This window comes from Drosophila ananassae, chromosome XR (assembly GCF_017639315.1).
Source record: "Drosophila ananassae strain 14024-0371.13 chromosome XR, ASM1763931v2, whole genome shotgun sequence".
NCBI classification, from domain to species: domain Eukaryota; kingdom Metazoa; phylum Arthropoda; class Insecta; order Diptera; family Drosophilidae; genus Drosophila; species Drosophila ananassae.
The window spans coordinates 15,670,015-15,811,975 of record NC_057932.1 but is presented as its reverse complement, the minus strand read 5'-3'; the positions used below and the strand labels follow the sequence as shown (position 1 = coordinate 15,811,975).

At 38.2% G+C, this 141,961-nt stretch overlaps 12 protein-coding genes, 1 long non-coding RNA gene and 1 other non-coding gene across 19 annotated transcripts; 5 read left to right on the top strand and 9 right to left on the bottom strand.

The window, feature by feature from the left end:
* Nucleotides 1–13,664: 13,664 nt before the first annotated feature.
* On the top strand, nt 13,665–15,480 carry LOC26513942. Of its 2 annotated transcripts, none has more exons than XR_004310194.2 (3): nt 13,665–13,877; nt 14,824–15,060; nt 15,116–15,480. It is a non-coding gene; the product is annotated as an uncharacterized LOC26513942 (long non-coding RNA). The 2 variants fall into 2 exon arrangements; XR_004310193.2 differs by having other exon boundaries at nt 14,819–15,060.
* Nucleotides 15,481–33,088: 17,608 nt separating this feature from the next.
* Nucleotides 33,089–34,185, bottom strand: LOC6505076. Of its 2 annotated transcripts, none has more exons than XM_001965476.4 (3): nt 34,122–34,185; nt 33,995–34,067; nt 33,089–33,945 (listed from the first exon to the last, which is right to left on the bottom strand). In XM_001965476.4, the coding sequence occupies exons 2-3, from the start codon at nt 34,019–34,021 to the stop codon at nt 33,172–33,174; spliced, it is 801 nt and encodes a 266-aa protein (XP_001965512.1). In that variant the 5' UTR covers nt 34,022–34,067; nt 34,122–34,185; the 3' UTR covers nt 33,089–33,171. The 2 variants fall into 2 exon arrangements, with proteins under 2 accessions (XP_001965512.1, XP_044573345.1); XM_044717410.1 differs by having other exon boundaries at nt 33,089–33,939; nt 34,122–34,140.
* A 1,382-nt stretch (nt 34,186–35,567) lies between these two features.
* LOC6505075 lies at nt 35,568–38,369 on the bottom strand. Its single transcript, XM_001965477.3, has 4 exons — nt 38,118–38,369; nt 36,460–37,355; nt 36,226–36,397; nt 35,568–36,165 (listed from the first exon to the last, which is right to left on the bottom strand). The coding sequence occupies exons 1-4, from the start codon at nt 38,206–38,208 to the stop codon at nt 35,822–35,824; spliced, it is 1,503 nt and encodes a 500-aa protein (XP_001965513.1). The 5' UTR covers nt 38,209–38,369; the 3' UTR covers nt 35,568–35,821.
* Nucleotides 38,370–39,830: 1,461 nt separating this feature from the next.
* Nucleotides 39,831–41,347, bottom strand: LOC6505074. The gene is made up of 4 exons (XM_001965478.4): nt 41,188–41,347; nt 40,668–41,128; nt 40,463–40,610; nt 39,831–40,398 (listed from the first exon to the last, which is right to left on the bottom strand). Exons 1-4 carry the CDS (start codon nt 41,258–41,260, stop codon nt 40,073–40,075), a joined length of 1,008 nt encoding a protein of 335 aa, XP_001965514.2. The 5' UTR covers nt 41,261–41,347; the 3' UTR covers nt 39,831–40,072.
* Nucleotides 41,348–41,653: 306 nt separating this feature from the next.
* Nucleotides 41,654–42,507, bottom strand: LOC6505073. Its single transcript, XM_001965479.4, has 2 exons — nt 42,157–42,507; nt 41,654–42,091 (listed from the first exon to the last, which is right to left on the bottom strand). The coding sequence occupies exons 1-2, from the start codon at nt 42,386–42,388 to the stop codon at nt 41,835–41,837; spliced, it is 489 nt and encodes a 162-aa protein (XP_001965515.1). The 5' UTR covers nt 42,389–42,507; the 3' UTR covers nt 41,654–41,834.
* Nucleotides 42,508–44,670: 2,163 nt separating this feature from the next.
* On the bottom strand, nt 44,671–45,520 carry LOC6505072. The gene is made up of 2 exons (XM_001965480.4): nt 45,206–45,520; nt 44,671–45,118 (listed from the first exon to the last, which is right to left on the bottom strand). The coding sequence occupies exons 1-2, from the start codon at nt 45,423–45,425 to the stop codon at nt 44,865–44,867; spliced, it is 474 nt and encodes a 157-aa protein (XP_001965516.1). The 5' UTR covers nt 45,426–45,520; the 3' UTR covers nt 44,671–44,864.
* Nucleotides 45,521–46,423: 903 nt separating this feature from the next.
* On the bottom strand, nt 46,424–52,395 carry LOC6505071 (N-acetylgalactosaminyltransferase 7). Of its 2 annotated transcripts, XM_044717407.1 has the most exons (5): nt 52,066–52,395; nt 51,639–51,883; nt 49,658–50,134; nt 47,878–48,967; nt 46,424–46,846 (listed from the first exon to the last, which is right to left on the bottom strand). In XM_044717407.1, coding segments are annotated over exons 2-5 (1,773 nt in total). In that variant the 5' UTR covers nt 51,844–51,883; nt 52,066–52,395; the 3' UTR covers nt 46,424–46,845. The 2 variants fall into 2 exon arrangements, with proteins under 2 accessions (XP_044573342.1, XP_001965517.1); XM_001965481.4 differs by having other exon boundaries at nt 46,424–48,967.
* Nucleotides 52,396–53,416: 1,021 nt separating this feature from the next.
* On the bottom strand, nt 53,417–61,681 carry LOC6505070 (glutathione hydrolase 1 proenzyme). Of its 2 annotated transcripts, none has more exons than XM_001965482.4 (3): nt 61,381–61,681; nt 56,378–57,583; nt 53,417–55,559 (listed from the first exon to the last, which is right to left on the bottom strand). In XM_001965482.4, the coding sequence occupies exons 1-3, from the start codon at nt 61,383–61,385 to the stop codon at nt 55,031–55,033; spliced, it is 1,740 nt and encodes a 579-aa protein (XP_001965518.1). In that variant the 5' UTR covers nt 61,386–61,681; the 3' UTR covers nt 53,417–55,030. The 2 variants fall into 2 exon arrangements, with proteins under 2 accessions (XP_001965518.1, XP_014760277.1); XM_014904791.3 differs by lacking the exon at nt 61,381–61,681 and adding an exon at nt 57,913–57,947.
* Nucleotides 61,682–62,592: 911 nt separating this feature from the next.
* LOC6505069 lies at nt 62,593–64,924 on the bottom strand. Its single transcript, XM_001965483.3, has 2 exons — nt 64,424–64,924; nt 62,593–63,865 (listed from the first exon to the last, which is right to left on the bottom strand). The coding sequence occupies exons 1-2, from the start codon at nt 64,854–64,856 to the stop codon at nt 63,141–63,143; spliced, it is 1,158 nt and encodes a 385-aa protein (XP_001965519.1). The 5' UTR covers nt 64,857–64,924; the 3' UTR covers nt 62,593–63,140.
* A 619-nt stretch (nt 64,925–65,543) lies between these two features.
* Nucleotides 65,544–129,145, top strand: LOC6505194. Its single transcript, XM_044717409.1, is given in 5 exon segments — nt 65,544–65,681; nt 70,617–70,854; nt 122,509–123,035; nt 123,098–123,223; nt 126,704–129,145. Coding segments are annotated over 4 exon segments (1,578 nt in total). The 5' UTR covers nt 65,544–65,681; nt 70,617–70,665; the 3' UTR covers nt 127,440–129,145.
* On the top strand, nt 65,545–70,489 carry LOC6505191 (histidine--tRNA ligase, cytoplasmic). Of its 2 annotated transcripts, XM_044717408.1 has the most exons (6): nt 65,554–65,681; nt 67,416–67,733; nt 67,814–68,029; nt 68,749–69,177; nt 69,237–69,860; nt 69,925–70,489. In XM_044717408.1, the coding sequence occupies exons 2-6, from the start codon at nt 67,548–67,550 to the stop codon at nt 70,132–70,134; spliced, it is 1,665 nt and encodes a 554-aa protein (XP_044573343.1). In that variant the 5' UTR covers nt 65,554–65,681; nt 67,416–67,547; the 3' UTR covers nt 70,135–70,489. The 2 variants fall into 2 exon arrangements, with proteins under 2 accessions (XP_014760311.1, XP_044573343.1); XM_014904825.3 differs by lacking the exon at nt 67,416–67,733 and having other exon boundaries at nt 65,545–65,681.
* Nucleotides 71,018–74,596, bottom strand: LOC6505068 (cyclin-dependent kinase 12). Its single transcript, XM_001965486.4, has one exon. It carries the CDS (start codon nt 74,425–74,427, stop codon nt 71,995–71,997), a length of 2,433 nt encoding a protein of 810 aa, XP_001965522.1. The 5' UTR covers nt 74,428–74,596; the 3' UTR covers nt 71,018–71,994.
* On the top strand, nt 82,267–82,973 carry LOC6505193. Its single transcript, XM_001965487.4, has one exon. It carries the CDS (start codon nt 82,346–82,348, stop codon nt 82,880–82,882), a length of 537 nt encoding a protein of 178 aa, XP_001965523.1. The 5' UTR covers nt 82,267–82,345; the 3' UTR covers nt 82,883–82,973.
* On the top strand, nt 121,789–121,860 carry Trnap-cgg. Its single transcript has one exon. It is a non-coding gene; the product is annotated as a tRNA-Pro (tRNA).
* Nucleotides 129,146–141,961: the final 12,816 nt, after the last annotated feature.

The following is a 141,961-nucleotide window of genomic DNA, read 5'->3' as shown; positions in this document are numbered from 1 at the left end:
TAACAGTTTTTCAGCGTGGGATGAGGCCATCAAAATGGGAGATATATGAGTCCTTTTTTTTTTTTGGTTTAGAAAAATAAAGGATAACACTTCAATTAAAGGACATAAATATTAAGGATTTTAAAGGAAAACCTTCTCACTACTTCTCCAACTTTAAACTTAAAACTTTCTTTAAAATCTCACTCGACCGAGTCCTAGTCCTAGTCCTTGTAGCTGACATGTCCTGCTGGGCTCCTTCCGCCCCCCTCCCGTTGTAGTCAGATTTCAAAAGAGCTCCAGAGTCGGCTGTAAATTAAAATAATGAAAAATACAAACACACACTGGAAAAAGAGACAGCCGCCAGGACATAAAACAAAAGGATGGCACATGCGTTTGGCATCGGCTTGCAAAGGACACGGCCACTATATATGTATGTATATAGTGGGAAATGTAGAGTCGGTCGGTAGAGAGAAAAAAGACATATAAATCAGAAAAGGAAAGGACTGGAATTTCTTTGGCGGATGATAAACGAGTGGCACTTCGGCGGTGACAAAATCATTAGCAGAAAACCCTAATTTTGAGTTATGATCTCGACACATTTGAGGCGAGTTAGGCGCCACTAACGAGGGATCTCATAAACAGCTCCCCCTTAAAAAACAAAACAAAACAAACATGAACAAAAAAATACAAGTGTCAACGGCAATGAAATTTATTTGATCGCTCATTGGAGGGAGCAGTGGGAGCCCGCCAATGGCATCTTAAAAATGTCTTAATTCCGGTCACGCCCGAGCCCTCCACTCACCATTATCCAACAGATCGGTTCACAAATCTTGTTCACACATTGTTTTCATTAAGCAAAAAAATTTTAACGCGCTCACAAAATATTTGAGATACCCTGGAAAATATTTAAGATTTATTTCAAAGGGTGTGTGTGGCTTGTTTGGATTGGTTTTTAAAAGGGAAAGTGGGATTATGGGATTATGGATGCAAGAAAATATAGTTTTTAAGCTCAAGTAGGGGGTATTTATATTGTTGCATATAATCTAAATGGAAACTAAGTAGATATAAAAAGAAAAGAGCTGTTTAGGTATTAAAATATAAGGTATAAGGTATTAAAATATATTTTCAATATTTTTTAAAGAGATTTTTAATTAATCAATCCATTAATTTGTTATTTTATTAATCAAGTACCGGGTTAAAAAGTTTATTTTTAAAAAGCAATATTACAATAGTTTTTGGTGAGATGTTTTCCAGAAAGATTTCTAAAAAAAACGTGTTATTTATTGTATAATTTTTCAAGTACCGGGTATTGTTTCACTTAAAACATTTAAAAGTAGACTAAATAGAAATAAACAATATTAGAATTTCATAAAAAAATACTAGTTTTTCAAGAAACATATTTCATAAAAGATTCTTTAAAAAAATTCATTAAAAGATAATAAAAAATATAAGAAAAAATTACTTTTCAAATAGCAATATTAATATTTCATAAAAATATACTAGTTCTTTTAAGTACCGGGTATCAAAATATACTGTAGAGACTATAGTAGAATTTAGTACATAGTACTAATAGTAGATTTACGTAGACTCTAAAGAAATCGAAACACCCAGACTCCCATAATTTTCCAGGGCATCTCGAGTCTCTTACGCTTTGATAGAAAATTGATTCATGGCTTTTGGGTCTTTAGTCGGCGTCTGAGTGGAGGCCCTGTGATTTGGCTGCCTCTGGCTCTGGCTATGGCTCTGGTTATGGCTGTGGCGGTTCTCGCCCTCGAGTTTCCACTGTTCGACGACTGTCATCGTGGTTTCGACATCTGTTTGCATTTGACACGATTATTTATGTTTATCGCGCGTTAAATGCGCGCTATTATCAGCATAATAATCGTAATTAAAAGCCAACTAATTTATGGCCACTGATTTATGCTTCTGTTCGTTCTCCGGAGACTCCAGAGTTCCTTTAATATTTTTCTTTTATTTTCTTTTCTTGCCTTGTCCCTTCGGAAAGTGTAAAATGAATATCCTCTTCCATGAGCTCTCAATTTCGGGCCCAACACACTGCGCAATTCGGCAAATATCCCGCGGGGCCAGGATAACAAACCAGCCACCAGGACACCCGCTGGGCGTTTTAATCTCATTAACTGTCGACGCGTTTCCTGGCCCTCTCTCCCATCCACTCCAGATTTTGATATATATTCCCTGGTCTTTGATTACAAATGTTGTCGGTTGTCTGTTTGCTGTTCTGGTTGGCAAAACATTTCACAAAATCTCATTTGTCGCCCTGCGGTTGCCACTTTTTCGTGGTACGAGGACCTTCCTGACGCGATTGTCCTTGATTTTAAAACGATGGCTTAAGGGATTTTATTGTTATTGTTATGGATAATCATTTCGTCTATTTTAAGGATGGTGGAGCGTGTTTTTCTGGGCTTACTTTACATATTTTAATGGTTACTTTCAATATATTAGAGTCCAAATGACTAATTATATATTTTTTTAGCTTTTACTAATATATATTCTTCACTAGCCTACCGATACTTGCGGGGAATGTCTTAAAAGATTTCTAGATCGATTCCCCGTCATTCTTCATCAAAACCCTGGAGCGAAATATTTTTTATCAAAATTCCTAGGAGGTCCCCTTCAAAAACACCGGGAATGGCCTTTTCGCCCTCTCGGAGGCTATAACTTGGCCAATACGCATCCGATTCTGGAGAGGAATACCTTAAACGATTTGTGGATCCATTCCCCGCCATTCTGCATCAAAATCCGGGAGCGAAATATTTTTTAAATTTTTTATAAAATTTTCCAGGGGGTCCCCTTCAAAAACACCGGGAGTGGCCTTCTGACCATCTCGGAGGCTGTAACTTGGCCAATACGCATCCGATCCTCGAGAGGAATACCTTAAACGATTTGTGGATCGATTCCCCGTCATTCTGGATCAAAATCCGAGAGCGAAATATTTTTTAAATTTTTTTCAAAAATTGCCAAGGGGTCCCCTTCAAAAACACCGGGAGTGGCCTTCTGACCATCTCGGAGGCTGTAACTTGGCCAATACGCATCCGATCCTCGAGAGGAATACCTTAAACGATTTGTGGATCGATTCCCCGTCATTCTGCATCAAAATCCGAGAGCGAAATATTTTTTAAATTTTTTTAAAAAATTTCCAGGGAGTCCCCTTCAAAAACATTGGGAATGGCCTTTTTGCCCTCTCGGAGGCTATAACTTGGCCAATACGCATCCGATCCTCGAGAGGAATACCTTAAACGATTTGTGGATCCATTCCCCGCCATTCTGCATCAAAATCCGGGAGCGAAATATTTTTTAAATTTTTTATAAAATTTTCCAGGGGGTCCCCTTCAAAAACACCGGGAGTGGCCTTCTGACCATCTCGGAGGCTGTAACTTGGCCAATACGCATCCGATCCTCGAGAGGAATACCTTAAACGATTTGTGGATCGATTCCCCGTCATTCTGGATCAAAATCCGAGAGCGAAATATTTTTTAAATTTTTTTCAAAAATTGCCAAGGGGTCCCCTTCAAAAACACCGGGAGTGGCCTTCTGACCATCTCGGAGGCTGTAACTTGGCCAATACGCATCCGATCCTCGAGAGGAATACCTTAAACGATTTATGGATCGATTCGCCGTCATTCTGCATCAAAATCCGAGAGCGAAATATTTTTTAAATTTTTTTCAAAAATTTCCAGGGAGTCCCCTTCAAAAACACCGGGAGTGGCCTTCTGACCATCTCGGAGGCTGTAACTTGGCCAATACGCATCCGATCCTCGAGAGGAATACCTTAAACGATTTGTGGATCGATTCCCCGTCATTCTGCATCAAAATCCGAGAGCGAAATATTTTTTAAATTTTTTTTAAAAAATTTCCAGGGAGTCCCCTTCAAAAACACCGGGAGTGGCCTTCTGACCATCTCGGAGGCTGTAACTTGGCCAATACGCATCCGATCCTCGAGAGGAATACCTTAAACGATTTGTGGATTCATTCCCCGCCATTCTGCATCAAAATCCGGGAGCGAAATATTTTTTAAATTTTTTATAAAATTTTCCAGGGGGTCCCCTTCAAAAACACCGGGAGTGGCCTTCTGACCATCTCGGAGGCTGTAACTTGGCCAATACGCATCCGATCCTCGAGAGGAATACCTTAAACGATTTGTGGATCCATTCCCCGCCATTCTGCATCAAAATCCGGGAGCGAAATATTTTTTAAATTTTTTATCAAATTTTCCAGGGGGTCCCCTTCAAAAACACCGGGAATGGCCTTTTCGCCCTCTCGGGGGATGTAACTTGGCCAATACGCATCCGATTCTCGAGAGGAATACCTTAAACGATTTGTGGATCGATTCCCCGTCATTCTGGATAAAAATCCGAGAGCGAAATATTTTTTAAATTTTTTTCAAAAATTGCCAGGGGGTCCCCTTCAAAAACACCGGGAGTGGCCTTCTGACCATCTCGGAGGCTGTAACTTGGCCAATACGCATCCGATCCTCGAGAGGAATACCTTAAACGATTTGTGGATCCATTCCCCGCCATTCTGCATCAAAATCCGGGAGCGAAATATTTCTTAAATCTTTTTCAAAATTTTCCAGGGGGTCCCCTTCAAAAACACCGGGAGTGGCCTTCTGACCATCTCGGAGGCTGTAACTTGGCCAATACGCATCCGATCCTCGAGAGGAATACCTTAAACGATTTGTGGATCGATTCCCCGTCATTCTGGATAAAAATCCGAGAGCGAAATATTTTTTAAATTTTTTTCAAAAATTGCCAGGGGGTCCCCTTCAAAAACACCGGGAGTGGCCTTCTGACCATCTCGGAGGCTGTAACTTGGCCAATACGCATCCGATCCTCGAGAGGAATACCTTAAACGATTTGTGGATCCATTCCCCGCCATTCTGCATCAAAATCCGGGAGCGAAATATTTTTTAAATTTTTTTCAAAAATTGCCAGGGGGTCCCCTTCAAAAACACCGGGAGTGGCCTTCTGACCATCTCGGAGGCTGTAACTTGGCCAATACGCATCCGATCCTCGAGAGGAATACCTTAAACGATTTGTGGATCGATTCCCCGTCATTCTGGATAAAAATCCGAGAGCGAAATATTTTTTAAATTTTTTTCAAAAATTGCCAGGGGGTCCCCTTCAAAAACACCGGGAGTGGCCTTCTGACCATCTCGGAGGCTGTAACTTGGCCAATACGCATCCGATCCTCGAGAGGAATACCTTAAACGATTTGTGGATCGATTCCCCGCCAATCTGCATCAAAATATGAGAGCGAAATATTTTTTAAATTTTTTTCAAAAATTTCCAGGGGGTCCCCTTCAAAAACACCGGGAATGGCCTTTTGGCCCTCTCGGAGGCTGTAACTTGGCCAATACGCATCCGATTCTCGAGAGGAATACCTTAAACGGTTTGTGGATCGATTTCCCGTCATTCTGCATCAAAATCCGAAAGCGAAATATTTTTAAAATTTTTTTCGAAAATATTCAGGGGGTCCCCTTCAAACACACCGGGAATGGCCTTCTGACCCTCTCGGAGGCTGTAACTTGGCCAATACGCATCCGATCCTCGAGAGGAATACCTTAAACGATTTGTGGAAAAATCCGGGGTCGGTTTTCTTTTTTAATTTTTTTTTTTAATTTCCCCTTCAGAAACACAGTTGGCTCTCGGAATAGTATGGCTCATTCTGATGGCCATATCTTGGACAAAATTGGTCAGATTCTAAAGCGGAATATCGTAAATGATTCATGGATTGACCCTCTTTGAATCCCCATTATATTTATGTCATGTTTAAAATTTTAAATATTTTTGCAGATCCACTTTAGAAGAGGTCTCTGAGTTTGGAAGGCAACACATGTCTATCTACTTCATGGCAGTCGCCTTTCAGTAGCTTTTCCATAACTGGCCCGACCTTTAAGCTGCTCCACCGTTCATTTGCAGTCATTAGAAATTCCCCGCAGGTTTTCCCAGCAAATGGCCTCAATTGTTGCCTTTTTAGCCACTAATTGCTCAATTAGAGCTTGGTCTCTGCCACTGCCACATGACGCAGACCAAACTGGAACCCAAAAACCCTGGTGGGAGGGGGGGGGGCGGAGGCGGAGGTTGAATGTAGAAGACGGTGACGGAGTCGGAACTGTAGCCGCACCCCCTGGTTCACTCCTCCCACATCCCAGTTGCAGGCCCGCCCCCTTTTTCCATCCATCCGCCCCACAAGGTAATTATTTAATGTACTCGCCGTGAACCTATCTCTTGGATGGAAAAAGTGTATATATTTCTGGTTCTGTTGGCAGAAAAAGATATATACTTCATGGGCATATAATTCTATATATACATATATATCCACTTATCTGGCACTCCCTGGGCCGGCTGGCTAATAAGTTCGTTAACAACTCTCCGCGAATGGTAATATTTAATTTCGATTGTGTCTCCAATTCCGAACCTATTATTTTGAACTGCGTGTGCCTGGTGGAGCGGAAGTTTTGAAAGGGTTGAGAGTCCTGGCAAGGCACCTTAATGTGGCTACAGTAGAGCTATAGAGGAAATTGTTTTTAGAATTTTAATAATTTTTATTTAAGTTTAAGTTCAAAAATCTAAAGAAACTATGCCTTTTTTGACTCTCAAGTTTTAAAAAAGTATCTTAAAAATTATTTTTTCTATTTTTCTGAGTCTCTACTGTATTTAAATAATTGTATTTTAGTCTTAGGCCGATCAAATGAAACCTCCAAATGCCATTTAATTGTGGCACGCAATCCGAGAGCCAAAAAAAAAAAACAAAAAGAAAATAAACAGAAAAAAAGGATATTAGGAAGAGGATCCTGCGATGGCAGATAGTTGCATTTAATTACGTCAGATTGGATCTGTTCGGTTCATTGCAGCCAACTGGCATTCAAGCCTTTCCCTTCGTCCTCCAAGGATGTCGGATGCAAGGATGAAAGAGCCGAGCACGCAAGACCGAACTAAAAAAAAGGACAAAAGGATAAGCAGACACACACAAAGAGTTGAGTTTTGTTGGAGGTGAGACTGAGAAGTTCCTTAACCTCGACGGTAGAAAGGACATGACAGGCCAGAAGGACTTGCCACTTGCCGTGGCAGGACATTCGGGAGCGTCAAGTATCCTTAGACAATATAACCTTGCTCCGAGATGATTATCTGCTAGAGTTAAATTCGATACCGTCTATTAGCCTCGTTATTATTATCCTTTCTCCCATGCCCAATTGTCCTCTGGAGTCCTCTGAGTCCTCGGAGGACACACAGGACTTTGACTACTCCTCTCACTGGGTTCCTTTTTCCCTCCTTTTTGAAGTAGTATCGTGTGTCATGGGTGCGGAAAACATACACAATAAAAAAAATAGGTCCTTGTACCTGTCCCGATTCCGATTCCGATCCAATTTTGCCAGGATCCAGGATTATGCCAGGATCAGATCAAATCCTGCGGCTCCCACGCTCCCTGCTACAATAAATAGTTGCCAATAGATGAAATGCGAGATGAAAAATATATAAAAAAAAAACCAAAAAAAAAATGTTTAAGGACACAGGAAGTGCGAGAATTTCAAACTATTTGACGGCTTATCATCCATCATCCTGGCAATTCCATCCGAGGTCCTTGCTAATACAAGTCTTCGGTTTCAGGCACCATATGCGAAGGTAAGTATTTATATTTTATTTTATCAGATGCCCGATTCTCACAATTACCTCAAAATATATATATATATTTTTTTTTAGGGTACCGCCCACTTGTCAACATTGCATTTGTTTAAAAAAAAAAGAGAAATAATAACTATAAAAAATATGGGAAAAAAATCCGCCCAAAAAAAAAATAATGGAGAACTACGAATCAAAAATTCTTTATGAGCACACAGCTGTTGGTTAGAAAAGTTCTCTAGTTTATAATTAATATTTTTCAAATGAAAGGCATTAATTTTTTTTTTCCATTTCATTCTGTATTTTTTTGTTGAAAAGTATGTGTGTTTACATGCCACACCATATCCACCTCCTGCCACATTCTGCGGTTTAACGCTGCTGTCAATCAGCTTGTTAGGGCCAGCAGCAATTACCCGGAAAGCAACTGGGCCAACTTGGCTCAAAACTCTATATTTTCCATCTCCATGACTAAGCCAACAAGTGTAAAAAATAATAAACGGGGGATAAGGGCTAAGGGCTTATAGTTTCAAAGGATATTCTGGAGAAAGAAAAAGTTTTATGATTTTTGGAGTGTTTTTAAATACTATTTTTAACTTATAAGGAGAGCTACATTTTTAACAAAAAAAAAAGAAGGAAAACAATCTACAAAATACAAAGTTTTCATCTAAGAAATAGTTCATTCTTTTTATTAAATTTTCTTCCATATATTCTCGAGTTAATTCTCTTCTTTTCAGCCGTACACTATGTGGCAGCGTCTCAAGGTGATCTGTATGTGTATAGTGGGAAAATAGAAAATAAACTAATAATTTAAAGCCTAATAATAACATTTAAAAAGCAAAATTTCTTGTCCCCAAAAAAATAAATAAAAAAACAGACATTTCTTTGCTAAAATTCCCTCTTAAAAAATCAGTAAAAAATATATATTTTCTTTAATTTTTAATCCCAATATCCTTATCTAATAATCCCTATAAAAGCCAAAAAGTGCGCTGGGAAAATATAAATCCAAACACACATGCCTTTCGCACCAAACACTCGCAGGACATTCTCAATTATTCAAAAGCCTTCCTGGCTAACGAGGTGCTATATAAAAAGTAGAATGCTCCGAAGGACACTGATAATTATTCGTCTTGGTTTTATGCTGAGTTTTAAAATTATATGTCTGGGAAAAGTTTATTTCTTTGTTTTTTTTTTTTTCGAACAATTCCACTTCCCGATAGATATTTCTACTCATGGTTTATATTTTTTTTTTCTACTTTTTTTATCCTTGCCTGGGATGTCCTGGGAACACTGGCCACTTGTCCAATAGCCAATTGTCCTTAATATCCAGATAGCCACGTAGAGTGTGTGGTGTTGTGTCAACAGATGTGTGGATTCCATTGAAATCGCGTGTCAATTTTCCACTTTCGAATCCCAGAATGGGGCAGTCACTGCCTCTGCTTACGTAAATAGAATTGTGCAACAAATTGTTGAGAAAAAGTTTATAGTTTTTAAAGGAATTTTAATAAATAAAAAATATATATATTATACAATATTTAAACAGAAAAGAAAGGTTTTTAAAGACTACTTCAAGGCTCTTAGATGAAGAAACTATTGAGACTCTTTTAAAACTTGTAATATTTCAGGCTTTTGGATAGTTGTTTTTTATTAAATATTTTCTTTATTAAACTATTATTTTTTGGCATGTTTTCTGTTTGGAATTTCCTTTCTAATAAACCTCTAAAAACTGCTCTATTCATGTGGATTGGCAGTCTACATTCTCTGCCATTCGATTTTAAATCCAAAAGTGGTCATTAAACTGAACGATTTAATTGGAAAATTATCAGCAATTGTCGTTTTGTCTGTTCGCTGTTCACTCAGTAGTTAAATCGAACTAAATTCGATTCGAATCGATTTAGTTTCCATTCGATTTGTTACGCAGAACGAAATGCCTTGCAATTTGCGGCAAAGGCCGCCGCTAAAATTTGTGTATTTTTCTGAGAAATTAATCAACTAACTAGTGTAGTTAATTATTTAATAATATTTCCATTAAAAGTGGTTAGTATAAGTAAGAATATAAGAAATATAATCCAAGATAGACCTAGTTTTTTTCAGAAATAATTTCATAAAAGTGCCGCCTTTTTTTTTTTTGGAAAATAGAATCTTCCAGGAAGGAAGGCAGAAAAAAAAAAGGACTTGAGCCATAAAAGCATACTGTCCACTGGTTTTAACAATTGTCCTTTTTGGGTTTTTGCCAATAAAAGAAATCGGCCACAAAAAAAAAGAAGGGAATACAAGATAAAAGAACAGAAGTCATGTCCTTTTATGGAATATATAGAGGAGTAGGGAACTAGGGGACTTCGGGGATATGATTGTTTGTCCAAGTAATTGATACGCTCACTTTTACGGGGCCAGGACAATCAAGGACAATGACACACACACGGGCATGAATGTCAACTTATGCAACACTGCAACACACAGTGGCCAGAGAGTGACAATGAGTCCGGAAAGGACAAAAAGGATATGCGGTCGGGAGTCGAGGACGACGCAGCATGCGACACAATTTATCAATTAAAAGAAAAAATATTTCGTCTCCCTAATTTTTCCAATTTTCCTGATTTTCCTATTTTTCGATTTTTCGATTTTCCCTGTTTTGTTCTCACCTCACCTCTCCCCTACTCGTCGTCGTCCTGGCCTTCTAATTACGCGACATGCGCTGACAAATTTTTCCAAAAAGTGACAATAATTTTACAGCCAAGAGCTAGGGTCTACGATTTGTGTCCTTTGGCAAGGACAATGGCCCATCCCCGTACCTCACCCCGGTAAATCCCGATAAACGATGATAATGGCTGTCAATTGTTGGGTTTCTGGCATTTGTCTGATCGATCGAAAGGATCGTCCAGGATCCGTCCGTTCGATCCAGACCAGATTGCAGAAAGTCAGCAGCAACAGCAGTGGCAGCGGCATGATTTAGCATCCTTTATCGTCCTTCCCCCTTGGCCTGGCTAACCGCAAAAGTGTCCTGGCCGGGGGGTTTTCAGGATCAGGATCAACAAAGGAGCACGCACAGCATGTGGTTCCCCGACAGTATCCTGAATGCAAAAATTCAAAAACAAAAACCGAGAGGAAACCACTAAAATTTTACGACTTTATGATACCCGGTACTTATTATTATACTCTTAAGTTTAAATTTTAGATTTAAGGTTTAGTTTTTAGTATAATATTATTATTTTTTATTATTTTTTAAAGAATTATTATGGAGTTTTTGGTATTAAGGCAGAGATCTATAAGATCTAAGATCTAAAAATGGTTTACTTCCAACTAATCCCTAAAAGCTGCTCCTAAAACCAATCACACCCTTTTATTTTATGTTAAAAAACCAGGTAGGGGTTAAAAACAAAACAAAAAACAAAAACTTTAAATTGAAAATCGCGCCTGATGTGTTTGTGTTTTAATTTTTTGCGGAATAGCCGCCGTGTTTTGTCAAACTTTTTAATTGCTTAACAAACTTTCAGCACAATTGGCATTTATTCAGTTTTCGGGCCAATAGTTTTCTACAAAAAATACACAAATTATTAACACTCGAATGGTCTCTACTTACCTCTTTCGTTCTTGCTCACCTTTTCCATTGAATTTTTGAAAATAATTCATAAATTAATTGAAAGAGAGCGCGCGTTCGTATGAAATATAGGCCTGTTTTGGGTTAATTATTATTAATCAATATTGATATGCATTTAATATTTAATTGGTAGAAGAACAACACAAAAAAATAATCATAATTTTGAAGAGAAAAGTGTGCCCTTAAATTTTGAAGAGTTTGAGGAGGTTTTTTATTTGTTTTCAGGGTTTTTATGATAAAAATTATAAGATTTAAAATAAAAGAGCTTGAGGTAATGTTTTAATAGGGATTTTGGGTTAATTATTATTCATATGCATTTAATATTTAATTGGTAGAAGATTAATATAAACAAAAACATTATAATTTAAAGGAGAAAAGTGTGCCCTTAGATTTTGAAGAGTTTGAGGAGGTTTTTTATTTGTTTCAGGGTTTATATTATAAGATTCAAAATAAGGAGCCTAAAATGGTATTTTATAGACATTTTTTGTTTATTATTGGAAATAATACTAAAACAAATTTAAAGTTATTTGAAGCAGAAAGCCCATAGGAGTTTGAGTGCAAGTTTGTTTGTTAATTGAGTTAGTTTGTTTGGTTTCATTAAGAAAATAAATATATAAGCGAATAAAATAGTATTTTCTTTACCAAAAAATAAATTATTTAACTTAGTATCATGATTTTAAAATAAAATAAAGCTACTGAAAAGAGACTATATGATTTAAAAAGTAATAAGTAAAGTATTGGGTCCTTTATTACCTAAAGGAGCTTCTCTTTCCAGAAACATCTTCCGAAAAACATGAAATTTATGTTTAAATCATAAATATTTATTACTAAAATATATACATATATATATAAAATATATAACCAAACATATCATTTCCATAAACAAGCACACAAAAGCGATTAAAAATAAATGTAAAAAAAAAGAAAACAAAATACAAAGCAACGTTTTGTGTAAAATGTTTCGACAAAACGCTGACCAAAAGTGCGCGTGCTCTGGGTCTCCCCGCAACTATTATTACCAACAGCGAGCTCTAAAAAAAAAATAATAAATAAATAGTTGTAAAAAAAAAATAGACAACAATGAAGAAAATTAAATAAACATTGCTCGTCGTCATAATCATATATTATATGGCAAATAAACGAACAACAAATGCTAAATTATAAGGCAAAATGTGAAAAATGCGAATGCGGGACAATGGATTTTTATCTATATGTCACCATTATATATATATATGTATATCTAAAATATATCCATGTTTGACAATACAATAATAGAAGAAGAAGACTTGTGAATGGAACAAGTGCCACGCCCCTAACCAGCCGCCCCAAACCATTAATTACGCGGTTAAAGTTAATAATCGGTTTATATGGCTCCTTTTGTTGTCATTCCATGGATGATACGATGTTACGCGTAGTTGAGTTTCAAAATAAAAAAAAAATATATATATATATATAAAAAATACAGCCTGAGAATGTGAAAAAGAGAGAGGTATATTTGTGTAGAAAGAGATGGGTGGATATTGTTTAACCCCTTTTTTTTCGAGCGCCCGGCCAACGGTTGTTTGTTGTGGCCAATACCGAGACCCGATTGGCTTCACTTGTTATTTTATTTTTTTTCTTTTTTTACATGGCACCCCCTCCCCTCCTTGGAAGTCATCATCTGCCATGGTCTATCGACCTTGGTAATCGCCTTGCGGTCAAAAGTCACAAAACTGACTCTATCTTTGCGTGCACTTTTTTTTTTCTTTTTATTTTTCTAACTGCCATTTAGCTGCAAATCGAAAAAAAAAGTACTCCCAGAATAAATATATATTTTTTTTTCAATTGTCAGCCATATGCGTGCAATGGGTGAGTAATTTTCATCCTCATCTCCCTGTCACGCACCTGGCAACCCTTTTTTTTTTTAGTTTTTCAATTTGTAACATTAAACACGCACTATTTTCCCTTTTTTTTCCAGGGCAACGTGCCACAATTTGCCGCAACTGGCAACTAGCAACTGGCTGACTGCAACCGTGTAATTGGCTTAAGTACAGGCAGGCCGGGGCAGCTATTGGCCCGAAATGGGAGCTTGGTCTGAAATAGGAGCTGGCCCCGAATGTCTGTCATCTTTAAGTCCTACAAGCTTCAAAGAAATTGCAAAAAACATGGTCCAAAAAGGAGTTTATTTATTCAAAACTTTACCATTTTGATAGCCAGATTCCAGGACAAGATTTAAAGATAGTCCTTCATGTGGCAACCCTACAAACAATCGATAAATGCCACCGTTTAATATCTTTTAATATCGAGATTAGTAGGCTTTGATGGAGACTGTTTTTGGGCTCCAAAAACTGTATAAAAGGCAGCATTCCCTCCATTTCAAATCATTAGTCTACTGCTCCCCAAACAGTGGACTTCTCACTTTTTATTTAATTTTTAATATTCTTTTATTTTTTATTAATAAATCAATCAATAAATAAAAATAATTTTTATTAATTTAATTTTTTATTAAATACATTTGGACTCTCAGCCGAACTTGCAGGAAGAACCAAATTGGTCTCTTATTTTCTCCTATTTTTTATTTATTTGTTTTATAAAACACTTCTTAAACTTTCAAGCAACTTTTCTTATTTTTATTTCTCCTATTTATATTTTATTTTTATTAATAAAAACCTTGGGCTCTTACGGTAAGTAGATGCGGTTTCTAATTTGTTTATTTAAGTTTTTTATTTAATTTTACTTTTTTTAATTTTGAGCTCCTTGGGCTCTTCTAACTCGGCCCTCAGGAGTTCAGAGCTTTGTTTTCTTATTTTCTCATTTTTATTTTTAATTGATTTATTTTTTAATCCAGAATTCTAAAATTAGCTCTAAAATAGAAGCATACCCAAGCCAGTCCCCACTCCTATTTTATAATTGTTTCTTCTTTGCTTCAATTTTTATTTAAATTTTCAATTCATGGGCTCTTCTAACTCAGCTCTCATGAGTTCAACGCTCTACTTTTCCTTTGTTTTATAAATTTATTAATAAATTAAGCCCTTAAGTCATCTTTTTTTTTGTTTAAATACTTTGGCATTTTAGAATCCCAACTTGCGTTAGACCAAGACCGAGCTTGGGTGCTTTCCTGGATTCCAATCTTTTTAATAAATATTGTTTTAATTAAACCATTTTTTTTTTAATTTAAAGCTTTATGGGCTCTTTGAACTTAGCTTTCATGAGTTCTGATCATTGCTCTCAATAATTTATTAATAAAATATATTTTTTTTGTTTTTGGTTTTCTTCGAAAATGTAGGGAAGAAAGTTATTCCCACGGCGGAGTCCGTATTTTTGTCAATTTCCATTCGATTCTTAAGTGGGATACTTTAAAAGATTTTTAAAACGATTCTCTACTAATCTGCATTCAAATCTAGAATCAAAATATTTTTGAGATTTTTTGCCAAATTTTCCAGGATGTACCCTTCAAAAATACAGAGAATAGCGGTATGGCTTATAGCGAAGCCTATAACTTTTTCAATATTCATCCGATTCTCAAGCGGAATACCTTAAATGACTCCTAGATCGATTTCCTTTTAGCCTGAATCAACGTCTAAGAAAAAATAATTTTTTTTTATTATTTTTGTCAAATTTTGAGGAAAGTCCCCTCCGTCTGGAAACACCAAAATCCCCCACTTCGAAAGCCATATCTTGGAAAAAAGCTATAAGAAACTAAACCAATTATAATACCAGCAAAATCCTGTAAAAGACTTTCACTCTAGATGAAAAAGGATATATCCTTTCTAGTAATATGCCCGCCCCTCATCTTATTAATCGCTTCCCGAGGAAAACTGCATTAGACGCCCATTTGGTGGCCCGGGAATGGCCACTCGGAATAAGGTGCTAAGCTAAGCTCGTAATTAATAACACAATCCTTTAAAAAGCCAATTCGCAGAAGTTGAAAAGGAGCTCCTCTTTCTAATCCTTGCCACGCCCAGTGAGGCGAGCGGAAGGATCTCCTCCTCGTGAATGGAAATGGAAATCCTGTGAGAGCTGGCCGAATGGGTTTCTACTAAATTTTTAAGTGTATCAGCGCCCACACAATTACGCAGCCAGCTGGCCACGCCCCCGATTTAGGGAGGTAGCCAGGGGGGTGTGGCTGGGAAGGATGAAGTGAAGAATGGCAGGATAGCAGGATTGCAGGATTGCATTATGAATATGCAGAGAAAATAGTCAGCCTGGATGATTAGGTTGACACGTTCCGGGGAACGATCCTTTCGAGTTTCGAGTCCTTTGTGGCAACACTGAAAGAAATTAGAGGCAAGTGCGAGGCAAGAACTCATAGTAATTGTCCTTTGAGCCTTGATTTTTTTTCCAGGTGCAGTGCTTGGCACAGGACCTGACTGAAACAAAGGACGAATGGAAATCGGAGAGAGAAGGCGGCGCGAAGGCGGGCCGGGCGTGCCAACTGTGCGACGAGCGACAAACGCGAGCGTCCTTCCTGCAGGATCGCAAAGGAGGAGGAGGACCAACAGCAGCAGGACAACACACAGGATCAACACACACACACACACGCGTTGCAATGACGAGGTGCAAACCGAATGCTGCCTGGTGTCTGCTGCCACGCCCCCAAAAAAAGAAAAAATTTAAAATAAAAAAAAAAATTATTTATAATAAAATAAAAAGGAATACCAGTAGCCTTGCAGGACATTGAGGACAGCCGGCCCATTTCTGGCGCGAGATTTTATTATTATTTTTGCTTTTTGTGTTTTTATTTATTTTTTTTTTTTTCGATGGAGGAGGAGGGAGGAGGCGTGGTGGTGGATGGGGGGAGGGGGAGAAGGTGGCGGCTGCGATTCATTTGGCGGGCGGTAACGACACGCCCACTCAGCACATTACTTGGCAAGGGGAAAGGACTCGGCACACACAGGACACAGAGGACACGGGACAAGGACGCGCGCTGCCTGTCACATGTCAAACCGGAAGTGTGCGAAAACCAAAGGCAAACGCAATGCACTGAGAGAAAATTTTATATATTTTAGAGCCATAGAGTTCTTGGGAAATTTCTAGAAAAGTCTTTGATTTTTTTTTTAATTTTTCTGATAACAGATGGCTCTTGAATCTGAAGTCTCCGGCTCGAACTTTGAGCTTTTGAATCATGTTTTATTTTTTATTAAATAGATTTTGCGTATTATCGATCCATAAATTAAAATAAAAACATTTTATAAAGTTCAAGAATTTCAAAATTATATAAAACTTACAAAATACATAAACCTTTTCTCAGTTCTTTGAGTTAGGATCTATATTTTTCTTCATTTATTTCTGAAATTCATGCATTTTCAAGTGTTTTTTTATTAAATAGCTATTTGAAAATAATAAATAAAATATTAAACATAAAAAATATATATTTTGAATAAAAAAAACATATACTTTTCACTTTTATTTTATTGTTTTCCTTATTAAAAAAACTATAAACTCTATTCCCAATTCTTGAAGTGTAAAAAACTAGAACACATTCCTAACTAAAAATCTCTACGCCGCTGTCGTAATTACGCAGGACTATAGAGTCCTCTAACACATAGTTTGCACCCTTTTTTCCATTATTTTTTTTGTTGTTTGCCTGAAAAGGAGAGAATTCGGCACTAATATAATTATAGAGCCTGGCCGGAAGCGCTTTCACAGCACCCAATTCCAAATTCCAAAAAAAAAAATATATATTTCTAGCAGCCCAGGGTGCCAGGAGATCCTGGCAAAATGCCTGCCAATGTCCTGCGCACCGGAAGCGACGGAGAGGCCGCGAAGCCGCGAGTCCTTGATGGATGAGATGATGGCGCAGGCTCAGAAATGCCAATCAGAGCCCAGGATCGACGCAATATATAATTAAATCCAAACAATAGCGACGAGTATCGTTTTTCAAGCATCCTGACCTGGGTGCTGCGAGTCCTGCGACCTTCGTCCTGGTCGTCCTGCAGCTGCATCACTGTTGGCCTCTGCCATTGCCTCTGCCCTCAAACAGTTGCCAGTCGCTGGATAATAATTTGATTTTCAACAAAAAATTATTATCGCGAACTGCGAATCGTAATTTGGCTTGCTGTTTTCAATAATTGCAAGATTGATGGGAGGGAGCACGTGCTAAAGGACCTTCTGCTCAGCTCCCTCAGATCCTTTAGAATTCAATTTCCTTAAATTCAAACAGTCCACTCAATGGCACAGTCGGTAAAGTGATTGATCGGGTTTAGGGTACCAGTATTATGTTACTATTTTTGATGACAAATGTGTGGAATTATTATAAGATCTCTTGAAAAAAAGTTTTTTTTGAGAGAGAAATATGGTGTGATTTTGAAATCTAAATCTTTATGAAATCCTAAAGGATTTTAAGTCTTAAAAGTGGCTTTTAAAAGTTTATAAATAGTTGATGTTTTTAAGTACTAATTTTTATACTAATACAGCCCATACTTTTTTGTGCAAAAATATCATAGTTTTTATTTTACAATTGGGTTTTTTTTGTTTTTATTTTTATAAATTTTCTAAGTAGTGTTTGGTAGTAAAATATAATATATTATATTTTTGTTATTAATAGTATATTAGAAAAGTTTGAGAACATGAAAATTGAAATACTATCTTTTTAAACAATTTTCATGTTCTCAAACTTTTCTAATATACTTTTAATAACAAAAATATAATATATTATATATATTTTACCGCAAACTAGATATTGATTAGTATTATTTATTTAAAATGTATTGGTTTCTAATATATAATATATTTCCTAAAATTCCTTTTTCCTCCAATACATAATTTTATAATACTGTTTTAATGTTTATTATATTTTCAAAATATTCAAATAGTTACTCGGAATATAGAAATATAAAAACAAAACTGTAGAAATAAATATTTAAAGTTTTAGAGGCAACTTCCTTCCAATATTATTTGTTGAATATTCTTTTTAAAACCTTTTAACCGATTTCAATATTATTATTACCCAAAATTAATAAATTTATAAGTCCTCTGTAGAATTTAATAATAGAAAATACAATAATTTCCATTAAAATTTACAACTAAAAATCTCTCTAATTCTATTACTAGTGAGTTTCTAGCACTTTCTTTCAAAAACTAAGGTTATAACGTTAATTTCTTTACAAAATATATTATAAATCTTAAGAAAAACAATCTCTTTAGCCATTAGCACTAATTTCCTTTAAAAACCCCCCAAAAAGCCACTTGAAACTACCACTTCTATTGTCTAAACCCCGAAAACTCTATTAAAAGTCTAATGTCTCTGTTGGCCATTTTTTCAGTTGGCCCTAAAAAATGGAGGAAAGAAAAAAAAGGGAAAAATCCGAGTGGCAATTACTTGGTCTAAGCCGGATAATGATTTATAATTAAGCCAGTAGATTAATATGCATTTATTCACACTTTTGCGGGGGAAGAAAATAACAAAAAAAAAAAAAAAAAGGAAAACAAAAATTGTATCTGGGCATCTGTTTGGCCCAGTTGTTTAGAGTAGTAGTACAAGTATATAGTATCTTGCGGATACAATGCCAAATGAAAAATGAAAATTGCCCAGATACAGGTATCACTGTAATGCAGTAGCTACAAAAAAAAAAAAAAAACAACCAGTTGAGTGCATAAGTAATAATTTCCACGAATGCCAAGAGAACTTAATAACACAACGAATTCCATTTAATAAGCAACTGCAAATGGCAGCAACGGCAGCAATTCAACAACAAGTGCTCCACCACCAGTAATCATTTGTATAGAGGCCCCCCCCCCTTTTTTTAGGGGGGTAGAGACTATAAAGCCCAGAGCCGTAGCCATTCCAAGGTGCGATGCTCGCTTCCTGTCGATAAGACGTACTTCTACTAATAATAACAATGCCTTCTTTCTGCCAACTTGCAACTTGCAACTGGAAACTGGAACCTGCAACCTGGAAACTGGTCAACCAGGTAACTTGCAACCTGGCTGACTGGCTGACTGACTTGCCCCACGGCTCTTTGAGTCCTCCTCATTGTAATCACGCTCAACGGCAGCAAACAAAAATTCTGCAAATTATCATAAAATTACAATAACAACAGTAGCCAGGATGGGGCATGGGGCATGTTGCAGGGGCAGGATCCATCAGCGAACAGAGACAAAAAGAGTCAGGATCCTTGAGCTAAAAGGGGGTTACCACGAAGCTATTTATACCCAAAAAATAAATTATTAAATAGCTTGTTTTTCTTTAAATAAAAAAGTATACAAATTGAAACTGAAAAGGAGAAAAGTAGTAAGTTTTATACAGATCTTAACTAGTATTTTGCTAAAATCTCCATTCTAACCAAAAATATTAATATTATTTAATAGATATCTAAATAAATTCTATAAAAAATATATTTATAGACAAATATTTTATGATAAAGAGGCATTCTAACACTTTTGCTGAAAAAGAATTACTTTTTAAATACGCCAAGCAAAAAAATAAACTAAATAAATGTTAGTTAAATATTTCTAAAAGAATATATTAATTTATACGTCATAAAATATAAATCTTATCCAAATTTGTTGCTAAAAACTAAAGAAATAATCTCATAGTTCCAGAGATTCTTTCTACAATGTCTAGCATTGTGACTAAAAATACTGATATTTAAGGATTTGGAAACCATTTTTATTTTATTTTATCATTATATTCTAATAGAAAACTTTAACATTATAAATATTTAAATGTTGTATCATAATAAATTACAATAACTTGTTTCAGAAACTAATCAGAATCTTTGTTCCTGAAAATTCAATATTAAATTTTTAGAAACAAAAAAAAATGTTAAAAAATACATAAACTGTTAAGTAACATTTTGAACTTTGTGAAAATAAATTTAATAAAAAATTTCACTTAAGTTTTAAATATTTTTAACAACTAATTGCGTTTAAAAATAAGAAAAAATCTAGAAATATAAGTTCCTATCCCTTTAAAGACCATTTTCAAAGGTTAAAATTATTAAATTAGTATGAAATAAAATAAAAAACAAGTCTTATTACATAATATTTAAACAAAAAGAGTAGCTAAAATGGCATTCCAAGTAACCATCTCCTGGTGGAGGCTGCTTAAAGTGTAACAGCAGAAGTCAATCATCTTGTGGAGCATCTAACAGGTTGCAGGAGTGGCAGAGGGGCAACCAGTTTTTGTGGCAAGAAGCGACTAAGGAGGACGGGCACGAGGGGATCCAGAGGGGAGTGGCTGGCACGTTTGCATGCTTGCAGCAAATAAAAGAGACCATACACGCACAAAATGATTATTTTTTTTTTGTTTTTTTTTTGTTGCCAGAAGCCCGGCTTTTGACGGCCATTGCTTTTGACCAATGGCGGCAACGTTGGAAACGGCCAACAAAGTGGCTGCAAGGGGGGAGGTGGGCGTTGCAGTGGCAGTGGCAGAGGCAGAAGGAGGAGGAGGGGCGACTGAGGTTGACTGCAGTAACTTTGGCAACGTTGTTTCGTTTGCGTGCCAAATAGCAATCAGTCACGTCACAAGGCATTGTTGGTGTTGCATGTTGCTGCTGTAGATGTTGTTGTTGTTGCTGTTGCCATTTCACGATGCCGGTTATTTTTTACCATTTTTTTTACCTTTTTTTTTTACCTTTTTTTACCTTTTTTTTACCTTTTTGTTTTTAATCCAATCGCAAAACGCTGCTCGCTCTTGCGTTTCATTATTGCCATCTCTTTCGTTGGCTATAACCACCTCTCTTTCTAGCCTCTTCACAAAGATTTTTGCCATTTTGCAAATACAAAAAAAAAAAATACAACAAAAAAATGCGTCATTTCAGAAAGAAAGTAATCGCAAAAAACAAAAAAAAAAAAAAAGGAAAAAACAACAAAACATAATAATATCCCCAATTACGAATTCTCTTTATTTTTTTTGCATTTTTTTTTTTTGGCGAATTAAGGGGCCTACAAAATTGCCCGCTAACCGTTAGTTCTCGGCCTGGCTTCTGGCCCCCTTCGGCCATATTGGCCAATTCCAGATACAGATACCGATTCCGCAGATACAGATACTCGCCCGGACACTACTCAGCCCGGCTCCAGCTCAGAACCGGGCCACAGGTACCAATCGGGCCAACTTATCGCTTCGCCGATTACGTGACGGAATGTTGGATCAAGAAGATCGAGATCGAAAGATACATATCTCCGTAAGGAACGTAAGGAACTCCATGAACTCCCCCCGTTTTGATTGAGTGCCAATGGGCAGCACAAGTTGCCACTGTTTTTGGCCAGTTTCAGTGGACTTTGTGGCCAATTTATTGGCAAACAGCCTACAAGTAGTATTGGTATTGGGGTTTGGATAATTAATTGGTTCGAGGGGTTATTACTTATAAAAAAGGGGGGATTTCAAGGAGGTAGAGAACATTTCCAAAAGTATTATTTGCATATTTATTATTTATTTTATATTTTCTTGATTTATTTATTATCCTTAGAGGATACCTCCCTAATTCCCATAATATTATTTTACAAGTGTTTTTTTTTCAAAGTTCCAAATAAATTAATGTATTTAAACTTCTATTATTATTTTTCCAATACTAATATACTTTAATATCTTATTTATACTTTATAATATTATTAATTTTTGTATTCAATTTCAAAAGTTTTCTTAACTCTTTGTAAACTCTTTGTAAACTATGCAATTTTTTCTATAATATTTAAGATATTTTATCTTAAAAGCTAAGCTATTTATAGCTAAGCTTAATTTTATTTTCACACTTTGGTTCTATTAGTTTGCAGATTAAGATACACATACTGAAACAGACTTGTATCTATCGGATACCTGGACCAATGAATCGGTGCTGGCCGGACGGTCAAGTGGCGGAAACTTGACGGCTTCTCTGGCCTTTGGCTTTTTCCGCTCTGCCATTTTCCCATTTCCCCTAGCCATTTTCCCCGCGGTATCATTTCCTTTTTTATTTTTATTTTTTTCTTCATGTTTTACCATTTTTTTTTACTCTAGAAGAGGGTATTATGGTTTTATGTTTAAAGTGAATAAAATATATATATTTTTTAATCAGAATATCCTCTTAGGGTGTGGGATATAGTCATTTCTGATAGAATACATAGCTAGATAAGGTCTAGATCGGTTGGATATATCCTTATATAATTTGTGCCATATACTTTTTGAAATTAGAAACTTAAAACTTTATTTAGTATGATTTTTTTTTAGAGGAACTGGTCTTTTATAGAAATTTTTCTAAGAATAGACCCATTATAACCATATTTCTTTATAGATATAACACTAAAACTATCCATAACTCTGGTATTTTTTGCAATAAAAGCCTGAAAATTTGATAGAATCTATTCTTTGAGTAAAGTATCTGTTGTATAAACTTTCATAAGAATCAGATAAATATATCCTATAGATCTTGTATAAATGAACACCAGATCTATTCATAACTATCCATAACACTGGTATTTTTGTCTATAGAAGTATGCAACTTTGGGAGAATCTATATTATGAGTAAAGTATCTGTGATGGAAATTTTCATATGGATCAGACGAATATATCCTATAGATATAGACCAAAACTACCCTTAACTCTGGTATTTTTGGCAATAGAATCCTGAAACTTGATATCCTGAACTTAGATATATTATATCTAATAAAGAGAGTATCTTAGATAGAGTGTCTAAACTTCGACTAGAAGCTCCTATGATTTTTTCTTCTATTTCAATTTTTTTTGCTGGCCAGCCCTCGTTTGGCATTCGTCCTATTTGAATGGATTCGAGCTGAGGAGGGCCTCGTGAATTAAAAGGTGTGGAAAATGTCCAGCTCACATGCAAAACAACAATTTAAATGACCAAAGGCGCCTCCCAAGAATTGCCTCACTCCTCCATCCCCCCTTCTATATAGCAAGGACGGCATATGGAAATCGAGATACGATGGTATGTTGTTGTTATTATTTTTTTTCTCTATATAATTGGAGCAGTTCATTAATGATCATGTAATTCTACAAAACGTATGCGGGATCCCAGAGGCGGAGTTCAAATGGTTGAAAGGAAAAAAAATATAGAAGGGGGGGAGCTATTGTGGCGACAGGAAATGCAACAACAACAACAACATGAAGGCAATAACAAGGCAACTCTGGTGGAAAAGGAAAATTGCATGCGATTTGCAAATTGTTTGATGATTTGGAAAGAGAAGGCGATATTTTTTTTGGGGCCAGTAGCAAAAAGGAAAAAAAAACCAAGAAAAATTACAATTTAGGTGGCGTTGAGGAAAACCACACCCAGTGTGGACCCCCCCTTTTTCCGTCTTTTATTTGCGCCGCGCATGTTTTTCCAAGAAAATAATTAGACTGATGACGGCATAGGTCTCAAGGTGTTTTCCTTTCAAGATTCGAATGTCGATTTTGCTACAGATATTTGCAGACATTTTTTTAGTGGAATAATAGTTAAAAAATTGGAATATAAATATTTGGAATATAGGAATATATTCAAATATTACATTTTTCTTTAAAATATGTTTAAAATATAAAGGGAAATCCTAAGAGATCATCTTACAGATCACGAATTCTTTGTATTCTTTAAATTTAGTTTCTTAAATATAATATTATATGAAAAACATGTATAAATAAAATCTATTTAATTGTTTATTAATTCAAATTTCGATAAGGAAGAGTCTGCCACAAAGTAGGATATTTTCAAATATTTAAAATAATACAAAAATACAGATATCGGGTTGAAATACAGGGTTTTTAAAAATATAAACTAGACTCTATTACATTTAAATATTATATTAGAAATATTAACTAAATATATTTATTAACACTAACTAAAATATTCTACGGGGTCTAACTTAGTTAAATATATTTAAAGGTTTTGTAGATTAAATGATAAATTAATAGTTTAATATTTAGGTTAAAATAAATATCCTTTTTAGACAAAAAAGATACTTTATTTCAAGAAATTGTATTCCCAAATCCAAGATACATATGAGTATCTTAAGTACATAAGTTCAACTCCATGTCCATAAAGTTACATTTTTTTTAAATATTTTTTTTTATATTTTTTATCCAATATTTACTAACCTCTAAGGGTATACTAACCTCTAAAAAATCTCCTTTGGACGGGACGTCTTTTTGCGTTTTTTTGCACTAAAAGTGGTTTAAAGTGGAGCTACCGGTTTTTATTTATTTTTTTTTTTATTATTTTTTTTTTTCTGTGAGGAAGTGAGATGGGGATAGAGGTAGAGTGCTCTCTCTGTCGCTCTGGACGAGGCCAGTTTACATGGCCAGTTGGATGACCAGCACCCCTCTACCCCCTCAGTGGACTGTTTTTTTTTTTTTTTTTTGGCCAATTCGTTGGCCATTTTAATGGCCGGCGACCAAACGTCGACGTTGTGCTCCCTCTGCCCCCTTAGCCCCTATCCCTCCACCCCCCTTTGTGGCAAGCTCCCTGTTTTCTTCTTCTTTGCGGTGTTCAACCAACTCCAATTATATTTTTTTCTGCATTTTTTTGTTGTTGTTGTTGTGCTTTTCTTTTAGCGCAATAATTTGCCTTCTCTGTGCATTAAATGGATTTAATGAATGCGGTCCTATTAACTTTTTTTTTCTCCTTCTTCTCCCCAAGAGTTGTGGGGCTGGTGCTTCTTCTTCTTCATCATGTTGCTGCCACAGCTACTACTACTACTACTACTACTGGTTTTTGTTGTTTTTGTTGTTGCTATTATTATTAATAATTGGGTAAGAGTCGTCGTCATCTGAATTTCAAATTCAACTTCAACTTAATTTTTATTGCCGCGTTTTTTGTTGCTGCCCCAACCAAATGCGTTTGTTGCAAGTTTCTTCGAAACAAAAAAAAATCCACAAAAAAAAAACAAGACAGGATCAGGTTTCTTTTTTGTTTTTTGTAGTTAATGTTGCTGGTGCTTTTTAATGTTCCTGCCACTGTAATTGCTGTTGCAAAAATGGCCGACCAAAAATGGTAATTTTTTTGGCCAAGAGGCTTCCACAAATTGCCAAGAAATTGGGAGACTTTCGACTTAATGTTCTGATAATTCTTTCAATTTGTTATAAAATTATCATAAACATTTCTACCAAACAAAAAAAAACAAATTTTTTTAAATATACAGAATTCTATAAAAAAATTCTATAAAAAAATGTATTCATTTTTATAGTTAGAATGGAAAGGACTAACTGTGATAGCCATATCTCGGTCAATATTTATCCAATTTTTAAAAGGAATACCTCAAAAGATTAATAGATCGATTCTCCATAAATCTGCATTTAAATCTGGAAACAAAATATTTTTTAGATTTTTTCCCAAAATTTTCTAGGAGGTCCCCTTCAGAAATAGTGGGAACCTCATATGACCCACTGAGATGGCTATATCTTTACCGATATTGAACCGATTCTTAAAAGGAATACCTTAAAAGATTTGTGGATCGACTCCCCGTCATTCTGCATCAAAATCCGAGAGCGAAATATTTTTTTAATTTTTTTCAAAAATTTCCAGGGGGTCCCCTTCAAAAACACCGGGAATGGCCTTTTCGCCCTCTCGGAGGCTATAACTTGGCCAATACGCATCCGATTCTCGAGAGGAATACCTTAAACGATTTGTGGATCGATTCCCCATCATTCTGCATCAAAATCAAGGAGCGAAATATTTTTTAAATTTTTTTCAAAAATTTTCAGGGGGTCCCCTTCCCACCGGGAATGGCCTTTTCGCCCTCTCGGAGGCTATAACTTGGCCAATACGCATCCGATTCTCGAGAGGAATACCTTAAACGATTTTTGGATCGATTCCCCATCATTCTGCATCAAAATCCGGGAGCGAAATATTTTTTTAATTTTTTTCAAAAATTTCCAGGGGGTCCCCTTCGAAAACACCGGGAATGGCCTTTTCGCCCTCTCGGAGGCTATAACTTGGCCAATATGCGTCCGATCCTCGAGAGGAATACCTTAAACGATTGGTGGATCGATTCCCCGCCATTCCTCATCAAAATCCGAGAGCGAAATATTTTTTAAATTTTTTTCAAAAATTTCCAAGGGAATGGCCCTTCAAAAACACCGGGAATGGCCTTTTGGCCCTCTCGGAGGCTATAACTTGGCCAATACGCATCCGATCCTCGAGAGGAATACCTTAAACGATGGATTGATTCCCCATTTTGCATCTAAATCTGAGACAAAATATTTTTTTAATTTTTTCTTAAATTTTTTAGAAGATCCCTTTGAAAAACACAGGGAACCCCATATGGGCCACTGTGATGGCTATATCTTTGTCAATATTGAACCGATTCTTGAAAGGAATACCTTTAAGAAATTGTAGATCGATTCTTCATTATTCTACATTAAAATCCTAAAACGAAATATTTTAATATTTTTTTTGTGAAATTTTCTAGAATGTAGCCCCCAAAAATACAGGGAATGACAGTTTTGCCCAAAGCTATGGCCATATCTCAGCCAATATTTCTCCCATTCTTAAGCGAAATATCTTACAACATTTCTAGATTAAAAATACAATAAAATACAGTAAGAAAGTATACATAATTCTATAATTGGAATAAAACTTTTAAGTCAGAACTAGTCAGAACCAAGTCTGAAGAACCAAGAAAATCAATTCGATTTGTTGATGTTTTTAAATTTTCCGCCTTGAGGATAGAAGCTTTTGCTAAAAATTATCCTCAGCTCTTTGGACTATAATTTTCCTAACCAATTGCTATTACCACCCCACCACCCCGTCACCCCTTGGTCCATGGAAAACCGCCTCCAGGAAAAATGCCATTCCAATGGAACTCAGAAACTCTGGCAGCAGCTGCCTGGAAAATAAGAGGATCTTTTTGTTTTTTTTTTTTTTTTTTGGGCCAAGCACGCTCCACAATCAAGAGACTCCCCCCTTCGATTAATATCCTGCGGTGATAATCACTTAATACAATAATAGACTAAGAGGAATAGAGAGAGAGAGAGAGGCTTAGAGTGGGAGAAAGAGAAAGAAACAGTTTGTAGAATTGGAAAATTGGGGAGTTTCCCCGATTGAAGAAGAGGGCGCAGATGTGGCAGAGTCACGTGTTTCTGTGGAAGCTGCAAGCCAGGAAGGTAGGGAGAGAGGGGGGTGCTGCTGCTGCACCTATGTATGTGTTTATAATTCGTTTAACAGAAGGGTGTGCTATAGGGGGTGGGGTGAGGGGATCTAACCTAAGGGTGAGTTTCAATTTCCATTTCCTCACTACTATTTTTTTTTTTTTTTCCATATCCCATTTCTTCCATTGTTGTTGTAGTTTTTTTTCTCCAATTCATGATTATTATTGCGTTTATTACGATTTTCATTTTCATTTGGAACCGTGTGGCAAGGGGCGTGGTCCCGGGCACCGCCCACTTTGTATATTTCATAAATATATATATTTTTTTTTTATTCCCATTCCCGTTCCGGTTTCAGCTTTTTATATAACAATGACAACACCGAGACCCTTAATTTTTTATTTAATTTTTTTTGTTTCTCTGTGGCACCTTTTAAAGCATATCCCCTATAACATATATCCCCTTATATCCCCTTATACCTTTCTCATTTCTCTTCCCCTAGATCCTTGTCTTAGTCCCTCTTCTTTTATTAAATTTTTCTTGCCTTTTTTTTGTTCTGTGATAATTTTATAATTTCTCTTCTTGTTGCCGGGAAACATGTAATTTGGCAGCTGATGCATTGATGGCACATACTTATCTACGCTCGATGGGGCGAAAGGGGGGGGCGGGTGCAGCGGGGGCAACCTGCCACAATTTGCATGACGGCCATTAGGGTGGGCCTTAACACAGCCAACGGAGATCGTTTCGGGTAATTATCAAGCAAAAGAAGAGCCGATATTAGAACAGCCCCAAAGAAGACCACAAAGAATTTGTTTAGAATAATAAATAACATGCAAAAATATAAATAATTAATATGAATAAAATATGCATAAAATATGCATAATAAATAATATTAATAATTAAATAAATATTATAAGAAAATCAACAATATTTCTTTATAATACTTACCACCATATCTCTTCATGATCCTCCTAGAGTTCTTTAACAACTTCCTATAACACAATAATATAAGGGAAATATCTATTTATATTATTTACCTTTTTATAGAAATGTATAATTTTTATAAAAATTATTACAAAAATGTTAAGCCAACTAACTATTTTCGATATTTTTTACTATTTTTATTTATTTTTAATTTATAATATCAAGAGATACTAATTTATACACGATTTAAAGCTTTATATTCAAATGAATAAATAAATATTATTATGATATACTAGTTCAAATGATATTAGTTTAAATAAAATAATCACAAAACTGTATCTATTTAACACAGTAATTAACTGTCAATATTTAAAATTTTAAAATTATGTTTAGCTTTCAGTTAATAAGCATTGTTGTCAAAAATAATCTAAAATTAAAAATAACTCCATCACATTAAATAAATAATCAATATCAATCTCAGAATTTTCTCTAAATTACACAAAAATACAAAACTATAAAAAAATCAAAATAAATAATAATTAAAATACTATTATTTTTTTACTTACTCATAATTTCTCTCACTATATTATTTGCAAGTCTTCTTATTACATAAGTTCATGCCAACACTGACTAACGGTACTTTTTCTGTGACGCAACAGGCGTAGGATGTCGCCCACGCACTTGCTCTCACAGAGACACCCACACAAGCACACAAAAAAAAGCAACAAAAAAAAGGAAACATCATCCGGAAATCACTAAAAAACACTATAAACTTGAATAAAATATTTAAATAAAATAGCCATCGACACAATAACTATATTTTTTAAAGGATAACACTGATTTTAAAACGAAAAACTAAAGAAATTGGACTATTTCTCCTGGACTATTTCACACACACACATAGACACTCGCGTACTCACGAAACCCCGCACTTTCCTTGACATTTTTAAAGTAACTACTTATTTCATTGTTTTAAAGAACGATTTTAGTGACTATTATTAATATATTTAATACAATCTTAATTTTAAACACTGATTAGTAAGCACAGAAACAAAAAACACAAAATTAAACGGAGATAAAGGACTGTCGCGCGGAGAAGGATTAAACTGAACTTTGATTGAAGGAGGCAGAATAGCGATAGAGAGAGAACGGAGGAGAGAGAACAAGTGGGTGTGAGAGAACGTGGGAGGGAATTGATAATGATCACCCTGTCTAAAAGGGAAAACTTTAAGGACTTTTTGGGTAATTATATTATAATTTAAAAAAAAATTAATATATGTATATTATATTAATTATATTTTTTTAATTTTTTCTAGTAATAAGTTTCTATTTCATGTTCATGTATTTCATTATTCTTAAATTTTTTTGTTAATTCTTTTATTCTTTTGAAGTTTCTACAAAACTAGGTCTTATTATCTTTTAAATCTTTCTTAGAAATATGTATAAATACTATAAATAAATACCAATAATTTTTTTATAACATTTTTTCCTTTTAATATGAGTGATTATAATGAAGAATATATTTTTTTAAAAATTTACTTTTATATTCCCTAAAACACACCCCCTAAAAAATGCCCCTTTTTAGCTTATTAAACATTATTTCATAATTGGTTCACCCCTCATTATTTTTTAAAATTAAAATCAAGGATAATCAAGTAAAATACTTCCCCAGAAATAATGAAATTTCCCTCCACCAACCCAATTCCCATTCAAATTAACCAAAAAACCATGTCGGATATTAAAATATTTTGCATATTAGTTTCATATTTTAGCTGTCTTATAAATTGCTTTTTATTGCGCTTAATTATTGGACTCTGAAAAGAGAAAAAAAAATTAATCTAGAGCCCCCCTTATTCCATAAACCCCATAAATTTCCATAGTGGATAATGTGACGGGATAATTGTGGGTGCCACACAGAATTAGCTCTCAACGCACCCACATTACGCATATAATACATATATGAGAGGCGTAGGGGGGGCGTGACTTTATTAAGGGGCGTATACGGGAGGAGTCGAGGGGTCACGAGGGAGGAGGGGATCAAAGGGGCAGGTGTTGAGGAATTCAACTGAATTCGAACACAACCATTCGCATTCATTCGCATTTGTTTCCAGCTTGTTGCTCCAATTAAAAAAAAAAAAAATAGAGGAAAAAATAAATTATTAATAAAGTGGAAACAGAAAAAAAAAAATGCCTGGAAAAGTGGCAAAACCAACAACAACAACAACTACCAGCAGCAGCAGTCATTCATATTCATATACATTTGGCGGTTTTTTTTTTTTATTGCCTTTAATTATAACTTGGCTGGTAGCTGTATATTTAAAAAAAAATGGAAAAAAAATGCGGTTGCCTTGGAAAATTTTCAGAAGCCAACAAAAGAATTAGGCTACGAACTCGACTCGAAGGGGACTCGGGGGGATAAAGCCAAGTTAAGAGTTGGGAAGAAGAGAAGATCAATTTCCGGAAATTCCCTATATTACTCATAAGCTTTAAGGTAGTTTTTTGAATAAAATTAACTTATAGCTGGCATAATATTATATATTCTTAAAAACTAAAATTTCTTCTTGAAGTTCAAAGCCAAAGAAACCACAAAGACTTCCGATCGTCAGCAGGTATTGAAGGTCCTTTTTTGTGGTTTTCAAAATAATACCAAAAAAAAAAAACCAACATTACACTGAAAGACATTACATGCTCCACTTGTCGAGGGTCAGTTGCAAATGGATTTTTAAACGGTTTCCAAACCACAAAAGTCAATAATGTAAAGAAAAGAATAAAGTCCCAAAGGATAAGGGAAACAACACGCACATGACTTTAAACAACAAATTAAATATACATTTGTTGTATATTTTTTTGTATATTTTTTTAATATTTTTTTTCTCTTTTTCTTAAAGTTAAGATCCATCACGCATAACGGATCTTTTAATTCTGGGACCAATAAATAGGGCTCCAAGGATCAATCAAATTAGTTCGATTGCCAGCAATCATCCATCGGTTTGGTCAAGAAGCTCAATAAACTGGATACTCTTGGCCCAAAATCGCGTTTCTTTTGGCCATAAAGGTCGATCTGAGTGCTTCGATCTTCGATCTTCGCGAATTCGCCAAAAACCGCCACGACGCGCCACGCCGGCTAATTATGGGAAATTATTGATTATTGCGGGGTTTTTCACTAAACCGTCAAATTGAATATACGTGACCCGGCCCATACGACCTTGACCGTTAACTTTCAGTCGGTTGATCTTAACCTGAGAATACTGTACTTTCTTAATCAAAAGGTTAAGGAAAGAAACGAGGTCTAAAAAAAAAGATTTAAAGAAAAATATACAAATAAGAGATGCAAAATGGGGTTTAATATTTATAGAAAAATGTCAAAAAATTATATAATACAAGGATAAAATTTATATTTAATTTTAAACTTCCTATGACTATTATTTCTCCAAAAATCCATGCAAAAATTAGATAATCATCTCTTAAAAAATATGCAAATATATAAATATCTTATATATATGTAAAGAAATAAAACTTTGATAGTCTCCGCACTCCTTCAGAGTCTAAAATGCAAAATGTCCAGAGTCCAATTACGAAGTGATCGCTTCAGGCGACGACAATTTCCTCGATCATTGTAATCAGCGCCTGAATATAATTTTTATTCGAGAGTTGCGATGTCGACGATGCGATGGCCTCCAGGAGCAACTGCCACAGCAGTTCCAGAGCCCCAGCCCCAGCCCCGGTCACAGTCGCATCTAACTTCAAATTGCTCTCTTGGCTGGACCTTCTAAAAGTCTACGATGACAGTAGGGACTCTATAAGAAGGATATACCTTCAAATTAAAGGATAATCAAGGGAAGAGTGTAAAAAAAATATATTTCAATAAATAATAGTTATATTTATAATGTTATTAAATTTATTAAAAGTTTATCTAACTATACTAGCTTTTATTTGAAATTTAAGAACAAGAACTGCAAGCTTTAAATTTTATTTGTATATATCCTAAGCCCATATCCCTCTTAGTGACATCTCACTGTACTTCAATTTCAATGGCCCAGCTCCAGCCTCTCTGTAAAATTTTAAAAAATCCAGTTCCCGGTTTATGCAAATTTTTTATTATTTTTTTTTTTTGCCCCCACCTTTAAATCAGTTTTGGCTTCGGTTTCATTTTCCCTGAGCATTTTATTTAGTGAGCGACTTCATTTTCCATTTTTTTTATCCTCTTTTTTTTTAGGTTTTAGCTGCCTTTTGCGGATGGTGCAAAATTATAGAAAATTGCCATGATTGGCCGATTCGATGCGATGCTGCCGGGCTGCCAAGTTTCCAAGTTTCTGGACTTGACGACTGCCAGCCAGTTCACTCACATTTCCAATGTCCAGTCTCTCATTTCTTGGCCAAAAGCCAGTTAAACAGGCTCCAGTCCCTGCTCCTTGATTCGATCGATCCTTAAAACTGGTAACTTGAAGTATTTTTTAAAGACTTCTCACAGACTGACAGCAAGTGTAGTACTCTTTTTATGCTAATTTACACATTTATTTAACTGACTGAGGGGGCCTTGCTTTTAATGATAACTATTCTGCTAAAAAATAAATGGGTTTTTTTATTAAAATATATTTTTATAAATATTTTAAGGCTTAAGTGTTTGGATATAAAGTGGTAAAATGTCTTAAGGAGGTTAGAACTAGTAACCTTCTCTTTTAAAAGTAACCTCCCCCTTTTCTTTTGCCATTAAATTAATTACCAGAGTGACCAAAATCATATATAAAGCATATTTAAACCTTTCCAGTGTGACCTTGCTAGTCGTACAACTATAACTTGAACTGTATTTAAATATTTTGTTTATCTAATTTAAAATAAATGGATTTTTTATTGAAATATATTTTTATAAATATTTGAAGATGTCTTAAAGAGGATAGAACTAGTAACCCTTCTTTAGAAACCTTTTAAAAAATTCCCTACCCTCCCAAAATGACAAAAAAAAAAGTAACCTGTGATAAAATTTTGAACATTTTAATTAAAAGGCCACATTGACAACAAGAGATTTGAAAATGAATAACAAAACAAATGAAATTTTACTTGGGATCCATGCCCCAATAGCTCATCATAATCTGAAGAGCCGCCCAGAAGCGATGCCCAAAAAAGGGACTGGGACGTGGCATCCTCGGCGAGCGTGGATTAAAAAATACCGGATCGCAAAAGATCGAGATAACAGCTAACATTAGGATAAATCCAACCGTTAACATTATAAAGTTTGTCCAATCAACCTCAAACAGGAGCCAATTATTATTATGCTGTAGACGGATCATCTGGCGAAGTGCGTTCTGACGGCGATTGTAGCGCAAAAGACGTTCGTATTCGTTGTTGAGGCGATTGGCACAATGCAACAATAGTGCCGAGCGATTTCTGATCAGTCTTGGACACAAATGCCGATTATTACCCTGGCGGACTGGCAGCATATTCAAACGGGCCAGGAACTGCAAATCAGGATCAACAAACTGACGAACTTCGGTTATGATGGCACGGCCCATTTCCGGGGCTGGGAGGATAATTGCAACTTGCTCGAAACGCTGGATACTTTCGTCACTGATAACTAACTGGCGCATTTCCCTACGCTCAGCCCTTGGCCGAACGTCTTTATCCTTGGGAAACTCCTTCTTATCCTCAGCCAGATCGTCATGTTTGACAGTTACCTGTAGAATATTTTTAACAGAAGCCTTCAGCTTGTTTTGTTCGTCCTTCTGGTCCGCTGGCATCTTCTGGTCCTTTGCGGCAACATTTCTTTCCTGTTTCGGCTTCGTTTTGTTCCCAGGTCCTTTCTTCATCCTGAGCTTTGACTTTTCCTGAGGCTTTAAATATAAATAAAAAAAAATTGGCCTATTTTTCTCTAAAACTTACCACTTTGTTGGCTTGAACTTTCGGCATTTTTTGTGGCAAATTATTAATTACGAAAGTTTTGCTTTTTTCAGCGCTTAAAAAATTTACAAATTTAGGTAAATAAATTTAGAAAAATACACCAAGTTACCCCTTTTATTTTTTAGATACGATGTTATGCCTTGGGATGATAGCAGTTGAATGAGGATATCGGATCGTACGGCTGACTCCCTCGAAAAATGGAGATTTGAAGTTTCAGTCCAAGGACTACTATGTTTTTATGGCCTACTTGATTTGTTCTTTTTTTTTTGTTAAAAAATTGGGATCAGAAATGAAATGTTTGAAATTTCAGCGAAAAATTGGGTAATGTAGGGTTTTTAGGAGGATTTTTGAAACACTTTATAATTTTAAATGGTTTAAATATATATTTAAGTATTTTTTATGGATTTTTTTTTTATTTTTAAAATATATAGTTGTTTAAATATATATTTAAATATATTTTCTATTTAATTTTTTAAAGCGCCCTCTTTAGACTGTAGAATGTATTTACCTTACATTAGACATATGTATACATACATTTTACCTTACATCAATTATACATACATTTGTTTTGGCGCCCTCTAGTCTTATTTTAAATCCCATTACTCCCCATAGTACATTTTCAAGTTACTTTTTTGAATAAAAATGATTTATTAAATATATTTAATAAAATTTATAACTTAGGAGTAGACTATTTTTTACCTAAAATCAAAATTAAAATAAATTATAGTATTTTTTAAAGATATGAAATACCTCCCAAGAAGGAAGCAGACATAATCCCCTGTCATATTTTATTATTTTTCCCCCAAAAAAGTAACCCTTTTAGAAATCTATTTCACCATCTAGTCTTCAGATTCGATAGAATGATTCACCTTTGGGTACTCTGCGATTTTGTACTTTTGATTTGATATATTTTGGCGCTTCCATAATCGCCTTTTCTTCGCTGTCACTGTCAGTCAGTGGCGTGGGTATATTTATAGACGATATGGTGGAGCCCCTAGCCCTGCCCCTGCCTCGGTATTGACGAACCCTAATAGAACCCTCGATGTTGGGGATTTATTACCGATAAGAGGCAACACCTTGTTCTACATTTTTGGATTGTCTTCTTAATTAATTTCCAGTGATTGTTAAGGAGTTTCAGGTGAAATTGTTATTGCCATTTATCCGACCCTACCTAGCTAGGAAATCCATCAAGATCATGCCAATATTGTATGACTCTCTTGATTTTTAAACCGGTTTTACAGATATTTTTTTTTTTTTTTATATAAACAAAAAGTTGGATGGAATCAGAGAGCAGTTGACCCGAAGAGAGATCGACAATAAAGTGGCATTCATTATGCTTTTAAAGCAAAGTTTATTAAAATTAAAATAAAAGGTATATACCATTTCCAGGCAATACCCATGAATCATTGTTATTATTTTTGGGGTTTCGGATAATTTAATGACAAACTGACGAAAGACTTGTGCCGCGTGCCCCTCTCAGTATTTTTTTTTTTACAAAACTGACGTATAATTTATGCGGGAATAATGTTAATAATCCCCACGAGTTTTGCATTAATTATCGTAATAATTGAGATATATTTAGAATGCCCAGTGACAAGAATATGCTTTAAAATTCATTTCTGAGGTAATTGAGTTTTTACTTTAAAGACTATTATAGTTATTTTGCCATCAAATTATTTACCAGAGTGGCCAGATTCGTATTTAAAGCAAGTGGCCTTGCCAGTGTGACTTTGCAAGGCATACAACTAAGACTTATTCTATATTTAAATATTTTGTTTATCTAATTAAGCCTAAAAAAAATACTACTGACTATTGCTTCTGTTCGTTTTCCACAAATTGTCGAAATTGGGAATTCAAAAGACTCGTGAAATACATAATCCGAGCATCACAATCAGCGCCCGTGGGCGTGGCTATTCCAAGGACACACCTCGTGCCCGAGGGTCGTACCAGATGAAGGACACTGGCCACTGAAGCGGGACACGGTGTGCAGGTACTGGAGTTGGAGAAACGTCTAAGATCCTCAACCCCATTCTCCGGTTCCAGGCAGAGATGAGAGCTTCCCAGATCCTGGACACGTCCATAGTTGACCAGATCGCCACAGGCCCAGGTGGGACGCAAACGCATTGGCATTTCATACAGAGGACAATCGGTATCTGGTAAGGATTTAAGAGATTAAAGGAGGGTTCTGTAGGAACTTGGAAGGACTGGCTCACCATCACCCTTGCCCCAAGCCACGGCCACTAGCTTGCCGCTGACCTGAAGCCGGGTCAGCTCGTACTGACTGCACACTGGAGCCACACTGACATTGGCCGGAGTCCTGTCGTTCAAGCGAAGGGGATCCTGGAGGCGTATCAGGGCCAGGTCCTTGTGGAATGGAGCCAGGCGCTGGAAGAGATGAAAAGGTTATAGCTTTAAAGAGACTACTACAGAAAGAGAATCCAACTTACCACAATATCTGTGAGATAATCCTCATCGGCATCCACATCCCGCATGTCCGCCACCCCGAATACGGCATGGCTGGGCCTCTCGCATCCTGCGGCGCTAAGGAGGAGCTGGGGAGTCAACACCATGGCGGTGCAGTGATGCCAGTGGCCATCGAAGGCGGCATTGGGATGTGCCAGGGCGGCCAGGTGACGATAATGGGGGAGAAGGGCATCCGCCCGAGCTATCACCTCCGCCTCCTGGGGATCCTGGGGCGATTGTGGCGACTGCGACTCACTGGGTACATCCAGACGTGGGGCAGTCTGAACACGAGGCTGCAGGGGCAAGTTCAAAGGACAGCAGATAATCTCCTCGTGGGTGCCTTCGCGACAGGTGGTGAAGTCCTCGTCCCTCAGACGACCCTGTTGCAACAACGGCTCCACGCTGGGGCAGTGGGAGACGGCGCGGCACTGCCCCTCGTACAGCGGCGCCTTGCACTCGGCACCCTCCGAGGTGTCCCGGAATACCACACTGTCCCGCGAAGCTCTCTGACCCGTGGGAATAGTCACCACCGAGGAGCTCACATAATCCCGATCCGTTTGGAAAATATCCACCCAATTATCGGTGTTGGGGGCACTAGTAGTAGTCGTAGTGGTAGTCCTCCTGGTAGTTGTAGTCCTCCTGGTAGTCCACCTCGTCGTAGTCCTTGGGGTAGTACTCGTCGTAGTACCCTGATCTATCCTATTTAGGGTATGGGCATCCTCCACGGGACAACAGATCTTCTCGCTGTGGGACGTATAGCCGCAGTTCATCACGGTCTCCAGGTTGAGGCGACCCGTTTCGAGGTGGGAGTTCAGGGTCTCGCAGCCCTCGACGGGTTGGCAGCGACTCCGATACCCAGGAGTGGGACAGGGATCTCCAACTAATCAAGAAAAAATAATATTAAAAAAGGTATAAACAGAGATACATATAAGAAAAGGTTTAAATATAGATACCTGGTACTTTTGAAACAAAAAATCAATAACTAGGTAATTTCTTTATTATTTATATTGGAAGAGAAACTGTAAAATTAATATTTAAAAATAGATACATATAAAGGAAGCTTTAAATACAGATAACTGGTACTTTTTAAACAAAAAATCATACCTATTTATTTTATATACATATTATTTTATTTAAAAAGAAACTATTAAAGTTGTATACCCGGAACTTGAGAAAAAATAATATAACAAAATTTAAACAATATTAAAAATGTAAAGAAAGCTTTAAATATAGATACCAGGTACTTCCCGGCAAAGTTGTATATAGATAGGTAGGGAAGTAATAGATACCCGGAACTTAAGAATCTTACTTTAAAAGAAAGTTTTTAAATTAAATTCTTGAATATAAATACAAGATCTTTAGGCTTTTAGGAAATATATAAAAATAATTAGCTTATAAAATTTAAATACTTCAAATCCAATCCTTCTATAAGCTAAAAAAAAACTTAATTAAAAATCTATAATCTATACCTATACAGATAACAATAATATGTCTGAAGAAAATGTAAATAAATTGTTTTAATTTCCTTATCAATATTAATGGGAATCAAATGAAAACCTTGCAAACAAGTATTTAATTTATTTCGTATTATTTCTATTTTTTTTTATTTATCAAAACAATATTATTTTTTTCAGTACATTACCCTCTAGACTGAAATAGCCCCGACAAAGGCCGAGACACAAACTGGCCAAGATTAGGGCCGAAACATAGCCCGATTCCTCTCGATACTGCATCCCGGATAGTGATTTAATTTTAAAAACAAAATTATTATAATTTCTTGTATGTTTTCCTTAATATTTGTTGTAATTTTATTATTATTTTGAGATGAAAACTGTCGGGGAGCTGATGAGACACCGATTAAATGAGCTGCTGGCTTCCAACTGAGCTATAAAGCTGATTCTCATTCCGAATCTGAATCTCCCTCCTATAACTGGTTCTCCGGAAATGTCTCTCATTCTCACTCTCTCCTGGGGGGCTTCTCTCTGCAGCTTGGAGCTTTCATGATTCTCCGAATGGGGGGGACTGGAGAATCCCCATTTACTGGCAAGGAGAGGATGCTCCTCCAGGGGAGTACCGCCACAAAATCTAAAAGGGGTTCCGGGGGTAACCCCACCCAGTCGGATCAGCCAGATTATGCAATGGCTTGTTTTTTTTTTCATTACATGAATTAATATAGTAAGTAATACTTGTAATCAACAATTTTAATCAATAAATTGAGAGCCATTCGATCGGTTGTGAATCATAGAGGGTTTAAATAATATATTTATATAAAATTATGTCACTATATGCCATAGTACCATAGTATTTCACACTTTTTATATTTTAAATACAAATAAATAATAATATACCCATTATCCCCCTTATTTATTAAATCTTATTAGCTAAAAGTTTAAAAAATATGAAAATTGGCGCCAAAGTCCTGAATAGTGCTGCCAAATCCTGTTCAGTATGGGCAGCACTTGCCAAAGTTCCCCACTCCGGCAGCTCCGTTCCGTCATTTCTTCTCCGGCACGATCCTTTCCGCGTCTTCCGTGTTTGATTTTTTGTATTTCTTTTTGTTTTGTGCTTAAAAAATCAGTGAATTAGTTAAATCAGTGCCTAAAATCAAGAAAAGTGCTCTAATATCCTAAAGGATATCAAAATCGGATGGAATCCGTTCTCAATATCGTTTTTAAGGAATCCGCTCTACATAAGTTCCGTTATGACGCCCGCCAAACGCCAGTTTTTCTGTGTTTCTCTTTTAACTTCTCATTCTTGTGGCAGAATAAAGTGTAAGGATCTAATAAGATCAAGAATTAGTGTTTTTATATAGTGTTTAATTAATTTAAATAGAGTTTTTAAAGTTATATCCTGAAATACAAGGAAATTCATGGCTTCTCCTCCCTTCCCGTGCGTGTGTGTGTGTGTGAGAGAGAGAGAGAGCGTGGGCAGAAGCCTGTTGCCAAGCGCAAAGTACCGTTAGCTTATGTACCGTATGTAATGTACATACATGTGTACACATATGTATGTATTTGAACGGCATACAGTGGGATGTACAGTGGAGCGGGTAAGTTAAAAGATATTTTATTATTAATTTAAATAATTATATATTTTTTGAATTATTTTTGATTTGATATTTTACTATTATTATTATTCTTATCATTGAAGAATAAATTTTATTATTTATATATTATTATTTTAATTCTTTAGTACATAATATATGATTCTCAGTTATGTCAATTTTTTATTCTTTTATAACATTTAATGATGAAAATAAAAAAAAAAATCTCATAATTTAGTGATATATATTTAAAATATTAATATAGAAAATTTTAATAAAATACAAACCAAATTATTTTGTTATTTTAAAAATGTTTAATATTTCTTTAGAAGAAAATCTATTAAACAGATAAAAATTAAAATTATAATAAATTTTTTTCCATCATTTAATATTAATTTTTTATGGGAATATTTATTAAAATATAAAATAATATAACTTTGTCCAAGAATTCTTTATACCAAGCAAATAAAAACATATTAAAATTATTAATTATTAAAATGTATTTAATTAAAATTGATTTAAAAAAAATATATATATATGTTTAAAATAGTCCTCCATTACTGATTAATAAATTTCGTCACGTTCGGGTTCAACAAACTGGTGTAGTAGAGTGCCGCCGTGGTGTAGTAGCAGGCGCTGATTGTGGGCGTGGCGATGCCCACAGCACAGTAACCGTTATCCGGTTGGACGGCAAACAGGACACTGGAACTGCCGCGTAAGCAGCGGACACAATCGCCCGGTACATTCCGCGTCATCTTAATAGGTCTGGCACAAAAGTGCGTGACTTCGCCTTCAATCCCCTCGACCTTGAAATTATTTTCCAAATTTTTACAAAAATCGAATGGCATTATCTCAATATTCTGCTGGAAAAGATCGCAATTTTCTATAAAAAATAGGTATTTTTTTAGGGTTTTTAATTAAAAATAATAAAAAGATTGAGAACTTGCCTTCTTTTTGTGAAAAACCAACGGCTATCAGTCGATGGGCTTGCTCCAAGTCGCTCTGCTGGCAGATTGTTGGAAACTCGGAGGAATTGAAAGTGTTCTCGAACCGGATGAGGGCCAGGTCGTTATTGTATCTGAACTTGGTGACATCCTAAAGACATAGAACATAAATTAAAAATAAAATAAATCAATTTTAAATCCAACTTACAATGATTTCGAACAGAATCTTTTCCCTCGCTTGCCTGTCAAGTCTGTGGCAGTTTCCGAAGCAGACACCATTGGGCTTCTCGGAGATATCTTTACCCACACACCCAGCCGAGGTCAGAACATAGTCCTCCCGGACCAATAGAGCAGTACACCTGTACAGGTGTTCATCCTGATCTAGGGACAAGTAACTCAACTCGGCCAATGGCGGGAAACTGAAATTATACAAGACTTCCAACTGTCCTGGTTTCGACTTGACATTGGGATAGAGTGGAACTGGAGATGTCCCAGCACTGGGAGATGTCGCTCCCGATTGGAGGGAGTGGGTGGGACAACAGATGCTATCAAAATTGCAGGGTATCTCATGATCCACATACTTTTCATCGATGAACTGCCTCATCTGAGGACACCTCCTTTTACACACACTCTGCGGATAGTTTAGGATTTGGGGACAGGGCTGGCCCTCTGAAAAGGAGCATAATAGAGTGGTATCTGATGAGGATAATCCCATCCCATCTACTCACCAGCCAGACTCAAGTCACTATCTGTGGGAAAGGCCCCCAGAGCCCCGGACAGAATCAGAAAAACCCGCCACATAGTACCTCCACTTTCCACTTCCAATCCCAAAGTTAGACTAATTTTTTTTATTTTTAAATTAAATTTTTGGGATGCTGTAGCTTATCAGTTCAGTTGAGTTCATCAAGTCATGTGATTAATTATTTATTATATAAATAAAATAGATTATTATTTAGAGAGGCTCTCTATTATTTTTTTGTATTTTATTCTATGCTAATTTTATCTGAAACCTTATCTTAATTATATATCGCATGATGTCCGATTGGGCACTGACTTTCAATTAAATGGGAAACCGAAATGACGCAGTTTGGCTCCCCAGCCCCAGCCCCAGACCCAGTCCCAGCCCCGATTGCATCGATGATAAGACGACTCCGGAGGAGGGTTCTTCTCCTGATAAGCGAAAACAAATTCAAGTGGATTTTGAAAACAGGAAAATCTGTTCTTTAATTTTAAATCTAGATCTAATAATACTCTTGTTTTTTTTTTCTGAGGATGAGGAGACATGAACTGTCTGCTGGAGGAGTTTACGATCACAATTGGATTCCAAGCGAAACTTTATTAGTTGCTGAAAGATCTGAGAGAGAACGAACATCTTCTAGTAGCCATAGATGAAGGTCTCGTAGGCAAAGGTACGGGTCAAGTTGGAGGTCAGCAAGACCTCCACATTGAAGTTACCAATGCCACCAGAGGTGATATAGCCACCAGTATCATTCGCCGACATTTCCACATAAATCTCAATGCAGGTTAGAGTGATTCCAGTACTCGATCCGGATGGATAGTTCATTAAAACCTCCGTATCCACGGCACTGGCGAAGCTCTCGGAATCATAATGGTTGACGATGACACGGTCGCCTTAAAAAGAAAGGGATTTCTTTAGTCTTCTGAGGATTAGAAGGGTCTAGTTTATGGTAACTCACCTTTAGTCCGTTCTCCGGATGTGAAGACAACATTACCCTTGGAGTGCTTCACCTTGTCCATCTCGGTGAGGACAACTTCCGGATGGATGGTCGTATAGCGAGTATCGTCCGTAACCGGTGTGATCTCCGTATAGGCGAGATCACTGGCCCGGGCATGGGGTAGTCCCAAGACCGAGACACTTGCAACAATGCCCACAACCGATACCACCATCAAATACAAAATACGAAACATCTCTGGGATTTCGTCACAAAAATAATATCACCAAAAAAAAATAAAATAAAATAATAAGAAAGAGCTAAGTTCTAATGTCTCAGTTTGATGGTTTTTTGGATTTTGGCTTCGTCTAGGAGCTGTGTACCGCTTTTATATGGAAGCCCCCCTTATCGGCGGTCACTCCTCCGATAAGATGGTTAGGTTGGCTCGACAACTGAACGATAAGCTCCGGAATTGGCTCCGGCCATGCCACTTTCGGCACTTGCTGCCATTAATTGGCCATAATACTTTTTGCTCAGTTCCTATAAATAGTCCACTTTTGGGCTTACACTAATCGGTTGATTGGTTGGTATCTGAGCGGATTTTAAAACATAAAACCAGAAGCTATTAATAGTTTAATGACTCAACCAAGGACCAAGACACTTCCTCTCTTAGAATCAGGAACTAAACTCTCTCAAGTACCTACCACTGTTTGCATATAATATATATAGTATATTTCACAATATTTTTCAATTAATGGAGTGAAAAGATGGGGATGGATCTCTAACGATCGCATAGCACGTGTTTGTTTGTTTATTTATTTGCGCCAAATGGCAATCTTAGCCTTGATATGCATATTGGCCCACAATGGCAAACAATCTAATAAAAAAATAAACCTATCAATAAAGTCAATTGCCCCTCAACATGGCCATACTGGGAGACGTAATATGGCTAGGCACTTACTTACTACCCGACGTAGACACTCGGGAATAGACCGGAATTGGACATAGAGTAGTCAGTAGCTCCTCCCCCTCTCTAAAAAGACCCAAGCGGATGAATGGGATTGTGTGTAATCGGTATTCCCGGGTTCAGTCCCACCGGCGTGAGTTGTGAGTAGCTTTCGTCAAGTGATTCATTGTTTTTGCGGAAATTTCTCTCTGGACTAGTCAAAAAAAAGGTCTTAAGGAGGGGTCTAGTACTTGAAGTAGTAAGAAATTACTGTTATTCTGCTCAGTAAGGACTAAAAACAGGAACAAGGGTTAAAACAGGTATTTTGAAACCGTTTTAGCCATCTTCGGCTTATAATTCCCAATTAGTTTTAGCTTGCAAGGGTTAATTACCTCTCAAACTGTTCAAAAACCACTATAATATACTCAAAAATATTATAATCACTTATAATTCCCAATTGGTTCCAGCACACGTGTGGAAAAATAGAGAAAATTACTGCTCAAATCGTTCTAAAACACCTATAATACACTTTTAAATAATTTAATACACTTTTTAAACCTTTTAAATTACTTCTGACTTATGATTCCCAATTGGTTTTAGCTTACAAGTAGAAAAATGAGGTAGATTACCTCTGAAATCGTTCAAAAATCACTATAATGTACTTTTCGATTATTTCTCTGTTATAATTCCCAATGGGTTCTAGCTTACAAGTAGAAAAATAGAATAAATTACCTCCCAAATTGTCCAAAAACCTAAATAATATTATTTTTAAGAACAAAATAGAGTTCCGAAACCCTTTCAGATTATCTCTGAAATCTCTCGCTTATAATTCCCACTTGGTTCTAGCTTACAAGCAGATAAAAGTCCAAAAACAAGTTCATTTACCCCAGAAATCATTTAAAAACCCCCCTAATAGATTATTACATAATTGAATTTAATCAAATGATTCATTTTTGTCAAACATTCCCGTGCATTGCAAAAGCCATACGTCAGAGAAAAATATGACGATGGAGGGGCGAGAATCACAAGCCCATGACATTAAATTTACGACACTGACTCCGGTTCCGATTGGGATTCTTTGGGTATATAATTCCGATCCGAATCAAAATCAGATGCAGGTGAGTGGTGGCCCAGATTTATGGCACTCAGGGGCGGCTGTCTCGTATTTTTTTTTTTTGTTCGAGTGGAAGGCGCGTGAGCGTCAAAAACAATTTTCTATTGCTCGAGATTAGGTCGGAGACCCAATGGGTGGGGATGGATAGATGATATATGATCCCATCCAACCCACTACACAGTGGGAAAATATTATATAATATTAAATCTTGAATAAATAATAAGATTTAAATAAAAGGAGAGAAGAAAAGTGTTAATAAAAGGCTCATTTAAATTGGCAAAGGCAAATAAATTGTATTTCCGCCTAAAAGTATGCAACAATTTGAAGTCAAACTCGTATCTATTTTCTTTGTTTATCTACCCACTTGTAATTTTTTTCGATTTCTATAAAAAATAATCTTTTAATTTAAAATTTATCAGCCAATAAACAGCAATAGACTTTTCTAACAAAAATATAAACAAAAATAAATCATCTATCCTCTATAATATATTGGTATAATGATAACCGATACTTTCCAAAAATATATTTATTTAAATTAGAAAATTAAGAAAAATAGAACAACTTAGTTTTCTTATTTTAGATATTATGTATATATTTTTTTTTTAAAGATTTTTTAAGAAAAAAAAAACTCCAAAGTCAAGAATTATTTTCTAAAAGGGAGGAGGGGACCTATTACTGTCCGTAGTATTCGACATGGTAGGAGAAGTTCCTGGTGTTTTTCGCCTCCAGGACAATCGAGATGAGGCGCTGGCCAATTCCACCGGCAATCACATAGGCACTGCCGTCACTATCGTCCTGGGTGCACAGGATCTGGACATAGGAGACGATGGCGCCGGCACCAGATTCCGGATAGGTCAACTGGAGGCTAACGTCTTGGAGCTGGGAATAGTTGAAGGTATCGGCACCCTGGGCCACAAGGCGATCGCCTAAAAATATGCAAGAAAACAAATATAAATTAATTCTAATTCTTTTCTAATTCTAATTTTTAATTATTTTTTTTTTTTTAAACTTACCACCAATACGAGCTCCCAAATTATAGCGGACTGTTAGGGAACCAGCTTCGCGGGCTTTTGAGGGAACAACTTCCTTCTCCATGGCCTGGAGATGCACCCCCGGATGCTGAACGACAAACTCCTTAATGTCCTTGACCACCAGGATCCTGGCACTTGGCAATACGCTGGCAGCTCCACTAGCCACCAGGCAGCCCAAAAGGATCAGACTTAGTTGAGACATTTTTTTCGATAATTTAGAGCGGAAGAGGAAACTTCAATTCCAATTACTACGGGAAGCGAGCGTTCAAATCACGGAATGATGGGCCAAGGTCTGAGTAGGCGACTATTTATACCACGTCCGGGAAAGTCTTTCGGCCCTTATCTGGGCCTCGGCCAATCTAGGCATTGCCAATTTTCAAGTGGCCCAACCAACAATGTCTAATCCAAAGTGCTATCAGCTAACACACCGACGAAAGCAATACTCTATTCTCAAAAACTATATTATAGGGAATTTTTTGAAAAACAAAAACCACTTTTCTCGATTACTTTTCATTATTTCTTTTGAAAAATAATCAAATTTAAAAAAAAAATAGGGTTAGAAATTTTTTAAAAACCAAAAAAACCCAAGGACCCTTCGGGGGAAGGGCAACAATAATAACACTGATAAGAGAGGCCTCCCGCCACTTGACTCAATTAAATTGAACAATTTTTGGTGTTATTGCGTTTGGATCTAATCATCCCGACCCCGCCCCATCCGGAAGATAGCCCCCCCCAAAAAAATGTTGGATGTTGGGGGAGTATGGGAATTTCGAGAAAAACATATTAGCAAAAAATATTCTTAATTAAGGGCAGCTGGTGGACAGTTTCTTGGCCCAAAAAAAAAGCACCTATCCATCCACCTGTTATTGGTGACTAGCTTCCCGGAATCTTATCTCCAGTGGACTTCCCTGGAACTCAGATATTGCGACAATCGAGCCAATCATCTACTTTCCCCCACTTGTTATTTCTGATTCTATTTAACAATAAATACTGAATCATCACTCTTAAAAATGATCTATCTTAAAAAAGGGGGTTAACCATTAAAAATTCTTGTTTTTAAAAATGTTTAGAAAACTTGTTTTTTTTTTTTATTTCTATTTCTATTATTTCAGACTTATCCGATAACTCTAGAGTTACACTTCAAATTTAAAATATTTGTTTATTTTTTTTTTTAATCCAAGAGAGACAACAAATATTAAATAATAGTTTAAAAAATATATATATATATATTATGGGATTATTTTGAGCTTCGCTTTTCCATTTTTCCCATTTTTTTTTTGTCGAAATTTTAAATAAAATTTTTGGAAAAAAAAGAAGAAATTGGAATGTGGCAGCTTTAGTGGGAAGTACTTAGATGTAGGGACTAAAGTTAGTACATTGATTTGTGGTTAGGGGTGGCAATCATAAAGCAAAATGGAAAACAATCTATTTATTTATTCGGCTATTGCACTCGCCATCTCTTTCGCATTCGTTTCTACAACTAACGCACTCTCTCTCTATCTCACTCATCGGCACAAACGGGAGGCATACATGTATGTGGGGTCATGGGGGGGGAGGGTCATGGAAATACTATACTCTATATAGAGGGGGTCGTAGAGTTATTCCTTTTTACCATGAGATTCTCTAAAAAAAAATTATAAAAAATAAAGATTATTATTAAAATTTTGTTTTTTTAAAAATAGTATAATGGTTTTTAGAGAGTTTTTTTTAAAGTTATTTTCTTATTTAAAAAAAAATTTAAGGATTTCTTGATATTTTTTAATGTTTTTTGTCATTTTTTAACTAAAATTTAATAAAAGTATTAAAATTTTGTTTTTTAAATATTAAAATGGTTTTTATAGATATTTTTTAAAGTAATTTTCTTATGTAAAAAAATATTTTAAGTTTGTGTGATTGTTTTTTATGTTTTTTAGTCTTTTTTAATAAAATTTATATTAGAATATTATTAAAATTTTGTTTTTTGAAAAAGAGAGTTTTTTAAAGTAATTTTCTAATTTAAAAACAATATTTAAAGATTTTATTGTTTTTTAGTAATTTTTATTCTAAAATTTATAGTTTTTAATTTAAAATTTGGAATAAAATATCATGGACTAAATTTTTCCAAAACGATCTCTTAAATTTTTCTCTCTAAATAATTTTTACATATTTTAAAATTATACTTTTAATTTAGAATATCTTTAGGGAGCTTTCTGGTGTTAATTTTTAATATCTTCCTTAAGGACATTTAATGTCCTTGATAGAGAGAGAGAGAGGAAGAGAGCCTTGAAAAGTATTTCCATGCCCCTGCCTCCGGTCTGTGCTTGTTTTCTTAATTTTAAATATTATTTTTTAATGATTCTTTTTTTTATCTGTTTATTTTTTATATTTTTTGTTTTTATGATTTTTTGTTTTTATGTTTTTTTTTTTGTTGTATATATATAGTCGTATTGCGTTACAAAAACCAACAACAATTCCATTAATCATTTCTCATTTTCACTAAATTGCTTTTTTGTTTTTAAGTTTTTTGTTTTCTGTTGTTTTTTGTTTTTTTTTTTTTTTTGTCTAAAATATCGCCCCCCCGTTGGCGCCCCCGGCTGAAACCCTTGATGATCTCTTCATCCTTGTGATGACATCCTGTGTGCCTTCGTGCCCTCCCTGCTCCCTCCAGGACTTACCAGCGCGGACGTATCTCCTTGAACCACCACTGCTGGTAGCTATCGTTGACATCGCAGTGTCCCAGGGCCAGTTGCTGGGTGACCGGATGCAGGGCCATGCACTTCTTGTGGACGCGGTGCATCAGGTGCTTGGTGTGCTCATTATACTGCCAGGGACCGTCCACAGTACCCAGCCGGCAGACAGCCAACTTAATGCCCTGCCGATCCGCCTCCACGCACCGCTCCCCAACGCCCAGCTGCCCGGCGGCATTCAGTCTCACCAGCTGATTGTTTCCACCGCCATGACAGTAGGTCAGACCCATGATAGCCGGCGGCTGGAGGCCCATCGAGTCCAGACACCCATCCGAGGCCACGGAACGCAGTTCACCCCAATGCAGGTTGGCCGGAAGACCCGGGAACTTGTCATACACATCGTAGGCGATGTGATCCATGAACCACTGGAAGCTCTTGCAGTTGAGACGCTTCTTCAGGGCCAGCTGCTCACTGATGTCGCCCATGTCCAGGTAGCGGGCCAGCGGCTCCCTCGTATAGAAGTACTCCTTGTGCGTGTCATCGAACCAGGTCTCGATCACTCTCTTATAGTTGATGGTGATCAGTGGACCCTTCTTTTTGCTGGCCAGCTTCCCGAAGTTGTAGGGCATAAATCCGCGATAGACATGTCCCACCCGGGAGCAGGGCACCCACTCGATACTCCCACCGCACTGCCAGATCTTGAAGCTCAGCTCGAAGTTCTCACCGCCCCAGACGAGCAGGCCGGGATCATAGGCACCCAGTTCCAGGAAGTACTCCCGGTTGATGGCAAACAGACCGCCGGCATGGGTGGGACTTCTATATGGCTCGGAATTGTGACTCCTCCGACGTTGCTCCCGACGCGGCACTTCGTTCTCTTTGTAGAGCATGCCCCACTCGAAGATGCCACGGAAGTGGGTCTCCGTTCCATAAACCGGACGGTATTCGAAGTTCTTGTGATCGATCCCATCGATAATGGGAACTGTCATCACGGTCCGATCGCGGTAGATGGGCGCCAGGAGGGGTGCCAGCCAGTTGAGGTTCACCTCGCAATGGGCGTCCAGGAAGACGATGACCTCGCCTGGGGGAATCGATAGAGTGAGGTTAGTTTTTGGACAGGTTTTTTGGCTAAAATTTAACTTGGCAGTTGGGAATTATAGTGCGAGGAGTAGGAAGTCTTAGAAAGTCGAACTTTTCTCACTTTTCTACTAAGATTTTAAAGAAAAACATACTTATAAGTACTTCTAAGCCATCTGATGCAAGAATGAGGTTAGTTTTTTAGGTTTTGGACAGGTTTTGACATGTTTGTTTGCATAATTATGACCAAGTAGTTGGGAATTATAGTCTGAGGAGTAGAAAGTTGAACTTTTCTTACTTTTCTATTGAGATTTTAATGAAAAAGTGACTTTCCAATTAAGATTTTAAACAAAAACATAAAGCAAAGAGTACCACCTACCATATATTACTCATAAACCTTGATTTTTAAAGAAAATTAAATAAAATATGCCTTATAGAGAAATCAATTAATCAAGTTCGGAGCTTTAATCTTTTGATATTTCTCTAAAAATTCCCACAATCTCTAAAACTCAGTAGAATCTCATGACTCAGTCTTCAGAAAAGATAAAAAGAGACTCCAACTCCGTCTAATCTTTGAATTCCAAATGGCTGAAATGGAATTCCCACGTCTGAGTGGGAATATCCAAGCCGATTAGCTCCAGACACGTTCTCCCACCGACTTCGCAGATAGCCAAGCTACCAACTCATCACTCACCAGTGGCCTCAGTGGCGCCCCTTGATCTCGTCCGGATGAGACCCTCGCGCTCCTTGTTCCTAATGACCTTGACGAGGCCCTTGAACTGCTCCACATACTTGTCCAGCTGATTGCCGAGGTTCTCCTTGTCGGAGAAGTCATCCACCAGGATGATCTCATGGAGAATATGACTGGGGGAGCGATCTATGACCGAGTGAACGGTTCGCATCAGAACGGAGAAGCCCTCGTTGTGGAAGACAATGATGACACTGGTCTTGGGCAGATCGTAGGGATAGTCCCAGTGGCGGCACTCCTCCAGCCGGGTATCCTTCACCGTCCGGTGCATGGAGATCTCGTCGGAGCAGGCGATGTTCATCCCGTACTCCATTTCGGAGGCGTCGGCCTTGTTCTTCTTGTCCTTGGACAGGTTGTGGGCCTCGCCATTCTCTCCAGGTCCAGTCCTTGGCTTCAGATCCTTGGGCTCAAAGTTACCCAATCCTGGAATGAAGTGGAATATTAATTTCTGGCTTGGAGAATGAGGTCTATGGTACACTCCGTTTAAAATGTGAATGCAAATGCAGGTGTTTAAATATTAAATATTGGTCTGGACTGGCCAGAAGCTATCCGCCCGTATCTCCAGATGACTTGCCACTCATAATTATAGAGTTTCTGTTTCATTTTTTACCTTATAATTCGGGGGATCTCTAAAAGCAGTTGTTTATAAAGAATTTTTACCCACAAGTGTTCTATAGTCTATTTATGGCATAGAAATCATACTTTTTCTGATAAATAGGAGAGATATTTGAGTATTATCTATAAACTCACATATTTGAAGATTTTCTATCTGAAAGATAAGGTTGCTTTTTGTATCTTCTTTTTTTTTATCAAGCCATTAGCAAAATTAGTCATTTTTTTTATCATTTTATTTTATCACTTAAGTTCTTAAGAGGTTAAGTTTTTTATATATTATATTTTCTATTTATTTTATATCTTTTCTAAATTTATTTTTATTATATATTGTATCTTCTATTATATTATTTCTTTTATTTATTAAATCTTCTGTCATATATCTTATAAAAAAAAGCTTTATCACTTATGGTTTTTAGGGCCTTGAAAAATGTAACTATTTGTAAGAAAATATTTTTATTTAAAGTTTTAAGTTTTTTCTATTCTATATCTATAGGTGCTTTTTGGAAATCTGTAAAGTATCTTGAGATCTATATCCCAAACATAAAAAAAAATTAATTCTTTAAAGATTTACAAAAAACACATTATTCTGAGATCTATATCCTAAAAATCTAATAAAAAGCACTTTATTTGAAGTGTCTATGTGATAAAAATTCCACTAAAACACGTTATTTTAAGATCTATATACAATATATCTTTAAAAAACTCATTATTTTAAGATCTGTATCCTAACGATCTATAAAAAAAACCCATTCCTTGAAGATATAGGTACATATATCCCTAAGATCTACAAAAACCTATTCATTTATGATCTATATCTTAAAGATAAAAAAAAACACTATGTTTTAAGGTCTATATCCTAAAGATCGATTAAAAAACAGTTTATTTTAAAGTCTTTATGATAAAGATCTATCAGAAGTCCCTTATTTTAAGACCTATATCCTAAAGATCTATAAAAAAACACTGTATTTTAAGATCTAGATTCTAAAGATCTAAAAAAAATCGTATTCTTTGAAGATCTTTGTACATATACCCAAAAATCTAAAAAAACCCATAATATTGCTAACATTTTAAGACTTTTTACCTTTTAAAAACTAAAAATAACTGCAAATCTCCATAAAAAGAAGAAAAACACTCCCAAGAAACCCCAAAAAACCTCCAAATCTTGTAGATCTCCGACTTGTAGGTGTCTCTACACATGTTACATGGTGTAACTTGTCAAAAAAAAAAAAAAAAAAAAAAACAGGTTTCCCTCTGGAGATAGCCCAGATCTTGGAGAGAACTACCTCCACCTCTTCCTCTGGGAAAGACTCACCCTCGACCAGTTTGGGGGTCTCCTTGGGCCTGCCCTCCAGTCGCTGGTGGGCGAACTTGGGGCCACCGAAGCGGGTGTGATAGGCCTCCTGGACCCGCTTGTGATGGTCGCTCCAGTTGGCCAAAAGATACAGTAGCGGCAGGATGACCAGGAGGCACAGGGCCAACCGGCAGATCCGTCCACTGCGAATGTTGCTTACGCGCATCTTCCTCTCTCTCTCTCTCTTGCCTCTCTCTAATGCCGGGCTGGAATTAAAATTTTTTTTTTTTGTTGACGTGTCTTGGAGAGACTTGGCCAAAATAAGAAGAAGACACCGAGAACCGTAACAGAACAAATGAAATCAAAGCACAAGAATTTTTGGTTCAAATGCCGCTGCCTGCTTTGTTGCTGCTTCTTCTTCTTCTTGGCCAGTTTTTTTTTTTGTTACCAGTTTTTTTTTTGTTCTATTTTACCGCCTTTAGTGCAAGCGAGACAAAAGAACTACACACTAAACTGCTGATCAAAGCAGGCGCCGTAGAATGAAGAGGAATAAAAAAAAAAAGAATGGAACTTTGTTCATTAAAGAACGGAAAATGTAAAATCGGCAGAGAAACCGCCTGCACTTCCTTCCGTTGGCGCACTTTATTACTGCAGCAGCCCTCGACGCCGGCAGACGTTGCGACAGAAAATGTTGCGAGTGCAGTTGCACGAATTTTTGCGGTGCAAACGTAAACAAAAAAAAGAAGGGAGAAATGTTCAACTGGTAAGGCGTTATGCCGTTTTTCGGCCCCTAGCCACGCGTTATGGCCAAAATTGGGGAGAAAGTGTTGGTCGCTAGCGACCTCTAGCGGAGGGTTTTTAATCGGGATTTTTGTTTTCCCATCTCTAACGGGCGCCAAATTTAAATTTCACATATTAAAAACCAGTATTTTAATTTTTCTCATTATTTGATTATAAAATATATGAAATTTGATTACAAAATATATTCTGAACTAACAGAATAATTCGAAAATTTTGACAGGAACAGAAAACAAGGATTACTAGGTTAATGGATATATCATATCATCCATATCATCCACTAGTCATCCTTGGAAATTTTAAGCCGATTCTCAAGGGAAAGTAGTTCTTATCCCGGCTAAAATACTAGTGTCGAAAACCCACAAAACAGTTCATATTAATTTTTCCTATATTTTTATTTAGTTAGTCACAAATAATCGCTCATTTAAGAAGTTTTTGTTTACTTAAAACACACATTTAAAATTAAATTTATGAAATATATTTTAATCCACAAGTTTTAGTGACGAAATATTTTTTATTACTTCTATTATCGTTTACTTTTATTATCTTGTTTAGCTAATTTTGTATTATTCTTTTATAATTTCTCATAATTCGTTTATTATGAGCAGGATTGTTCATCATCTTGATTGAATATGGGATGTCCCTGCTTTGTCTTCGTTACCGAACTAGATGGCTAAATATTTTGGATCTTGATTTTTTGTATAATGTGCCTGGGATAATGTATCAGTTCGAACTCAATTGATATTCCTTCTGGAGAGTCCCATGAGTAGTTGGATATACGGAAATTTTTGACAGGAAGTTCGATTCCATGGATTACTTGGATCGGGGCTCAAGGATTACTCGATTGAACATATTTCTAGAAGACTTGATTACCCTCTCGAAGGCCAATACTCATCCGATCCTAATGCGGAGTACCTCAAATGATTCGTAGATCGATTCCCCACTATTCTGCAGAACAGAATCTTTTAATCCACCAATTTTAGTGACGAAATATTTGTATATTATCTGTTATTATCTTTTATTGCTAATTTTATGTATAAATTCTCAGACTGTACTAGGCGTGTTTATTATTCCGCTTAATATAAGCAGGATTGTTCATCATCTTGATTAAATGTTCGATGTCCCTGCGTTGCCGAACTAGATGGATAATTTTGAATCTTGATTTTTTATCTGCCTGGGATGTCTCGGTTCGAAATTAATTGATATTCTTCCTGGAGAGTCCCATGAGTAGTTGGATTATCTCCGCTCGGAGTCGCTTTAACAGATTGGGATTGAGGCCATTGGGGAGCGAGTTCTGGTTCGGTCTCTTGGTCCTCCTGATTGATCTCCGACTCTTGAAAGGAATATCCTTCTGAACAGGCTTCTTGGGTGGCAATGGTCGTGTCATAATGATTAAAAGAAAAGTCTAATAATTCTAATAATTCTAATAATTTCGTACAAAATATATCCAAAAATTATTTAAAAACAAAATCTCTAGATATAATATAAATTATAAATTTTGTTGCTGGCTAGTTCCGTCTCGTTGTGTAGAATGAACTTTGTCGGGAAATGGGTTTGGGAGTACGGGAATTTGTGACAGGAAGTTCGATTCCATGGATTACTTGGATCGAGGGTCAGGGATTACTAGATTAGGATTTTTTCCACCTTACAAAGTGACTGAAATTCTAATATGGGTATATCTTTTCTAATTCTCATCCTATTCTCAAGCTGAATACCCTTCCAAGCTATAATAAAAGGTGACGAAAACCACTTAAATCTCTCAGAACTTCTAATATCAATTAATCAAATATTTTTATTCTATTTTATGAAGTTAAATAGCTCTTCTAAAATGTGTTTTTCTTTTTTAAAGTAAGCAATTATCATTTAATCTGCTTAATAGATATTTTTATCCACAATTCCAGTGACGAAAGCCCTTGAAACATTTTGGAATATAATTTCCTTTAAAGTTCCTCCTCAAAACCCCCCAAGATAAAGACAGGAAGTACTTTTATGCCTTTTTTTTTTGCAAAATCTCATCAAATTCTCAAGCTAAATACCCTTCCGAGCTAAAGTTACAGGTGACGAAATATTTCTTCTATTTTATGAAGTTGAATAACTCTTCTAAAATGTGTTTTTCTTTTTTTAAGTATAAAATTAACACTAAATCTGCAAAAAATATACTTTTTATTCACAATTCCAGTGACGAAAGCCCTTGAAAGTTTTTGGAATATAATTTCCTTTAAAGTTCCTCCTCAAAACTCCTCAACATAAAGACAGAAAGTACTTTTATGTCTTTTTTGGAGAAATAATTTGAAACAAACTCCAATTTTTTTATTCAAAAAATAACAGGTGTATGGGAATAGCGTATATGTACAATAAAATACCAATTAAAGTATTAGTATGCTTTCAGTAAAAAGACAATCAGTTATTTGGCTATTTCGGCATTCACAGCCTGTTATTTAAACATAAAAGAATTCTTTTCGAAGACACTCCTCTATTCGAAATATGGTTCCAACAATTATATACACGGGGGGCCTACTACGGGCGGGCCTCTTAAAAACTTAAATTTATATATAAATAAATAAAATCACGATCACGATCACGATCATGGCAGGGGGGGGGATCGGAATGGAGGATTAGTGCTGCATCTTGTTGGTCTTCTTGATGGTCAGAGAGCTACCGATCCGCCGGCGATCGTAGAAGGGCTGCGGCTCCTCCAAAGCTCCAATGGCGGTGACTGCCGCGAAACTGGATCCCTGCGGCTCCTCGTACATCACATGGCCCACCTGCTTCAGGTAGTCGGCGGTGCTGCTCTCCACCTCCACCTCGTAGCTGACTCGCATCGGTGCCAGCTGATGATGGATCCTTCCATTGTTCACCGCCGAATTGAGACTCTCGCCCCGCACCAGATACTTGAGGATCACCTCTGCCACACTGGTGGTGATCCGGGTGCCGCCGGCAGCTCCAACTAGTAGCCGGACATTGCCCTGCGGGTCCACCACGACGGCGGGACTCATCGAGGACATGGGTCGCTTGCCGGGATGGATGTAGTTGGCCGGCGAGGCTGGCACCCCGAAGCCATTGATCACGCCCGGGGTGGAGAAGTCGTCCATTTCGTCGTTCAGGATGATGCCGGTCCGGGCGGAGGCCACTTTGGCGCCAAAACTGAAGGAGAGAAGGGATAGTGGTTATCTTTGAGATACTACTATGGAAGAGATGTGATACCCGGTACTTATTTTTCTTAAAAATGGAGCTACAGTTATCCTTAAGATACTATACTTTTAAAAAAAGAGCTATCTCGATCTTTAGGATAATATTATGAAGGCGATATGATACCTGGTACTTTTAAAAAAGAAGGTATGATTGTCTTTAAGATACTTTTGTGGAAGATATATGATACCCGGTACTTCTTCCCTTTAGGAACGAAGCCACGGTTATCTTTAAGATACTATACTATAAAGATATATTATACCTGGTACTTCTTAAAGATTCAATTATGTGAAAAAGATGTGATACCCGGTACTTCCTTTTCTTAAAAAAGGATCTATAGTTATCTGTTAGATACTTTTATGAAAAAGATATAATACCTGGTACTTCTTTCTTCTAAAATAGAAGCTACTGGTTATCTTGGTTATCTTAAAGATAAAATTATAAAAGAGATATGATACCCGATACTTCTTCCATCTAAAATAGAATCTCCTATCCATAGATTTTCTTAATTTCAAAAACAAAAGCTGCCTTAATTTTTATTTAATAAATTAAACCCTTAAATCATAAAATATTTAATAAAAAAGCTATTAAATACTATCAGATAGATAAGGAATTAAAGAAATTGCCAAACCAAAGAGCTGGCCATAAATATTAAATTATTAAGACAATCAAAAAATATTTAATTTATGAGCCCCTGCTATCAGTCTTTTTTGAGAGTAATAATATATTAATTATAAATATTATTACTTAATAATATTAATTTTAATACTCACTAGTTATTGATGGTGCTGGTGATGGAGACGGCGTCCCCGTTGGGATGCAGGACATTCATGTGGGCAGTGCCGTGATCCTCCTCCACCGTGAAGTTGGCCCCGTAGTACGCGTAGTCCTGCGAGGTCCTGTCGTCTTGTATCAACTTCCGGATGCTCTCGACAAACTCCGGACGTAGCATCTGCTCCAAGGTGGCATTGATCGAAGGACCATACTCCTCATCGCCGTGGAAATCGCCCAGATTCGTCCTCTGGCCGTAGGCGTGCTTGAAGGACTCGACGACCCGCTGCCAGTACACCTCCTCCTTGTCCGTATACAGGCTGTCCATGAGGTTCAAGATGAAGGTGAGGACCGGACCACTGCTGGGCAGGGGCGTGGTATAGAGGGTGTAGCCCCCAGTGATGTGGGCGGAGATGTGGCCATCACTCTCCCAGCGCACTCGGAAATCGCGAAGATCCTGTTCGGTGATGATACCGCCCGCCGCCTGGATGTCCTCCACGAACATGCGTCCGGTCACCCCGCCATCATAGATCTCACTGGCACCGTTCTCGGCAATCCTCTCCAGAGTATCGGCCAGGACAGTTCGCTTCATGTAATCCCCCTCCAGATAGGCATCTCCATTCCCCTTCAGGAAGACCGAGGACAGTGATGGTTCCGCTTGGATTTGTGGCAACTTGGATTGGATGGCGGCGGCCAGGTATCTGGAGACGACATGACCCTCCCGAGCCAACTTAATGGACGGCTGGAAGAGACGCTTCCACGGCAGGATGCCGTACTTCCGGTGCATCTCCCAGTAGCCCAGGATCTCGCCGGGCACACCGCCCGCCCTGGCGCCCGTGATCTCCGACTGGCCCACAAACATGTCCTTGGTGGCCGCTCCCGGAGCCGATTCTCTCGCCATCACAGTCTCCACTTTCCGAGTGCTCCTCGTATAGATGGTGGCCACAAATCCCCCGCCAATGCCCATGGAGTGGGGCAGGAGGAGGCCCTCGCACAACAGCGTGGCAATGGCGGCATCCACCGCCGAACCGCCGTCGTTGAGGACATCGCCGCCAATATCCGCACAACCGATGCCATTGGAGACGACGGCGCCGCTGATGAGGCGAGTGTCCTTGCTCCTCAGTCCAAAGACCAGGCCGAGGGTCAATGCGGTGACCATTACGGCGGCCAGGAGCAGCCATAAGAAGACCTGCTTACTCCACACGATTCTGTCGGCAAAAATAATATAGAAATTAGTTATTTTTTCTTTAAAATCATCATCCAAAGATTGGGATCAGCCTCTCGAGAAATCGAGGACCGAAGCTGTTCAGGTTTGGAGTGCCCCGGCGGTGGCGGTTCCAACGATTAGCTTTGATTTCGGCGCCGTTATCGAATAAAAAAAAAAATCGAATAAAAATCGCCAAGTCATTTTCAAAAAAAAAAATTAAGATCAAGTCGAAACATAGAATACCTTAAAAAACACGAGTTCGACTCCTACACAAAAAAAACAAGAAAAAAAAAATGTATTTATTTTCTTAAAAAAACAATTAATAGATACCGGTTTTTTTGTTTCGCCATTAAAAAAAAATTTCCATAAATTTCAAATCACATATTTTACCATAAAAAATTTAATTAAAAAATTTTAGATAAAAAAAAAATGACGTAAAAATTTCACTGGAATGCTAAAATAGCCGAATAAAAAGTGATCATATTTTCATAGCTTACTTGGAATTTTGAAAGAGAATAGAAGTACTGGAAATATTATAGAGTCTTAACTGATATTAGTGATAAGGGGGTGAGTGCCATAACTGTCACATTAGTAATCTCCTTCAATTAAGACTTCAATTAAATTAGTCGAATCATTGTCAGCAATCTAAAAAAAAAACAAATAAAATCGAATTCTAACCAAAAAACCCTATCCCTAATCATTTCAGTAGCATTTCAGTATCTCTCTCCTATAATATATTGAGTATTATTTGTGGAGTGTCCCATGACAGTTGAATTTTTTTAGATGACCGGATGGGTCTGGGAAGGGTGTACTATACGTTCGAGTGGATCATTATCGATCTCCGATAAGTTAAGTCCATTCAACACCCACCTCTTCACGCACAACGCGTAATAATCCTAGTGGTAATAAAAAAAAAAATAAATAAAATGCCAAGAACCCTAAGATCCAATAAAAACTCAAGCGCTATTAACTGGCAATTTTCTATAATTAACGTAGATTTTGGGGAACGCAATGGGGAGACTTTCCCCAACAACACTTGTATTAATTTTTTTTTTTGCATGTCAGCAAAAAATTTTTTTTTTTCAAATTTCGATTATCGGCGCCGTCTGCAGATTAGTCTTAAGAGGACTACCGCTTTCTAAGCGATTTCTGCTGAATCATAATACTGATCTGCATACCCATTTATACCCGATAATCGATAATCGATAATCGATAACTGATAATCGATAACCGATAAGCCATTGGTAGATCTAGATCGATCTGGTTTCGATTAGGAAATGGACTTTACAATATCACACTCACACTTTCGGTAGCGGTTTCGGCCTCCAATTAAATCATAAATATCGCACCTCGGATCGAACTACTATATGATTAAGCGGCTGGGATTAAAGCGGCCTTTATCCTCATTATCGTGGCCCGATGTCGGGGCTAATTTGTTTCAGAAATTGTAAAAGTTTATGGTAATGGTCGGTTGGAATTCATTCAGAAATGGAGGAATGGAGGAACGGAGTGTAATAATTCCAAAACACTCGATAATGAAGCGATCTTTAAACAAAACGATAAGAAGTGATCACAAATATAAGTGAGAAGTACTTGAATGGGTTTTATAACTCTGGGGGAAATTTTGGCTAATAAATGGGTATATTTTAGAGATCATTACAGTATTTTTGGATAAATGTGACCACAGTTCAAAGTAAGGCAATAAAAGTGTGACCATAAGAAAGGGAAATTATTTATTTTAATCTCTAATAATAATATCTTTGATCTTTGAATTTGTTTTTTAGCCATCTAACACGAAAATATCACTAGTAGAACTCTGTTTTGTAGCTCGAGGAGAGGTTAAGGATAAGTGTGACAAAAGTTCAATGTAAGGCGAAGAAAGTGTGACCATAATAAAGGGAAATTTGTTATTTTAGTCTATAATAATATTATCTTTCATCTTTGGATGTGTTTTTAAACCACTTTACACTAAAATATCTCTGATCTGGGAAAAACCTCCACAACCGACTGAATAAGATAATTATTGTCTATCTTTAATTTTTATAATTACACGACTTTAATAGTCTTTAAGTATTTTAACAAAAGATGTATCTACTAAACCAACCACTTGAGATACAATCCACTTAATTTGTAATTATAATTGTAGACTTGAAGTAATTAATGATTAAATCGAAAAATATAGAGAAATATATAGAGAAGTATGTCTACTTTTTGAAAACACACCTCGTGACATTATTGATTATTTTGGGATGCTTTTCTACCTCCCATAGGAGGTGATAAGATAAAATATGATATAGAGGTGGGATCTGAGGAGACCTACATATTTTCATTACGCATCTATCGGAGGAGAGATCTCTTTGAGGCTCCAACCCAGCTCCACCTCCACCTCCACCTCCACTCGAAAACAATCAGAAAACAGACGTGCAAAAAATAGCAAAAAAAATACAAAACAAATTTGTATTTATCAGTCTTTGGAATATAATGCCGCGTCATTGAAATCGGATCGTGTCTGCCACGGCATATATATAGTATATAGTATATAGTATATAGTAGTAGTAGGAGGAGGGATGATAAAGCCAGTGACGACATTTGGCCCAGAACGAAAGTCATTCTTGGCCAATTGGCAGGTGTAAACTAAAGATATAGCTTTAATATTTCATAACAGAAATTTACAGTCAAAAGTGCAACTAATTTATGCAAAAAAAATACAAAAAAAAAACTCTCTACTGTGGAGGGGGATTTCTTTTTATGGAAACCTGTTTTTTCAACTCTCTGTACTCTAAGCCACTAATTATTTTATTCTCCTGCAAGCTGAGGGCTATTATTTGACGTAGAACCGTAAATACCATTGGCAAGTGTCCCCAGTTATCCCAATCTTATCGGAGTTTGGGGGTAAAGCTATATCCATAAACCAAAAAATATACCCAGGCTGTCAATGGCTCTGAATGAAAATTCTTTTTTTTTGTTTATTCTTCAAAACCCGAGATATATGAGGCTTAATCGTTTATGGTAGTGGGTTATATATCTTTAGTGGTGGACCATAAACCATAAAAAAAAGTTATCAACAATTTTTGATAGAATCTGATAAAATAAGGGGTAACCTTTTGGGTTGAGAATCGAAATTTATGGGTTTATGAATACCTATACAGTGGCAGTTGCTCTAATAGATCTATAATAGTAGTATCTCTACCCTTATATCTTTTATTTTTGGATCTATAGTGCCCTCTATAAGTAAACCCCCCCCTTGAAAAGAAACCCTATTAGACCACCCTTTGTTCTAAAAGGTAACCTGGCATCATAAATTCTTTGATATCGTTTCCAATTACTGCTGGTAATAGCGAAATATATAGGTTTATCTTATCTGCCACGATCTAGTGTTTCACTAAAAAATGGCAAAAAAAAAAAAAATTCCCTAGAAATTAAACTGACTTGCTAAAAAAAATGGCTTTTTTTTTAAACCATAAATAATTGTAACATTTAAGTGCGACTATCCAATTAGTTATTTTTTTCACACTATTAGATTGTATAATGAGAATATTTTACGAGATTATTCAACAAAAAATAAAAAATAATAATTTTACACTTAACATTTTACTGATTTTTTAATGGATCATATTTCAAAAAAAAAACCCGATACTTCTCTGATGAATGAGAGTTCCAAGTGCTTAGTTTTTTATTTTTATTTTAGTTTTTAATTTTTTTTAAATCCGTTGGTATTTGTACAACTGAAATGTGGAAATTCTCATGTCGAGCTTCTGACACCCACCTGTCGGCAGGTGAAATATTGATTTTTCTTACCTCATTTTAAGTGATTTCCTCGGCGTATTTTACACACTAACTAACTAACTAAATTAATTAATATTTTATTTTCGTACGGAGAACCTTGGCCAAAAAAAAAACAACAAAAAAAACACAAAAACACCGAACACTGGAAAAAAAAAACAATAACAATAACAAACCGAAAGAGTGACAGCGAAAAAGAAATAAGAAGAAGTGACGGAGGAGAAGTTCGGATTTGCCAAAGTTCCGTTTGAAAATGAAAAAGTTATATATTTTTTTTTGTGCAGCTCCACTTGTGCCGGTGGAGATCTGCTTTTATATCCCCCGCTCTCACTCTCGCAGAGGCCTGCGATCACTAGTTTGGTCGCTCCAATGCTCTCTTTCTTCTTGTTAACTGTATCCCCCTGCACACGACACGCTTACGCGCATTCCAGTCAGAGAGTCAGAGAGTGCCAAAGAGAGAGAGAGAGAGATTCAGACAAGAGAGACACCTGTGTCCATACAGGTGCCTTGGCTTTGAGCTTGACCGCTAAAAGCTCAAATCTGTGTTTGTGTGTCGTCATTGAAAAAGCTGAGCTGAGCTTGACTCACTCTCTGCCTCACTCTCTTTGGTGATGGTGGCTTGGCTTACAGCTGGTTTCGTTCTCAGGTGTTTTTTGTTTTTTTTTTTTCTAAAAAGAGTGATGAACTGTTAATTGTAATTGTTAATTGTTATGATTAAAGCTTAGGAATTGCAAATTAAAAGTCTTAAAAATAAATAAAAAATTGTTTTTATTAAAGACTTGCACTCTAACGAGTTACTAGGAACTTTTCACTGAGCATCTCTGATTTATGTTTTGGGGGTCGCCATATTACTCATACGCCTAGTATTCCAATAAATTGGAAATCATTTTCTAAACAAAACACGTATAATTTCAGAAGAAAAAGAAAAATCTGTATTGAAAACCACGAAAAGTAATAAAATAAAATTTTTATAAGAATTATAAATTAGAAATCTTTATGGGACCACCCTGCGTATGAGTAATATGCCCTTAATACTATACTTAAAAGCTAAAAAATCAAAACCCAACTATGATAATTATTTCTATAAATTATTTTTCATCTCTTCATAACAAAAATCAAAATCTAAGCCCACCCTGCGTATGAGTGACATCCATTACCTCTGTAATCAGTCAAGTAACTAGTTCTATAACTAGTTACCCACTTAATGAAATCCATTTAAAAAGGCCATTTTTATCTTGTGGGGACTTTAAATTTCGCTTTATTTAATTTATAATATTTTGTGTAGACTGTTCAACGCCAGAGTGACAGAACACGTATTATTTTCATTCTTTTGGATTGTATTTTCTTGATATTCGTTTTTTTTTTTATAATTTTTGTTGTGTCCTTAAGGACTCACGGAAGCTGTGGTGGCTGGTTACATATTCCGTGCTCCTTTCTCTCTATCTCTCTCTGGTAAAACGTGTTCTGTCGGATATCCACTCTGAAAAAACACATGTTTCCCGGTTTCAAGCTCTCTCTCCATTTTGATCCTTTCTCTGTTCATAATAGTTTGATTTTTTGTTATATTTTTTTTTTTCATATTTTTTCTTTTGATTTTTGTGTTTTGTTTTCCATTATCCTGATCCATTATCCTGATCCATTATCCATTTGTCTAAATATCCTGCTAACCACCTAGTGCCCTGGGAAACAAGCGTTGGTGGCTTGATGTTCTTGATAGTACTGGCTATTATATTATATTATTTTTTTAATATAATATATTTTATTTTTTTCTGGACCTAACGCCAGCGCTCGTGCACCGCCGGGTTGGAGAGCACGGTCTTTTGGAGATCCTGTTCGTGTTGTTGCATCAAAGGATGCTTCATGGCCGGCACCGAAGCGGCCTGATGTCCACGCCCACTGCTCCGATGCGAGTGATGACCCCCATGGTTGTGGGTGCGGGTATGGGAGTGGGAATGGGAGTGGGAGTGCCTCTGGAAGCTGGGCAGCGGCGCCTTCTTCTCGTGCGCCAGTTCGGTGTAGGCCAATTTGCGACGCTGCTGCGGCGGTATCTTCTTGCAGTGGCACATCTGATGGATGTGCAGCGTCCGCTCCAGATCGAAGCGACGATCGCAGAACTTGCACTGGCTGCCGGCCGTCAAGGTCGTATTACTATCACGGGGACGTCGTCCGCGAAAGCGCACCTTGAAGTCATCGTCGTGGGTCCGCCGGTGGGCGCCCAGCAGCGATCGAATATGAAACTTGGCGCCACACACACCGCACGTGTATGTCGGTTGTGGTTCTGCCGGCGGCGGATAGCTGCCCAAATTCTCATTCAAATCCAGACGTCCGAACTCATCCTCCATCCCACCGTCACCGTCCTCCTGCAGCAGGACCTCTTGAAGGCGACGTGCTTTGGAGGATCCGGTACCGTTACGTTGGGCGGCCAGCAAAGCGGCCAGTTCCGCTTCGGCCACAGGATCTCGGGGCGTTAGTCCATTCCGGCGTGGTGACTCCATAAATACTTCGGGCAGTCACAATACAAAATGTGTGTTAATAAAATGTGTAAAAAAAATGAATTGTTTTAGTAAATTTAAAAAAAATTAAACATAAAAAGTGTATAAACTCCGGGAAGGTGAAAATTTGGACTGAGGTTTCTCGAATATGTTTGGTGGCAGTTTGGGTTTAAAATGAAAGTCACAGGTTGCTTGGATTGGGTTTTTTTTTTAATTTTTAGAGTTCCAAGGCCTACTTGGTAGTCTTTTTTGAGGTTAGGTGGTTTTCAGGGTTGTCATGTCAATATATATTGGTCTTTTTAGAGGTTAGGTGGTTTTCAGGGTCGCCATGTCCATATATAATGTCATTTTGGGGTTGTCTAAGGTGTCTATGAGTAGGTTTTGAATTTTATGTCATTTTTAAAAAGATTTTTATGATGTTTTTAAGTTATAGTTCTCATAAGATACTTAAAATTAAAGTAAAAAAAAATTAAGAATCTTAAGGAAGTACCGGGTATCATATATTCCATAAACTCCACTTTATAACTCTTATATTATATCTTATATTATTATACCCCTTCACTCACCATTATATGGCGTCCTGGCTCTTGATCTTGGCTTCTGTTTCGGCGATGGCGTCTCATCTCTCATGGGCAGTGACACTCCCATCTGGGGTTGCTTCTTCGCCTGTCTCCGACGATGTCCTGCCGCCGAATCATTGCCGGCACCACCGCCGCCGCCGATGGGGGCGCCACCGGCTCCACCAATTCTACCGCCCGCACCACGTCGCCCTGGACGAGTGGGTGGCGCTGAGGCGCGATTCGATTCGGAGAGATAGATCAGTTGGCGTTCAACCGCCTTGCGGGAGTTCTCCACCTCCTTCTCGAGACCGTCCGGCCGGGTGTTGTGGGTGGCGTGGGCGTGGGCGTGGTTGTGTCGGTTGCTGTGCGCCGTATTTCCATAATTAGTGTGTCGTTTGCCGCGTTTGAACTTCGCGGTCGCTTTTTGAGATTTGCTCATTTTGTGTTTTATTGTATTTTAGAAGTTGATTCGAATCGAAGCAGTGTAAAAGTAAAACTGAGCTCTACGAATCGCTTCGGTCTGATATTGAAACGAAAGCGACTTCAAGGCCTGCTTCGAAAACAGAAAATTTTAAACCAAAAAGGACTTTTTTTAGCTTGTTCTGCAACCATTTGAAACTTGGCTAAATAAGTGTTACCATTTCTAAATAAGTTTGCTTACCATTTATGACTATTTATTGTTTTTTCTATATTTTTAATCTTTTATATAACAATTTTAATATTTTAAAGTTATATAATTAATTAAAAAAAAAAAAACGTTATTCCTTGGCGGGAAATACAAAAATATTTTACATTTAAAATAATAAATCAAGTAGGCTTTTGTTTATATTTCACATAAAATTAAAAACCATCTACAACTTGGTTCATTTTTTATTTTAAAAAATAATAATCTTGATTAAAATAAAGTTGGCTTAGTTTATAAACCAACAGGTGGCGCCACTCTCTAAGACTGGCCACACTTTTAAATTTTGGGGGCTACCCACTCGCGACCATGGCATTTCCGTCAGTCTCGAGGCCTGGTCACACCGCGCTCCGCAATCGCATGTAGGAAAACTGTGAGTTGAAGCCAAATTGAACTGAAATCGAGTGAAACGTGCAACAGAACGCGCGCCCCCCCAAGCCAGCTGCCCTGCCACCTGCTCTGTGCTCTATATTATAGTTGAACAGGAATATGAGTGATACGCGCGATCAGATATTGGAGCAAATCAAAGTGCAAGGCGATCTCGTCCGACAACTGAAAGCTGCCAAGGAGTCCAAAGAGAAGGTCAGTAGTTGCCTCCATCTCATGTTCATTTTGCATCCTTTTTAAGTGCTTGTGTGGAGTGTGAGTGTGTGTGTGTGTGTGTGTGTTACCTTGCAACTCCCCCGCCAATATCCCCCCTAACCCCCACACCCCCCATGCGCAGAATGTCCGGGCATTGTGTGTGTACACGAAATAAGTGCATTTGTTGCTGTAATTGCCACCTAACCCCCCTCGCTTCTCCCATCGTTCGTCACTAACCCCAAAAAAAAAAATAAAATAAAATAAAATAATAGATATACAGTATGCCCTGTTGCACTGCAATCTGTAGCACGAATTTCGTCAGACACGACCTGAGACATTCATCACAGTCCCCCCCTCCCCCCTTAAAAAAAGAGCCAAAAAAAAAATCCAACTTGTGATTCATGAATCCATGCTGTGTTGGCAGTGGAATCTATTGAATTTTTGCAGTAATTAGATTGAGTGCGGCAACAACAACAACAAAAACAACAGCAACTGCTGCTGCAAAAAGAAGTAGAAACAAAAAAAAAAGAAAAAAAAAAACAACAAAAAACAAAGAGCGCGCGCTCTGCAAACTTTCACATTTACATTCGTGCCACCGCTCTCTTGTTGTTATTTGCGTCTCGCTCTGGTCTGTGACAGGCATGCATAGCTGCTCTCATTGCATTACGGAACTTCAACCAGTGGCGTAGGTTGGGGCTTCCACAAAGGGGAAGGGGGATTTACTAAGATTAAATATTTAAAAACAGGAAATGATAAGATAAATTGATAAAATAAGCTGTTAAGATAAAATAGTATTTAGTTATAACTGTTAGTTATGGTAACCCCCTTTGAAACCTACGCCACTGACCCCCAACTGCATGGCTCCCCTTTCTCACAGCTTCTTGCACGTTTATGTATGTGTGTGTGTGTGAGTGTTCTATGACCGACTGACTGACTGGCAGAGAGAGAGAGGGCCAGGGAGAGAGAGACTTAACTGAACTGGTCAAGCAGGAGGCATGCACTAAGGCACATGGTGGTTATAGCAATTATATGAAACCTGCTAGACAAGATCTACCTCCCTACCTCCCTGCCTACCTGCCTCCCTGCCAATGCAACATATGATTAGCCTATAAGAAACCCCCCCTCCCCACAAAACGAGCAAATGTCAAGAGTGTGAGTGCAGTTATGATGGCCGCCAAGATCAGCTGATTTGGCCGGAAGGCGCCACCTTGCGGTGGTGTTTCAGTGTAACTGTGTGTCTGTGTGGAATGATGTCCTTGAACTCGTGGGGGGAATCGCGTTAGAAAGCTTCCATAAGAAAAAAAAATAAAAAAAAAACAAAAAATCGCGTCACTTTCCTGTTATTTCAAGTGTCAGATAAAAAAAAGTGTTCGGTTTAAATTTCGAAAAAAAAACCTGTTTCGAAACAGGAAAAAAAAAAATAAGAAATATTAATCAGCGCTGACGGTCAATGGAACGCAATATTGAATGATTTTTTTTTTATCTCTAATAATTTAATTTTTAATTTGTAATTTGCTTCAGCTGCACACCCAAATAGCCAAACACACACACACCCACACACTCGCACACTAAACACATACACGCATTGGTTTTTTGTACATTAACTGCATTTCGTCACTAACACTAATTAGTTGTAAAAATAAGACATTTTGAGAAAGTAACGAAAGAAAAATAGTTTAAAAAAAAAGTCTTAGATTTTAATGAGTTTCATTATTGTTGTTGTTGTTCAATTAGGTTTGAAAAAAAAAACGAAAAGAGAATTGCAAGAAAAAGAAAGAAAGTTGTTGCTAATTTTGAGCAAATTATAAATAAAAAAAAAAATTAAATAAGGAAAAAAAAAAAGAAAAACCAAAAAAAACAAAACACATGTTGCGTTCAATTGGCCGCCAGTGGCGCTGTAGTGCTGCGTTTCAGTGTGCAACGTTCCAGACGGCGCCCTCTGGCGGCGGGCGTTCAAGCTCTGCCCAAGTTCCCGCCCAACAACCACAGCAACAACAACAACAACAACATGAGAAACAACAACAACAGCAAGAACAAGAGCAACTCCAGCAGGTTAGCATCTAAGCAATATACCCCCACCCCCTTCACATCTAGCCACAAAAATCTAATTGTAATCTCCTTCTTAATTCCAGATCGATGAGGAAGTCTCCCGCCTGCTGGCCTTGAAGGCCAAGCTGGGCGGCGATGCCACGCCCGCCAATCAGAAGTTCACCTTGAAGACGCCCAAGGGCACACGGGACTATGGTCCGCAGCAGATGACGCTGCGTCAGGGTGTACTCGACAAGATCGTGCAGGTCTTCAAGCGTCACGGTGGCGAGGCTATCGATACACCTGTCTTCGAACTGAAGGTGAGTGTCCAGGGTGGGGTTTCAAAACAGGGAGGGGGATATTTTGGAGTCTAAAAGGTGTAGGTGGGTGTCCTGGGTGGGGGATTAGGTTTTGAAAGTGGAGAGGGGAGATCTCTTAGTCTCCATAAGGTAGATTCTTTAGAATCTTTGGTAGATTATTAGAACTTTAGATACGTTCTTGTTGGAGGCCTTCTTCTGAGTATCCCTCTTCCTTCTTAAAGAGTGTCCTTTTGTCCGTTAAACTGTTTATAAGGAAACTATTCCTATAAATACGACTATATCCTATCAGAAACCTTGTCCATTTAGGAAACTCTATGGGATCTCTAGTTTCTGAACTATAAATTCTGAACTATCTATAAATATCTAAAAGATACAGAATTGCAATGAAGTTAGTGTCCTTTTGTCCGTGTGTCCGCAAAGCTCTCCATACTATATCTTCTATAATCTCCTAGAATCTATTCTAAACTATATCCTATCTGAATCCTATATCCTCCATAGGTTCCATACTACAGATCTCTAAATATCTAAAAGATAATAAATTTAAAAAAATATTTAAAAGATAAATAAGACTAGAATCTCAGCCATTTCATCTCTAAAAAGTTTAAATAGAACTCCAAGTTCCGCACAACTGATTTAAAAAAAAAACCAGCTAACCTTGAAATACTATAAATAATTAATAAATAATGATTAAAAAACTAAAAATAAAATCTATTTTCCAGGAAGTGCTAACTGGAAAGTACGGCGAGGACTCAAAGCTAATCTACGACCTGAAGGATCAGGGCGGGGAGATCCTCTCCATGCGATATGACCTCACGGTGCCCCTGGCCCGCTACCTGGCGATGAACAAGATCTCGAGCATCAAACGCTATCACATCGCCAAGGTCTATCGGCGGGATAATCCCGCCATGACCAAGGGACGCTACCGGGAGTTCTACCAATGCGATTTCGACATTGCCGGCACCTATGATCCCATGCTGGCCGATGCCGAGTGCGTCAAGATCGTGGCCGAGATCCTCGATACCCTGGACATTGGAGACTATGTGATCAAGTTGAATCATCGCCAGCTGCTGGACGGAATGTTCGAGGCGTGCGGTGTCCCAGCGGATAATTTCCGGGCCATTTGCTCAGCGGTGGATAAGCTGGACAAGGTAATAAGGATATACTCTCTCTACTTAAGTCCTTGCTAACCAGGATTCTTACTTTTTAGTCACCCTGGGAGGATGTGCGCAAGGAGATGGTGGAGGAGAAGGGCCTGGACGAGGCGGCGGCGGATCGGATTGGGGAGTATGTCCGTCTAAGTGGCGGCACTGAGCTGGTGGAACAGCTCCTGGCCGATGCCAAGCTGAAGGCTGTGCCCAATGCCGTCAAGGGGCTGGAGGGCATGCAACTCCTACTCAAGTACTGCTCCATCTTCGGTCTGGAGAAGCGGGTTAGCTTCGATCTGAGTCTGGCCCGTGGCCTCGACTACTACACCGGCGTCATCTACGAGGGTGTGCTCAAAGGCGAGTCCGCCTCCGTGGCCACAACGCCCGTAAAGACATCCCGTCAGAATGGCGACCAATCGAACGAACCGGCCACTGTGGGATCTGTGGCGGGTGGCGGTCGTTATGATAATCTGGTGGGTATGTTCGATCCCCGGGGCAAGGCAGTACCCTGTGTGGGTGTCTCCATTGGCGTGGAACGGATCTTCTCGGTGCTGGAGGCGAGGGCAGCGGCCGGTGGCCAGAAACTGCGCACCAGCGACGTGGAGGCGTATGTGGCCTCCGCCCACAAGGGATTACACGAACAGCGCCTTAAAGTCCTCAACCAGCTATGGGATGCGGGCATCAAGGTGGGTCTCTCGTCTCTATGATTCTATTCCTTGATTCTATTGATATTTTTGGATATTTTACCAGGCGGAGCACTCCTATAAGTTGAATCCCAAGCTGTTGGTGCAACTGCAGCACTGCGAGGAGCATCAGATACCCTTGGTGGTGGTTCTGGGCGATGCCGAGCTGGCCCAGGGATTGGTGAAGCTGCGGGAGGTGACCACACGTCAGGAGACGAACGTGAAGCTGGAGGATCTGTCCGCCGAGATACGGAGGCGCCTCCACTCGGCCGCCTAGGCCTCTCCTCCCTGATCCTTGATATTATCGCTGGATAGCACTTTGCTCCTAATTTATGAAAACCATCCAACCTCCTCCTCCTTCTCCTCCTCCTCCCAAAAAAAAATAGCTAAAGAATTGAATTCACCGACCAGCTGATCACATCGAAGTGTATAGATTATCAAATGAATTTTTTTTTTTTTGTGTATCCTATTTTGTATCCTATACGTTTTTGTATTTTGGGTGTCCTGGCCGAAGGCGCCTCGTGCTACTAGGCTTAGGTCTACTGTGTAACCGTAGGAGTAAGTTATACGGACAACTTATACCAAAATGAACGCTAAAAAAAAGAGTTGAATAAAAAATAAATCGCATTTAAGTAATTGTCTTTTATTTGTAACTGGGTTTAAGGACTAAGAATTTAAATTTAAGATTATTTTTAAGATAAATGTTACTTACTGTCCACCCTCTTCTCTTGTATTAATAATTTTAAATACAATTTTCAGGATCTGATATTCGACCAGGAGTGGAGAGGCGTCTGAAGACCTGGCCAAGATGCCGGAGACGCTGCCCGCGACAGCCACGGTGACGGCGTCGAGCATCGATTGCACCGTCGCGGTGCTGAAGGTGCCCACGCCCACCCTCCAGCTGCCGCAGGTGTGCAACCTCCAGAGCCTCGGGCTCATCATGGAGCCCAACAACATTAACATTGAGCTCAATCCCGCCGCCATGTCGGGCTTCAAGGTGAGTGCTTCATTTCATTTCGTGGTTATATCGGAAATATATCGAATTAATCGATAATTATAAGAATTCAGTTGAATAAAATAAAACTTGTTGACCAAAATTTGTTAAAAAGCGAGTCTAAAGTAGTTATTTTTTTAGAAACTATTGCTAAAAATGTCAGGAATAATTAGAAAACTATCGAAATAATCGATAACTATCAGGTTTTATTTGAATTATCATTTTAGTCGAATAAAATACAACTTTTTGACGAAAATGTGTCAAAAAGAGAGTCTAAAGTAGTAACTTTTTAGAAACCATTGCCAAAAGTGTCAAAAATAATTTGAAAACTATCAAAATAATCGATAATTAACTGGTTTCAGTTGAATAAAATAAAATTTGGACTAAAACTGGTCAAAAATAGAGTATAAAGTGGACAACTTTTCAAGGAACACAAAGAGAAATGCCTATAAAAAATAAAAAACTATCGAAATAATCGATAATTATAGGGTTTCTGTTTAAAAAAAAATAATACTTACAGGAAAACTTGTCAAAAACTAGAATCTTTCAAGGAACTATAGACATAAATGTCAATTATAAGTTGAAAACTATCGAAATAATCGATAATTAACAGGTGTTAGTTGAATAAAATCAAATTTAGACGAAAAATGATCAAAAAGAGTGTATAAAGTGGACAATTTTTAGGAACAAATGTCTAAATATATAGAAAAATATCAAAATAATCGATAACTATCGGTCTTGTTAATTGAATGGAGTATTGCAATAAAAGTTCCTGAAAAGCCATGAATATTTTATCCTTCACCCGTTCAAAACCGAGAAAAACATCTTAATTTGAACGAAAAACGACATTTTGGTTTATTCGAAATGGATTGTAGAAGTCCAGCTCCATGGAGAGTAGCTTTATGAAGAGTAGCTCCATAGGAAATAGCTCCTTAGAGAGTAGCTCCATAGAAGGTAGCTCCATAGAGAGTAGCTCCCATGGAGTAGGAGGCTTCGTAAAGAGGTTATGGAGAATGCCCCGATTGTAGGTGCAAGTCCAAGTGTTACAATTTTGATTATCCTGGAACATAGAACTATTTAACAATTTGAAATCTCTGGAGATCTCTGGAACAGTGCCAGAGATATAGGGATCAGAGATTTAAGTCACTTATTGCGGTTCAACTTCGGTAGGGTCCCATCACGGTTCTGGGAGCCCCCGGAAACGGGCATACCCGAGTTGGTGGTGACCCTGCCTCTCAAGTCATTGGTGTTGGGCTTCTCCTCGTCCGATGTGGTGTCTGGTGGCAGTTCCACCTCGCCAATCACCTCCCGGATGGTAGCACGACGCTGATAGCTTCCCGAAGTAGCACGACGGGATGGACGAGATGGTGGTGGTGGTGCCGGTGCTGATGAAGATGGTGGTGGTGGTGGCGCCGGTGAGGATGGAGATCGTGGAGCCCGTGGAACGGTCACTTCTGGCGTGGACAGCACTGGCTCGAATGTGGCAGCACAGCGATTAAAAAGCATGTTGAATCCCACCATGAGGCGATCCGCCAGAAAGACCAACGGCTCATCGATACTCGGTCCTAGGATCACGGGACCCGAGAAATTCGGATCGATGCACTCTTCGGCGGTGCGAGGCACTGGCTTATCCTCTGCCGCTTGTTCCTCCATATCGGAGGCCTGGAACTTCTGCTTGATGTACTGGAGGAAGTTGCTGAAGCCAGACTTGATCTGCTCCAGGGATCCGAGTGTCTTCTCCCGGGCCAGAGGTTCGTTGGACAGCTGCCACGACAACTCGAACAACCAGGCCAGCTTGGGGTCCTCCTCGGGACGGTAAGTGTGAGGCTCCTGCTTCTGGAGACGGCTATAGACGGCGCTCACCTCCTGGATGTACTGCATCAGCTCCTCCCGGCTACCGAAGGTCGGTAGCTCATGGGTCTCGCATCCTCTGGGCTGGGATGGAGCCGGAATCTCATCAGTGTTACTGCCCTTGGGTTGGGATTGTTCAGGAGTCTGATCAGAGTTGCTAGTCTTGGCCTTGGGGGTCCTGGCCTTGATGGACTTGGACCTACTGGACCTGGTCCTGCTGGTCATATCCCTAATGGACCTGGGCTTGTTGGACTTGGTCTTGCTGGTCTTGCCATCAGTCTTGACTGGAGAGTCAGGTGTCTTGTCCGGAGAATCAGGTGTCTTGTCCGGAGAATCAGGTGTCTTGTCTGGAGAATCAGACGTCTTGTCTGGAGAATCAGGTGTCTTGTCTGGAGAATCAGACGTCTTGTCTGGAGAACCAGATGCTTCGGTATTCTGAACAGTCTTTGTGTTGGATGCGGCGACTTCAGTAGCCACACTTGATCGGGAACTATACACCGACTTGGGATTCCAGTGTAGAACCATCACGGGATTGGATTCATCGTTCAATTGCGGATCACGTGAGGCATCATGCTTGAGATCACGTGAGGCAACACGTTGGGGTTCCCGTGAGGCATCAAGTCTGGCGTCACGTGAGGCATCAAGATTGGGGTTACGTGAGGCAACTCGTTTGGAGTCACGTGAGGCAGTAAGTTTCGGATCACGTGAGACATCAAGTCGGGGATCGCGTAAGACATCACGTTGGGGGTCACGTGAAGCAACACGCGAGTCATCACGCTTGGTGTCACGTGAGGCAACTCTTTTGGAGTCACGTGAGACATCAAGTTTGGGTTCACGTGAGGCAACACGTGAGGCATCAAGTTTAGGGTCCCGTGCTGATTCACATTTAGAGTCACGTGAGGCATCACGTTTTAGGTCACGCAAGACATCAAGTCGGGGGTCCTGTGCAGAGTCACATTTAGGACCACCTGTGGAGTCACATCTGGGGTCGCGCGAGGCATCACGTCTGGGCTCCCGTCTGGGGTCACATTGAGGATCACCACTGGTATCAGGTTTAGTATCACGCTTGGAGTCACGACTGGCATCACGACTGGCATCACGTCTGGTATCAGGTTGGGGGTCACATTCAGGATCAGGTTTGAGGTCACATTCGGGGTCATAATCAGGATCAACTTTCTTGAATTCGGGACGAAATACAGCCTCCAATTCGGGCCAAACAGGCTCCAATTTGGGCCCACATTCAGGCAGGCATTTGGCAACGCGTTTTTTGACGTTACACTTGGGATCCAAAATGGGCTCACCAATCTCCTCAACCTGAAGACTGAAGTTCGGATCGTATGTGAGGCTACGACCGCCACGGGCACGATCCAACATATCCGAATCGCAGCCAATCTGTTTTAACTCCTCGACAGACTCGACCCCTTCCCACACCCTCTGGCGGACTTTCAGGTTCGCAGCAGCCTTGGCCCGCGAGATACGATCCTCTTCAGTCAAAATGATCCTGACGATGCAGTTCTTCGGTTTGCACTCCTCGCGGAATAGAGTCCGCAGAGTGCTCTTGACATCCCGGGGAATGATTTGCCTCCCGGGATCCGACGAGACATATAACAAATAGCGACCAGACGACTTCAAGTCGGCGAAACGATTGCTAGCAGGATCGCTCTCGTCGATTGGAGCTTGAGCTAAGAGTGAACTCAAGATCTCCGAGTTAAAATATTTGCTCATTTTGACTGAGCACTTATATCTTTACGATATTGAAATTATATTTTTCAATTTCAAACTTTATTTTCCAAATTCTCAATTTCAGTTTGAAATTTTATTCTCTTATATTTTTTTTCTTCACTTAAATCACTTTTCACTTTTCAGTTTTCACTTTTTTAGTTTCGTACGCTTTCGAGAGAGATCACGAGACGAATGACTGGAATCCAGATGGGGTGAGACCTACATCTGAAGTTTTGGAAACCAGCCTACTGTTTTTGGAAAAAGTTGTTAGAAAAAATACAGGACATAAGGGGTGTAATGGGAAGAGGACTTTTGGAGGGAAGAAGGGCTAAAGGGGGGATCGGAAAAGGTCTATTGTAAGACTAGGAGTATCTCTTGAGTATTACATTATTTTATTAGAGTTATTATATCTCTCGTAGTAGAAGAACTAGCAACATTCGTCCTCTACTCCTTACCCATTGTAGTTCCACATATGTCTTACTATCTTGGGTCTGTCTCCATTAGCCGTACATTATGCGGCAGCGCCCCTTGGTCGCCTGGAAGCGGAAACAGCCAGAAATTATAGCTTTTTTTGTCTTTTAAATCACATAACTACAACTGAAAAGAAAACCCACTGTTACCCAAGGTTAGGGTTTCTGTTCCTTTGCATACCATTATGTCCTTTTCGTCCTTTTTGTTCTTTTTTTGTTGTTTTTTTGTTTTGGGTTAGTTAATTCATCACTGCTCCCTGATTCTGGCATCTCTTAATTTAATTATGCAACAGCAGAAAAATGTCAAACGGTCCTCCGCGGTCGTTCATCGCCTCGTTTTTACACTCGAATTGAGTCCTGATTGAGGCTGTCCTTTCTGCCAGATCCTTTTTCCCCCTCCACCCCTTGCATTTCTTATGCTTCAGTGCGTGCAATTTGATGGCAAGGTGCCAGGAGGGGGAGGGCACTGGCACTGGCACTGGCACAGGGACAGGCTTCTCCCGAAACTCCTCATTCAAATGACCCAACTGATTTCCGTTTCAGAATTTTCAGATTCAGAGATCCTGGATCTGACAGGACGCCGTCGCAGTTCTCTGCCTCGTCCACTCCCCTTCCTCTAATACAGCCCAGGCTAATACAGTTTTAATATGAAATTTCATTTCATTTCAGCGATTGTCCAACAATTTGTTGTTGTCTCTGCTCTGCTCTGCTCGGCTCTGCTCTGCTCTGCTGTTGCTGACATGTCATCCCACTGTGATGAAACTGAAGTTCGTCCAGGGGTCGCACAGTGGGATGGAGTAGGGGATCTTTTAGATAAAAATAATAAGGAAAGAAATAATGCATTTTTCATAGAGAGGTTTTTGAAAAAAGGCATAGAAATATTTAAAAACAACTTACTTCTAGTATCTTTACTTTTATCTAGTAGTATCTCTTTAGATACAATTACTTTATCTTTAGTATCTTTGGTTTCTTAGGATTTCCTTTTAGTTGATTAGTTAGTTAGTTTAGTTGACTTTTAGTCGATTTTGTTTAGTTGGGAAATATAAGCCACTTTTTTATCTCATAATATTTAAAACATAATATAATAACATCATATTTAACTAAAATATGTTGCATTTCATAATATTTAACTAAGAAATGTTATACGTATATTATAATGTTTAAGTAAAAAAATGTTATATATTATAATTTTTAACTAAAAAAATTGTATATATTATAATATTTAGCTAAAAAATGTTTTTTTTTTCAAATATTTTACTAAGAAACTACTCAGACCAGAGAAAATACATTTTAAATTGTTTCTTTTTAGCTGTCTTGACGTTTTTTTTTATTCCATTTTTAAAAATCATTAATTTTTAAGTTAAAATTGCTTTTTTGAAGCCTTCTGGGTCAGAATTCTATTATAATATGTATTATATTATACTCTTATGTAGATCTATTCTATTATTATAGTAGATCTATTATTATATTCTATTTTAATATTAAATTATAGCTAAAAAAAACTGTGTAGCTTAAAAAGTTAGAATCAAAGATAAGTTTCAAAACTATTAAAAAAGAAAGAATTTTTAAAAAATAATTTCCTTTATCTTATATTAAGTTATACTTATCTTAAGCACTTTAAAACGCCATAATTATTTACTTTCGATAAATAACAAACAGGTAAAAAACAAACAAACAAATCACATTCTAAGACCCATTGTAATCCCACTTTTGTGGTCACTTACCCCACTGTGCCTGCCACTGTGGAAAGGGTGGTGTGCTGATGTCGGTGGTGGTGGTGGTTGTCTGGAGGGATTGCAGTGGATTTTGTTGGCCTAGGGTTTCGAGGTCGCCCTTCACAGTCTACATAGTGTTTCAAAATACGAATCAGATTCGAAATAAACCCTGGATGTGAGTGTGTGGAAAGCAGAGCAGAGCAGAGCGAGGCAGTGATTTGTTTCCAGGGCGCACTTCAAAATCGCCCCTGTTTTGGAGGGGAACTCTCTGACATCGTTCAATGCTTCTAATTTACGGATTAATGAAGGCACAATTTTTACATATGGAAATGGAAATGGAAATGGTATAACTTTGGCGATCGTGGGAAGCGATTAGAGAGTGGTGCTGCGGTGGCTTTTGGGATGGGATTTTTTTTCGGATTTCGGTGGTGCAGAGAGTGGTCGCCAGGAGCTCTGGTGGTCGTCCAAACCCAAACCCATTGGCATTGATGGATTGGCCCATAAATTTGTGATTTGTTAAGCTCGACTGCCATTTTCCAGCCATGAAGTCGTAAGTCGATCGACAAAAGTTAATTTCCAAAAAAAAAAAAAAAGGGGTTGCTACCGTAATTGCATTTGATTTAATTTCAGATTTTAATCACTTTTCTGGTCAGTTTTGGGGTCAAGCTTAGATGGCCTATAAATATTACTTAGCCTCATCTCCTATCTTAAGAGCAGAATAAAAATAAATCCCTTGGGTACAAAAATAGAGCTATAATATTCCACTTCCTATAATAATAGCTACTACTCTTCTATAACTTTTCTAATACACTAATAATATTAATAAAGATTATCACCAAAATGGCTATGGATCTGGAATCTAGCCCGAAAATCGGATTGAAAGTCATAAATACGGCGGCGCTCACCTCGTTCATCTCATCCGTCCGGATTTCGTCTCTCCGTCTCCGATAGTATCTCTCTGCCACCGTGGAAGTGTGGACAGTGTGTAAGTGAGAGAGCGGGGAGGGGAGGGTGGGTGGGGGGTGGCGACACGCGACGGCAGTTGCTTATCGCGGGTGACCAGAGAACCGCCACGTGCGATTTCGTTGCCAATTTCATTCATAGTTTGGCCAGCTCATGTGTTCTCCCACAATCGGGGTCAACAAAATAGGTAGTAAGGGGTTACTTATTATTTAAATATATTATTTAAATTTTTAAAAGATTTCTTTTCTTTGAGTCCATAATTGTAATACTCTTTTTTTGAAAAAGAGTCCATAAATTGTCTATAAAATAATAAATATAATAATTATAATAATAATAATAATAATAATAATAATAATAATAATAATAATAATAATAATAATAATAATAATAATAATAATAATAATAATAATAATAATAATAATTAATAAAATATATAACAAAAAAAAAAGAATATTTGTATATATACATTTAAATAAATATGAATTCAATTTTAAAACATATTTTAAAAGTGTTTTTTTTTGTAGCTTGAATGGTAACATTATTATAACGATTCACATTTACATTACTAACTTCTAAAATTACATTTTTATTTTTAAAAGAATTAGAACTAACTTAATTTAAAATTTAAGCTAATCCAAAACTTCAATCTATATTATTCTTAATCTCTTTTGAACTTTAAAATGAAAATACTTGTAGATCTGGATAGATTTTAGATAGAAATAAAATATTTTTAGAATCATTTAATATATATATTTTTTTTAATTTAATTTTTTTATTTAAATCGTTTTATTGGTTCAAGAACACCATAACTCTATAAGTTTATATAATTTGATATTAATATTCTCGGTTATTATCTAACTTGCATTTATTTAAAATAATACCTCATTTTCATTCTTTATTTGTGAAAAATCTTCAAGATATGATATCTGTTTAAGATATTACATATTTTTCTTAATAATAATTTTTAATTGGCTCATGTTATTAATAATATCCTAGCTCCTTAAAATCTTGTAAAATTTTTTATATTTATTTATAACTTTCTCCCTTTTTACCTATTTTTGTACCCCCTATTGTTCGACTTAGTGGTGGGGTGAGTAAGTTAAAATATAACAAAGACAGTGAGCGGTACCAGCAAATTTGCGTGCAATCGTTTGCCTGCGTTTTTAATGACTTTTTCGACTTTGACTTCCCCAGGCCCCAGTAGACCACCCCTGACCCTGCCTGCATCCTCAGCACCCGCCATGGAGTGCATTTAATTCGATTATGAGACGCCGGGAGTGGTTCCCTGATATATAATAATATTTTCGGTGGTGGGTGGATGGCTGGATGGCTGGCTGGATGAATGGCTTGGGCCAAAAAGTAATTGAAACTCTGTCTGTGCGACGGAGTACAACTAATGTGGGTGTTAACGGTGTGTTAAGTGATTTTGCCATTTGTTCAGTAGAGATCGAACTCTAACCGAACTCTCTCTATCCAATTTTTGAGTTTGACTTATCCGGGGATAAGTATCTCCGACTCCGACTCCGACTCCGTCTCCCATCTCTGTCCCAAAAACACACACGCGTTTCGCACATATTTCAATCTTTTTCTCTCAATCGCTTTTCTTTGCTGGGAAAATTGAAAAACGACGAAAAGAGGGGGAGAGAACTTTTCATTTCCGTTTTAAAATCGACTTTTGGCAATTGGCACACAAATGTATCGGCTTACAACGCTCCTGTTGATTTTATTGGCCGTATTGTATTCCATTGTATTTTATTTTATGACGGGATTAGAACGTAGCTGAACGAAATATCTGAGAAAATTGAATTTAGGAGAGGTAGAGATATATTTTTCAAAAATAATATCTCAGTTTTATTTATTTTTTAACCCCGGAAATGGATACAGATGCAGATCTTTAAAAAACTAATGGGTTTTTTAGCTGAAATAAATTTTTTTTTTTAAATCTTTTATAAAAAATATTGTAAAATTTTCATCTAATAATTTTAGTTTGCTTTTTTTAATAGGTTTTTTGACTATTTTTCCTAATCCAGTTGGGAATTATAACAAGGGTTGTTACTTGTTCTTTGTTTTTTTGAGAACTATGTGAGAATTATAAGCTTAATAAATAAATAACCTAAAAATAATGATTATTATGATTTATTGTCTTAATTCTTATTAAAATTTGTTACAATTTCCTAGAAAAAATAATAAAACAATATTTTATCCAAAAAATATTTTATTCTCCACCAGATTTAATCACTTAATTTATTCGCAAAAGAAAACACCCAAAAATGATAATGATAATGAATAAGAAACAAAATTCATTATCATGCAGGACCCTAAATCCCAGTTTTTATCAAGCCATAAATATGGATTTTGTAGCCCATATTAGCTCCAAGTCCCCAGCTCGAGAGTGTCCTGGGTGCTGGTGGCCCAGGCTCGTTAATGGGTTAATTTAAATGTGCAATTTATCTTCGGGACGGTGTCAGGCCGATGCCCAAGTCAAGCCAACTCCCCTTATTATTTTTCTCGACAGGCTAATGAAAACTAAAAACTTCAATTACCAAAAGAGCCAAATAATGCGTTTTTAAACCCAAAAATGTAAGCGAACCGGGCCAAGAAATTGTGATAGATGAGGGTTTTCTCCGGCTATGTGTTTTTTACGGGCCACTTGTTTGTTTGTTGTGTGTCCTGTCCGCCCGGCTTCCCCCTTCCGCCCCCCGGCCACCTAGGAAAACAAATCCGAACAAAGAGTGACCAAAGAAAATGGCAATAAATCAGTGTAAATAACACACACACACACACACACACACACACACAAGTTGTTCCGCTCGGGGTGGCAGGATAGGATGCGAAAGGGTATCCTGTTCGAAATTTCCCAAAGGGGTGATTATTTAAAATTGTCCAACGCATAAATAGAAGTCAAAGTTAGCAGCAGCTGCGGGACTTGTTCCGCCCAGGCCCACATCCTCCTCAAGCTGTTGCTCGAAAATTTCCAAAGTGCGATTATATTTTGCTTCCAACTTGCCACACAAATGGACTATTGCTTCGAAAATAGCATTTCAAGAAGATCTTAGATGATTCCTGGATCGATTCCCCATCATTCTGCATCAAAATGCAGGAGCAAAATATTTTTTAGATTTTTTTCCAAAATTTCCAGGGGGTCCCCTTCAAAAACACAGGGAATGGCCTTATGATCCTCTCGAAGGCTATATCTCTCCCAATATTCATCCGATTCCGAATCGGAATGTTTTAAATGGTTTGTGGATCAATTCCCCATCATTGTGCATCAAAATCCAGGAGCAAAATATTTTTTAGATTTTTTTCCAAAATTTCCAGGGGGTCCCCTTCAAAAACACCGGGAATGGCCTTATGGCCTTCTCGAAGGCTATATCTCCGCCAATATTCATCCGATTCCCAATCGGAATGTTTTAAATTGTTTGTGGATCAATTACCCATCATTCTGCATCAAAATCCAGGAGCAAAATATTTTTTAGATTTTTTTCCAAAATTTCCAGGGGGTTCCCTTCAAAAACACCGGGAATGGCCTTATGGCCTTCTCGAAGGCTATATCTCCGCCAATATTCATCCGATTCTCAATCGGAATGTTTTAAATGGTTTGTGGATCAATTCCCCATCATTCTGCATCAAAATCCAGGAGCAAAATATTTTTTAGATTTTTTTCCAAAATTTCTAGGGGGTTCCCTTCAAAAACACCTGGAATGGCCTTATGGCCCTCTCGAAGGCTGTATCTCCGCCAATATTCATCCGATTCCGAATGGGAATGTTTTAAATGGTTTGTGGATCAATTCCCCATCATTCTGCATCAAAATCCAGGAGCAAAATATTTTTTAGATTTTTTTCCAAAATTTCTAGGGGGTCCCCTTCAAAAACACCGGGAATGGCCTTATGGCCTTCTCGAAGGCTATATCTTCGCCAATATTCATCCGATTCTCAATCGGAATGTTTTAAATGGTTTGTGGATCAATTCCCCATCATTCTGCATCAAAATCCAGGAGCAAAATATTTTTTAGATTTTTTTCCAAAATTTCCAGTGGGTCCCCTTCAAAAACACCGGGAATGGCCTTATGGCCCTCTCGAAGGCTATATCTCCGCCAATATTCATCCGATTCTCAATCGGAATGTTTTAAATGGTTTGTGGATCAATTCCCCATCATTCTGCATCAAAATCTGGGAGCAAAATATTTTTTAGATTTTTTTCCAAAATTTCCAGGGGGTCCCCTTCAAAAACACCGGGAATGGCCTTATGGCCCTCTCGAAGGCTATATCTCCGCCAATATTCATCCGATTCCCAATCGGAATGTTTTAAATGGTTTGTGGATCAATTCCCCATCATTCTGCATCAAAATCTGGGAGCAAAATATTTTTTAGATTTTTTTCCAAAATTTCCAGGGGGTCCCCTTCAAAAACACCGGGAATGGCCTTATGACCCTCCCGAAGGCTATATCGAAGGGAAATATTTAACATAATGAATTAAATATTTTAATAACTATAATGAATAAATAATAAATATCCTTCTCAATGAAATAATAAATATCCTTCTCATTGAAATCCAATTGGGAAGTTGAACTGTTCCCACTCTCTAACTGAGATCTCGGAGATTAGCTGAGAACAGTTGGGAACAGCTGATGCTGCTCTCCTCCTAGCTCCTCTTCCGCTCTCTCCCTCTCTGCGCTCCCTCTCTCTGCCGTTTTCGATTTATTAATCGATAAAAACAAAACATAAACAAAAAGAAAAGCACCAAAGTGGCCGCTCCAGAATTCCGCGCAAAAAATGTCATCGGTTGAAGTGGAAAAACACCTGAAATCGCCGCCAGAAGGAGCTGGATCTCCGGGAGGCGCCGCTGCCGTGGCCATCAAGGAGGATGCCAGCGAAACGGAGCGCCTCGTGAAGCTGATCACCGGAATGGGCTATCCGGAGGGCGAGGCCCGTCTCGCTCTCGCCCACAGCAACAACAACGTGCAGCGCGCCATCCAGATCCTGGTGGAGGGTCATGGCGATGAGGAGGACGCCGCCACGCGCTCTCACCGTCGCAGTCGTCGGCGCATCCGGGAATTGCGCAGCAGCCTACTCGGTAATCCTGCCACCACCGATTACGTCATCACTCAGCTGATGACGCAGCAGAGCAACGCGAGAGCCCTAACGGAAATGCTAAACGGCGGCAGTGCGGAGGCCATGAAGCTGCTGCTGGCCGAGGAGGGTGAGGGGCTGGAGGAGGAGCAGCTGGGAAGAGCTTTGGAGCCGGAATCCCAAGAAGACTCCAACGGAGAGGAGGTGGAAGAGGGAGAGGAGGAGGAGGAGGAAGAGTAGGAGAAGGATGGCTCTCCCAGTGATTCGAAAAACTGGATTTTTTATTTTAATTGTCATGCTTCTTTGAATATTTTTATTATTTTTTAAAAGTAAACAAATTTTCTATTTAATTTATTTTGGTTTTTAATTTTTTAGAAGGGGGACATTTTTGTGGGAAATATTTCAAGTTTATTAAGCTTTAAATTAAGTTATTAAAATATATCTGAAAATATGTTTTTTTTTCTCTCAGAAATAATTTTCAGGATTTTAGTGATATTTATTAATTAAAAATAAAAAAATATATATAAAATATATTTAAGGCTTAAAAATTCAGTTAAAAAATATAACAGTTTATTTAAAAATAACTTGAATAATTTAGTTACATAATTAAGTAATAAAACCTTAGATTTTGAATTAAAAGTACTCCTTTTTAAAATAAGTTTAGAATAAAAAGGTTGTGGAATAAAATTATTCGTTTTAAATTAAGTTTTAAATATTAGTATTTTGATTACTAATTAATTTTATTTTTTAAAAAACCTATTATTTTTATTTAGCAATAACTATTTTCTCTGCAAGTCCTTTTTTTTTTTTTAATAAATTTAAAACTCCTGGTTATCCTGATCCTGTTTCTCTCCGTCACTCATTCAATTATTTAAATATTTTTCATAGAAAATATATTTTCAAGCCTCAAAAATACTCATCAAATGGAGCGATGATGATATTCCCCATTTATTTATCCGGAGAACCCATCAAGGGACATTAAATGCATTACCCCCTCTCCTGCCCTCTCCTGCCATCGAAAATCCAAATTGTTACGGGCGGATGTGACTGACTCGGCGGACTCGACAACTCTCCTCCGGTCAAGGAGCGGAAACAGAAACCGAAACAGAAACAGGAGCAGCAACCCTGCCCCTGTCTGGCATATAATAGTAGTAGCACAGCTTGTCAACCCTTTTTTCCTTAATGATTAATGATCGTAGATTTTTTTTTTATTTTTTATTTTTTGTTTTGGTTTCGTTCCAGTGTGTTTTGTTCTGATTTCAATTTAATGCTTACCGCCTTGGAGTTGTTGCATCCCCTAGATGCCACTCTGATTCGAGTCCCGAGTCCGTTGTTGAAAAATTCTAATTAATTTTGACTTGCAACCGTGTGGCAGTGTCAGTGTCAACCGCAGCCACGTAACCGCCGCCCGACACTATCTATCTCTTTTTTTTATTTTATTTTTTTTTTTTTCGGTCGGAAACCGGGCGGCCGGGGCGCGTTTATCGCGGCTTGATCGGCGTTGCCACGTAGCCACTGCCACGTAGCCACTGCCACTGCCACGCTGTGGCATGCCACAAGCAGACTCGGGCAAAAATCACTTAATCGGAAAATCAGAGAAACCAGTAACCCTTCCTGCCTTGACGCCTGCCACGACAGCCGCTTAATATTTATTTATTTTTTGTTTTTTTTTTTTTTTTTCGCTTTTTTTGAAGCGTAGGCGTCGCCGTCTCATTTATCAAGCTCTGTCTTAACCCCTTACCCCCTAACCTTGCTGTGGAGTGTCGCCACCTTTGGTCTACTTGGGGTTAAGGTACTCCAGGACTAAGTAAAGGGTTAGGGAATATTTTGGGCCATTAGTCTATTGAAGGGGAGACAGGTAAAGTGGATCTCTTCAAGGTCAAGAGCTGGGTTTTAGGACTAAAAGTTAGTGATTTATTTGTAGTTTTTTTTTTGTATCGATTGAAATCGATTTAATCGATAAATATTTGTATACAAATATCGAAAATTGGGATCTTAGGACTAAATGTCAGAGATTTATTTGAAGAGAGATTGATTTATTCGATTTAATCGATAAATATTTTTATAAAAATATCGGAAAATCATGTTACAAGTTTTCAAAAAATTACTTTTTTATTAGAAACTCTTGAATTCTCTGGGAAATAGTTTTTTTTTTTAATATCTTTAAGAACTATCCTGATCCTGATACAAGTCCTTGAAAAACACAATCTTAAAAAACTATTCTGATATAGTTTTATTTTCTGAGATTTCCAAAAGAGTCTCCAAACAAAAAAGCCACAACTTACCCCATAATTAGAAACCATTGTGTGACTTTTTGACTTTTTACTTTCCTCATTCCAATTTCTTTAGTTTTTCTTTTTTTTGAAAATTATTCTTCTCTTTCGGTTGATTCTGTTGATTTGTGGAATTTTTTAAAAAATGCAATTGTTGAAGTTTTGTAATTCGATACCGCGATGACGGGTCCTGATGGGTCCTGACAATGCCCTGCAATCACAATCGACAAATCAAAAGCAGTCCTGCCAGGCCTGTTCCAGATCCTTTACAGTTATTGTTTTGCATGAGAGGGGAGTAATAATTTAGGAGGGGGTAAAGCCAATATGTTGTTGACAAAAAGCCGGTAATAATAATTGCTGGTAACAAAGAAGCGTGCGAAAAAAAAAAAACCAAAAAAAAAAAATAAGAGAAAAAATATACAATAATTGATGACAACAGGAGAGTTGCATCCTGCATCCTTAAGATATTATTATTTATCAAAAATACTAGCAGATCCATGACCAGATATTTTATTTTTATTTTGAATTTCAAGTGAAGGGAGGGTACTGACTATGAGCTCTGTTTTTTTATTTGCACAAGCGCTTAATTGTGTTACAAAAAAAAATATATACATATATATATCATTAAAAAAAAAAGGGGCGAGAGTCCTGCGGCAGAGGCTTCACTTTCTGAAGGAGCAGCTGCCGAGGGCTGCCAATTAATAGATGGAAATGGATTTGCGTAAGAAATATGCGTTGCCATTTCCACTTTTCCATTTCCATATCACAAGGGCAGGACCAGGACCAAAGGACGACAGGACGACAGGCACAGGCCAAGCACCGAACCAGAGACAATTAGGCAATTATTTGCGCAAAGGATCAAAACCAAAACAAAAAGCCCTTCCAACCCCCCAACACTGTCCTTGTGGGAAAGCGCATCTGTGTGTGCGTGTGTTTTTGTGCCAAATTCCAAAGCCACAGAAATGAAAAGAGAGAGAGAGCCAGTGACCAGCTAAGGGATACCCATTTAGCCTCTTTTCTGAGTTCCAAAGATCCTGAGTTCCTGAGTTCCCCGAACCACTAGATTTCTGTTAAAAATACAAATAACTTGGTGGGTTTTTAAGGTAATTAATTGACATTTTTTATGATAGTTATTGATAGTTAATACTACTAGTTATAAAAGTTTCAGCTGATTTTATTGAAAAATTTTTAAATAAAAATAATATTTAATAAAAATCAAAATACAAATAACTTGGTCGATTTTCTAGATAATTGATTTACATTTTTTATGATAGTTTTTGATAGTTAGTAATACTAGTTTTAAAAGTTTCAGCTTATTTTGTTGAAAAATATTAAAATAAATGTAATATTAATTCTAATAATTAATTTCTAGCTTTATTTTTATTTACCTTAGTGACCATCTCTGTTGGTACCTGAGCCTTTTGGTGAAATATTTAATGGTATTTTATTTTTTGGGTGGATTGAAGAGTTTTATTTTCGGTGTAGACTGGGGAGCTTGAGCTTCGGCTACCGCTACCGCTTTTAATTGAACATGAGCAATTAGCGTGCAATTTGTTTCGCTCGCGAATATATTCCAACGGTAAATGGGGGCAGCCTTACCACCGCAGCCCCCATCCCCTCACACCGTTCACGTGTGCCACGTGTATTATTTTTTTTTTCTGCCCCCCTCAACCACCCCCACCCCCACATTTTGTGTCTCTTGCGAAGAAACGCACTTGAGCAGAATTAATTTAAAATAGGGCTCTGCACGCGGCTAAGTGATTATGTCCTAAGCAGAAAGCGCTAGAGAAGGTGGGGGGTATGGTGGAGTGGTGTGGTTGGAAAGGCCATTCATCCACCACCACCCACCCATCCACCCAACCACCCACTCGTGACCCCCTGAGTCCATCGCGGCCTGTGTCAGTTGCTCGCATGTTTAATTATAATTAAAAAGCACAGCATCCCGCATCCTCTCCAGGGCTAACCTGATCCATAAACATTAAAATGGTTAATTGAGTGCTTAGTGTGTCCTTCAACCCCACCTTACCCCCACCCCTCCCCACTACCACTCCCTCTCCCTCTCCTTGCCCTCTGCTGCCTCATATTAATTATTTTAATTGAAATGTTCATTATTTTACATCTAATTTAGTGCCAAAGGTGCTTGTGTCCTCAAAAAAAGGGGGGGTATCTTAGCATTAATTATTTTAATTTAAGAAATATTTTAATAAGACAAAAATAGTTAAGAAATTGTTAAATAATTTTTATATCCTTAAAAACCACTACCAATTATAACCCACTGTTTCTCATTTAATTTTTTTTATTTTCTTATTTTTTTTTTTGGGGGTTGTTGCGTGGTTTATTATAAATTTTTAATTGGCTTTTTATGTATGAATAATGCCCGGATCTGGCCTGTAACTGAAACTGCCCCTGCAACACATTATTTTCCCACCCGTGGAGTTAAGAGTCGTTTTAAACCAGTAGAGATGCTCCTGGTTCTTGTCTTTTTTTTTTCTTTATTTTTTTTTTATCATCATTATCATCCCTTCAACCCCTTTGCCTCTCTTCACTTTTTTTTTGGATATCATTATTTTTTTTTTTCATCTCTGTTAGAGTTAATTTATTGTGTGGTTGTTGTTAAAATTAGTATTAGTAACGGGACAATAACAACAATCAAGGTGGAATAATAGGAGGGAGGGGAGAGAAAAAAAGGGTTGCCCTTACTAACAGGGTGGCATTAGCACAAACAAAAAAAAAGAAAAGAACAAAAATATCCTTTGAAAATTATAAAAACTATTTTGTAGCTCCACCTACGAACAGGTGACACAGGTGCGCCTACGCAGCTTTACAGTTAGCCAGGTGCGAGGTGCAGAGCTCTTAACAGAGCTGTCTAACAGAGCCACCCTAGCGGAGCACCTGTGATAGGCAGCTGGAAGCCGAGAGCGGCATCCAATCGCAGGGCTCCAAGACCCCAAAAACAGAATCAACCCTCGCATTTGGAAGCGCACACACTCACACACCCGGCGAGAGAGAGTGCGAGAGAGCTCCAAGCGGAAAGAGAGAAAGTTAGAAGAGGTCTCCCCCTCCAGCCAGATGCCGGTCTCAGTGGTTTAGGCTTATCACAACAAGCCAGAAAGAGAGAGAGAGAGAGAGAGAGAGCGAGCGAGTGTGTGTGTGTGCGTGCGAGAGAGAGTGGGAGTGCGGGAGAGCAACCACCAACAGTTTCATTCATGCAGCAGCCTTTAGCAGCAGATTCGAGACCCAAAAGCGGCACATTCGCAAAGTGAACTTCGGCGCTGGCGGTCGTGTGTGCGCTTGTTCCACAAACAACAAAACAACAAACAAAAACAAAACGAAAACAGATCGAGAACGAGAACGAGAACGAGAAAATAAATAAAATTTAAAATCAAAAGCTATCTTAAAACAAAGTCATTATTTGGCCAAAACTAAACAGACTAGCTAAATACATTTTTTTTCGGTGTACGTACGCGTGTGTGTTTTTTTTTAAATAAAAAAATAGCCAACAAAACACATGCCACAAAAATAAAATTACAAAAAAAAAAGGAGCAACAGAAGCAGCAGCCCCCCCTCCGTGAGCAATTATTTAAAATATGCAGATTTACGATCTAACTAATTGAGTCAGACGAGAGAGTGTGTGCGTGCGTCAGTCACTCAGTCAGTCAGTCAGCCAGTCAGTCAGTGTTATTGTTGTTGGTGTGCGGCAGGTGTCGCTATCCCGCCCCCACCCACAGCACACGGCCCCTTCGCGACCTCGCTACTCGTGCCCGTTTCTCTTCTCGTCGAGTGATCTTGTGCGCCCACTCACTCACACACACACACTCATCTAAATATCACCCAAAAAACCAAACAACACCCCAAACTAAACTAACGGTTAACGATCTCACGCTGCCACCCATCCCCCCCCACCAAAGCTCCAAACTTTAGTCACTCTCTCGCTCTCTCTTGCTCGCGCTCTCTCGCCGGTGTGTGTTAGTGAGAAGAGAGAGAGATTAGTTCTCTTGTCAGGCCTTCGCCTTGGTGCGTGCGAGTGGCGAGAATTCGCATTCAATTAGCGCAAATTGAATAACATAAACAAAAGCGAACGAACACAAAATCAAATACAAAAGCAACAAAAAACGCATTCCTTAGTGCTGTGTGGCAAGTAGCAACAACAACAACAACAACAACAACAACAAGAGCAACAACAACAATTGTATAATAAACGAGCGCAGCTAAATAAATAAAGAGAAGAATTCTTCCGAAGAGTAACAACAACAAACAACAAAAACATAAAACAGAAACAGGAGCAGGCGGCAGTGGCAATTAAAACAACAACAACAACAACTACCACTAACAGTAGCAGTTGCAACAATAACAACAACAACAACAAAAACAACTCAATTCTCCGCATATGTAAGTCGAAACTAGAAGACGATCCTGTTTCTTCTGTTTATTTTTTGCGCCATTTGTTCTAATTAAGAAAATTAAGAACCGAAGATGAGTCTTCTCCATCACCCACCTCCCCCCTCAGACCCCACTTTTGTTAATTGCCTCCGTCTCGGATTTCTTTTGCCGGGAAGAGAGTCTGCCAGAAGCCACCAGCCAGAAGAATTGCAACCCCAATCGCCCAGAATCAGCAGAAAATATTGAAAAAGGAAGCCAACTTGGCAAAATAATCAACGGAAATAATGGCAGGATGTGGGGGGTTTTTTTTAAAGGATGTTTTTATTCTTAGGAACTTTGCGGCTTAACTTTGGCTTTCAAAGAGAATGTTTTTGGGAGTTTAAGATCTTTATTTATTTTGTTTCCAAAAGAGTGAAGTCTTTACAAACAAATCCTAATGGAAAGTATTTTAAATTTCTAATTCTAATTCTTTACAAAAATTATTGAAACCTTTTTAAACTAAAATACCGTTTTTATAAAGGTTTCTAGTTCTTCAAAGATATTTTATTCTAACTTATTCACAATATATGCACAATAGAAATTCTAAAAAAATCTTAAGGAATATTGTATTTCAAAGATATTTTTTTTTTATGAAAACATTCCAATTGGAAATATCTTCCGAAATTTAGATACATTTTAATCAAAAAGCATTTCTCATTAAATTTCTGTTGTGTTTCTAAATCTAGTTTATAGTTTAGTTTTTAGTTGGAATTTTACCTTAAAATAATAAAGAATTTATGGGAAGTGGAATGTGATTGTTTTTTTTTCTGATTTTTCTTAAAAAGTGAATAAATACATATCTTTGTTTTTATTAAAAATGAAAAATCAACAAAAAACAGTAGTATGTTTTAGTTAAAATATAAAAGTTTGTTGTTAAATACTTACAGAAACTTAAAAGCAAAACTAAGTGATTTTTTATTAATCATTCTAGGAGAGTTATCCCCAAAGATCATTATCTTAGAGATATCTAACCTAAGGATACCTTATAAAATAAAATATAATATAAGGTATATTCCTATAGATACTTAAAGATGGAAAGTATCTTTTAGTTTTTAACAAGAATAGATTATAGATAGGTGCTTAGGAAAGTGGGGAAAATAATAATATAAGAACTGAAACATTTTAGAAAGTCTCCTAGTGGTATAATGGACTAACAATCTATTTTAAACAAAACCCATAATTCTAATCCAAATCCAAATCCATGGTCTTAGTAACCTCTTTCCTTTCTAGAAACTCAATCCTTTAACTCCACGCCTTTCTTTATTTCTGAATCCATAATTAGAGTGTTAAAAGTGGCAAGATCTTCCCCAGTTGGTTTATCCAATTAAAATATTTTCTCTTGTTATTGGATAGATGTTAGTGTTTCTTTTTGTTGTTGTTGCCTCCTTGTGGCAGAAGAAGCAACACTTTTCCGCGTGGCACTCCCAGAAGTGCTTTTTTCCCCAACATCTTCCAACTTCAGTCTGGGGATCTTGGCAGTTGGAGGAGCATCTAATTGCAAATTTCACACATTTGCATGCCCCATCCGCCCACACCTCTTAGCCTCCCACTCTGGTCTTCTATTTTTTTTTTTTTATTTATATATATATATTTTTTTTTTTTGTACTAGCCCTCCATTATTTAATTTCCAAGTCGAGAGATGTTGTTGTCAGTCAGTCAGTCAGTCAGGCAGCCCATTAATGCCAAATGCGTGTCTGTCAAGGGGAGTTCCTTTCCCTGCTCCTCCTCTCCTCCTTTTTGGCCAGAAAAAGGTGCAAAAACAGAGAGAGAGAGAGAGAGAGAGAGAGAGAGAGAGGTTGCATTAATTAACATTTAAACAATAATTAAATTATTCATACAAATGTGGCAACCAAGAAGGGAAGCCAACAAGAAACAGCAACAACAACTGCCTATTAGTAAGGCTTATTGCCTGTCTGGCTACCTCCCTTCCCCCTCTGGAGATTGTATCTCGAAGAGACCGCGCACGCGCACCTCCAGAGCACCTCAAGATCCAGAGATCCCGTCCAGAAGGAGCTGCCGGCGGACCAGAGGAGCTGCACAGTAGCGGGCCATGTTTCTGATGATGACGGAGACGCACCTACATGCAACGCCCTCTCAGGCTCAAGCTCACGCTCATGCCACCTACCCCTCTCCCTCCTCTTTGCTTCTTCTTCTGCTTGGCACACTGGTCAGCAGGGAAAAGGAAATTAATTATTTTTTGGGGGAAAAAATCATAGCATACTTTTTGTCAAAATTTTGGGTGAAAAATGGTGTTCTTTCGGACAGAATATAGTTTTTTTTTGTTTATTAATTTATAAATTATAGTAACATTTCTATTAGACGGTTTTTTTTAATAATAATTTAAAAAAATATTAGTTTTTTTAGCCCATTAAGCTACAAATTATTAAATTTATTTCATATTTTGGAAAGTAAAACCATTTATTAAAAAATTGAGGAAAAGTTTCTTATTAAATATTTTAAAAACGATTTAAAACATCAAATATAAATTAAAATAAAATAGTTCTTATATAACTGTACATTTTAGAGCTAAAAATAACTAAATATGTAAGCTGGTTAGAATATTATATAAATCTATATGCAATTTTTTAAGTTTTAAGGTTGTTTTTATACTTTGTAACTTGAAACTAATAAAAATGCTAATGTTTAAATAAAATATTTCAGAAAAAAAGGATAAATAAGTGAAATATTGTACAAGATAATAAATGAAACATAAAAAGTAATTAATAATCAAATTAGTATTAATAATTCTTAAAAAAATATATAATATACATATATATATATATATATATATAAAAGAATAATTATATATAAATAATAATAAATAAGTAAAAGTATAAATAAATAATAATAAATAAGTAAAAAAATATAAAAAATGTCCCTTAAAAAAAAGATCTCTGATCTAACTGCCCCTTGCAGGCCAGTGTAATTGCCACACATTGCGAATGTGCCGCTTTAATGCTAACAACTTGCTTAGGCCGTGTCTCTCCTTTGGCCTTCCATCCCTCCTGCCACTCAGCCCTCGTGCCTCCCACCCCTCCTCCTCCTCTCCACCATCCACCCCCAACAACAGCAACTGCCCTTTTCCTTCTACAAGATTCTGGATCTTGTGGCGTGTTCTCTGACCATTCCACTCCCCTCCGGTGAATCCTTTAATTTATGACACTCTTGCAACCAACTAGAACGGCCAACGATCAGTGGGAAGTGGCTATAAAGGCTAGGGGGCCTGGGGGGCAAGGGGGTAGGTGGAGAGTAGGTGGGGCGGGGTAACATGACAACAATTTGCAAATATTTTATTAATAAATGGCATTGCGTTCATTTCGAGCTGGACCCAGAGTCCTCCCAGAGTCCCCAAGTCCGAAACTTGTTGTGGCAACAACGCTTAAAAAGAGAGAGGGGGAGGGCGAGGGGGAAGAGAGGCTTAAAGCCAGTCTGCAATTGGTAGCATGCGACTGGGATTGTGGCAGCTAAATTAAATTAAAATAAAAGTGCTCTAAGGTTGCGCCCAAAAGCAGGCAGTCTCCAGTACAGTAGAGACTTAATAAAAACGAATTATTATAAAAAAAAATATATATATTAATTATTTAATTTGAATTATAATTTATTGTTTAATTTAAAATATACTTATTATAAATTAAATCTCAAAATTTATTTAGTTTCTTATAGCTAGGCTCTACTGTAGCAAGATCTCTGGGGCCAGTTTCGTGGGCAGTTGGCGGCCAAGTCGACCGGAGCCCCAATCCCCAATCCCCAATCCCAGGCCTGGCAAATTGAAATCGAAAAAGAAAACTCGTTAATTAAAAAGTTAACATGTGTGGTGGGGTGGTGGGGTGGGGCGGGGTGGATGGGGGACCCGCATTCGAGCCGCAATTAGAGATGAGCACGTGAATGGCTAGAGACGACAGATTGAGATCGTGAGAGAATCGTGATCGGATCTCCCCAGACCCTCCCTAATCATTATATGCAAATTGAAAGGAAATTAAGGGGTGGAAACTTGTTTATAAAATGCATAATTATTTTTATTATTTTCTCGCTCTCCCTCTCTCTCTCTCTCTCTTTTGTCCTGTTTGTGGCGTAAAAATGAAAAATATTGTGTGGTGCGTTGAATAATGAAACAGTTATAAATCAGATTGGTATAAAAGTCAAGATTGTGTGTGACTTAACCCTTTTTTTTTCTAGAGAGGAGCTACCATACATCTCTCTCGCTCTCTGTTGTCTTGTTCACTCTTTCGTATTCCGCATTTCGTATTTTGTGGTCGTTTTCATTATAATTGGTTTGAAATTAATTTGCCAATTACACGATCTCACATTTAATTGGCTTTTAAGGGAAGGCCAGGACGGCGGAAGAAGAAGAAGGCGCAGAAGAAGCATCTACAAGAAGGAGTGAAGAGTGGAGACTGGAGAGAGAAGAATTGGTAGTGCGTACTCCTTAAGTTCCAAGTCGCTGCTTTTGATTCTTTTTTCCTTTTTGGCTTTGCCCTTTTTTGTCCCCCACAAAGGGGAGGGGGGCGATACAATGATCATCATTATGATCATGATGATGATGATGATGATGATGATGATGCTGTGGCAACATCATCATTAGCTGAAGGCAACTTCTGGGGCCTTGTCTCCTTCGATTTGGGTAAATGAGGCAAGCAGTGCGTGCGACATTCGCTTTATGTGCCGACAGCCGACAAAGAATGATTCTCTATCTCATCTCATTCCACATTCCATCTCTCTCTCTCTCTCTCTCTCTCTTTCTGTTCTTCTTCTTCTTTATATAACTATCTCCCTCTGTTCTTATCAATTTGCAATATTCATTTTTGCATAATACGCAAGCGGGGCATGCCATTATCCTCCAAAGTGCACTGGAAGAAAATAAATTATAGATTAATTTTGAGTATTTTTGTGGAGTATATGATACCTGGTACTGGGTTATAAGATAGAGAAAGAGAGAGTATATAGTTGAGAGTTGTTATAGAGAGTATATAGTCTCTATATACATACTTTATATTATTGAGAATTTCTAGGTCTTGTAATGTTATTTCCAAAAAAAACCATATAATATTGGCTTGTCTATAGTATTGTTTATAATACTTACTACCATAATTAGTACTATATACCATAATAATATTTTATACTATTTTTTTTTTGTTATTGTATGTTTTTTAAATATTTTTTTATACTTTTCTTTATTATTTTCTGATTATTTATACCCGATACTTCACTTTTTACCTTAAAATAGAGCCTGGTAACTGATACTTTTTAAAGAAATCTTCAAAAAACTAAGGTCTAATAGCATAAGACTACACAATTTTTTATAACTAGTACTAGTACCTATTACTATCTTATAGTATTATTATAGTATCTTATACTAGACCATATAATACCCGTTACTTCTTAAAAAGAAACCATCTTAAGAGTATCTGCAGCTTATAACCGACTCTTAACCCAAAGAACCCCTCTACCTTTCCACCCAAAACTTTATTGGTTATAAAAATTAATCCCTCAAAGTATTAATATTTTTTTTAATTTTTTTTTCTGTGCCTTTTGGAGAAAGGAAGGGAGCGGTTAGGGAGAGGGGTAGAGACTCGCGTTAATTGGGTTGAACGTGCCGAAGTGGGAAAACCAGTTCTCCACTCTCCGCACTCCACTCTCCACTCTCCACACTCTACAATCCACTCAGTTTGCGGCCAACAATTTTAACTAAAGCCTAAACACTTTTAGTTAAAATGCCAATTAAAATATTCTTTTTTTTTACCCATTCTCTTCGCTCCCGATCCGATCCGTTCCGTTCCGTTCCAAATCGAGCTGGTTGCCTTCTTGGCCAACTTGGTCGGTCGGTCGGTCGGTTGGCCGGTTGGTTGGCCGCCTCTCTGGCCCTGTTGATCGATGGGAGACCGACCGGAGACCGACGACCGGAGACCGCCGACTGTCGACGACTCGGGGCGAAATAAATGCAGATGTCAATTAGAGGCTCATTAAAAAAAAGTCCACACAAAAGCGCAAACATCCCAACATCCGAGTGCTGGCAAAAAGGGTTCCTCCAGTAGTCATCCCCCCTCCTAAAGGAACATCGCCTCGTCCTTCTCCGCCACCAATCTCTTGGGGGAACTTGATTTCCAACATGAGCATCACTTGCACTTTTCTCGAGCTCTCAGTCTCCAAGCTTCTCAGCCACTCAGCCTCACCTTTTGGATCATTTCAGTTCAGTTAAGTTTGAAGCTCCTCCTCCTCCTGCCTCTCTTTCCCCACTAGCTAGTGAGCTAGCGGATGACTCCCTGCCACTTCGTGGCAACAAACGAATGCATCACCGCGGCACAGATTCGATCCCAGCCCAGTCTTCCCAGCCCAGTAGAAACGGGCACAGCCAGTTGCCGCCCAACCCAAGGATCCCCAAGTCTCGGTCTCAGTCTCAGTCGTAGTCCCAGTTGGAGTCGCAGTCGCATTCCAGGCACAGTGGTTTATAGAAGGAATTTTAAGGTTTTGAAATATCAGAAATTATTATATATAGATACAATTTTTTCAATCATGCTTAAATTATATATTTTAAAAATAATTTTCTTCAAAAACTAGTTTTTTTTTATCAAGTTTTGAACTCTTTCTACATATATTTGAATATTTTCTTAAAGAAATATATTTGTTCTAGGACAGTTTCGAACTCTTTCTTCTTTTATTCTACTTTTTAAATAATTTCCTTCAATAATAGTTCTAGAAAAATAATTATAAAATAATATTTTATTTGAAAATATATAAATATTTTTTTTTTTAATTTTTTGTAAATATTTTCTCTTTGACAGTTTTGAACTCTCTTAATTTTGTGTTACTTTCTGCTTGATTTGTCCCACTGTACTCCGTTTTGTGGCCGCTCTGAGTGAAGGTGATTTAAAAATTTTGTCACATTTTCAGTACAAAGATTTTGGTATTTTTTAATGAGCTCTCGGGGATTCTCGGCTCCTCAGGTCACCTCCCCCTACTCCCACTTTTTTTTTTCTTCCTGGGCCTGGGACTCTTGGCCTGGACATTTCTGATCAGACTTTATTTTTATTCTTATTTTATTTTTATTTTTATTTATTTTTTTTTTGTTGAAAGATTCGGTTACTGCTTTTGTTCTTCAGCGAGTTCGAAGGGAAGAAGCCTACGGAATAAAAGTGCAAATTTTCAACTCAAGATCGCTCTCTTTGCCGACTTTTCGCTCATTTATACATATATATTTTTTTGGTTTTATTTTTTGATTTTATTTTTATTTTTTTTTTGTATTTAAATTGTTAATGTGAGTGGGTCCTGTGTCTTTGGGGAATTAGCACAGCTTTTGTTCTTGTTATTGCCAACTTGTTAAAATTCCAATCATTCGAATGGGAATCGGAATGGGAATGGCATCGCCATCTCCTCCTCCTCCTCCTTTGTGGCAAGGACAACGAGGATATGATATGTTCCCAATGTTCATAAATTCAACACGTCGCCTGTGGAGTGGCCTATAGGGGATTTTTTATTTTTATTTATTTCCCTTTTTTTAGTGACCAATTTTGGAATTCCATAATATTATAGTTAGTTGTATCATAGACTCTCTCTCTCTTTCTTTCTCTGTCTCTAAGTTACAGGTGTTTTGGGTTAACAGTACAGGTTAATTACAAGCTCAAGTTTCCTCTTTTTTTTCTATATTTTTTTTTTACAATTTTTTTTTTGTGGTTTGGTGGCACGCAGGCGCAGAAAACTACATACCTCCGACGTAATTAATTAGCGAATGAAAAGCGTATGCAACAATAATTATAAAAGTAGAAAGGCAATTATGCAAAAAAAAAAATAAAGAAATAGAAGTGATGAGACAGGAGAGGGGGCAGGTGCAACGAAGCCAGCCACGCAATGCGGATGCAATTGTTGTTTTTATTTGTGTTGCCGCTTGTTTGTGGTTGCTGTTGCTGCTGCTGCTGCAACTTGCAACGCATTAAATTAAGTTGCCAAAGCGCAAGAAAAAATGGAAATTACATGCAACACAAACACACACACACACACACACACATACAAACAACAACAACAACCACACACAATTGCACACTCGCTCATTAGAATTAATTGACTTTCCATAATTGAGAAAACAATGCGGTGGCGTTGACGACGACGACGACAACGACGACGACGACGCCGTCGACTACGACGATGAAAGAGGCAGCCCACTTGCTGATGCACTGAACAAAAAATCAGGGAAACTTTGAAGCTAATTTAGAAACAGAAAAAGGGCCAAAGGAGAGTCTTAGAGCCTGTGGTTTAGGGGTAGAAGTGGCTTGAAAAAGTTTTTTTTCAGGGAAGAAATACTTACTTTTATACTTAGTTATATTTTTAGATAGAAACTATACAGAACTGGTTGGGAATTTTAGGCCGGAAACAAGTTTTTGTTAAAAAGCTATTGTAGTTCTTATAAATTTTTGTTCAAATGGTTATTTTAGGGCTTATTTAATGGAAATAATACAAAGAAACAATAACCTACAAAGAAAACCATAAAACAATATACTTTTAATATTTTTACTGCTACAACAAGTTGAGAATTATAAAGAAAATGGAGAATAAATAACGAAATAGGCTGCTTTCTTTATTAAAATTGTTTATTTTTATAAACTCCACAAGAAATAGTACTTTTTAAAAGTAGAAAAATTGACTTTTATATAAACTACTACTATTAAAATAGATTATAATATATATTACTACTATATAATGCAAAAAATAAATATATCAAAAAACAAAAAAAAGGAAAAAAATCATAGAATGATCTATAATTTCCATGAAAATGGCATCTATTTCTTGAACTCTCTGAATTATAACAAAAAAAGCAATCTAAAACCCAATTACTCCCATTTCAGTAAACACATAGCCCATTTGCAGGGTATTTCTAGTTTCGTATTACTGTGATTTGTTGACTTTTCCGCCGTATTTCCCCTGATTATTATTAGGCGCATTAAGTGCGCTTAAAATGAAACGAAAATGCAAATAAATTGCATTTAATTTGCCACTCCAAACAGAGCTGGTGGGGAGCTGTGCTGCCATTTTAATTGGTTTTTTACACGCATTAGCATAACAGCAACATCAACAGGGGAAAAAGCTAAACAAAAACCAAAAGAAATAAATAAAAAAGAGAAAAAAACGAAAAAATACAGAAGAGCATCATCAAAAGATTTCCCCCTTTTTTTTTATTTTTTTTTTTTGTATTTTTGTATGTTGGCGGGTGTTTTTGGGTGGGCGTCTGATATATATATTTAAGTGTGTGTGTGTGTGTGTAGAAGAGGTGTCTTGGCTAAGGATTTTGATTAAGATTTAGTGAGAATGCTTTTAGCCAAGCGCATAATTCAATTGAAATTTCGTTTTATGCAACAGTTGCAACAACAATTGCCACAAACTGTACAATTTGATTGCGTTAATTAAGCAAAAAGTACATTGTGATTAGTGGACTTTGAGGAGGGGTAGGGGGGCCACAGGAGGTCTAAACACGTCAGCGACTGTTTTAATTAGACCATTACTGGGCGGGCTACATAGATACTATATCTGGTGGTCTATTTTAGAAGCTGAAACTGAGGCTAATTGGTAGAATAGTGCGCAGAAAAGTGGGTTTTTTCTTTAAATTTTAATTTTATAAATTATTTTTTAAGGGATTGTGGGGGATAGGGGTTATAGAATGATGATCTTAAGGGCTTTAGATATTTTTTTTATAAAAGATAGCTCTTCAATAGAAGAGGTTGCAAAGTTATAGACAGAGGAATATGGTAGGTTTTTGGGATTTTGGGAAGGATTTTTATAGAGGTTGCTTTTTTAAGGTTTTTTTTTGGATAAAACTTATGAAAAGTTAGTGAAAAGTTGGAGTTAAAATAAAGTTTAAATGGACAAGCGGACAGAAGGACAAGCGGACAGACGGACAGACGGACACACGGACACTTTTTCATAAGATCCAGAGCTAAAAATAATCAAAAATAAAAATAATTCATAAACAAGGTTGTAGATGTCTCTTTCCTCTCCACCATAACTCCACATATTAAATAAATCTTTAGATAGTTTCCCCCCTTAATTAGTTAATAATTTAGACCAAATACACCTCTCCGAAAATGCCTTTTAAAAGACCTCCTCCTAAGAACCGCAGACTTGTATGTAGAACAGTGCCATTTGAACGACACCTTTGACCATAATTAGCTACATTTTAAGTTGCCGCCCCCTGATTACAAACGGAATGGCAACACTATCTCTTGGATTCCATCCTCCCGCCTTCAATAGACTCCCCCACCCCCTCAGTTGAAAATTACGCAAGTTGATGTCTCTTAGGTCAATTGCCGATTGACGCCTCTCATTCAAACTGAATGGAAATGGAAATGGGAATGGAAATGTTGATTTCGCGGATGGCGATTATGATCCAGAAATCAAATAACAAGCCTGGCATTCTATAGTCTAGCATTTAATGCCATTACTATATAGGCATCTATTTAAAATCAGATGCTGCTGCTGTTGTCGTTGCTTATTTCATTTTTTTTTTTTAATTGGCTAGAAATCGAAAATAAATGTAAATGTGCAACAAGGCAGGCAGCCATCAGGCAGGCACAAATGCAAATCGACATGATTTATATGGAATAAACAAACTATTAAATTGTGTGCACAACTAGCTAAATTTAAATACTAAATTGCCAACGAATCTTGCTTTGAATTTGATTGCATTGCCAGCAGTGTGTCATGTTCTTGTCGCGGGAATCGGGCATCGGGGATCGAGGCTTGTTTTTTTTTTAGAAAAAGTTACATAGATTTACACTTAAGTTTGCTCGCAACTTGAGCTGGAGCATAGAAGCGCGCGTTTTTAAACGCGGTTGGGGGGGTCTGACAGTGTTGTAAAGTGTTTAAAAAGTAATCGAAAATCTTAAAAGGTGGCTCTAGAAAGTGTAGATCTTATAAGAAAGTTTAGAAATAATGTAAAAGTCATATTTTTAGTTAAAGTTTACCAATAAATTGTATGGAAATCATAAATATTTAATTTGTAGTGTTGGTAAACGTTGGAATACATAAGTGTATTAAGGAGTTTTAAAATAAATATTCAAATAATAATGATATACCAACCGGAAAGCTATTTAGATACGAAAATAAAAGTAACTATCTAAATCTTTTGCAGGTTTTTATGGAAATAAGTGTTGCTAAAGAATAAAAAGTTTTATAAGTGTTGGTAAGGGATAAAAAGTTTTAGAAAATTATTGAAAAAAGATTTACAGCATTTTAAAGAGCAAATTAAAATGATTTTAGAGTAAGAAATTGGTCAATAGAACTAATCAGATGATATACAAAGATATTAAGTCAATTTTATAGAATTTATAGTGTTGGTAAATGGTGTTAATAATAGTTATTTGAAATAATGAAGTGTTTTGTTAGAAAAAATCGTGGAAAACTGGAATAAATCTTCAAGAAACCTGATATTTATGCCCCCTACTACCTTCATCTTGCCCCACTGTGCCGCCCAAATGACTCGAAATATGAAAACAAGACTTTCATTAACACCGATCTAACAATGTTCAACTATATCTCTACCCCGCCCCCGCCTTTTTGGCCAACACGATAATGATGATGATGATGGTAGTAGTGGTGGTGGTGGTGGGTCAGGCTGCCAATTATCGCATTGGAGCTTGAGCTTTGGGGCAGCATCCAGAGGCCGGAAAGAGAGAGAGATATGTTCGTAGAGCAGCTGCCAATTAGTTGGCAACGTTTTTTCGTTCGCTGTGTGAGCCTTTGTTTGTTTTTTTCTGTGTTTTGTTTTTTAATTACAACTGCACTAGAAGCTCTAGACCAGGCTTGTCTTGGCCGGCCCAACTGAATGAGTGAGTGAATGAATGAATGAATGCCAAAATGGTTAGGAAAGCGGCTCGAAAGAGGGCCAATTGTGGCGTGCAACATCATTAGCATTCATTGTGACATTAACACTTTCTTAAGAGGTGCAACTACTTCACTTACACTCATTTTTTTCAAGTGCTTGGAGATCAGTTTTTTTTTGTTTTTTTTTTGCTTTTTAAGAAAAAAAAAAAAAGGGGCAAGGAGCTGGGGCACACTCGCATCAGTGGAGAGGCGTGTATGTCTAAAAGTAGTCATCATTAAAATTCCTACAGTGGCACAGAAGAAAGAGGCGGCCGGCCGCAACAGAAAGAGACAGCAAACAATCCCCAACTGGGCGGCAAAAAAAAAAACAAGAACACAATGGTTAGGAGATGTGTCCTTCTTGTTTCAATTTTCGTTAATTATGTTATGAAAAACTCACAACAAAAGACAGACAGAGAGAGAGAGGACGTGCAACGTGCAACAAGCAACTTGCAACAAACCAACTTGCAACGTGCTCTTAATGAGCAGAAGCTTTAGATTTATGGCCTGGAGTGGCCGAGAGGAGTCCTCTCTAGAGTATCAGAAGACTAAAAAGAGAAAGGTATAACAGAAGATCGGGTAGACTGCGTGGGCGTTTTCAAGTTGATTTCTTCTGACTTTGTCTTGGCCTTCTAATTAGCATTGCAAGTGAAATAAATGTGAATATTCCAGCGACCAGACAACCGCCTACTTACTGATTCTCTTTCTACACAAAGAGAATAAAGAGGTTCTGCCTAAAACTAATAATTATTAATTATTAATAGTCCAATTAAATTATTAATATTTTTATTACTTCCGCTTTGATTGGAAATTTTGGAGGTTTTTATGATAAAAAGACATAGAATTACACACTTTTATGGCGATCTTTTCTTAAAGAAGTTGTCGTTTGCCGATTTATGTCGTTCTCAAAAGGTTTTCTATCAAAGGATCGAGTAGAATAGAACTACATACTTTTTAGGCACAGATATGTCGTTCTCTGAGTGCTATGTCGCTCTTAAAACTTTTTCCATCATTGGCTAGAATATAATAGAACTACATACTATTCTTGAGAAGCTATGTCGTTTGTAGATTGTTATGTCGCTTTTAAATAATTTTCTATAATTTTATTTTGAATAATTTTCATAGAAAAGATTAGAACTACATACTTTTACAATATTATTATGTTGCTTAATGAATTATGTCGATCTAAAATAATTTCGCATCATAGAATAGTTTAGAACTACTTACTTTTAAGGCTTTATTTTCTTATGGAGCTATGTCGTTTGTGGAATGATATGTCCCTTTAAGATTTATGTCGGTATAAATCTAAATTTTCTAAAAGAAACCCAAACACATAGAGTATTCCCAAAGAGTCAATTTGCTTTTTAGAATTATGACAGCAAGCAATTATCACCAAATTTCTAGATCAGGTGTTGTTTTCAACATATGTTTATATTTTTATATATTTTTTTTGTTTTTTTTTTTTTTTTGTATTTGTTGCGCCGGCATTGCGCATACGCCCCGTAGTACGGCCAGAGATCGTGATCTTTTGTTGTTATTGCGCTCGGGCACTTTTAATTAGTGGTGCAACTTCTGAACGTGTGTGACTGACTGTGACTGTGACTGTGACTGTGGACTTTTAAGTGTGTTTGTGTGACTTTACGAGCATCGTTTTTAAAATATATTTTAATTAAATTTGCTTCAGTCGCGCTTCAGTGTTGTTGTTGTTTTTGTTGTTTTAGTTTCTCGCCATCACAGACTTTAATATATTTTTTAATTAATGCCTTTTTCTTGGCTGCTTTCTTTAACGCTTTGCCTTTCTGCTTGTGCTTTTTTCTATTTCTATTCATTGGAATTCTTCAAAGTAGCTACTAGGCAGCTAGTAGCGATTCACGCGACTGCATCGGAACGGAATCGAGTGCATTAATTGCTAATTAATAGTATTTGTTCATGTTATTGTTGCTAGTGGCAATGCAATTAAATCGCAAAGCGGCACACAATTAAATAAATGATTGAATTGCCTTTCGTTATTATTGTTTACTCACTACCGCAGTTTCAGTTTATTTATTTATTTGATATTCCATACTTTGCAATCCCTATAGATCGGTCGAGTTCAGGCTTTCTTTTCTCTCCCCCCACCCATCTGTTCAATTGGCTCGGCCAGCCCACCCTCCAGATTTAAATAGAATAACAAACTAATTAGTTGAGATTTCAATTTTCTTGACAATCACGATTCGCCCGTTGTGCTGTTTCTGTTCTGTTCTGTGATTTATTCGTCGTTTTTATTTGCTTTTTTGCATTTGTTTTATAATTAAAATTCCTCTGACTGCTTTGATGGCTCTGGGCTCTTCCTCTTCTTTGTTGGCAATAGCCAATTGATTTATTAATAAACATTAAAAATTAAAAAGCATACAAGCATAAAAAAAACAGAAACAACACACGCTTCGAAATGTAAATGCGGCAGTCCAACTTGCATAATAACAACCGCAAACGGCAAATGGCCAACAACAATACGTTTGATTATTAATTAACAACAATTTTTCAAATCGTTAAACCCAAAATCAGCACAGCCAGAGAGAAATAGAAAATAAAAGTGTACAGATAATCACATTTCAGATACTCTTTATAGAGTACTTTTATAGGTAGATTTTTTGAGAAGCGTGTAGAAGGGACCTGCAAGTAAAAAGTTTGTTTTTTTTTGTTTGTCCCTAAAGGGCTTCAAGAAGACTCTATATAGTTAAAATAGTACAAATATGTGATATTAATACCTATTTTCCTTAAAAATAATATTACTTTCGTAGCTAAACTTTTTGAGAAGCGTGTAGAAGGGAGCTAAAAATTAAAGAGCCACCTTTTCTCTCTCTGTAGGGTTTTAGGAAGGCTCTGTATAGATAGGTAGTTGAAAATAATATTTTAGAGACCCTTTTTGTAAAAAAATAAAGTTACTTCCGCAGCTAAACTTTTCGAGAAGCGTGTAGAAAGGCGCTAAAAATGAAAGAGCATCTATTTTTGTCTTTATTGGAAGGCACTCCTTAAGGAAGTCTCTTTGTATTTAAATAGTATGCTTTTAATACCCTTTTTCCATAAAAATAATAAGACTTCTAAGCTAAACTCTTTGAGAAGCGTATAGAATGGCTCTTCAAAACTAATGCACTAATGTGCCTCTTTTTCCTTCTTAATAATAATTTGTTCCTTCATATGACACTCCATGGACCCTCTCGTATAGTTAGTGTATTCTCCAATCCCCCTCGTGGCAGCGCAAATAATTGAGAAACCAATTAAAATGGCAATGCGAGCGATTTGAGGCAATGAACACGATTACGATGACGATGACGACGACGGCGCGCAAACGCAAAACGCCAAGCAATTAGGCTAGGAAACACACTGCGAATGGTAGCTACAAAAAAAATAAAATAAAAAATAAATAAGGGGGGGAACACACAACACACACACACACACACACAGAGTGAATCTCATACATATGTCAGCAGCATGCCAATTAGAGGGGCAGCAACTTTGTTTCGATTTTAGAATTTATTTCGGTCAACTGAACTTATTTTTAATTATAGTCGGGGTGGAGAGGTGAGCAAGAGAGGTACTTGGCATTTCTGCTGCTGCCACTGATCTGCGGTACTGGCTTTAAAATTAATAAACTTTTTGGGTATTTATAGATCGGCGAGAGCACTGACTTTGAGATAATTGCCAAGAAGATTGTTGTTTTGTTGTTGTGTATTTTTTTTTTTCTAGCCCTGATTGATCGATTGTGGGCTAGAGAGTGGATGAATGAATGCCTTGGCTCACTGCCAGTTCAAAATAAATATAAAAGGGGGGGCGTTAAGAGTGTTGATAGATGTGTCAAAGATGTGTTGAACAAGAGTTAACACTGCTATGAACATGATTATTTTTTTGTCGAGGGGGATTATAGCTATGCTTTTGTATATTTACATACTTCTGATAAGATAAGAGCCATTACTAATGCTTCTATTTATTTTCTTTTCAGGTAAGTGTCACCCAACATTCATTCAACACATGAGATTCACGCCTCTGAGACCTCGGGTGCGTAAGTAAACAGAGTGAGAAGCGTGTAGAGGGGCGTTCTCTACTACATATATGAGGGGGGGACTAGCACTCACTTTTTAATCACCTGGAGCTCCCATTTCAAGGGCAAGTTAGCCGCAGAATTATTATAAAAATTATGAATGTCGCGCCGTTTGGCTTAAAAGAGTCTTAACTATTTTTTTTTGACCGGCTTTTGGTGGCTTATTGTCATTAGAGTTAGTTATTAGGTGATTCATTAGCTAGAACAGAGCTCCATTTCTGGGGCATGTTCCGGAAATCGGAATAGCCAGAATTCCAAAGGAAGTATCCCCCGGGGTAGTGGGTTTTTTGATTTTTTTTTAAAACAACATCCAGAGTCTGATAAGCAGAATTATTATTATTTTTTATATTATTTTTTTTTTCTAAGATAAACCTAATTAAAACTAAAACACACACTGTGCCGCATGGGGCATGAGGCATGAGGCATGGGGCTTGAGGCAGGGCCCATTAAATGCAACACTGACAAAATTAATTGCCACTTTTTCGCATTTGGCAGTGCAACAAACGAAAATGTCAAGCAGACGAACAAAAACAAAAAATTTTAAAAGAGAAAATGTTAAGTAAAGTATGAGACACATTGTGGGCGGCAAGGGGAGGAGGGGGCGTGGCAGCCTGAATTGCAAATTAGCAATTGCCGTCAGCGGAAGTTGTTGCAAATTTGTGGAGGAAATGGCTTTTTTCTTTTTCTTTTTTTTTCCCCCCCCCCCAAACGCGAGAGGGAAATGCAAACTGCGAATTGGATTTTGTTGCGAAAATAGTTGCAAGTAGAGCACTATTACTCACCGGAAGATACAGATCCAGGTGGTACTAATAGTATCATAATTTCTAACTGATTTCCTTTAATTGGAAAATGGAAAATCGACTCGAATCCAATTAAAAGAGTGCTCATTAAGAGTCGCCAATCAAGAGTATCGCTGACAATGGCTTTTTAATTAAAAGCAGAAAGGCTCGGCTTTTGGCAGAACAGTGTTCAAGGATATCCTCAAAAATTTGTACATCTATCTAGCCATATGGCGCTACATTTTGTGGCAGGAACAAAAACACAAACACAAACACAGAGACAGACACAGACACAGAAACAGAGACAACCAGGGACAGCACACACATAATGTGTCCAAATCATGTTACAAAACAATTTAGCAAACAAACTGTCTGAAACATGACAACTTAAAGCGTCGCTTCAGACAGCCAAGAAGAAGGGGAGGAGTTTTGGGGCAAATGGGGCATGCAACACACACAAGTTGTTGCGGATGCTGCTTCTGTTGCTGCTACTTCTGTTTGTATTTGACTTTGATGAGTCGAAACGTATTGTGGATGACATTTGAGAGTTATATTTTTGGGTGGTTTTGGTTTTGGTTTTAAAAGATTTTGCTCCCCCACTCCTCCCCCTCTGTGTCTATGTGTTTTCTAATTAAATCAGGAAAAAAAGGGGTGGTTTCATATTCTCAACAAAAATTAAAAAAAAAAAAAAAAAAACACACACAAACTCATAAACCCAACTCCTTTTTATTTTTTTTTTGTGATAAATTCCTAGCTTCTGTTCAGGGTTGCAAGTTGGAAAGTGTTGCAAGTTGCTACTACCTGCCCCGTCATGCCAACTGCAATTATAAATATGCAACAACCCTTTTTGTCCACAGCCTAGAGGCAAACACGCAACTTGCAACTTGCAACTCGATTATATGCAACATATATATTTATTTTAAAAATATATATACACGATTCTGGCGTACATAACTGCACATGATAATGTCATAAAATTAAATGGCCACACTTGTTGTTGTTGCCTGTGTTGCAGTTGTCGCTGGTGATGTTGCTACTGCCTCAGTTGCCTCTGTTGCCGCTTTAATTAGAGTTTTTCCAGGCCGGCAAGGAAATTTGCTTGGCTCCGCTACTGTGCCTGCTATAAATATTATAATTATCAAAAAGTGCAGCCAGCAGCCCCTCCTACTTGCCCCCTTGCCCCACTTGCCTCCCTTGCCCCACTTGCCCCTTTGCCCCACCCCTTCGATGAACGTCGACGAGCAATCGTAATTGAGTTAATTAACACGCCACAAAACGCGGCAGGCGATGCGAAAGGAGAAAGAAGTTTGGCCGGCCAGAGGTGGGGAGTGGAGAGTTGGGGGGGCAGTGGCAGGGGCTGGCAGCAAGCAGCAGGCATTTAATTGCTTGTACAAAGCAATAACAACAACAGCAACATGAGAAGAAGAGCAACAGAGGCAGAGTGCCAGTGGCAGCAACATGTTGCCAAAGGCTTAAAAATTATTAAAGAAACAATTTTTTAAAAAATATTTATTAACAATTAAGACTACTCTAAGAGTAAGGAAAAAATATTAAATAAATACTATAATATATAATTTAATTATTAAAAATAAACAAAAAATCAAAAGACTCTCTGCAACTGCAACTGCAACACCAACTGCCACTTTGCAACAAACAAAGCAGAAGAAGACTTCAACGACGACATCATTAAAAGTCCAAAAGCAAAACAATTATGGAACTCATTGAAGCCAATTATTAGTAAAAACAGCAGCAGCAGTGGCAGTGGCAGTAGCAGCCGCACAGTAGCAACAAGTGGTTGTTGCAGTGGCAGGAACAAAAAAAAAATGAAAAAAAAAAAAACTGAAAGTCCCCTTTAGTCGAGCCTCCAGCAAAAAAAAAAAAGACAACAAAAGACATGTGGCAAAAAGGGCAACAGTAGCAGCAACAACAGTAGCAGCAACAACAGTGGCAGCAACAACAGTAGCAACTGCAACAAACAGTAGCAACAACAAACATTGTTAATGAAGCTGCCAAGGAATGCAGACTTAAACCAATGGAGGGGCAGAGACAAGGGGAGACACAAAAAAAAAAAAATAATAAAGAAAAAGGTGCAGCCTAAAAGAGAGAGGGGAGGGGAAGGACAGAGGACCACTTCACACATAAATGGGAGCAACATGTTGTCAGTTGCAAGTCAGTCGCCAATTGGCCGGAGGGCCGGAGGGGAGCCACATGGAGCCACAAGAGCCTTGAACTTCAACGGCGGCAACAGCCACAGCCCCCTAGCCGCCTAGCAACATGCTGAGTGCCGTTGCAGCTCTTGTTGCGGCAGCTACTTAGCTGCTACTTGCAACAATTAAGTTCCATAAACAGCACATAAAAGGCAAACCAAAGCGATGTCGCACAAGTACACAGTCTTCTCAGTTAGCTCAGTCTTCTCCAGTCTTCAGTCTTCAGTCTCCAGTCTTCACTCTCCAGTCTCCAGTCTTCAGTCTTCAGTTGGAGCTGCAGAAGTCGGACATATCATGGCCACTTCGGCGATTCCAAGCGATGCCGAGCGATGCGATGCCTCCTTAATAATGTCATAAAAATTAGAACGGCGTATTAATTGGCAGCGCAGCGGCAGAGCAGTCTGTAAAGGCACTGAGAGAAATTAAGGGACATATTTTTATTAGAAGCTATTTTTGTGTAGAAATTTATAGAGTTTTTTAGATTAATAATAAAACATTTAAATGTATATTTCTAGTTTCTTAAGTTCCATTAGAAAACTTAGCTTTAGAATAATTTATAAACTATATTTTAAAATTAATTTTAATTAATAAAAAATTTTTTATGTAGCTATCATATTTCTCTAAAACTTTCTTAAATCAAAGTTTCAATTTAAATTTATATAATGCTAAATTTCTTAAAAATATAGCATACTTCTTTGCTTTGCTTTTCCGGCTGTACAATATGCGGCAGCTTCTTAAGAAAAAGGAGAGAAGAAAAAGGAAAGGATCAGAAAATAACTAAGAGATGCAATAATTTCCTAAAAATATAGCAAACTTCTTTGCTTTTCTAGCCGTACATTATGCGGCAGCGTCTTAAGAAAATAAAAGAGAGCTTCCCGGTTTGAACAGAAAAGAGATCAGAACTAAGAGATACCTTTGTAAGACACAAAATGAGGCCCAAAAAATGTATCTAAATATTTATTTTACAATTTTTTTTGTACAGTGAGCAACATAAGCAACACTGACTGCGTGTGGGAGCGCAACATGTTGCTGCTAGCCTATCTGTTGCTTTTGTTATTGTTGCTTCTGGCTTTTGGCATTTTTTTCCCTCAGTTTTTGTTGTTTTTGTGCCTCTCGCGCGGTTCAACTGCAATTTTGCGCAAATAAAATAAATTGGCAGCCAATTAAGCGACTGGGCTACCGCTCGCTGCTCGCTCGATGCTCGAAGCTCGCTGCTCGCACAGATCAGAACAAAAGCATAAAGGCAGCAAATTAAGCGCGAAGATGGATGCCATAGAGCGAGATGGCTAGCTGAAGAAAGAGAGGGCCTGAGTAGTAGCGGAAGCTGGCGGGCCAGGCAGCGAAAATCAAATTTAATTAACGGAAAGAAAACGGCCACAGCAACTAATTAAAATCATAAGCAAAAAAAAAAAAGACAAGTTTTTAGGTTAATACGATTTTTTAATACCCTACACTTGATCATCTAGTGTCCGCTTAAGAGAGGGTAACTGGATTTGTCCGTTTAAGGGAGGGGTTATAGCACAGAAGGTGTTCTAGAAGGAAGATTATATCTATCCTTTACAGTTTATGTCCATTTTTAGAGAGGGTATCCGGTATTCTACAAAATAATAACATTTTCCGATGTCCGTTAAAGAGAGGGAGTCAAATATATGTCTTAAATACTCAATAAAGTTAGGAAATTGTTTATTAAATTAAAAGAGCTAAGGCTTAGGTTGCTTTTTAGGTGTCCGTTAAAGAGAGGGAGTCACAGATATGTCTTAAATACTCAATGAAGTTGGGATATTTTTTTTTTTTAATTTTTTGTGATGATTTTTAAGTGTCCGTTGAAGAGAGGGAGTCTCATATATGTCCAAAATACTCAATAAAGATGTCAATTTATTAACTAAATTAAAAGATCTAAAGCTTAGGTTGCTTTTTAGGTGTCCGTTAAAGAGAGGGTGTACCTTTTAAAGAGTATCTCTCTTAGATATTATAGGCTTCCTCCTAGATCTTCCGCTTTTTTATCCTTTGAAGGAAGTCCAGGCCAGAGTTAGCTTTTCATCCAAAGTATTTATAATTTATTAGCCATTAGGCGGACAGTCATTACCACCACAGGGTGCTGGCAGGTTCGGTATCGGTTTCGGTTTCGGTGTCGGTGTCGGTCTATTATGTATTTCCTCCCGGCACATATCCATCTCCATCTCCGCATCGTGTGGCATTCATTCATTGAATAAGTTGGTCGGTCGGGTAGCCAGTCGGTCGGTTAGTTAGCCAATTACATGACAAAATCTTATATGATCGTGCAAATTGTATTTTTATTGCCAATTATTTATTTATTTCGTTTGGCTTTTGCGGCTTTTTGTTGGTGTTTCGGTTTGAAGTGAATGCCAGGCAAACAGGCGACTAAATGTTATGAGAGACTCGCTTCTGATGCCGAAGATTAAAATGATTATAATGATGATGATGATGTTTCGATATAAAAAAAAGATACAAAATTCTAAATACTTGCAAACCGTGATATGTCGTGATATTTGAATGTTAATTAAAATACAAAATACAAAATGCAAAATGAAAAATAATAATAATAATATTATTCAATTAATTATCATTTTGTTGTCGTTTGAATCGTTTTGCTGATTGTTTAACAATCCGATGTGTCTGTCTGTCCGCATTTGGTTAACAAAATCACGTTAATTATCGCCAATCTATAGACTTAATTCCCCATTCAATGCAATTAAAGACATAATTTTCTGTTTACATTTTTTTTTTATATATGTACACTTTTTTTATTGGCCAAATGGTTGTTGGCGATTAACCCGAGTGGTGAGTGGCGAGTGGACTGTTGCCATATTTTTCATGCTCAAATAAATAATATTCAAATTTCGATTAAGCGTCATTGCAAATAATTGCGAAATTAAATTATGGCGGCCATACGCGGCATAAAACGCATATAAAGCACACACTTCTCGCTCTGCGATTCGTGTGCATATGATAATTAAAAGCAACAATAAAACCAGGAAATTTGAATAAAAAAATACATATATTTTTTATTTAAAAAAACGCAAAAAAAAAGAAGTCAATGTGGAGCATAAAAATAATAAAAAAAAAAAACAATAACAGAAAGCCTGGCGTAAACACAGTCGGTTGCACTTGAGTAATTTCATATAAAACATAACCAAGCAGAAAGGATATTAATAAACCGACATAAAACCGCTCACGAGTGCAGTTCATGGGTGTAGCAAGGATATTTTCAAGGGGGGTATACAGGACTTACTTTATAATCAATAAGAGATACCTTTGTAAGTTTTATTTCCTAAAAATATAGCATACTTTTATGCTTTTCCAGCCGTACATTATGCGGCAGCTCATTAAGAAAAAGTTAGAATAACTAAGAATAAAGTAATATGATTTTTGGGTTTGGGAATAGACACTTTAGAACTCTCTTTATAAGAAAATATTTCAAAAATATATAGTCTTTTTCTTTATCCCTTATTTTTAATATTTGTAAACCCCCTTTTAAACCCACGCCTCTGAAAAAAAGCCAAAGAGAAGTGGCTGGCTGAGCTGACATTGGCAGTGTTGTTGCTTTCTGCATTCCCATCAAGTAAATCAGTGTCCAATGTGTAAATAATTTCCATTCGAATGGGCAATTGTGCATTTTTAACCCACACACACACACACACACACACACATACTCACACTCACACACAATATGAGTGTATAAATGGGATGCTGCGCTTTTCATTCGCAGACATCGACCATCGACCGACATCGCCGACGTTTAAAATCACATGAAATTTTATTAAAATGAAGTAAATACGGTGTAAACGTGCTGATAAAACGGTTCGTGCTCAGCTGTGTGGAAAGAGCCACCAGGAGGGGGGCTGGAGGAGGGGTTACAGTGACACCTGGAGAAATTTCAAGGACATTCTTAATCAGAATTAGATCAAATTTCAAAGAAATCTAAAAGATATAGACTGGAGGGTAAATTGTAATAAGAATACTTGGTTTTGGGATAAAGATTTTTAGTTGTAAGAATTATTTATTATTAAATTATTAAACTAAGTATTTTTTCAAGTGTAAGCTTAACCTTTGAAGGCAACTTAGAGCTTAGAATAAAACAGATTTCTTTGATTTTTGGAATAATATTGTAATATATTCCTTTGAGAAATGAGATTCTATAAGATTCTTATGAGAAATCTTAAATAATCTTGAGTAAATATTTAAGAAAAATAAATAAAATTAATTATTATTTAAGTATTTAATTTGTAATTAATATTTTTTTTGTTAAAATTTCTTTAAACAACTCAACGACCCTCATTATTTTTGTTGCCCCTATTAAGTGGTGGGGACTTGGCTACCGAGAAGGCGGCACTGCAGAAAATCGCTTATGTAAATATGTCTTCGTTCTCTCCATTGACCCTGGCACGCCCCTTTCCGCCTTTGCCGCCCCTTTCCGCCCGGTAGCGCAACATTGTTGTTGTGGTCAGGCGGTACGATGATGCTCTGTTATTAATGACAGAACGCAGAATGGCCAGGATTCCGGTTACTCCGAAATGGCTACCGGATTCTGCTGGCTGTTGGCTGTTGGCTGGAGATGATGAGTGGTGTTGGAATGGAGAGGCAGTTGGATGGATGGTGTATCCTGGGATGGGATCCTCAACATCCTCCTTCCTTTTCCAGTTATTTAATGTGTCTGTAATTTTTGGTGCAAGGCGAGAGGCGATATACGATTCGGTTCGATTCGATTCGATTCGTTTCACAAATGTAATTAACTGTAATGCCGTAAGTTGAGCTTTTTTTTTACCGTTTTTAAAGGGTATTTTATAGGGTATATTGTGATTTATAGAGATTTTATGGAATATTTATAATAATATGTTATTAACAATTATTTTTGGGAATTATTACGAAACTTATAGTTATAGTTAGTATTCTATTCAGTTCAGTATCAGTTTTAAGAAAGAGTATTTTTTATTTTATTTATTTAGGATTTATTTAGAATATAGGATATATTTTTATAAAATAGGTATACACATATATATTATAATAATTATAGTATGATTATTATGGTATTATATTTAATGGTATTTATGGTAATTATTTGTAAATTATAACTATTATTAAATACATATTTTAGAACTAGTATTAAAGGTGTTATATTCTATATTATATTATAGTATTATTATATACCTGTACTAAAATATGTATAAAATAATGAAATATATTTTTTAAAAATACTCCCTAAAATCAACCATTCTTCTTTATACTATAACCTATCACCTAAGATAGTAGAGTGGAGTAGTCACCTTTATAGCTTTTATTCCAAAGAACAGGAGATATATCTATCTATTGTCTATAACTCTATAGTACAGTAGAGATAGTATAGTCTACATACTATACCACTTGTATATCTGATAAATGGTATAAAAGAAACCCCATATAGAGGGGTGATTGTACTGGACCCTCTATCTGGAGTCTTCAAACAAGCAAATTAAATCATCAATTATTATCGCTCGCTGGCTGTTCAAACAGCAATTGACACAGTTTAGAAGGAAACTTAATAACTATCCAGCCACTGATTGCTTTTCCTTTGGCTTCCATTAATTAATAAGCTAATCAACAAAACAGATTATATATATACAGATATATATATATATATATTTTTTTTTAATATTTATGCCACACGTTGGTACATCTTCATTGATGATTGGGGCAAGCAGGTAGGCTGGCCACATTCTTGCAACTGCAACTGCAAATATAACAAATAACTGCAACTGAACTTGGCTCGCTGATTTTGCGCTAATTAATGTGATTTTTTTTTTCCACAAAATTAGCAATTTGCGCACAAATAGAAATTGCAAACGCTTGGAATCGGAATTGGAATTGGAATTGGAATCGGAATCTGAATCAGACTTCGAATCGGATTGAAGTTGTTGGAGAAACGGGTTGTTTTGTGGACACCAACTTTGAGTGGCAAGCAGCTGCTAATACTAAGGAGGGGCGGAAGAGGGGTATAGGGGGAAACGGGAGTCCGGCCGGACGCACAATTAATTAAGTTGACGTTGACGTTGCAACTGCAACTGCAACTGAGGCATGTGAATGGTCACATACGGTTGCTCTGAGACACTCTAAAAAATAAGGTAGTTGTTTTCAAAATATATATTTTTCATAGAAGAACTTCTTGAATGATTTTAAAGAATAGTTTCTTCAAGTGTAGTCACTCAGATCCCTCGGCAATCGTCTAAGAATCAATGTAATTAGCGACTGGACTCCAAGATCAGAGGGAAGGAGTGGCAAGGTGGCAAGGAGACTCTGAGGCAAGGTGGTGATCTTGCCTTGGAGGAGCATTTCCTTTTGGTATCATTTATGATTAGGTGGCATGCCGGCAGTTAACTCGGGGAGCTCCAACGGGCCCAACAGAAATCTAAAGAGAAGAGGCAAGAGATCCATCGTTTAATTGCAACCGCCACGCATTTGGCTGGACCACAACTTGCCACAACTTGACTCCAACTATGGACACCAACTGTGGCGCGGCGGTATTGGCGGTGCATCCGTTACCAACATGGCCAAGTTAATTGAACGTAATTGCCAGCCACTTGAGAGGCAGTGGTCCGGTGCCATCTCTCCTCAATCTCCATGGCCTCATCATCATTATGATCATCTGTGGACGAGGATCCTCTTGTGGATCTCACCCAAGCTTCTAGCACAGCTCACAGAGCTCCCAAGACCCCAAAGATTCCAAATGCGAGTGTTAAACTCTAATTGAAACTGTCAGATGGGGACGACGGACGACTGGATCGGAATGGAATGGGCATGGAATTGGCCCTGTCAAATATAGCAGCAGGTGTGTGGGCTTAAAGAACTTCCATGTCCTTGGGATTATGAAAATTATTAGCAAAAAATTATAATCATATTAAAAGAGATATTTTTTAAACAAAAAGAGTTCTAAGGGAAGAGTCTTGGGGTTCAGTTAGAAGGCTTTATTATACATATTTTCTATAAAATTCAGCTTTCTAGCTCTTAATTAATAATTCTTAAAAAATAATATTATTTAAAACTATACCTTCCATATAGTTCTGGGAAGAATAAGTTATAACTTACTGAGAAACTGACTAGATTATTTTTGAGATTATAGATTCTGATAGTATTATAAACTATTTATTATAGAATTACCCATTTTTTCTTGCTAAATTCTATTTTAAAAACTTAAAAACACTTCCCAGAACTCTCCTTAGTGGTCTGAAAAAAATAATAAAATGCTTTTTAAAAGGAGAACTGCTCCTTTTATGAAAACCTGAAACCGATTATCCGGTACTTAACTCTTTTCTTTATTTTTATTTTTTTTTTTTTGTAACAACTTCCCATTTTTTATTTGTCCGTTCTCCCCTTTTTATTTATTTTTTTTTTATTTTTTTTGTTTTGTTTTTGGAGCGAAGTGACCCGATCTGATGGCGGATGCTTTCACCTAATTAACGCCGCTTCATGGCTTGCAACTCAAAGTTGCAAGTTGCAAGTCGGCCAGTTGCTAGTTGCCAAGTAGCAGGTTGCAGTCTCCATTTGGCATTGTGAGGCAATTAAGCTCTATTTGAGTCTCTTGACTTTAACGACTGCTCTGCTGCACCCCAGACCCAGAAAGTGAGGGGCGGATGGATGGCCAAGAGATCTGAGATCTCGAAACTTGGATCTTGGATCTCGGATCGGATATTAGCGCAGTGGGCTTTGCACATGAAGTGTGCGTGTTGCCATCCATCCTGCCATCCATGCCAACCATGCCACATGCCCCATGCCCCCCAGTCGTGTCTGTCTGTAAGATGCTCTTCGGTCCATAAAAGCGCAATTTGTCGTAATTGTTTAAGCAGAAAGAAATAACAGCGAACGACACAAGGCATAAAACAACTTAATAAAAATTCCAAAGCCAAGATCTACAAATATATATAAAGAGATATATATTTATTTGAAGGTATAGGGGGCTTTTAGGGGCTATTTAATCCCTTTAGAGAACGTATAGGCCCTGTCCGCGTGTCCGTTTGTCCGCCAAAATGCTTCTAAGCTAAGTTATAGTCTTATTTTTCAAGCTATTAAGGTCAGATTTTGTAAAGAGCCTTGTTTATGTGTCTAGAAAGTATTTAACTAAGAATAGTTGGTATTAAATGACTATATCTTATAGTTTCTATAAAGTTTCTAGAACTTCTTGAAGTACATCCTCTATATATCCTCCCCTTCCTAGCAATTCTTTGTATACAAATCTATCTATCTAAAAACTAACTAGGAATAGTTAGTATTAGAAGACTATATCTTATAGTTTCTATATAAAAACTGCCCTAACTTCCTCTCTAGAGTTTCTACAACTTCTGGAAGTGTAACCTCCATACACCCTCTCCTTCCTAATATTTCTTTATAAAAAAAAAGACCAACAAATCAAAAATAAAAGCACAATATGCAGTTGACATCTATTTCGTGTAATTTTCGTGTTTTCTCAGAAAGAACAGCCCTGGCTCTGGCATAAATCTCACTCAACAGAGAGAGAAAAAGAGGAAATCAAATAGATTAACAAATAATTCCAACAATAACTCTACATTTTCTTTCTTTTCCCCTACTCTGGCCCTTGAAAAGAATGTATCCGTATCCGTATCCGTATTCCTATCCATATCCATATCCATATCCATATGTTGCCACCATAAACACGATAAACACTCTAACAACAACTACAATAAAAAGTAACAACAAGTGTAACTGCAACAACAACATCAAGTCACATAAATCAAAGCCACCAATACGGGTTGATTTTTATTTTTTTTTTTTTATTTTTTTTTGGCCGTATTCCAGATTCCGGAAGGAGAGTGAAATATTCCGGAATGGTGGCAGATTGTTTTCTGGGATGGGGTAGCTGGAAGTGGAATTGGAGCTGCTGCTGAGTGTGTGTGGCATCATTTGTTCATTTGTTCCATCGAATTGTTGAAACAACAAGGTGCTGATGGGACACTTGGCACTTCACAACCAGATTCCAAAATCCAGACACTGAAATTTCTAAATAAAGGGGATTTTATTTTCAAGATTCAAAAGAAATATTAAACAGGCGACAAAGTTAGTTTATATGGAAATAGTTATTTTTAAATTTTTTAAATAGTTAAGAATATAGAGGCTAATAAATAAAATTAAAATAATAAATCATGAATTTAAATTAAATAGTAAATTTAAGACAATAATAGTGAGTTCCCTCTCACTTCCCGGGCTTCTTGACTTCAGAAACCTAAAAAAATTGCAAGCTTTTTTAATAATAATATATAATAAAATTTATAAAATAAATAATACTTCAAAAATAAAATAAATGTATTATATTTAAGGGATATAGGTATAAAAATATTAACCCCTAAACCCAACTAGAACCAACCCCCCCAACTAAAAATCATAAATCCTAAAACCCCATTTTTGTCGCCTGTCGCTGGATACCGGCTGTCGATTACTGTTGCTGACAGGACCAAGTGTTTCTCCACATATTGATGGCCCTTCAAGTGTCCTGCCTGCCAGGATATGTATGTCCTTGTGACAAAGACCTCCCCCTCCCATTGTCGAATCGCATTCGATGGGCGTGCAGTTGAGTTTGATTAGTATTTATGGCAGTTTAAGGACCTTCAAGTGAAGGATTTTCTCTATATCGCAATTACATGAAATGGGAATTTAATTGTTCCCTCCATGTTGTTGCTATCCTTGTTGGCTGGCTTTCGGGCCAAAGGACCTAAAGAAAACTTTTCAAACTGAAATAAACACGAACAAAAACAATATATATATATACATATATATATAACTGGCATGAAACATGTCGCAACCGTTTCAGAACTTTTTCTTTATTTTTTTTCATATTTTTTTCCCATTTTTTTTAGTCAGAACCACCTACTATTATACACCTGTTTCGTGCTGGCCTCTCTGGTGACCATTTTTCCAGGACAAGAGTCAGAACAAAAAAAAAAAAACAGCCCCCAACCCTCTTAGGAGAAACTTGAACCTCCCACTCCTTGGAATTGTTCTTCGTTTGCATTTTTATGGCATAAAAATTAAAAAATGAATTTTGATTGTTTTCTTCTCGTTGTTGTTGTTGTTGTTTCTTCTATTTTATTTTAATTTCCTCTCTTGTTATTTATACTTTTTTTTTTTATTGTGAGCCTCCTTTGTTTTTAGTTTTCATGTCGCGTACTTGACGTTTTTCATTTTTTTGTTTTTCCCTCTTCAGTTTCTGTAGTGTTTCCCTCATAATTTGTTGTTTTTTTCAGAGTTTTTTATATTAAAATAATAAAAAAAAAAAAAGTAGGAGAGGAGGGGGAGAAAACAGTGGGAAGCCTTGCATGAGCAAAGGACATTCCAGGACATTGCCTTTTTTTGGCTGAGAAGTCACGTGTGGAAGTCGTTTCTTTAAGAAATTGGAGTTTATTTTTTTAGTTTATTATTTGCTTTGCTTTTTTAAGATTTAAATTTAAAGCTTTTATAAACTCTTTATTAATTTTAAATATTTTTTAAAGGAAATATAATATTTAAAACCCTTTTATCCAATTATCTCCCAATTTATTTGCAAATTTTTGATTAATTTTTAAAACATATTCCCTCCCTAATTACCTTAAACAATTTAAAACAATTATTCCCCTTTTATTTAACTTTTTTTTTTTTGCCTACTTATGTCATTTGAATTTTTGCATAATTTCATTATAAAATATTTTTGCTGACATTTTCCCGCCGCAGCACTGGTACTGCCGCAGAATTAAATTTCCATTTTTGCCTGCCATGACTTCGATGCAACATTTACGAGGGACGACAGGTGGCCGGCCAACAGAGAGAGAGGGGGGTTGGGGTAGAGAGGTGTCTGACTGATGTCCTGTGTGTAAAAAGGGGGCGGGGCCAGTTGTCCTGCACGCTCAGCACGTTTATTCGCACTTAATTCGCACTTTTTGACACCTTTTGCGCCATCCAGAGGCCAAAGGCCCCCAAAAAAAAACAACAAAAAAGGTAAATAAACTGCAACAGAGAGAGGGGAGGAGACAGAGTTACCCCCGAAAAATTATGCAAAATAAATTAATTACCAATTAGGGGTATGGGGAGGCCCAGACACGTCAGCAGGACGTGCAGTGATTTAACCCCCAATAGCCTAGCCCAGGCCCCCCCCTGGGTCGAAAGGGTTGGTGCGTTTGTCACATGAGCTCCGTCACTAATTAGCGTCATTAAAATCGCCAAACACACACTCTCCCCAAAAAAAAAAAAATAAACAAGGGTTGCAGGATCCTAGAACCTGACACAAAATTGCAGCAAATAAATAAATAAACCATAAACATAACCGACCGCAGAAATCAACTTAATTTCCAAGACAAGTGGGGGTATAGTGGCTCTGTGTTCAATGGTCAAGCAAGTAACTTCCGTTAAATTGCGTGCAAAGGTGTAATTTTGAGCTAGCCTCGTGGACCTCGAAATTGGGGTTAAAAAGGGTTTAAGTTGCGACACAAAACCCTGAAACCCGAAGGGGTCACATGCATATGCATAATTATAGGGCACTCCGTCCGGAACGGAATGGAAGGCAAACGGATCGAGTTCCTCTCGAACCACACACCGCCTCTCGGTTAGCAAACTAAACTGTGAAAATGCCCCAAAGGGGTACTATATATGGTACTAAGGGGTATTATGGACTCTACCAGACCCTCTCTGGCCCCGGCCCGGCCCTGCCTGGCCCTTCCTGGCACGTGAAATTTGAATATTGATTGGCTTTAATGAGTGTCGTTGGTCGCGCAATTAGTCCTGAAGAAAGGGGTTGGGTCCGGAAATCCTTTGCAGTTTTCCGACCACCCCTGCAACTCCCCCTTCCCCCGTAGTATTAGTAACTAAAAACTTAAACTAAAAACTAAAATCAATCAATCAAATATGAATCGGAGAAGCCCAAAAAAAGGATCATATTCCATCGTACTTTATCGTATCTTTGAATCGGAAACCCCAAAATTGTGGATGCAAATTGAAAAGCATTTTGTGGGAATGTAATGCATAAATTAATTGTACACTGAAACAAAAAGAAAGAGTCAAATGTATGAATCGGCAATGAGGGGCTACACTCACTATGCGGCTTGATAAAATATTCAATGCAATTGCAAATGAAAATCTATTTGTCTAAAAACTAAATAACAATACAGTCTGACTCGATTTGTGGCGATTGGAGGAGGTGGAGATGGGAGTAGCCCCAGAGAAGGGGTTGCCATCATGTTGCAGCTGCCAAAAATTGAGTTTTGATGCGCTTGCCTACCTCCTACCCCCTGCCCCCTTGTTGGTGGCAGAGTCGCGTCGCGTTAAATTTACATAAATTGATTTGATTGAATTTTTATGAGTCGGCAGTGCAGTTGCAGTCCCATCCCCTCCCCTCCCCTCTCCTCCACCCCTAAGGGCATCAACTGCTGATGACTTTTCTGCCCCGAAAATCTGGGGGTCTGGGTCTGGGTAGTAGGCTTTCCAGAGGCGACCCTCTAATTAAAGTCATTTCCAGCAGCTGCCCCCTCCCACCAATGGTCAGGTCGAGGTCACAGTTGGCGCTACATGGTGCAGGGCTTAATGCGAGCCATTTGGTCAAGCGGACAGGCGGACAAGCGGACAAGCGGACAGACGGACAACGCGGACATGGACACGGACGAGGGCAATCAACGAAAAGCGTAGAGAGGCCCAGACATAGCACACATTGTGTCCACTTTTCCCCAGCCAGGGAAAGGGTTAAATTCTTCACTTAGAAAAATAAATATATTTTTTTTTAATTAAAAATGTATGAAAAATTCTAATTTAGACATGAGATATGCCTTAATAATATCCATAAATTATATTTCTGATAAATCTCCTCTTATCTTCCAATCTCTGTTATCCCCTTAATATATAATTAATTTATAATTATAATTAATTAATAATTTATAAGATTCTGTTTAAAATCTCCTCTTAACTTATAATCTCTGCTATTCCCTTAATTTATAATTAATTTCTTATTAAGAAACCCCCATTTATTTGCAGTGTAGAGTGGGTGCAAGACGGCCTGCTCTGGCGTTGCATATTTTTAGGGTTTCCCCCGATGCATTCGCGCGGCTGGAACATTCGCACATTGCAACAAACTATTTAGCGAGAGGGCCAAGGCTTTTTTTTTTTTGGTTTTTGGGTTTTAAGTGTGGGCTAAGTGGGGATATAGGAGGGGGGGGTTTAAGGGTCATTTGCAATGACAGTGGCAGCCGGCAACCGGCAGCGGCGCCAATTTGTCATAAATCTCGTTATTTTAAATCGTCGCCTGGTTTTGGGCTTCCATTGTTTGTACTGATTTGTTGCCGGTCGTTTGTTTTGTTTTTAAACGGATTCCGCGCACCAGTTATCGTTATCGAGCCAAAGCAGATGTATTTCGAAAAATTACCAAGTTACCATTCCTGACCCTCTTTTTCCCAGGATTATGGCCTTTAACCCAGTTCAGTGAACCCTTGAAGTATTGGTAGAAAAGATATAGAAATAGTGGTAGAGAAGCTATATAGCTTCTGGTGACCTTGAGTTTGGTAATATGGCTGCGGAACTTCAGATCGGCTCGTTGGTCTAGGGGTATGATTCTCGCTTCGGGTGCGAGAGGTCCCGGGTTCAACTCCCGGACGAGCCCAAGTTTTCTATTTTTTTTATTATTATTTTTTATTTTATATTATTTTTTTTTAAATAATAACTTTAAAAATAAATAACTATTATGTTATTTAATGTTTTTTAATATTCAAAAAGCAAATAAATTAGATTAAATTAAATTTAAACAAAATCAGCCCAAAAGTATGCTTTGGAAAATAAATGACTTCCTTTACCAACACTGTCGCCTGAAAGCTAGCATCTGTGTAGCACCGTTACTCGTGTCAAAACTTTAATCAACACTTTCTTTCAATAACAAAAAAAAAAAAGAAAAGAGCTCCCTCCCGAACGGAGAAATAATTCACTTTCTTGTGTTTATTTATTTTAATTTTTTGTGAAAAGAATAGATTTTCTTTTAAATTGATATTAAGACCATGCAGTGCTTAATGGAGGACGATGACGAACGCGTCAATTTCCATAATTATGACAAGTTTTTTGTGCCGAATGTTGGCATTTCGGAGATCTGGAAGACGCCGGCGACCGCAGCGGCATGGATGGCGCACACAAAGTTGCCATTTATAGCGTGTTTTTCGCCCTATTTGGTGGAACTAAGTCGTGCCAATGTACATTCCTCTCTATATATATACTCCATACCAATATATCTTACTAATCCCATCTCCTTCTTCTCTTCCAGATGATGACTATGGACATTACCAAAACCGAACCCGGTCTAGTCGGGCTTAACTCCAATCAGCAGCAGCAGCAGCAGCAGCAACAACAGCAGGCGCAGCAGCAGCAGAACGCCGGCATGAATCCTGGTGGCCAGAACAATGGACCCAATCCCAATAACAGTAATGGGAACAACAACAACAATAATGGCCACGGCGGAGTGGTTAATGTTGTAAATTCCGGCGGAGGTGGTGTTGTTGGTGGAGTTGGAAGTGGTGGCGGCGGCGGCGGTGGAGGCGGTAATGGCAATGGTGGCAACATTCAGAGCATCGCCGCTGCTGCCAACAACAATAATAATAACAACAACAACGGCAGCCAACTATGCGCCGGTTGTGGCAAGCACATCCAAGATCGCTACCTGCTGAGAGCTCTCGATATGCTGTGGCACGAGGACTGCCTCAAGTGCGGCTGCTGTGACTGCCGGCTGGGCGAGGTCGGCTCCACTCTCTATACGAAGGGCAACCTGATGCTCTGCAAGAGGGATTATTTGAGGTGAGTTAGTTATTTTATTAATAATATGTAATATATTTAATATTTTTATTTATTTTCTTTAGATTGTTTGGCAACACTGGCTATTGTGCCGCTTGCAGCAAGGTGATTCCGGCCTTCGAGATGGTCATGAGGGCCAGAACAAATGTCTATCACCTGGAATGCTTCGCCTGCCAGCAATGTAATCACAGGTAAGCTTTAAGTACTTCATCTTGGACAGTCTTTTTTTTTAATAATTTCTATAAGAATTTAAGGTGTCAAGAGAAATAAGCTAATATTAGTACTTGGAGGTGGAAAAAAGAGGAAAACTAGGAATAGTTCCAACAAAAGAACCATAGAACCTATGTAGTTTATAATTTCTTCAAAAAATTGCCTAAAAAGGGCTCTATATTCTCATCCATCAAGATACTCCTATTTAAAAATATTATAAGATCCATAAAAAAACTACTTCATAAACTCCTAACCCCTACAGATAACTCTAAAATTCAATAAATTAAAAATAAACCCCCAGCTTACCTCTCAAAAATTCAATTTCAGAAACCCATTCCCCCCCAATATATTCAAGAAGTACCCCCTAAAGTGCTCATCTCCCACATAAATCCTTTAAATTATCATATAAACAAGAGATAAAAATCAAAAGAAATGGCCAATTTGTAGCCCCTGTTAATTGTGTGAGGAAAAAAAAAGGACCAAAGTGGCAGTTGAAGTTTTATTGGCATCGTTTACACATTGTTTTGGGTCTGAGGCCCATTGGTAGTGATATGAGGGCAGTTGGTGGCAGAAACCCCTTTAGTGTCATATATTTTCTATGTAAACCGCATAAATTTCGCATTGAACCCTCAGAGCTAGCTCACAGTCTCGAATATTTTATGGGACCTGGCCAATTGCTGAAATGTCACTCTGGAGAGCTTTAAACTCCTCATTCTTTTATATTATTTTTTTTCCACCATACCATAAGTGTATTGCTTGGAGTTGGAGGTGAAGTAGCCTTCTTGGTCTTTTTGGTCAGATTCAGATTCAGCTTCAGCTTCAGCTTCAGGTTTTGGTTTCGTTTTCGTTTCGGGTTTCTGAATTAATAATGAGGGCGCGCACATATGCCTCTCTGCCTCCATGGATCACCCCTTTTTTTTGTTTTTTTTCTCATACAACAAGGGAGCCAAACATTAAATATTAAAAATGCCGCCACACGGCATCGTTGTCGACAAAAAATATTGAAATAAATGTTAAAACATATTGGCATATTGTGAGAGTATCAAGGAAGGAGATGGTGGCCTTTTGTTTTCGCTATTTTGGTGGAAAAATGTCGAAAATTGTCTTTAAATATGAATCAAGTTTCTTTCTTTTCGGAAAAGTCCAATGAACTTTGGCAACAAAAGTTGCACTTTGCACTTTGCACTTTGTTTTTAATGCAAAAGTTTCAGAACTTTTCTCTATAAATATTACTCTTTGGATAAAAAAAATAACATTCTCTCTCCTTCACAAACCCATTGGCTAATCAATTTTTTACGTAAATTAATTCCATTGCCGAAAAAATCCATTGAGGCGTGTTCGTTTGGCCGGCGGCCCCATTTTTTTTCCCCCTCATCCCACATCTGGTAATTTATTTTTGTGTTTTTTAATGCTTTTGGCCACATTTAAAATGCGGGCTTTCATTTTGGACAAACAACACACTCGCAAAAAATAAAAAATGAAAAATAAAATGGGAAAAAAAGCGAAGAGAGTTTTCCTTTCCAGTTGAGTCTTCCTCCTGTTGCTGTTGCTGTTTGGGAAAAATGTTGCAAAAATGCATTGCAGTTGGTTCCGTCTGGTGAGGTTTGCATAATTTCCTGTCGTCAGGAACATTCAGCGACGACGACATCCTCATCCTCTACCCAGGATCCTGAATCCTGAATCCCAGGCTGTTCTGAAGTCAAATCATTCGTCCAGGCAACAATTTTTTCTGCGATTTTATTTTTATTTTTATTTTTTTTGTATTTCTGCCGTTTGGTTACTTCCTGTTGACAATTTGCTGTAGGTTTCTTCTCTTGCCCGGATGTGCGAATCCTGCAAACACACACACACTCACACACACACACACCCACATCCCAGACAAGGACTCACTTATCAACATGTCCCTGTCCGCCGTGTCCATGTCACAGGTGCTCTCAATGCAAAAGTAGAAAAGAAAAAGTTTTTTTTAAAACTTTGTTGACTCTTTTTTTTATTTTTATTTTTTTTGGTAGATAAACAAAGCGATATATGGACATTTTTTGTAGGTAGGTAGGTGGGTGGGTGGATGGGTGGGTGGATGGGTTTTCTGTTCCATGGTTGCATGGACGTAGTGCCACGCCCCCTCTGTCCGTCAATCGATTTTGGGCAGCAACTGAACGCAACTGAAACCAGCAGGCCAAAAAATGTTGACGTAAATCAAAAGCCAAATTTCATATCCGTTGTAAGTCTGCTGTAAGCTGATTTACCCATTCCATGTCCATGGCCATGGGATCGGATCTATGGAAATGCCACATGTACTTGTCAAACTTTTAAACGTTTCTCTTTATATTTTTTGTTTATTTTTGTTGCCTAGACGGAGGAATGGGGCTTTGTTTGTCCCCCAAAGATTGATGTATGTAGATCGAAGGGTATATGTTAAGTGCTTGAGAGACATAAATCTTGGGGGGTATTTTAGGGAAGAGAAAAAGGTAATCCATTAGGTTCTTATTTTTTTAGATAGGGTATTTTATATTTTAGTCCTTAAACTAACCCTCAAACTAACTGCAAGGCAACTGGATGCTCAGAAACCTCTAAGTGTCCGTCTGTCCGCCAACCTGTCCGATTGTTTGCAGTCTCTTCTATTCCCTTGGCTTTAAAGCTATTGACTCTTACTTTTAAGACATATATCCACTACTTCTTGGCAAGATTTACCCCAAAAACCAGAAGCCTTACTTCCTTATAAGCCTTGGAATCTATTTAACTGGAAAAGTCCTTCGAATACCACCCAAAAGTGTATACAAAATTCGTCTGATTCCAAAAGTTAATCTTTATATTTCTATATTTTTTATTTTTGGCTTTCGAGTGCAAACCCCCTTTTCTGTTTGCTGTTGCCCAGTGTGGGCGTGGCTGGCTCGTACCTGCTCGCACAGGTGCTAACATAAATATTGTGACAAAGGACGGCGACTCCTGGCCAGGCCAGGACGATTGGCTGGAACTTTATTTGCAGTTCCCTGAAATACTGCACTCCGCAAACTTTTTTCTTTATTTTTTTATGACAGCGAAGAGCGACGTTTACCGGCTCTTATCTGACTTCCTTGTCGTTGTCCTGGCTGGTCCTGTCTCCTGGTATCCTGGCATCCTGGGCTCCTTGGGGGGGTCCTTTTGTTTTTCCATTGACATCCATCTCACCGGATCTCACTCTGGAGTAACAGTTGCCAGCCAAATGACTGTTCCTAACCGCTGTCAATTGTCATCTTTGTCTTTGTGCATCTCCGCTCCAGGCCCCGCCCCAGGATCCAGGCTCGGCAGGATGCGAAGGATGCGCAGGATACTTCGCTTCTACTTGCTTAAATGTGTGGAAAAATCGTTTCCACTTCCTATGAGATTTCAGGGGCAAGGGAACAGTGAATTTTATTTTTCAAGCTTGTTTTTTAATTGAAATAAAAAATAAAATCTTTTTTTTTTTCTAAATATTCTTGCAGATTCTGTGTGGGCGATCGGTTCTATCTCTGCGAGAACAAGATCCTGTGCGAGTACGACTACGAGGAGCGTCTGGTCTTCGCCTCAATGGCCAACCACCCGATGCTGAAGCGCCATGTCTCCTCCCTGGGGCAGGGCTCGCCCACCGGAGCAGCCGGCGGCCAGAATGCGCCCGGCGGTCTCCTCGGCGGCGGACCTGGATCGAATGTCAATGGAGTGGGTGTTGGCGTCGGTGGCATGGTGAACGGACCGCGTACACCCGGTGATCACAACAACAACAACAATGGACCGCAGACACCGACCGGAGGCGGATCACCGTTCGCCGCAGCAGCAGCCGCTGCCGCCGCCGCCGCTCACATGAAGAATCAGCTGGGAGCGTCCAGCTAAAATAAAGCCCTGGGCATGGGTGCTGCCGGAGCTGGACAAGGATCGGTGATGGGCGTTGGTGTGGGAGTGGGAGTGGGACAGCAACCGTTCTACGGCGGTTTTGGGATGCAACAACAACAGCAGCAACAGCAACAGCAACAACATCACCAGCAACACCAACAGCAACAGCAGCAGCTCATGGGCTTGGGCTTGGGCGGTGGCGGAGCGGGAGTAGGAGGTGGACTAGGTGGACATGTCGTTGGAGGTGGATCCGCTGGTGGATCCGGTGGAGGAGCAGGAGGAGGAGGAGGCGTTGGCAGCATTAGCAGTGGCTGCAAGCGCTACCAAAGAAAGTTCTACAACCGCAATTGAAAATGAAACAAACAAAAAATCGATAGAAATCGATAGAAAAAAATCACGATTAACGGAAAGGAAAGGAAAGAATCCGGTCGATCGATAAATGCGGTATCGAAATTCAACTCTTCGTTTGCTTTGACTGAGTTCAAGTTTTATAGTTTTAAAGTTTTATAGTTTTATAGTTTTTTAGTTTTTTAGGTTTATAGTTAAAGGAGAAAATCGGAAAAATCGAAAATCGGAAAAAGAAAAGAGAGAAGATCTAGTTTTTAGTTATTAGAAGTACACGAACTGCTTGCTGAAGTTGAAGGAAGAAACCTACTGTCTAGAACGATATAACATTTAAGCGACAATATTTTTTTACTTAGTTGTATTTTTAAAAACATTTTTTTTCTTCCTAAAAACCATCCTTCCACCCACCCCCTGATATATGCTTTTAAGGTTTTTTTTTTTTATCTTTTATGATTTTTGTGTTCTCCCAGGACCTGTAAATATTTTTCCCTGTAAGCTGTTGACTTTTTTAGAGCAAAATCAATAAGAAATTTTTTTTCTCGTCATACTCCATATAGATTATATTTATAATCGATTATATATTTATCGTATATATGTATAAATAATTTTATTTTCACGCTCGAAGCGTGCGGTGCCAAAATAAATTCAAAGCAGTGCCAAAAAGTTAAAAAAAAAAAAAACGAAAAGAAATAAATAAAAAAAAGCATGAGATAGAAAACGAAAGAGAGAGAGAGAGATGTCTATCGGTTATCGAGATCCCACCGATCATTTTTCGATTACAAGGCCAGGATCTATGATGGCCGGAGAAGGGAGAGAGAGAAAGCTAGCGGGCGATTGGCAAAGTGAACTTGAAATATTGAAATAAATATATTAATATGTATATTTATTAATATATTTATATGTAAATATTGAATAACATTCTGCACACGACTTAAGCGCATCTAATTTTTGTTCTGATTCCATTTTAAGTCTGTTGGAGCAACCGTTGTTGATTATTATTTAAGTTTAGTTTAGTGCGAGGCTAACCGGCGGATAGCGAATATTCTTTCCACGGCGGACGTTGTATAGAGAAAAACAAAAACACTGAAAAAAAAAGCTGAAACTATAAATTTAGAGATCCAACTTGTAGTCCCCCTCCCCCTATAAGAAATATCCCAATTTCTAGATCCTCCGTTTGTGAGAACTATTATATGTAAAGTGGATATGTAAAGCTAAGGACTTTTGTGTGTGTATCTAAAAAAAAAAACAAAAAAAAAGGAGAAAAAAACAATGTATAACCAAGAAAAACTAGTTACAATATGTGTATACGTGGGTGTACGTTCTAAATATATATTTTTTTTGTATCTGCAATCTAAAGTTAAAGTATAAAGTTAAAAAAAAAAGCGTAATCAATATGCGTAATTAGGAGAAACCAAAGTGTGTGTATAAGCATCAGTCTCTAATCTATACGATAAACGATAAACGATAATTGATAAACGATAAATGATAATTGATAAACAATACTACCTATCTATGGATTACCGAATATGTTAAATATCGTAATAATATATTATATATATATATGATAATCTCAGATCTAAGTAAGAACGATTACCCATTCGTTTTTTTTTTTTTTTGTATCGTATTGTTATATGGATAAAGTTAAATCAAAAAACTATCTTAAAAGTGTAAGATAAACCCGCTTAGACTTATACATTATACATGGATCTAAACACACACTATCCACACACACACACACACCCACTCACTCTTATATATGTATGTATTGAATCTGTGTGTGTGTTTCAACAAAAAAAAACAAATACAACAATAATAACATGAAGAAGAGCAATGCAAATGAAAGAAATCAAAACTAAAGAAAAAAAAATTTAAAAAAAAAATATATTAAAAAAAAATGAAACAATAAATGTAATTAACAAAAATTTCACAAAAATTAAATCAAAAGTGTTGGATTATTTTTTTTCAAGTGGGAGGTGGGAGGGCTGCCGTCATCCACAAAAGTATGCTACAATTTCTTGCAGTACAGAAATGTGCCAGCTTGGTGGCTGACATTTGTTGACTCTTTCGCTTTTGACGGCCATTAATCACGGCATTGTCGTTGCCAATTTCAAATCCACAGCCCAGACAGCACTGCCAAACGGTGGCCTGATAAATGATGCTTCATATTTTTGAGTCTATCCATGCAATTGAAATAATAAAACAGGCAGGAGCAGCAGCCACAGCCGCAGGAGCCATATCCTCTCACACTCACAGTGAGATATGTATAAAAGGACCCCATTGATTAATGAAACTTTAAAAGGAAACACGCGTTCGTCTTTTGTCTGCAAAACGACCGCAAAACTTTCGCCATGGAGATACGGATCTTTTCAATATACGGTATATACGGTTTAGGCGGACAAACTTTTCCGCCTTTCTTGTCTTTCGACATTATTTTGGTACATATTGGATGCGGATCCTTGGATTCCGGATCCGGCCATGGATAAGATGCTGCTGTCGCCGCAGGCCATAACAATAAAAGTCATTTATAGATTTCGATTTTGTGCACATGTGAGACTAGGATGGAGGAGGAGGTCCTTCCACCACTACCCATACCCCATACCTCATATCCTTGGGGTATATAGTTTTATCAGAAAGACGTAGGTTTTTATCAGCACTTTTGTTTCCACCCAGGACCTGCTGCCCCAGGGAGGGGGGCGATGTCCTTTTGTCTTTGCTCATGTCCTCCCTCCTCCACCCTCATCCGCTGGTGTCATAATCAGAGTATCAGTGCTTATGAAAATGTCCTTTGTCCCATCGTCTGCTTATCGGCCCAATGTCCCCTCGGTCATAAAAATCTATATAAAAATAATGTTTCAATTCGGCTCGCCAGGACACCAGGCTTGTCAATCATTATTCTTATTTTGGGAGGAATAGAAAAATGTCCAAGGCCAAGAATCTCAAAAATATGAGGATAAGCCTTGAAGAAATAGCTGACATTGCTAAATGAAATAGGCTATCAGAAAAAGGACTCGTCACAGGAGGCTTAATTAAACGAGTTTGCGCCATAAAACTCTTTTCATGTTTTAATTACACAAATACTCGGCATAATTTAACCAGATGCTATGACAACACAGACAAAAAATATGCATAAGAAACAATTTGTCTAAGCTGCGGTCCTGGCCAACCCCTTTTTCTAGTCCTTGGCATTGTAATGCGACTGGAGGACTCTCCAACTCCCCATCTCGTCAACTCGTAATGTGTTTGTGTCAACTTCAAAGTGAAAATTCCAGAATGCGCCTTGTTTTCGCTTGAATATCCTGTTCCAGTTTCCAGTTTCTCCTTCCAGCTATCCAAAAAAATGTCCTGGCATAACTCCAGCTCGGATGGCGCTTCAAGGAAATTAGTCCTGTGGTTTCGTATTAAATTAGTTGCCAAGGCAGGATAATAATAGTTAATTGTGTGAAATCTAATGAGGGACTATTTATTGTGGTTAGGTTCAAAGGATAATTGCACCTTGAAGGATATAAAGTTGAGTTTTGTGTTTATTTCCTTAAAACTATTAACTATCTCAGAGCCAGGATTAAAAAATCCTTCAAAAAAATGCCACTTCGCAGATCAAAGAAATAGCTTTAGTCCTGAATGTCCTTTGGCAGGAGAGTGGTATGGGGTTAGTTGCCGCATTTGTCTCCATAGTTCTCTCAATGCACTTTGGGGCATGTCGTAAATATGCTTTGTCCTGCCTTGCCACTTCATCCCACACCGCATTATCCTGCCTGGGGCCAATCAAGGGACGCCAAGGATCCCCCACTCCCTTGGCTGGTGTGGGTGGTGGAGGTGGTTGGAGGGCTATGTGTCCTGAGTCCCCAATGACTCAAATGGGTGTGGGTGTGGCCAAATGTCAAATCAGCGTCGTCGTGTCCTCATTCTTCGTCCTTCGTCTTGAGGAGAGTCCTTCGCGCGACACAGCCAGAGAGAGAGAGAGTGAGCAGGATAGATAGCAAGAGCGAGAGAGAGAGAGAAATGCTTACCAATTGGCAACGCCCATTGGCCCCCCCAACCCCCACAACCCAACCCACCACCGAAGGAGCCAAAGGAAGCAAGGATAAGGCGCCAAAGAAGAAGAAGCTAAAAAAGAACTGTTACCATCACTGTTAACTAACAGAGCTCTGTTAGAGGTTTTTTTTTTTTAAATATAGTTTTTCGTATCTGATGCAGACAAACTACAACTGCACTGGGAGAAAAAATGGGGTGGTAGTGGTGGCGGTGGTGGTGGTGCACCCCTGCAACCCCTGTTGTTGCAGCTATTTGTCTTCCTCACTGTCGCCACCACCCACCAACCCTCGTTTAGTATTTATAACGTGTGGCAGTGTTCATGATTTAATTAAAACTTTTCGGGTTGCATGCAACAAAATGCACATTCTGCCACAAAAAGCGCAAAGGTCCTGTTTTTTTTTTTACGAAAGTCAATTGTTGTTCGAATTCTAAACAAAGTTTTGGAAAGTGAGGGAGGGCCATTTAACTCAGGATAGTTGGATTTTTTTTCGTAATAATTATGTATTTTAATACTTCATCATAAGTCGAAAGACGATATGTCCTAATGGTCTCTACAGAGACTTAAATCCTTAGACCTTAGTCCAAGTCCATGTCCTTGGTTGGCCCGCATAACTGGCATATTAATGATCTTTAAATGATGAATATATGGAATCTGGGGATTTTCTCGGCAGCCAGCTCATTCAATTCCTTCCAATAGTTTGGGGATAGTTTTAGTCCTTTTCTGTATGCTTCTGTGTGTGTGTGTGTGTCCCAGTATCTGGCCTCTGGGGTGAGGGGTAAACCCAAAGCTATTTGTATGCAGGCGCCATAAATTAGCTAGGCCCAAGGACAATGAGGTGAAGGCGGCAGAAGGCAGGATACGGACAAGGCTAGACGCTTCACGTGCGCCACTCATTTGTCTCGCGTCCCTCGTCCTCCGTCCTTCGTCCTGCGTCCTGCGTCCTGCTTTTACCCCCTGCTTTTGTGCGGGCGCATGAAACTTTTTAATCTCCTACGATTATTCTCGCATTTGCCATTTGTTTACACAAACACACGCCAAAGTCCCGGTCGGTGGGGAGTGTGGCATGGCATGGCACGACAGCCGGGAGCAGCCGGGGGGAGGACATGGAAGAGGTCCGTCTCTCCATGTTTGAGCTTATCAAATAATGGCAACATTTGCTGCGATTCCCTCCCCATTCCGACAACTCCTCCGACAAGTCTCCCAAAAATCCCCCCATCTCTGAATGTTCTAATCGCGGTTAATCTCAAAACAAACGTTTGCCAATTTATTTTCCACTTTAGCCAGGAACTTTTCATCCTCCTCCATCCCCCAAAAAAAGGATCTGCCTCCTTCTCCCTCCCCCTCTTGGATTCCAGCTCGAACTAATGACTTAATTTATCTGCCACAGGGCTTTCAGCGGGCGCCAAATTAAGTTGATTGTTTCTATTTTGTTTCGAAAAACGTTAGCCTTGGGTAGTGTGAGTAAATGAACTGCCACGCCTCCACCTTAGCCCACACCTCGGCCCCGCATTTATTTTTGGCCAAAAAAAAAAAAGAAAGAAAGGGGGAGAAATTGGCTAGGTCTTTGCCTGATTAGATTTTCTTCGACAGCCAGTTTGTTTTTACTTCATTAGCCAACTGCTGTTTCTTTTTGTGACGAAAATAGTTCATACACTGGCCAAATAAAAAGACAAATTTAAGGATTTTTTAAAGTGGGTTTTAAGATTTATTATAGCCTCTAAAAAATGATTTTTACAATTAAGGTTGTGGTGGGTATATTTAAATAATAATAATCTGCAAGAAAAACTTGTCTCAGTGTACTTTCTTTTTCAGCTTTCTCTGTGATTGCGACGACGAGGGTTGGCTTAATCGTTTTGCAATCTGCCAATGATTGCGTATAAATGTTATATCCAATTATGTTCTGTTCTGTATTATGTCGACGACGCCCTACCCCTCCCCCTCCCCATTCACGCTTTCTCCTTGGGCTCTTCATCAATGTCTTGGATTCTCGGGACGGCTCGAGACCATTTCTTTTGTTTTGGCCATAAACATGACAGATATTGGCAAATCTATCATTGTCATTATGGTTCGATTGTTGGGCTGTGTGGCAAGGATAGAAGTAGCTCAGTTCAAGTGAGGGGGTTAGGGGGGTCAAGGGGGAGGGCCGTGTCATTAGCATCGGGCAATTTGTTAAGCTTCTGCAATGGTTACTGCCCCACAGCAGCGAACTGTCGCTGTCGCTGCCACATGAAACATGCCGCTGATTGTTGTAATTAATCGAATTAACAGCAGGCCACTGAGCTCCTCCACCTCCACCTTCCTCAGACTCATACCCCTCACTCTGAACTAATAGCTGCATTGTCCTGTCCAGCAATGCCCGCTCCCTTGATCCTGATTTATCCTTTGTCTCGCATCGCTTTGAATGCGTAAGCAACGCCTGCATGTGACAGTGATTAGACGGAGTCCTTGCTGACCGCCCTCAGCCCCCAGCCCACCCGACTAACCGAACCAATCCACCCACCCACCCACACCTTTGTTAACGGTAGGCAATGAACCATTATGTATAATCAGACACACGCCACTACCCCAACTGCTTATCCTTTTCACAAAGGACTCAACCCTGACCGCAGCAATTCACTGAGCCCGTTCACATACGCACATATTCTCACTCTTCCAATGCAATCTCGTGTTATTTTTCCTTTAAATGGAAACATAAAGGGTATCAGGAATTCGTTGGGACACTGGATAGATTGACCTTATTTCTGGTCTTGTTGGATGACCATTGGCTACTCTAAGGCTATCCTTTTAAACTAGCCGAAACTAGTGCAAGTGATGTGGGTGTGTCCTTCTTTGTAACCCAACGATTGGGTGTCTCTTTAGTTATGTAGTTGTGTGAAAAATTGATGCCCTTTGGAAGGGGGAATAAGACTCGCATTCAAAAGGATTTAATCCTTTTTTAATTCTGAACCATTCAGAGAAACTCAAAAACATTAAGTAACTCATTGTTTTCTACTTTGATAGTTAATATCTTAGCCATTTGTGGAAATTCGGAAAATGTGGGCCAGAAATTATCAGGCCAGAAACAGAGAAGCCATTTTCAAAATCTCGGCCATTTGTGGCCCGATCTGGCAACGCCGTACATTTTCGGAATCAGCGGCCCAAAATTAGTCGAATTGCATCCAAAGATCGCCGAAATCGGACAATCAATTTTTCAGCGAAAATCGGAAAAAAGCATGATCGGGCCACAAATGGCCGAGATATTCGCTCCAGAAAGCGCATTTCTGGCCCGATCTGGCAACGCTGCGCATTTTTTCAATCAGCGTTCCAATGTCCTTCGAACTGCATCATTACTTTTTCGATATCGAACAACTCATTTTCCACCCGATTTTCGAAAAAATGGAAAGGGGTTACATCATGTTTTTTTCCGCTTTTCGCTGAAAAATTGATTGCCCGATTTCGGCGATCTTTGGATGCATTTCGACTAATTTTGGGCCGCTGATTCCGAAAATGTACGGCGTTGCCAGATCGGGTCACAAATGGCCGAGATATTCGCTCCAGAAAGCGCATTTCTGGCCCGATCTGGCAACGCTGCGCATTTTTTGAATCGGCGTTCCAATGTCCTTCGAACTGCATCATTACTTTTTCGATATCGAACAACTCATTTTCCACCCGATTTTCGAAAAAATGGAAAGGGGTTACATCATGTTTTTTTCCGATTTTCGCTGAAAAATTGATTGCCCGATTTCGGCGATCTTTGGATGCATTTCGACTAATTGCGAGGCGCTGATTCCGAAAATGTACGGCGTTGCCAGATCGGGTCACAAATGGCCGAGATATTCGCTCCAGAAAGCGCATTTCTGGCCCGATCTGGCAACGCTGCGCATTTTTTGAATCGGCGTTCCAATGTCCTTCGAACTGCATCATTACTTTTTCGATATCGAACAACTCATTTTCCACCCGATTTTCGAAAAAATGGAAAGGGGTTACATCATGCTTTTTTCCGATTTTCGCTGAAAAATTGATTGTCCGATTTCGGCGATCTTTGGATGCAATTCGACTAATTTTGGGCCGCTGATTCCGAAAATGTACGGCGTTGCCAGATCGGGTCACAAATGGCCGAGATATTCGCTCCAGAAAGCGCATTTCTGGCCCGATCTGGCAACGCTGCGCATTTTTTGAATCGGCGTTCCAATGTCCTTCGAACTGCATCATTACTTTTTCGATATCGAACAACTCATTTTCCACCCGATTTTCGAAAAAATGGAAAGGGGTTACATCATGTTTTTTTCCGATTTTCGCTGAAAAATTGATTGTCCGATTTCGGCGATCTTTGGATGCAATTCGACTAATTTTGGGCCGCTGATTCCGAAAATGTACGGCGTTGCCAGATCGGGCCACAAATGGCCGAGATATTCGCTCCAGAAAGCGCATTTCTGGCCCGATCTGGCAACGCTGCGCATTTTTGGAATCAGCGTTCCAATGTCCTTCGAACTGCATCATTACTTTTTCGATATCGAACAACTCATTTTCCACCCGATTTTCGAAAAAATGGAAAGGGGTTACATCATGTTTTTTTCCGATTTTCGCTGAAAAATTGATTGTCCGATTTCGGCGATCTTTGGATGCAATTCGACTAATTTTGGGCCGCTGATTCCGAAAATGTACGGCGTTGCCAGATCGGGCCACAAACGGCAGAGATACAGGCTCTAGAAACTCCATTTCTGGCCCGATCTGGCAACGCTGTGCGTTTCTGCAATCAGGACTCACATGCCCTTCGAACTGCATCATTAGTTTTTCGATATCGAACAACTCATTTTTCACCCGATTTTCGAAAAAATGGAAAGGGGTTACATCATGCTTTTTCCGATTTTCGCTGAAAAATTGATTGTCCGATTTCGGCGATCTTTGGATGCATTTCGACTAATTTTGGGGCGCTGATTCCGAAAATGTACGGCGTTGCCAGATCGGGCCACAAATGGCCGAGATATTCGCTCCAGAAAGCGCATTTCTGGCCCGATCTGGCAACGCTGCGCATTTTTGGAATCAGCGTTCCAATGTCCTTCGAACTGCATCATTAGTTTTTCGATATCGAACAACTCATTTTCCACCCGATTTTCGAAAAAATGGAAAGGGGTTACATCATGTTTTTTTCCGATTTTCGCTGAAAAATTGATTGCCCGATTTCGGCGATCTTTGGATGCATTTCGACTAATTTTGGGCCGCTGATTCCGAAAATGTACGGCGTTGCCAGATCGGGCCACAAATGGCCGAGATATTCGCTTCAGAAAGCGCATTTCTGGCCCGATCTGGCAACGCTGCGCATATTTTGAATCGGCGTTCCAATGTCCTTCGAACTGCATCATTACTTTTTCGATATCGAACAACTCATTTTCCACCCGATTTTCGAAAAAATGGAAAGGGGTTACATCATGTTTTTTTCCGATTTTCGCTGAAAAATTGATTGCCCGATTTCGGCGATCTTTGGATGCATTTCGACTAATTTTGGGCCGCTGATTCCGAAAATGTACGGCGTTGCCAGATCGGGCCACAAATGGCCGAGATATTCGCTTCAGAAAGCGCATTTCTGGCCCGATCTGGCAACGCTGCGCATATTTTGAATCGGCGTTCCAATGTCCTTCGAACTGCATCATTACTTTTTCGATATCGAACAACTCATTTTCCACCCGATTTTCGAAAAAATGGAAAGGGGTTACATCATGCTTTTTTCCGATTTTCGCTGAAAAATTGATTGTCCGATTTCGGCGATCTTTGGATGCAATTCGACTAATTTTGGGCCGCTGATTCCGAAAATGTACGGCGTTGCCAGATCGGGTCACAAATGGCCGAGATATTCGCTCCAGAAAGCGCATTTCTGGCCCGATCTGGCAACGCTGCGCATTTTTTGAATCGGCGTTCCAATGTCCTTCGAACTGCATCATTACTTTTTCGATATCGAACAACTCATTTTCCACCCGATTTTCGAAAAAATGGAAAGGGGTTACATCATGTTTTTTTCCGATTTTCGCTGAAAAATTGATTGCCCGATTTCGCCGATCTTTGGATGCATTTCGACTAATTGCGAGGCGCTGATTCCGAAAATGTACGGCGTTGCCAGATCGGGCCACAAATGGCCGAGATATTCGCTCCAGAAAGCGCATTTCTGGCCCGATCTGGCAACGCTGCGCATTTTTGGAATCAGCGTTCCAATGTCCTTCGAACTGCATCATTACTTTTTCGATATCGAACAACTCATTTTCCACCCGATTTTCGAAAAAATGGAAAGGGGTTACATCATGTTTTTTTCCGATTTTCGCTGAAAAATTGATTGTCCGATTTCGGCGATCTTTGGATGCAATTCGACTAATTTTGGGCCGCTGATTCCGAAAATGTACGGCGTTGCCAGATCGGGCCACAAATGGCCGAGATATTCGCTCCAGAAAGCGCATTTCTGGCCCGATCTGGCAACGCTGCGCATTTTTGGAATCAGCGTTCCAATGTCCTTCGAACTGCATCATTACTTTTTCGATATCGAACAACTCATTTTCCACCCGATTTTCGAAAAAATGGAAAGGGGTTACATCATGCTTTTTTCCGATTTTCGCTGAAAAATTGATTGTCCGATTTCGGCGATCTTTGGATGCAATTCGACTAATTTTGGGCCGCTGATTCCGAAAATGTACGGCGTTGCCAGATCGGGCCACAAACGGCAGAGATACAGGCTCTAGAAACTCCATTTCTGGCCCGATCTGGCAACGCTGTGCGTTTCTGCAATCAGGACTCACATGCCCTTCGAACTGCATCATTAGTTTTTCGATATCGAACAACTCATTTTTCACCCGATTTTCGAAAAAATGGAAAGGGGTTACATCATGCTTTTTCCGATTTTCGCTGAAAAATTGATTGTCCGATTTCGGCGATCTTTGGATGCATTTCGACTAATTTTGGGGCGCTGATTCCGAAAATGTACGGCGTTGCCAGATCGGGCCACAAATGGCCGAGATATTCGCTCCAGAAAGCGCATTTCTGGCCCGATCTGGCAACGCTGCGCATTTTTGGAATCAGCGTTCCAATGTCCTTCGAACTGCATCATTAGTTTTTCGATATCGAACAACTCATTTTCCACCCGATTTTCGAAAAAATGGAAAGGGGTTACATCATGTTTTTTTCCGATTTTCGCTGAAAAATTGATTGTCCGATTTCGGCGATCTTTGGATGCAATTCGACTAATTTTGGGCCGCTGATTCCGAAAATGTACGGCGTTGCCAGATCGGGTCACAAATGGCCGAGATATTCGCTCCAGAAAGCGCATTTCTGGCCCGATCTGGCAACGCTGCGCATATTTTGAATCGGCGTTCCAATGTCCTTCGAACTGCATCATTACTTTTTCGATATCGAACAACTCATTTTCCACCCGATTTTCGAAAAAATGGAAAGGGGTTACATCATGTTTTTTTCCGATTTTCGCTGAAAAATTGATTGCCCGATTTCGGCGATCTTTGGATGCATTTCGACTAATTTTGGGCCGCTGATTCCGAAAATGTACGGCGTTGCCAGATCGGGCCACAAATGGCCGAGATATTCGCTTCAGAAAGCGCATTTCTGGCCCGATCTGGCAACGCTGCGCATATTTTGAATCGGCGTTCCAATGTCCTTCGAACTGCATCATTACTTTTTCGATATCGAACAACTCATTTTCCACCCGATTTTCGAAAAAATGGAAAGGGGTTACATCATGCTTTTTTCCGATTTTCGCTGAAAAATTGATTGTCCGATTTCGGCGATCTTTGGATGCAATTCGACTAATTTTGGGCCGCTGATTCCGAAAATGTACGGCGTTGCCAGATCGGGTCACAAATGGCCGAGATATTCGCTCCAGAAAGCGCATTTCTGGCCCGATCTGGCAACGCTGCGCATTTTTTGAATCGGCGTTCCAATGTCCTTCGAACTGCATCATTACTTTTTCGATATCGAACAACTCATTTTCCACCCGATTTTCGAAAAAATGGAAAGGGGTTACATCATGTTTTTTTCCGATTTTCGCTGAAAAATTGATTGTCCGATTTCGGCGATCTTTGGATGCAATTCGACTAATTTTGGGCCGCTGATTCCGAAAATGTACGGCGTTGCCAGATCGGGCCACAAATGGCCGAGATATTCGCTCCAGAAAGCGCATTTCTGGCCCGATCTGGCAACGCTGCGCATTTTTGGAATCAGCGTTCCAATGTCCTTCGAACTGCATCATTACTTTTTCGATATCGAACAACTCATTTTCCACCCGATTTTCGAAAAAATGGAAAGGGGTTACATCATGTTTTTTTCCGATTTTCGCTGAAAAATTGATTGTCCGATTTCGGCGATCTTTGGATGCAATTCGACTAATTTTGGGCCGCTGATTCCGAAAATGTACGGCGTTGCCAGATCGGGCCACAAACGGCAGAGATACAGGCTCTAGAAACTCCATTTCTGGCCCGATCTGGCAACGCTGTGCGTTTCTGCAATCAGGACTCACATGCCCTTCGAACTGCATCATTAGTTTTTCGATATCGAACAACTCATTTTTCACCCGATTTTCGAAAAAATGGAAAGGGGTTACATCATGCTTTTTCCGATTTTCGCTGAAAAATTGATTGTCCGATTTCGGCGATCTTTGGATGCATTTCGACTAATTTTGGGGCGCTGATTCCGAAAATGTACGGCGTTGCCAGATCGGGCCACAAATGGCCGAGATATTCGCTCCAGAAAGCGCATTTCTGGCCCGATCTGGCAACGCTGCGCATTTTTGGAATCAGCGTTCCAATGTCCTTCGAACTGCATCATTAGTTTTTCGATATCGAACAACTCATTTTCCACCCGATTTTCGAAAAAATGGAAAGGGGTTACATCATGTTTTTTTCCGATTTTCGCTGAAAAATTGATTGCCCGATTTCGGCGATCTTTGGATGCATTTCGACTAATTTTGGGCCGCTGATTCCGAAAATGTACGGCGTTGCCAGATCGGGCCACAAATGGCCGAGATATTCGCTTCAGAAAGCGCATTTCTGGCCCGATCTGGCAACGCTGCGCATATTTTGAATCGGCGTTCCAATGTCCTTCGAACTGCATCATTACTTTTTCGATATCGAACAACTCATTTTCCACCCGATTTTCGAAAAAATGGAAAGGGGTTACATCATGCTTTTTTCCGATTTTCGCTGAAAAATTGATTGTCCGATTTCGGCGATCTTTGGATGCAATTCGACTAATTTTGGGCCGCTGATTCCGAAAATGTACGGCGTTGCCAGATCGGGTCACAAATGGCCGAGATATTCGCTCCAGAAAGCGCATTTCTGGCCCGATCTGGCAACGCTGCGCATTTTTTGAATCGGCGTTCCAATGTCCTTCGAACTGCATCATTACTTTTTCGATATCGAACAACTCATTTTCCACCCGATTTTCGAAAAAATGGAAAGGGGTTACATCATGTTTTTTTCCGATTTTCGCTGAAAAATTGATTGCCCGATTTCGCCGATCTTTGGATGCATTTCGACTAATTGCGAGGCGCTGATTCCGAAAATGTACGGCGTTGCCAGATCGGGCCACAAATGGCCGAGATATTCGCTCCAGAAAGCGCATTTCTGGCCCGATCTGGCAACGCTGCGCATTTTTGGAATCAGCGTTCCAATGTCCTTCGAACTGCATCATTACTTTTTCGATATCGAACAACTCATTTTCCACCCGATTTTCGAAAAAATGGAAAGGGGTTACATCATGTTTTTTTCCGATTTTCGCTGAAAAATTGATTGTCCGATTTCGGCGATCTTTGGATGCAATTCGACTAATTTTGGGCCGCTGATTCCGAAAATGTACGGCGTTGCCAGATCGGGCCACAAATGGCCGAGATATTCGCTCCAGAAAGCGCATTTCTGGCCCGATCTGGCAACGCTGCGCATTTTTGGAATCAGCGTTCCAATGTCCTTCGAACTGCATCATTACTTTTTCGATATCGAACAACTCATTTTCCACCCGATTTTCGAAAAAATGGAAAGGGGTTACATCATGCTTTTTTCCGATTTTCGCTGAAAAATTGATTGTCCGATTTCGGCGATCTTTGGATGCAATTCGACTAATTTTGGGCCGCTGATTCCGAAAATGTACGGCGTTGCCAGATCGGGCCACAAACGGCAGAGATACAGGCTCTAGAAACTCCATTTCTGGCCCGATCTGGCAACGCTGTGCGTTTCTGCAATCAGGACTCACATGCCCTTCGAACTGCATCATTAGTTTTTCGATATCGAACAACTCATTTTTCACCCGATTTTCGAAAAAATGGAAAGGGGTTACATCATGCTTTTTCCGATTTTCGCTGAAAAATTGATTGTCCGATTTCGGCGATCTTTGGATGCATTTCGACTAATTTTGGGGCGCTGATTCCGAAAATGTACGGCGTTGCCAGATCGGGCCACAAATGGCCGAGATATTCGCTCCAGAAAGCGCATTTCTGGCCCGATCTGGCAACGCTGCGCATTTTTGGAATCAG

Bases quoted from the DNA above. Each gene is read 5' to 3' on its own strand.
- LOC6505076 (XM_001965476.4), bottom strand. From the start codon at position 34,021: ATGCCGAAAGTTCAAGCCAACAAAGTG. The intron at 33,946-33,994 runs GTAAGTTTTAGA...TTATATTTAAAG, and splicing joins AAGTTCAAGCCAACAAAGTG to CCTCAGGAAAAGTCAAAGCT.
- LOC6505068 (XM_001965486.4), bottom strand. From the start codon at position 74,427: ATGAGCAAATATTTTAACTCGGAGATCTTGAGTTCACTCTTAGCTCAA.
- LOC6505073 (XM_001965479.4), bottom strand. From the start codon at position 42,388: ATGTTTCGTATTTTGTATTTGATGGTGGTATCGGTTGTGGGCATTGTT. The intron at 42,092-42,156 runs GTGAGTTACCAT...TTTCTTTTTAAG, and splicing joins ATCCGGAGAACGGACTAAAG to GCGACCGTGTCATCGTCAAC.
- LOC6505071 (XM_001965481.4), bottom strand. From the start codon at position 51,843: ATGCGCGTAAGCAACATTCGCAGTGGACGGATCTGCCGGTTGGCCCTG. The intron at 50,135-51,638 runs GTGAGTCTTTCC...ACTTCATTCCAG, and splicing joins GACCCCCAAACTGGTCGAGG to GATTGGGTAACTTTGAGCCC. The intron at 48,968-49,657 runs GTGAGTGATGAG...CGATTCCCCCAG, and splicing joins GGGCGCCACTGAGGCCACTG to GCGAGGTCATCGTCTTCCTG.
- LOC6505072 (XM_001965480.4), bottom strand. From the start codon at position 45,425: ATGTCTCAACTAAGTCTGATCCTTTTGGGCTGCCTGGTGGCTAGTGGA. The intron at 45,119-45,205 runs GTAAGTTTAAAA...GCATATTTTTAG, and splicing joins TTTGGGAGCTCGTATTGGTG to GCGATCGCCTTGTGGCCCAG.
- LOC6505191 (XM_044717408.1), top strand. From the start codon at position 67,548: ATGTTGCGTTCAATTGGCCGCCAGTGGCGCTGTAGTGCTGCGTTTCAG. The intron at 67,734-67,813 runs GTTAGCATCTAA...TCTTAATTCCAG, and splicing joins AACAAGAGCAACTCCAGCAG to ATCGATGAGGAAGTCTCCCG. The intron at 69,861-69,924 runs GTGGGTCTCTCG...ATATTTTACCAG, and splicing joins TATGGGATGCGGGCATCAAG to GCGGAGCACTCCTATAAGTT.
- LOC6505070 (XM_014904791.3), bottom strand. From the start codon at position 57,932: ATGGCGAAACAAAAAAACCG. The intron at 57,584-57,912 runs GTATCTATTAAT...TTTTGCCGACAG, and splicing joins ATGGCGAAACAAAAAAACCG to AATCGTGTGGAGTAAGCAGG. The intron at 55,560-56,377 runs GTGAGTATTAAA...TCTCTCCTTCAG, and splicing joins ACCAGCACCATCAATAACTA to TTTTGGCGCCAAAGTGGCCT.
- LOC6505074 (XM_001965478.4), bottom strand. From the start codon at position 41,260: ATGTGGCGGGTTTTTCTGATTCTGTCCGGGGCTCTGGGGGCCTTTCCC. The intron at 41,129-41,187 runs GTGAGTAGATGG...GCTCCTTTTCAG, and splicing joins TAGTGACTTGAGTCTGGCTG to AGGGCCAGCCCTGTCCCCAA. The intron at 40,399-40,462 runs GCAAGTTCTCAA...TATTTTTTATAG, and splicing joins TGGTTTTTCACAAAAAGAAG to AAAATTGCGATCTTTTCCAG.
- LOC6505193 (XM_001965487.4), top strand. From the start codon at position 82,346: ATGTCATCGGTTGAAGTGGAAAAACACCTGAAATCGCCGCCAGAAGGA.
- LOC6505075 (XM_001965477.3), bottom strand. From the start codon at position 38,208: ATGCAGTATCGAGAGGAATCGGGCTATGTTTCGGCCCTAATCTTGGCC. The intron at 37,356-38,117 runs GTAATGTACTGA...TTTCTTGATTAG, and splicing joins GGGCTATTTCAGTCTAGAGG to TTGGAGATCCCTGTCCCACT. The intron at 36,166-36,225 runs GTGAGCCAGTCC...AATCCTTACCAG, and splicing joins GGCTTGGGGCAAGGGTGATG to ATACCGATTGTCCTCTGTAT.
- LOC6505069 (XM_001965483.3), bottom strand. From the start codon at position 64,856: ATGAGCAAATCTCAAAAAGCGACCGCGAAGTTCAAACGCGGCAAACGA. The intron at 63,866-64,423 runs GTGAGTGAAGGG...GACTGCCCGAAG, and splicing joins AGCCAGGACGCCATATAATG to TATTTATGGAGTCACCACGC.